The 127,500-nt window shown below is 43.9% G+C and overlaps 11 protein-coding genes across 17 annotated transcripts in view; 4 read left to right on the top strand and 7 right to left on the bottom strand.

Annotated features, from left to right (window-relative positions):
* sv2bb (synaptic vesicle glycoprotein 2Bb) overlaps positions 1–3,651 on the top strand; it is a gene marked incomplete at both ends in the record, with an annotated part of 12,952 nt that extends 9,301 nt beyond the window's left edge. For both annotated transcript variants that reach the window (XM_084477610.1, XM_084477609.1), the window contains 4 exons: positions 730–866; positions 1,400–1,600; positions 2,009–2,168; positions 3,468–3,651. In XM_084477610.1, the coding sequence (XP_084333736.1) occupies positions 730–866; positions 1,400–1,600; positions 2,009–2,168; positions 3,468–3,651 (682 nt within the window). The remainder of the gene's footprint in view (positions 1–729; positions 867–1,399; positions 1,601–2,008; positions 2,169–3,467) is intronic.
* Positions 3,652–7,097: 3,446 nt separating this feature from the next.
* LOC311357047 (aminopeptidase N-like) lies at positions 7,098–18,447 on the bottom strand. The gene is made up of 23 exons (XM_084476919.1): positions 18,167–18,447; positions 17,358–17,452; positions 16,860–16,976; positions 16,379–16,565; positions 15,828–15,970; positions 15,323–15,459; positions 15,069–15,195; positions 14,568–14,722; positions 14,333–14,446; positions 13,279–13,422; positions 12,877–12,942; positions 12,702–12,767; positions 12,280–12,446; positions 11,925–12,004; positions 11,581–11,714; positions 11,367–11,422; positions 10,159–10,306; positions 9,970–10,058; positions 9,663–9,773; positions 9,090–9,257; positions 8,732–8,872; positions 8,225–8,306; positions 7,098–8,054 (listed from the first exon to the last, which is right to left on the bottom strand). The coding sequence occupies exons 1-23, from the start codon at positions 18,307–18,309 to the stop codon at positions 7,896–7,898; spliced, it is 2,829 nt and encodes a 942-aa protein (XP_084333045.1). The 5' UTR covers positions 18,310–18,447; the 3' UTR covers positions 7,098–7,895.
* A 457-nt stretch (positions 18,448–18,904) lies between these two features.
* On the bottom strand, positions 18,905–28,775 carry LOC311357577 (aminopeptidase N-like). The gene is made up of 21 exons (XM_084477558.1): positions 28,456–28,775; positions 27,620–27,926; positions 26,988–27,130; positions 26,565–26,701; positions 26,119–26,245; positions 25,783–25,937; positions 25,397–25,510; positions 24,768–24,911; positions 24,429–24,494; positions 24,171–24,236; positions 23,911–24,086; positions 23,456–23,532; positions 23,074–23,207; positions 22,731–22,786; positions 22,261–22,408; positions 22,033–22,124; positions 21,774–21,884; positions 21,352–21,519; positions 20,981–21,121; positions 20,362–20,443; positions 18,905–20,028 (listed from the first exon to the last, which is right to left on the bottom strand). The coding sequence occupies exons 1-21, from the start codon at positions 28,757–28,759 to the stop codon at positions 19,873–19,875; spliced, it is 2,904 nt and encodes a 967-aa protein (XP_084333684.1). The 5' UTR covers positions 28,760–28,775; the 3' UTR covers positions 18,905–19,872.
* Positions 28,776–34,815: 6,040 nt separating this feature from the next.
* Positions 34,816–37,352, top strand: dnaaf4 (dynein axonemal assembly factor 4; the record flags this gene model as incomplete). Its single annotated transcript, XM_084477036.1, has 9 exons — positions 34,816–34,938; positions 35,032–35,179; positions 35,328–35,461; positions 35,575–35,764; positions 36,005–36,147; positions 36,543–36,655; positions 36,738–36,891; positions 37,015–37,120; positions 37,237–37,352. 9 exons carry the CDS (start codon positions 34,816–34,818, stop codon positions 37,350–37,352), a joined length of 1,227 nt encoding a protein of 408 aa, XP_084333162.1.
* A 620-nt stretch (positions 37,353–37,972) lies between these two features.
* On the bottom strand, positions 37,973–45,413 carry utp4 (UTP4 small subunit processome component). The gene is made up of 17 exons (XM_084477224.1): positions 45,320–45,413; positions 44,952–45,116; positions 44,534–44,722; positions 44,364–44,448; positions 43,903–43,992; positions 43,108–43,319; positions 42,699–42,870; positions 42,389–42,480; positions 42,153–42,249; positions 41,961–42,025; positions 41,749–41,871; positions 40,302–40,455; positions 40,017–40,123; positions 39,798–39,893; positions 39,432–39,617; positions 39,217–39,327; positions 37,973–38,640 (listed from the first exon to the last, which is right to left on the bottom strand). Exons 2-17 carry the CDS (start codon positions 45,108–45,110, stop codon positions 38,524–38,526), a joined length of 2,055 nt encoding a protein of 684 aa, XP_084333350.1. The 5' UTR covers positions 45,111–45,116; positions 45,320–45,413; the 3' UTR covers positions 37,973–38,523.
* Positions 45,414–45,484: 71 nt separating this feature from the next.
* chtf8 (CTF8, chromosome transmission fidelity factor 8 homolog) lies at positions 45,485–47,199 on the top strand. Its single transcript, XM_084477439.1, has 3 exons — positions 45,485–45,714; positions 46,162–46,285; positions 46,586–47,199. The coding sequence occupies exons 1-3, from the start codon at positions 45,695–45,697 to the stop codon at positions 46,847–46,849; spliced, it is 408 nt and encodes a 135-aa protein (XP_084333565.1). The 5' UTR covers positions 45,485–45,694; the 3' UTR covers positions 46,850–47,199.
* Positions 47,200–50,207: 3,008 nt separating this feature from the next.
* On the bottom strand, positions 50,208–53,163 carry has3 (hyaluronan synthase 3; the record flags this gene model as incomplete). The annotated part of the gene is made up of 4 exons (XM_084477292.1): positions 50,208–51,137; positions 51,258–51,359; positions 52,383–52,930; positions 53,070–53,163. 4 exons carry the CDS (start codon positions 53,161–53,163, stop codon positions 50,208–50,210), a joined length of 1,674 nt encoding a protein of 557 aa, XP_084333418.1.
* Positions 53,164–60,517: 7,354 nt separating this feature from the next.
* Positions 60,518–81,934, bottom strand: tango6 (transport and golgi organization 6 homolog). Its single transcript, XM_084477922.1, has 18 exons — positions 81,808–81,934; positions 80,420–81,078; positions 79,016–79,132; positions 78,712–78,871; positions 77,389–77,495; positions 76,953–77,118; positions 75,982–76,037; positions 75,708–75,820; positions 74,905–75,081; positions 74,517–74,649; positions 74,134–74,328; positions 72,176–72,316; positions 70,013–70,621; positions 69,254–69,311; positions 68,880–69,029; positions 65,149–65,300; positions 63,807–63,920; positions 60,518–61,335 (listed from the first exon to the last, which is right to left on the bottom strand). Exons 1-18 carry the CDS (start codon positions 81,857–81,859, stop codon positions 61,159–61,161), a joined length of 3,336 nt encoding a protein of 1,111 aa, XP_084334048.1. The 5' UTR covers positions 81,860–81,934; the 3' UTR covers positions 60,518–61,158.
* A 959-nt stretch (positions 81,935–82,893) lies between these two features.
* il17c (interleukin 17c) lies at positions 82,894–83,540 on the bottom strand (the record flags this gene model as incomplete). The annotated part of the gene is given in 3 exon segments (XM_084477865.1): positions 82,894–83,146; positions 83,275–83,519; positions 83,523–83,540. Coding segments are annotated over 3 exon segments (516 nt in total).
* A 1,307-nt stretch (positions 83,541–84,847) lies between these two features.
* Positions 84,848–120,251, bottom strand: zc3h18 (zinc finger CCCH-type containing 18). 6 transcript variants are annotated; one of them, XM_084477390.1, is made up of 20 exons: positions 120,110–120,251; positions 118,323–119,527; positions 117,409–117,493; positions 114,459–114,607; positions 112,897–112,992; positions 111,832–111,974; positions 111,477–111,509; positions 111,007–111,124; positions 110,441–110,721; positions 102,435–102,617; positions 100,871–100,996; positions 98,793–98,885; positions 97,321–97,680; positions 95,944–96,042; positions 95,444–95,452; positions 90,141–90,616; positions 89,675–89,889; positions 89,233–89,332; positions 88,299–88,395; positions 84,848–86,243 (listed from the first exon to the last, which is right to left on the bottom strand). In XM_084477390.1, exons 2-20 carry the CDS (start codon positions 119,511–119,513, stop codon positions 86,012–86,014), a joined length of 4,086 nt encoding a protein of 1,361 aa, XP_084333516.1. In that variant the 5' UTR covers positions 119,514–119,527; positions 120,110–120,251; the 3' UTR covers positions 84,848–86,011. The 6 variants fall into 6 exon arrangements, with proteins under 6 accessions (XP_084333516.1, XP_084333517.1, XP_084333518.1 ...); XM_084477391.1 differs by having other exon boundaries at positions 84,848–86,240; XM_084477392.1 differs by having other exon boundaries at positions 89,233–89,329.
* Positions 120,252–123,239: 2,988 nt separating this feature from the next.
* trhr2 (thyrotropin releasing hormone receptor 2) lies at positions 123,240–125,945 on the top strand (the record flags this gene model as incomplete). Its single annotated transcript, XM_084477864.1, has 5 exons — positions 123,240–123,622; positions 124,276–124,408; positions 124,704–124,855; positions 125,464–125,602; positions 125,907–125,945. The coding sequence occupies 5 exons, from the start codon at positions 123,240–123,242 to the stop codon at positions 125,943–125,945; spliced, it is 846 nt and encodes a 281-aa protein (XP_084333990.1).
* Positions 125,946–127,500: the final 1,555 nt, after the last annotated feature.

Below are 127,500 nucleotides of genomic sequence, written 5' to 3'. Positions count from 1 at the left end.
TATTTGGGGAATTTTCTGTTCTTGCTAATTTCATAGGAATAGTATACATACAGACAAACACATATTCCCTGTACACTGCGGCCATGTATTGTTTATACAATTAGGAATGGGATGCCCACGTTTGAGGTTATTCTGTATACTATATATACACAGCCTATATATACAGTATGTATACATGTATATTGTCCAAGCTTTGACTCCATTTTGGTATACAAAATATCCAGTTGTATACAGTATTACTACTGTATATGCTGAAACTTCTATGCTACGCACAGAGGAAATGGACAAAAATGGGCCTTTCTACATCCCCCCCAGTATTATTTTTCACATGGGAAGGAGCATTCCGCCACATTCAGATCACAATGCCTTTTCAAACAAGGCTCATTTCCATGGTAATGTCCAAGATGGTAAAGCCTATTTGGGTTTACCAAATACAGTTACCATCGTCAAACCTGGAAGGCCCCATTCTGTCTATTCTATATTCTAGTGCTACAAGCAGCATAAAAGTAAACGTATCCATGTACGTTTCTCTGTCTGCCTGCTGTGTGTGTGTGTGTGTGTGTGTGTGTGTGTGTGTGTGTGTGTGTGTGTGTGTGCACGCGCGCGTGCGTGCGTGCGTGCGTGTGTGCGTGCGTTTGTGCGTGTGTGTGTGTGTGTGTGTGTGTGTGTGTGTGTGTGTGTGTGTGTGTGTGTGTGTGTGTGTGTGTGTGTCTCATCCCATCCCAATAGGTTCATCAACATAGAGATCAAGTCAGTGATGTTTGAGGACTCGCTGTTCGAAGACTGTTACTTTAAGGACATCAGGTCCACTCCAGACACAGTGTTTAGGAACTGCACCATCAGGTCCACTGAGTTCGTCCACACAGGTAGGTAGGTGGTGGTGGTGGTGGTGGTGTCACCGTTTTGGGAGCACTGTAGCTTTTTCTTATTTTTTTGGTAGGGCTCAGGATAGTTTTGGAAACTCAAACGAGTTGAGTTCACGCTACTTGATCTGTCTCACTTCTTTGTTTTTTCTCCATTTGGTTAATTTCTGTGCTGGTAAAATGTGAAACAATGCAAATTAATGCATTTTTGAAATTGTTAGTTCACATTGAATTCTTCTATATTCTTATTTAGATCATAGATTGTTAGGATATATTATATATATTATATTATGTATTATTATATATATTATATATTATGCTAATATCTATGAATATATATTGAATATATATTAGTATTGTCTTTCAAGGCCTGTGTTTGTGTATATTACTTGTTATTCTCCTTTTCATTGTTTTAACAACCACTGAGAGACAAAGTTCTGTACTGAAGCTAGTTCTCTATATATCATACCCTTCCATACATTCTGTGTATCTAGAATCTAGTGTGAGGCACCCATCCTGCTTTCTGTTCTCCCCAGACCTGTGGGAGAACAAATTCATCGACTGTAAATTGGAGAATGTATCCTGGCACGACAACAAACGAGACTGTCATCTGGATACGCGGAAGGAGAATGATGTTCTCATTTACCTGGTCAGCTTCCTGGGCAGCATGGCCGTGTTGCCGGGCAACATCGTGTCCGCCCTCTTCATGGAGAAGGTTGGCCGGGTCAAGATCATAGGTGACTGACTCACACATATATTGATCTGTTGTATTTGTCTTGTTTCTTTTAATACAGATATGTATCATTGGTTTGACTGGTGTTCAAGAAGCATTCAAGGTTCGGGCAGATTTCATGTTTTATAAATAAGCTCAGACTACAGCAGATGTATTGATGTTGAGGGGGGGAAGCTCCCTCACCATGAAACCCGTGTTTATCCCGGGAAACAGGATTTTAGAACTAAAAGCGAGAAGGTGGATGCACTGTGGGGGCGCTCTCTCTCAGCCTTTTCCCTTTTCTTTATATATATCCTGTCATTGTTCCTCCTTTCCCCCTTTCCACCTGTAGACTTTGCTCATGCTTTACGTGCCGTACTTGTCTGCAGTGCCCAAGCGGTGACCAACAAGCTATCCCCCCTCCCCTGTGCAGGTGGCTCTATGCTGGTGTCGGCGGGCTGCACCTTTCTGCTCTTCCTGAGCTTCAGCCAGGCCTCCATCATCGCCATGCAGTGCCTGTTCTGCGGCGTGAGCGCCGCCGCGTGGAACGGCATCGAGGTGGTCACCGTGGAGATGTACCCCACCTCCAAACGGTACATCCACCAGGCTGGCTCAACCCTCATACATCAATATGGGTTTATATTATATATCTATATCTATATCTATACAGATATAGATATAGATATATATAGATTAGGGCTGTCAAATTAACGCGTTAATATTGATTAATTAATCACAGAAAAAATAACACGTTAAAAAAAATATTATTATCATTATTATAATTTTTTTTTTTTCAGATTTAGTTTTTGGCACATACAGTATTCTTTCAAGAAAAAGTGTTAAAGTCAAAACAAAGTATTGTATATTTTTTGCCTGAAATGCATTGCATCTTGAGTGAGATGGAAATGTTATTAATTTGCTCTTAAAATGCACCGTATGTTAATGAAAGACATGTTTTAAATAGGAGAGACATTGAACTTTAAAGTATATTATGTCTATTATTCATTGAATCACTCATCTGCCATAATTTATTTGAATTCAATTATTTTTAAATACTTTCTCAGCAAAATGTTAGTATGCGATTAATTCAGATGAATTAATCACAGAGCCTGTAATTAATTAGATTATTTTTTTTAATCGCTTGACAGTCCTAATATAGATATGTAAAAGTGAGGCTGCGACGTATATAAAGGTGAATGACGTAAGCGGGGCGGAGTTAGGCTAGGTTTCCTGTTTTGTTGCAGTGATTTTGAAGAGAAAGTAATAAGCGAGTGCACACAGCTTTTGAAAAAGAAGTCAATGCACACTACTTATCCACTGCTAGCAACGACCTTTGGTTGACACTAAGCAGTGGTCACAAAGGTACAGCCAGTCAAGATCTAGATTCATTAGATCTTTATCACCAAACCCCAGCCTATCGACCTCTTCACTCTAAGGCCACAGCCACACCAAATGCAGCACTTTTGAAACTTATATGCCTAGAGTTCACACTACTCTGGCGTTTTAAAACCCCTAAAACTGCTGCTTAACCCATTTCAGATTGAAAGCTGATTGCTTTTTACACTGGAAGGGGTTGGAACACAGACTTTGGAGAACGATGATGCAGACTAAGCACCAAGCCGCAGAGTAGACTCTGTTCCCTGTTCACAGCGGCATGGCCATGCCCAGTGAACGGGAATGGTCACGTGATATTAGTATTTCAGTCGTGCAGTGTTGTCGGAAATTATTTCTGAAACGATGCAAAAACTGAGAACATTTTCGTTTGTGTCGGTGTTGCCTAACTCTCTCCTCTATGGCCCTCCTACACATCAAGTTGGGATAAAAAAAAACCTATTCAATTCAATTGAATAATTGTTCTAATCCCTGGCCTACCTGTCTCTCTGGTTTCTCAGGGCCACCGCGTTCGGCCTGTTGAACGCCATGTGCAAGTTGGCGGCCATCTTGGGCAGCTCCATCTTCGCCAGCTTCGTGGGCATCACCAAGGTCATCCCCATCCTGCTGTCCATCGTCGCGCTCATCTGCGGCGGGCTGGTGGCGCTCAAGCTGCCCGACACCCGCGAGAAAATCCTACAGTGAGAAAAACACGGTGGAGTTAGGGGCGTGGCGGGGGGGGAGGCTTGGATTGCATCAGAACAGAAGAGGGAGCCACAGGTTGGTGGTGTGTGTTCCGTGTCTAGAGAGAGGAGGGAGAGGGAGAGAGCCCAAGGGATGCAAGCTTCAAATTTAACACCCCCTCCCCCACAAAAAAGAACAAATAAAACTAAAACATATAAGGATCGAAAACTGCTGATTTGATTTGATGGTATTATCCCATTGTGGTGCGATCAGTTGTGGCAATCAAAAACAGGAAACTTTAGCTGGGTTTGCTATATGATATTTCATAAAGTCTGTTGAGTTGGAAACATTCGTGTGCGATTCAGCAGTTACTAGAGTCTGTAGAAGTGATGAAAAACACTGAAAGTTTAATAAGATATACTAATTCAATGAGAACGGAAATCATGAAAGAGGATATTGATAGCGGCAGGAAAAATGAGGAAGAGAGTAGATTCATGGCACTATTAATACAGAAGAATATAAATTTAAATAAATGATTATTTCATGATGTATTCATTTTGTGTCCTCATTAAGACCAAGAAGCCATATCCCTGAGGTTGAGGTTTGATAACAATGAGCCCACCCTGATCCCATTGCAACTTCAATGGAGGATGAAAGAGACTATATGACAAAGTGATAGAATGTTGATAGTGACATGATGTTATGGAGAGACTATTCTAGCCTGGATGACTTCATGTTTCAATTTCTGACTACATGTCATCATGGAGTTAATGGGTTTTAGACTAATTTTAGTGCGGGCTTGAATACAATGAGCTCAATATTGGGACTATGGTTTACATGATGGAATGGAAATTTAGATCACCTAAATTTAATTTGATATGTTAGAAATGGGTAGGAGAGGAGCTAGTGTATTAAAAGTGGTCACTTATTTTCATTTACAATTCACTTGGGTTGTGTGCACCATTCTCAATTATTATAATATATTTTTTTAATATTCCCACATTGAATGTCCATTATTTAATTTAAAGTATGACTGAAACATGGTTTATCATATATCTATATTGTCTTTGTCTGTTTTTGTCTGAAGTAGGTTATGCTGTGGTTTTGAGTAATATGGTTAGTAATGGGGCTAAGCATTTGAATGAATAACTAATATCTCTAATTTGAGTCATTCCATTCAGCTTTAACTTTGCACAAGTGTTTATGTTGACTATTTGAGCCCATGTCAAGCCCTCCGTGCTAGTTATGGTTCACCTGTCGCATTATCAAAAACTTTATTTGGCTTTGCTTACAAATCCCTCTCTCTTTTTGTACTGTCAGTAAAATTGGCCCTCCATGTCTTCAATGATAAATAGCTCAAAACAGTGACAGAGAGAAGTGACAATCGCAACAGCGTGATTGTTTGTGTTTGCATGTCTATTGTTCCCCCTTTTCTTTTCTTTGAACTATCACACTCAAGTCCATGCCTGCTGTATATCTGTTCAATGAAAGACGTGCGTTGAGTCCTGATATTAACAGAGATATGAAGATTATATATATATATATATATATATATATATATATATATATATATATAAAAGGATTCCTTTTCTTCAAAGAATTCAAGAAATCAATAAACAACATGAGACTACGTTTCCATCCGACCGACTGCATGTTTGTGATGTGATTAACATGTGGCTTCATAACAAAACCAGGGAGTGGATTCCTTACGTCTAATTGTATCTTATGTATATGCTTGTGATAGTTTTTATAACATCCTCATGTGTTGAAACTCAACAAGATGGTTTCTGACCTTATTTTTGCAGACATCTGACCTTGCGGGCGAGTGAATGAATCAGACTGATCAACAGGCTCTAAACACTGTAAATATTTGGATAAATAAAACAAACAACGATAAATTTGGCCAATGCCTTAAGAAGCTCAAAAACAAAGCAGCTTATCATTATTAGTCTGTTGTTGTTATCGTAAGACAGCAACTGTGACATCGCTGGTCTGTATAAGGATGGAACAAACAGTGTTTGTACCTGATAAGCAATGCAATCAACCTGTTGTTTACACAGACATTTAATTAGGTTGGACCAGAAAGTATAGAGTTAGAAGATTGTAGAGAGTGTATTTTGGAGGGTTTTCTATCGATGAAAAACGTCCAGAGAGTGAAGAATATAAAAATAACTTTAAGGAAATTGACCAAACTCTTTTGGCTCATATGTTAATTAAATATAACTAAAGATTATCTTTTGACGCATGGAAGAAGTGTTGTGTTTTTTCATGCTCAGCCGTTGCAATATCCTGGTGTACCCTTGTATCAACATAAACACTTCTGCTGGTGGCTCTATCGAAACTCTGTGTGGAAACAGTGGGTTTTAATTAGGACCTCCATCACTGCAGTTCTCTGCCGGTGTAACCAGACCAGACCATTTGAGCAACTGAAAGAAATGTTTTCCTGCTTTCACATTACTGCCACTCACTGGACTGGCCTCACTTTGCTGGGATTAAATCTGTGGAGGCTAAAATTCTGTATGTATTTATTGATGAATTTCTTTGTTTGTTTTTTTGGGGGTGAAACCTGTCCCTGAGTAATGTTACTCTGTGTTGAACTGTATGACAGAAGGAAAGGAAACATAGCTTTGTGGCTTGTCTGCTTCCACTAACCATTATTCATTAATGATTTAGTTACAGTTGGAACAATGCAAATGTCTCTGTGTCTCTTATCTCCTCTACTGGGCTAAATCTGATCTGGAATGACAAGGGGAGGAAGGTGTTTATGAATCCTGTCAGGATTATGCTTATCAGCAATTTCCTTAAAACGGGGAAAAACCGATATTGGCGCACTCTCCGGCGATTTATAAGCACCAGTGTTGAATGTTAATCACAGCTACACTTGAAAAAGATAAATACATAAAACACTGGAAACACAAATTATGTCTCTGTCCGGGGCTATTAGTTACCGCTACTTTTCCTCCACTGAATTTCTTCTGGATAATTGCGTGTGTTTGTTGACCATGTAGCTTAACAGGGTTTAAGGGACTCTTGTCTTCACTGCACTCTTCCCCTCTCACCTCCTGCTAATGCACAAGCAACACGACAGAGACCAAAATGGACATATTAATGATTCAAGAATCATATGAGAGTGCATGTTGATATTTTGTTATGGCAAAGAAAAGAAAAAGACGTCAGTATCAACCCCATAAGCGTCTCTTCAATGTGTGAATAATCAGTTGGTTTTGTCTGCTTCTCAGTGTTTTTAATCGACCACTACAGTGCTGGTCAAAGCAACAGTAAAATGGCTGATCAATTCAATGTGTATTTTGGTATATATGTATCTATTTGCTTTTTTCTGTTTATTTTCATTGGTTTGGACCTTTGTTCAGGCATCACTGTAAAGTTAAGAGAAACAAAAAGCCATATTTGGTTCTTTTTTTATATTTTGTATTTAAGAATTGTGTTGTTGTTTTGGGTTGTTTCATTTGTGGAGAAGAATGAAATCTGTTTTGTGTCAAAGGTTTACTTTTTGGTATTTGGTTCATGTATGTATCTGTGGCTGTGAAAATAAAACTGATTAAAAAGAACACGGCAGTGTTACGTTTTGATATTGCACTAAATCTTATCTCCTCATACAACAGTGACAGTCAGACCATGAGACTCTCCACACAACTACACAAAAGTCACAATACCTGTACGAATCACATAAGATCATCTTCTTCTTGAACAATACAATATATTATTTACAGGGAAGAAGAAAGTGAGAGAAACTACAACCAAGATAGAGGAATTCTAACCCTGCTGTAGTCCTGTGTTGTCTCAATGGACTGTCTCTATTTCCCACATTTGATCAGCTTTTAAAAACACAGGCTACCTCTTTTGAAACTAAATACATATTAATTTCAAATGTTATTGAATTAAAAACAATTATGAAGTTAACACAAATGTCAATGAAGGCTTTAATACAATCGGTAGAGATGGTATCACAATTTGTACCGGTTTATGTTAATAGGATACAGCATCACTTTGGTCTTGAGTGGCCGTTTTTAAATAGTGTTAAATGTGTTATTTATTGAGGCATTTTCATAACCTCTAACACCAAAATGATTCATAATCAATGGATGATTGATCTCTCTCTCTCTCTCTCTCTCTCTCTCTCTCTCTCTCTCTCTCTCTCTCTCTCTCTCTCTCTCTCTCTCTCTCTCTCTCTCTCTCTCTCTCTCTCTCTCTCTCTCTCTCTCTCTCTCTCTCTCTCTCTCAGACTGTGTGCGGTGGTGGTGGTGTTAATGGGCTAGTGTCTGGTTGCTGAACCACTGGAGGACATCCTGTTCATTCTGCTGTAGCCAGAGTATGTTAGCTTTAGTCCTCTCCAACGCCTGCTCCAAGGCCAGCTCTGCTGACCCGAATCCAGTAGCCGAATGCTTCTGCTTAAACTCTACGAGCTGGAGAGAGAGGGAGAGAGAGAGAGAGAGAGAGAGAGAGAGAGAGAGAGAGAGAGAGAGAGAGAGAGAGAGAGAGAGAGAGAGAGAGAGAGAGAGAGATGACATTAACAAGGATTTAGAGGACACAGCCCAGAGAGGAACTGAGGGGAAGGTGTGTCTGCGTGACCAACCTGCTGCAGTTCATCCACAGTGGAGAACCTCGTGGTGACTCCACTGATCAGAGCAGCAAAGTTGAAGGAGCCCACACCGTATCTGATGCAATGGAAAAAACGATTTTACTCAAACACAAGCAGGGGAAGTAACTAACAGGAGTTAACAACGTGACCATCGGAAGGGATTGGTCATGAGTGAACACCATTACTAGGTAGACTGAGATGAGGTCATGTTTTTTGATCGTTTTTCCGTTCAACCAAAACACATCAGCATGTGCATGCCAGTCCCCCCAGTGAGAAGAATGAGAACATGACAAGAAGAACAAAAAAATTTTGACAAAGAATTTGACAAGGCAATATCTCAAATAAGTAATGGAAATGAGCAGCTCTCTTTCTGAAGCCCTGCCCCCCTCTCTCGCCTTTAAACCCCTGAAACCTCGCCAAGAAGGACGGTTTGGAAGACCCGGTTCCAGGAGTTCTGTCTCGAGAGGAAAACACCCGGGACCAACCAGGATCCATCCTTACTGGGTGTAGAGGTAGTTCCAGTTGTCCCTCACAAAGCCCCAGGCCAGGTCCTGGCCCTCTCTGTTGCCGGCAATGGAGGTGATGACGGAGGTGGCATCCTGCTTACGGATCATAGCCGGCAGCAGGGTGTACGACAGAAACCTGCAGGAACACCACACAGAACCACCCTCTTCTTATACCTGTTGAGGTGTGACATACACAGACTACCGCATGCTCGCCCACACACAAGCACGAGCGCGCGCACACACACACACACACACACACACACACACACACACACACACACACACACACACACACACACACACACACACACACACACACACACACACACACACACACACACACACACACACACCTCTCCAGCAGCGTCTTGTTCTTGGTGCAGGTTAAGGCTGACAAGAGTTTGCTGGCATCGCTGGCGAGGGTGGCATGTTTGAACTGGTCCCAGCCAAACTCCCACTCCGCAGCACCCCCTGCTGCCACGGCGCTGCAGTACACCACCAAGCGCAGGTTGGGATGGATCCTGGGGGAATAAGGACAAGCAATGGAATGACTCAATATACAAATCATTTTATCACAAACCGTGAGTTCTGTCAAAGGAAAACCATAGCAAACCCTTAAACAACTTATTTCAGATGAGAGGGGATGTAGTACAGTCAAATCAAATCTGATTTTCTGACAACACCCCCCTAAATCGTATTGTTGTGAGCGGGAGCTGCTAATGCAAGAGACTAATCCTGACCAATGCTATAGCCCAGCCTATCAAAGGAGAAAATGTGTCCCCAGTGCCAAGTGGGTAGGGGGCAGGGTTTGGCCTTCCTGTAATGACTTGAATGCATTCTTCACACACAATACATGCAAGATTTGGAGAAGGACAGACAGACAGACAGACAGACAGACAGACAGACAGAGGGAGTAGTCTACTGACGTATTGTGAGTAGCATTGTCCATCCACTGTCTGAACAAACTGGTGGTCAGATTTTGGCATTCCTTGAGTCCAGTACTGCAGGCCAGGCTGACAGCATTCACCTGGTTGTACCTGAGATGGGACCAGACATAGGAAGGAGGAGTGGTTGTCAGGTCAGTGTTGCACTTTCACACACATTCACACACTTTCTCACTCAGTCACACACACACACACACACACACACACACACACACACACACACACACACACACACACACACACACACACACACACACACACACACACACACACACACACACACACTCACTGATCTGTGTGTCCCTCTGGGACATTTGTCCATCCTGATGTTGCATTGAAGTGCAGGTAGAGGGGAGTAACCAGACTCCTCATGTAGTCCTGGGAGTGAAAATCAAATGGAGGTTATGTAACACTACTCATGAAGGCACAATTGTGATGCAGGTCACACACTTACAGACACACACAGTTATTGTGCTACCTGCATAGGCCCGTAGACATCAGTGCGGTCCAACATGAGGTAGTAGTATTGCATATTATCCAGTGCTGACTGCCAGGGGATGTAGTCTCTCTCTGCAGACAGATAGACAGTGGTCTGTAGGGCCTGGGTGCTCGGCACTATGTCGGCTCTATAGAGAGAATGAGTCACATTGTTTAAACCATTCAAATAGACTGCTGCAGATGGACCGAGTCGAAGACAGAATCAGAATGCTTTTTGAAGAAAAACAAGCACAGCAAATACAAATAATATTTATTTTAGACTATGTTTGTTGTATTCTTATTGCAGATATGTTTGATGTACATACATGTTTTCAAATGCATAGTTTGAGATTATTGTGCAATTTATAATAAATGTATAACTAGAAAATGCATTTCCTGCAGAAAATGCGCTGAGTGCTTTAGTGCAAAGTGAGGTTGAAAATATGTTTTAGTAAAGCCACATAGTTTAAGACGTAAAGAAATGTTAAATGGCTGAAATCAAGTGAAGGGATTGGAGTAGGCCTAAATGGAGTAAACAATGTAAACATGCATACCATTTAAAAAAATGTAAAATGGTTGGAAAATAATTAAGTGTCCACACGGAGACGATATTTTGGTGAAACCGCAAGTCTTGTGCGTTTAGGCCGACCGTCCAGATGGAACCGGCGGATCCGGTGTGCGAAAACACACTTTTCTGAAACCACCTCCGAGGGTGGATTCAGATAAAAACGGACCTATGCGATTTCGTGTTTGGATTTGTGCGGATGCCTGAAACGCAAACGTCATCGCCCCCCCACCAGCTGGGGACGTTAGAGTTGCGTTGATTTTATTTATTAATTTTATTTGTATTATTTTGTAGCTTTAAATACAGCCCCTTGGAAAATTGAATTCCTAACTGTACATTAAAAAGTATTTCTGCTCAATCTAAAAGGTTTAACAACTGCTTTCTCCTCCTCGACTGTATGTTTATATACAGCGCGCATGGGCTTCATGCGCGCAGGTTTGATGCACTCCACTTTCTTTTTTGTGGAGAACCAGAGCCACACAGTCGCCTTGAATATGTACTAGAGCGTTTCTACAGCTCGATGCGTTTTCGCACGAATCCGTCTTTACAGAGATATTCCTGAAACGCATCAAAGGAAAACGGATCGTTTTCGCCCGTGTGGACGGGTCATTGTAGCCCAACCTGGTGAGGCAGAGCGGTCGTACCTGGCCAGGTTAAAGGCGTCGTCCACCAGCTGGGCCCTGTTGATCAGCGGAATAGCCTGACAAACACAGGTTCATTCAAGGTTTTACAATCATTCTAGGGACACAGAAAGAGTTAAAACAAATGAGTCACCTGCAACAACCCAATAAAATGTCTAATTAGTATTGAACTGCACCAATGAACCAATGCAACTAATTCCCCACCACGGCGACACACCTGGTGGTCAGCTCTGAGTTGACCAATGAGCTTGTCCCAGTTTCCACGGTCATAGTGGACCCGGTAGTAACCGGTCACGTCGATGTTGGCCAGGACCCATTCGTCACCGGTGGTCTTCATGCCCATGTTTATCTCTGACACAGAAAGAGAGACAACACAATCAGGAGAGCTTTGTAGTTGAGAGGATGAGAAGGTTATGAACTATTATAAAGTGGTTCATAGATCATACATCAGTGAAGCAGTGAGGAGCAGTCTGAGATCATGTGGAGTAGTAGCATCAACTTAATCAAAATGTATTGTACCTGGATCAGTGACACACAAAATCTATATATTTTGTTTAATACCTGTGTTGTTCATTAACCAACAGAGGTCTTTCTGCAGCCCATCTGACTTCATCCACCTGATGGGGATAAGCCACTCATAGCTGGGGAGAAAAACATGATTCATTCAGCCATTCACTCAAACAGCAAGTATAAGCCTTAGCAGGGGAATTAATATAAAGGAAAAGTAAGTATAATGAAGTGATGAAGAAGGAAGATAAGATCACACTTTATTTGTCGCGCGAGGGACAAGCAAGTGTTACATAGAAATGAAGGAAGGAAGGAAGGAAAACAAACAAACTTATTGACGAACAAGGGAATGAGCAAACAGGCAACGTAACAATATACTTATTAAAGGTGAGGGGGGGTGGCTGCGTACTTAAATGGAGATGTCAGGTTGGGAGCTGGGCTTAGCAGAAAGTGCTCCTGGGAAACTTTACCCGTGGTGGTGTCCACGGTAACCACGGGGAAGCCCATCTGGAGCACCCAGCGATTCATGATGTCTTGGACCGTACCCGGTAGGACCACTCCGTTGAGCTCCACCGCCTGTCAACCACAGCAGTCACAATGCAGCTCTGACATGTGTGAGAGCATTGTGACAGCCAGCTCGTCAGGAGCAGTTAGGGTAAGGTGTCTTGCTCAGGGACACCTCGACAGTCAGCTAGGAGGAGCCGGGGATCGAACTAGCAAACCTTCCCATTACCAGGCAACACTCTCTACCTCCTCAGCCACATGCCGCCGCGGAGCACACCCATAACACAAGCAGCGGTAGAGCTTCACGTGTGCTTTGAAAGTTCTTACCTTTTGAAGATGCTCCCACAAGTCTGTCCCTACTGTGTTGCCGTAGGCAAAGTGATTCAGGTAGCTCTGATAACAAAACAAGCAATGATACTTTAGGAGTATGATGGACCTTAATGATCTCTGCAGAAACAGAGCAGGCAGACAGACAAGAGCACATGAATAGTTAAACACGTACGTTGAGTCCCTGGACAAACACCTTCTCTGAGAGCATGTCTGACAACATCCTCAGCACCGCGGCACCCTGAGGACAAAGAGGTGGAAGAAGGAGAACCATGGAGGGAGTGGGTGAAGAGGAAGTTTGATGGAGAAACAAAACAGACCAGGGGGGGGATCGACTTTCAGCTGAATATAAACTGAATATAAAAGTCTTAGATTGCATAATCAAAGTGCTATTCAGCCGAAAAACAGTAATGGTAACATAAAAGTATTTAATAAAAGTTCAAAGCAGACTTTTAATGTTTTAGAAACTTGAAACATGATTATGCAATAATTGTATATGTGAGATTGTGTATATTTCTTCATGTTTTACCAAGTCAGGAAATGGCCCTAGCCTAATATGATATGTGGGTGTGTGGACCTTGCTGTAGGAGATGGCGTCGAACTGTTCTCCGATCTGGTGGGGGAGGACAATGCTGTCCTCAGGAGAGGACAGAGGGTGGGAGGAGGCCAGGGCATCGACGGCAAACACCCTGTGGATGTCATCCAGAACTATCAAGTCTTTCTGGGATGGGGAAGTCAGAGAGAGAGAGAAGAGAGAGAGAGAGAGAGAGAGAGAGAGAGAGAGAGAGAGAGAGAGAGAGAGAGAGAGAGTTTAGGATCGATTGCTGCTGATTATCCTTTCACACCAACCTCATTTCATCTATATTTACCACCCATGCAACACCTGTCCTTTCACACATCACTGCCTCCTTGAGTCTCTCAAGGAAGCAGTGATGTGTGTGATTCCCTCTATAGTAGTGATTGCCTCAGGTAGTTCAAACAGGTGGGATAGAGATACTATCCCACCTGTTAGATACTATGTTTTACTGTAGGCTAACTCAATTATGCTAACATTGCGTTGAATAGTGCTAATACAAATGTACATTTGCTAAGGGTTATGCTATGAGAGGTATGCTATAAAGAACATTGATTTTGTGGCGCAATATGTTTCCCGGAGGCATCAATGGTATAATTACAGCCTAGTCTAGGGAAACGTGTTCTCCCCAAACATTTTCTTCTATTTGACACAAAACCAATAAAATACATGAAATACTCAACACGATAGATGTATATATCAGAGGGGAATTTATTTCCAGAGTCTGCTTGTTTGTTGTTTGTTTTGGGTGAGCAACAAGCAGACATTCAGACAGAGAGAGAGAGAGAGAGAGAGAGAGAGAGAGAGAGAGAGAGAGAGTTTTTTTTATATACTGTGCTCTACTCTTTATATATTTAGTATTAAACATTCTACTTTTTGATATCTTTCTTGTTGTTGACTTTTAATATTTTTTACCCAATTCCTAGTTTTTCTTTTGGACAAATTTTTTACCTGCTTTGGCATTAAAAAAATGTTTTCATGTAATTTAATTGAGAGAGAGAGAGAGAGAGAGAGAGAGAGAGAGAGAGAGAGAGAGAGAGAGAGAGTTCAGACTCACCACTCTCCAGGAGGGTTCTGCCTTGTCTGCGCCCAGGTAAGAGACGTAGGACGCAAAGCCCTCGTTGAGCCAGACCTCATTCCACCACTTCAGAGTCACCAGGTTTCCAAACCACTGTTCCAAATCATGGTTATTATGAGTGTTTCTTTTTGATCTATTTGATATCGATCAATGTTTTTTTTTTCATTGACATAAGAAATAACAAACAGGTGGAAGGCTGGAAAGATGGCCTCACCATGTGGGCCAGTTCATGGGCGATGATGGTGGCAGTGGTCTCTCTGTTGCGGTTGGATGAGGTTAAGGGATCATACAGCAGGTTGGACTCTCTGTACGTCACCAGGCCCCAATTCTCCATCGCACCGAAGTAAAAGTCTGGGAGGGCTATCTGATCTGTGATGCAAAGTTTCAGTCCATCTTATAAGAGGAAATACACCTGACACATCCTGAATGTTATGTGCCATCATGCAAATACTCTGGGGCTAGATACTGTGCATTCACTATTGGACTGTGTCGATACACTGGACGGATCACATTGGCAAAACAAATGTTTATTGGATATGAGTTCAATCAATTAAAGAAAGGATTGCAACCTAGGCAACAAAATATTGAACTTTTGGCTGACGGATGACAGTGGCATGAGAAATAATGTGTGTCTTATCGGCTCAACTAGCTAGCATAACAAAGGGTTAGGGTTAACAAAAGCTTTCGTGAGGACATGAGGCACAGGTGGGCTTACCTGACTTGGAAAGTGGGTAGGTAATGTTGTAGTACTCTTGGAAAAAGTCAAGTATTGGACCGGTTAAATTTAGAGCATAGTCTCCATGTCCCTCCTCTATGGCCCCCCTACGTGCCCAGATGCGGATCTGCAAAAATATGAAATGTGAATTTTGATAATGGATGTTCGATGTTCGACGTAACAGCACAGTAACAAAGAAAATGAAACAGATGAGCTGGATGTTAAAGGTAGAGGACAGATTGCCTCCTGTTTACCAGCGTGTCTCCTTGCTGAGCCGTCAGGTTGGAGTAGTCGCACACGACCAGTGCCAGCAGGTAGGAAGACATGATTTCGGTGGGTTCAAACGTGGTGCGGGTCACATCTACTTCATTGATTCTGGTGTCGGTGATTTCTGAACAGGGTGCCGTAAAACCATTGTGTGAGGCCTTAATGTATCATCGTATAACTGTATATCCAGGTGGTTCAATATTTATTTCTTGCGGTATATCCCACCTCATCCACCACTACTATTGATAAAATGCAAACTACAATTAGGCCTAACACTGTTGTATCAGTGTGTCTCAGTCTTGGGACCACATTTCCTCTCTCTACACTAATTTTTCAAATGAATACTTAAATGATTGGACTGTTAAAACCCTGGTGATTTTCAAATGCTTCATGGTTGGATAACAAACGTCAACAACCACCACATTGGAAACCAGGGAGATATTATTGGAAATCATTGGGGTTCTGTGGGAAGCACTTGTTGATCCGACCCACTTGTCTCAAAGCCGTTTGAGAGTGCTGTGGTCCCGCGTGGGTGGATGAGAGTGATGTGGAAGACTGCTTTCATGGCAGGCTCATCAAAGCAAGGGAACGTCTTTCTTGCGTGAGTTGGATGCATTTGAGAGGTGGCGACAATTCTGAGAATGGACAAAACAATGGAGAAATGTTTTCTATATCAAACAATTCATCAAATTGGAATGAACAAAGTATGAGTATGAGGAAAACAGCAGACACAGAGCTATCCCAATAAATCACACATTCAGATACATTATTTTATTGAACCACCAACCAGATATATGACCCAATAATTTGCTATGGTGAAATAACTTCCTTATTTCATGGGTAATAAATATTGGTTTTACACCAAAGGGAACGTGTCATGAGAGTGTTGCTCATCGATCAGAAGAGGGAATAAAACACTCTTGGAAAGATTAGGTCAACATGTTAAAGAGAAACTGAGAATATAGAAATGAGCCAAGAGATAGACAAGACTTACAGCCACAGTGTTTGAATAACCATTATGAAAGATAAAAGAATAAAATTACTTTTTCACCCCGTCCTCAAGGTATTCGCTCCTGTAGAAGCCGGCCAGGTCGTCTGCCAGCTCCCCGGTGAACGCTGTGTACAGCCGGTACCTCTGTCCCCTGACCAGCTTACTGTACAGCTGCAGAACCAGGTACTGAGTGGAACCCTCCAGCCAGGACGACCTGACCCCCGGAGCAAACACGCCATCTGGGGTAGGGGGTCACAGGTCAGGGTGGGAGAGAGAGAGAGAGAGAGAGAGAGAGAGAGAGAGAGAGAGAGAGAGAGAGAGAGAGAGAGAGAGAGATGGCCAAGAGGAGAAAGACCTCTGCTCTCCTCCCTCCTGAAAGATGGTGCATGGAAATGCAATTTTTAGGAACTACTGATTTTTAGGATCTATACTCCTCAACGCCATTGGGGAGTAGATCCATGTCACCCATTGGTGACATGGATCTGTCAACAGTCGGACAACAAAAGCGATGGTGGGTGGTGTGTAGGCTATACCTGGAGCACTGACTACGCCGAGGTGTTTGTTCTCCGGAACGGTGTAGTTGAGCCTGTTGGAGTGGATCAGAATGAGATCCGTCTCTTCCACACACTCAAACTCCACCGTGGAGTTACCTGGTAGGCAAGATGGAGAGAGAGAGAGAGAGAGAGAGAGAGAGAGAGAGAGAGAGAGAGAGAGAGAGAGAGAGAGAGAGAGAGAGAGAGAGAGAGAGAGAGAGAGAGAGAGAGAGAGAGAGAGAGAGAGAGAGAGAGGGCAGAGAGGGCAACTTTAACAACCCCCTCAGGATCAGGCAGTGACTGCATGGGTAATTTAAGGATCTAAGGTGGGCCAAACTAATTTTAACTCTGCCTTATTTTAAAAAAACACCCTATCCTTATTTGTGTCATCTGCATTTTAAAATAAACCCACCCATACGTCCAAAAACTGGATGGGCGCACTGTTAGCAACCCAAACTGTGTTATGATACGTTATTGTTAGCCCCGCCTCCTTCTCACCTGTAAACAGATAGAGGCCATTGGGGTCCGGGGTGAGGCGGGGCCACAGGGTCACATTGTACTGGAGGGGCTTCAGCGTGGTGGGCAGACGGTGGCTGAGGACCAGGCAATATCATTTGTAAAATATACGTACCGAAAAAAAGCGAAACACAAAAATCACACGTAGAACTTGCACTCATGAGCTCAGGTTCGCATCTCGGCTATTTCTTTGGAGCTTAAAATAAAATTGGAGACTAAATACAACTGTATAAAGCCCTCAGCGTTTGAGAACTTCTCTGTGTGTGACATCTGTCAGACATCTGGTCGAGCAACCCCCCCCCTTCAAAAACTGAACCCCTGCAACTGAAGCTGCAGAAGAAATGCACTTTGGACATCAAATACACAAACGCTGACTTGGCAGCAGGCACAGCATGGACTAAAGGGTGATAAGAGTTATAATAGTAATAGTAATAAAAGTAATAAATAGTCATCATATGACTTTTGTCACAATAGCAGTTCATTCAGCCATCCATATCCAACATGGTGTGATTCGCCATCATGAATATCAAATCACACGTGATCCCTTATGACCCATGGCATGTGTTTGCTGCTCATGCTACATTCCCAATTTCAATCAATGCATTTTCTTTTGAAATATTTTGAGCATATCTCATTTCTGGAAATTATATCAAATAATTCTCAGGCTAGTGTCTAAAAATAGAGAATTCAACCTAGCGCCCCATATACATGTTCTTCCGGTGAATGTTACTGATTCAACAAATGGGATGAGAGGAATTCCGTAGGAACTAAAGCTTCGATCAAAATATTACCTGGTCCATGGAGGAGTAGAAACTTCAATGCCAGTGAGGGTAAGGGTCCACAAAGTGACAATGGTTGTCACGGAGACCGTGGCTAAAACCACACTGATGGCACACCATCTGCTGAACGGGCAACACGTACCCACCGAACCCATCCTGGAACAGGAATTCCCAACGGAGACAATATGTCAAACGAATGAAAACCCCAGTTCAAATCATTTAAACAACAGCTACACACAGAGTTAGACTCGCTCTGTCATTACCACAATCCACTGGCATTTAACTACCGGGTTCCTGTCTGTACTGTTGTGACTCCTCAACACAAATGGTTGATTTATTGTCAGAGGAGGAGATAACCATCCGTTAATGGAGGGGCAGTAAGGGTGGAGAATGAACTCAAATCACATTTTATCAGGCAGTTGAAGGATAAACAGGTGACGTAAATCACACTTGTGAGTGTAGGCCTGTAGACAGTTCTCATACATTTGCGCTGCTGTGTGTTATTGACAAAGAGCCGTGCGTAACATCGGCATGGGAACTCTTCACATAAAACCAGACAACCTTAGGTTTTGTAATCTGTTTAGTTTATCACTTTGTTTTGTCAGGACAAAGAGACACACCTGAAGGGGAATATTTCTCAAAGTATTTTCTTGTGTGAACGCCATTTCTGACGTATAGAACACACACATCAAAAACTAAATATATCATATCTTTATTTCCAAAGAGTAAAGTACATGAAATCAACACAACCAACACAACGACTTTGGCATAAGAGAATAATGAGGTTAAAAAAGTGTTTTCTCTGTGTTCCTCTCTGTGTTCCTCAAATCCAGTTGATTGGGTAATGAAACAGCAAGAGGTTGTAATGAAGTACGAAGTGGGTTATTTGTTTGTCTGTTTGTGGCCTACTGGTTAAGGAGTGGGACCGGTCACCGGTGGGTGGCCGGTTCGAATCCGACCGGTAGGCAAAAAAATGTGGACGGGGGGAGTAGTTGTGCAGCACTCTCCTACATCCTCATGAGGTGCCCTTGAGCAAGGCACCTGAATCTCCCACCTGCTCCCCAGGCTCCCTGTGTGTATGTGTTCACCGGCTCCCGGATGGGTCAAAAGCAGAGAAAGAATTTAGAAGGTTTAAAAATTCGTAGTACCTGAATATGACAATGCCCCTTTAGCTGTTAATAACATTTTGCTCTGGTAATCTCTTCAACCAAAACCTCCCACTGACACAGACAAATATTACCCTCAACACCCATCTTGTTTATCAGGTTATTGCATTTTTGTTAGTCTTTCATTTCTGTGTAATATAAATATGGTGGTGCAAGCTGTTTTCTTAGCAGGCGGTTGATCCTGTGTGACTTTATAGACTTTAAAAATAATAACAATAATAATATGTATTTTTAATAATAATAATATAAATGTGTTTCTTTCGCAGTTCACAAATGTCACAATCAGATTCGTAAGATGGTTCCTTTATGTCAAATATATATATTTTGAGTAGGTTATGATACATGAATGAATATTTCAGTAGTCATTGTAAAGTCCACACATTATGAACAAATAATTGCAATTATTTACAGATCACAAATTAAAAGTACAAAAGTTACAAAATAAACTGAAGTTGGGTGTCCATCATAAACATTTTCTATAAACAAAAAAATTAACATTTTAAACAATTAAAATGCAAAAATAACATTGAAATGTGTATGAGGAGGAGTTCCTTATGGTCTGGACTCATCCATGAACCACTTGAGAACCTGTGCTTTGTTCTCAGAGATCCACTTGATGTTTGCTTTGGTTCTCTCAATGGCTTGCTCCACAGCCAGGGTCCCTGAGCCGAAACCCACTGCCGCGTTGTCTTTCTTGAACTGCTCCAGCTTTGACAAAAACAGTATTTGAGGTAAATACGGGGTTGCTGGGTTTGTTTCTGTTATTTTGTCCAGAAGAACATTGATATAGCTTGTATGTATGTTTGGGTGAGAGTGTGTGTGTGCATGTGAGTGTGTGTGTGTGTGTGTGTGTGTGTGTGTGTGTGTGTGTGTGTGTGTGTGTGCGTGTGTGTGTGTGTGTGTGTGTGCGTGCGTGCGTGCATGTGTGCGTGCATGCGTGTGTGTTGCTGAAGCTTGTGCCAGGTGGAACAATTTTAGTTTTACATGTGTTCAATATTTTGGATGTGCTAAAAATGAAATACAAAAAAAACCTAAACTAACCTGCTGCAGCTCAAAATTTGTGGAAAACCTCTCAGTAACTCCGTTAATGAGGTTGGAGAAGGAGAAGGATCCACCTCCGTACCTGTGGATGAGGACAGACAAGTAGGTAAGACAAACTAAAGACACAACGCTTTTGCTTGTTATGTGTGTCAACGATGGCCCCATCACACTCCTAACCCTCCCTGGAGGAGGGGTCGGGCGATTTGTTCCTACGGGGGGTGGGGTCGTATAAGGTGGCCTGATGTGAAGCCCTTTGAGACTGTAACTGGGACTAAGGGCCATACAAATAACATTGACTCGACAAGATAAGACCCCTTCCTGTTGGTGGGAAACTACCGTTTCACAATCACATTCCTATGTTGGGCTCTGAAACACGGTGAGTTCAATGGAATCCTAGGAATCCACATGTGGGTGATTTTGGGGGCGTTCACTAATCAACTCTCAATTATGCAACTATGTTAACATTATTTTTTAAATAGTTCAATATGGGCAGTACATTTTGGATTATACTGGCTATTGAAGGTGCAAATGGTCTTTGTTGTTCTCTATATGCTTTGTTTACAGACATTACAGCAAAACAGGCACATTTGGAGGCCTAAGACCTAAAATCACGACTCACTGGTTGAAAATGTAGGACCATCGGTCCCGGATGAAGTCCCAAGCCAGAGGCTGACCGACCACGTTGGAGGCGATGTAGACTATGGTGGATGTGGCGTCTTGTTTGCGGATAAGAGTTGGATTCAGGGTGTACTCCAGGTACCTGATTGTGGGGAAGGAAATCAAATGTCATCAAATATAATATAATATACTATAGGGCCATTGTGTGCATGCATGTGAGACGCAGACACGTGTGCGCATGTGTTGGGAAGAGCCTGTACATCTGTACTAGCACCTTAAAACATGTGTTTATCTGTAGTGTAAAGACACAGTAAAAGTATTTTGTATGTGTTGCTCTATTTATATGCATAACAGTGGTAGCGTCCGGCTCACCTGTTAAGGAGCCACGGTTCTTTTGAGCAGGCGAGTGCCGCTCGCAGTTTTTCAGCCTCAGTAGCAATGTTGGCCTTCTGGAACTGCTCCCAAGCAAAGTTCCACTCTTTGGCGCCCCCTGCTGCGATAGCACTGCAGTACACGGTGGAGCGCAGGTTGGGTTCGATCCTGGAGAAAAGATTAGCTCACCGTTAGCATCAGCACACAAGTACTGTCCTAAACTATGCTGAGACTATGCAGCTACTATAGCTTATTCAGCGCGGATTTCCCATCAGAGATTAATAAAGAATATTTACGACAATATTACGACAATGGAATAGACTAGATTAGAATAGTATTAATCAAATGAAAAAACAAAGGCAATAGAGTGAAAAGTAATTAATTTATGAGTTTACAAATTACTAAATGACTTAATCACGCACCGGTTATTGGCCGGCGAATCCATCCAGGCTGCGAACCAGCCTTGAACAAGGGTCTGACACTCCGGTAGCCCCGTGCTGCAGGCCTTGCCGATGGCGTTCACCTGGTTGTACCTGGAGGAGGGAGCGGCTTAGCGGCGGTACACCCAAACAAAGGGCGAGAGATAAACAGTAAACAGCTGCTGCTAGCGTTGCTTACGCACATACTGTTATAAAAGCAGCAAGGGAAAATTGTGTGAGAAAGGATGTGTGCTTTACTCACTGATCCATGTGTCCGGGTGGTATAATGGTCCAGTTATTAGTAACGTCCTTAAAGTGTATAAACAGGGGAGTCACCTGTTTCAGTAAATAAGCCTAAAGGGAAGAGAAAAATATAGTCAGCATGACAGCGGTGATGTGTGGTGAAATGATCTCCATATGCAATGTGTGATTAGGCACAACCCATCCTATTTTGTTTCCCTTTCTTAAAGCTATTGTTATGACGACCGACCTGCATAGGCCCCAGGACCTCGCTGCGGTCGAACATGATGTAAAAGAAGTCAAGGTTGTCCAAGGCAGACTCCCAGGGCATGTAGGCCGTCTCCACTTGAAGGTACTTGGTCGTCCTAAGAGCAAGAATTGTGGAGATCTCCTTTGCCCTGTGTGGGGATTACAGAATCATGTGAATGGCGATTGCACCTTGTTGGCTCTCATCTTTTGCTTTGGATCGCTTCTCTCCCAATTCCACACCCAAAGTATCGGGGCTTATGCCAAACAATGTAGGGTGGGGGTGGAATTAGAATTGCTGCACATACACTTGGTGGTTCAATCTGTAACTTAAAGCCCTTATAGCTAGAAACGGACATGATGATGGTGATGATGAGGGCAGGGGGGGGTTGGGGGGGTGAAGGAAGGGGAATATGGGATGGGTGGAGACGTGTATCATCAGCTATCCACATCGTCTAATCGTTCTCTCCTTACCTGGCAAGGTTGAAGGCATCATCTATCAGCTGAGCTCTGTTGATCATAGGGATATCCTGGAAGACAGGGAATGAGCCATCTAAATATGACACTGTTTTATTACTGCTTGTCTTTATTAACTGTTAAAATTTAATTTGTCACACAATCGTTAATGTCGTCACTTTACAATACTAACCCTATTATAAGTACTATCGTACTTATACTGCTTCATTCCGAAGCAAAGAACTTTGCATACAAGGTGCTGCATAATAATAATAATACTAATATATGATATAGTTATTATTATATATTGTATAATATATTGATGATAATGCATCATATAAAGTTTTGTATAGCTGCTCACTAGATGGTTCGCCGTCAGAGCAACAAGGAGACTTTCCCAGTTGCCCAGGTCATAGTTGACTCTGTAGTAGCCCACTGTATCCAGGTTAGCCAACACCCATTGCCCAGCAATTATTTCCATCTCAGGCACGACCTCTAGATGAAGATCAAAACATAACAACAAAACTCAACAAAACAAGATAACTCCGAAATATTGTGTTTATCTAACACTTCAGTCTATTGTTCTCGACTGAACCCACTACAATAACAATTATAGTAAAAATTATTTAAAAAAAACAATAAAAATGTCTAGCCGGTCACATTGCTACCGCGCCGTCAATGGCCTGTGAGACCGTCACAGAGCACCTGCAATAGACTGATTAAAATCACCAAAAGGACTTTACCTGATTTGCTCAACAACCATCTAGAAGGCTGAGGTGTTTTGGTCTTCATCCATGTAATAGGAACAATCCACTCATACCTGAGAGCAAAAAGTAGTCAATTAAAATTAAACATGATCACTTTAACTACCATGTTTAACTATCAATATTGTATTTAGTCATTTTCTGGATACATTTTGGAAGATGCCTTTTTCTGTTTTAGTCTTTTATAAACATGGCAAGGAAGGATGAGAGAGGGAGGGGGGTAGGTAGAGAGGAAGGAATGAAGGAAGGAACAATCAAGGAAGAGAGGGAGGAAAGGGGGGAGAGGGGAATAAAGAAAAGAATGAAGGACAGAAGAGACAGAGAGAGGAGAAGAAAGAGAGGAAGGAAGGAAAAAAGAGGGAGAGAGAGAGGAGGAAAAAGAGGAAGGAAGGACAGATAAAAGGAAGAGAGCAAGTAAGGGAGGAGATACTTACTTGTAAGGCGATACTGTATCGACAATGGAATCGGGGTCCAGAAGGAAATGCTTCTGGGACACCCGGCCCGTGGTGGTGTCTATCATGATTAATGGGAAGCCCATCTGAAGCACCCAGGTGTTCATGATATCATGGACCCTCTTAGGGAGGGTTGTTGATCCATTGTTGTCAACAGCCTAGCGTCAGGACGATGTAGAGAACAATGTTAAACCTGCTTATATAGTGTGTAATGAGCTGTTTCTTTGAGGAGCAATACCCACCATTTGCAGGTGATCCCACAGGTCTGTATAGACTGTATTCCCATAGGCAAACTTATTCAGGTAGGACTGCAGGAAACAAAGAGAAACTTTGGATTTTTGTCAGTGTCGATCTTGGCTACTGTTTAATGGTTTTTCCATGAATATGAGCAGAGCTTGATGAAGGACACATTTTGATGCTAATAGCACATGCACAGGGACAAAGACGAAACGCAAGTCAACAAATGTGGACTTGTTTGAGTAGATCACCATAGCACTTACACTGAGGCCCGCCTTGAAGAGTTCTTCCGTCAGGAAATTAGACAGCATCCTCAGAACGGCAGCTCCCTGAAGAGAAGAAAACTAGATCATCAAGAGGTGCCAATTGATCCAGTACCCCGTCTCACATTGTACCCCAGAAATGTTTCAGTACATTATATAAAGACAGCCATCACGCAAATATCTAAATATTATATATTTATATATATATATATATATATGTACACACACAGAAACACACCATGCATGTATAGCACCAAGGATCTAAAGCATTTATGGTAAACTATATATATATATATATATATATATATATATATACCATATGAATATGGCATACTGTACCTTGCTGTATGAGATGGCATCGAACAGTTCACTGATCTGCTCCGGCCGCTGGATGTCTTCCTCTTTGGAGGACAGAGGGTGGGAGGAGGCCAGGGCGTCCACGGCAAACACCCTGTGGATGTCGTTGAGCACCATGAGGTCTTTCTGATGGGAGGGCAAAGGCAAATCATCACACACACACACACACACACACACGGGCGAGCACACACACACACACACGCGCGGGCGAGCACACACACGCACACGCACACACGCACACGCACGCACACACGGACGCACGCACGCACACAGACACACACATGCACACAGACACACAAAACACAGAGTTACAGTTACAGTGTTCTCTATGAACACGTTACACCAATTCTTAAACATTAGCTCAGAGAATTGATTTTAAAATCATGCTGCTCACCTATCCCTACATGGTTTAGGGCCAATATGCTACAAATACGTAGCATATTGTGATTGGTCAGTGCATGTAGGAGGGATCCACACATTTTGTGAAATATAACATGAAGCCTGATTCTAGAAGGGAAGTTCTGTGCCAACCAATTCAGGTTTTGTTCAATTTAAGTTTGTAAAAGTGTTGTGTTGACCCAGGACACCACTGTCTCACAAGGGTTCCTCACCACGTTCCATAATGGTTCGGCGTAGTCCGCTCCCAGGTATTCCACGTAGGAAGCAAAGCCCTCGTTCAGCCACAGGTCGTTCCACCAGCGCAGAGTCACCAGGTTACCGAACCACTGGAGAACCACACAAAGTGCCATGTAATGATACTATTTGATATGAACTACAACATCATCATAATAATAATAATAATAATAATGCACATCGTCATCATCAACAATCAATGTCAATTCAAAACAGCATGAAAATAAAAAACTAAGAAATTCTAACGTCTAAAAGAGAGCGACCCATAAATGCCTTCTTTCCCCCAAAATGATTATCATTGATGATGGATCAAACAATTGTTATGAAAAAAATAATCAGTGTGTGAAAGAGAAAGCCAACATGCCATGTGAGCCAGCTCGTGGGAGATGATGGATGCAATCCGTTCTTTGTTGGAATTGGAGGAGAATTTCTCGTCATAGAGAAGAGCCGTCTCCCTGTATGTGATCAGGCCCCAGTTCTCCATTGCGCCAGCATTAAAATCTGGAAGCGCTATCTGATCTAAATGGACACAAAAACACAACAGACTTTGGTTTGCAGTCATACCCGTCGCAATACACTGATTGTCTCGGATGCTACACACACACACACACACACACACACACACACACACATACACACTAAGACATCATACATCATCTTGAATTGTTGCAACAAAGATGGATACAGCGGTGGTCATTACCTGATTTAGGAAGAGGATATTCTGCGCTATAATAACCCTCAAAGAACTTGAGGATTGGCCCAGTGACGTTCAGAGCGTATGCTCCCTGATTTGCATCGATCGCTTCCTTTCGTGCAAATATCCGGATCTACAATATAAGCCCCCAGAGGGACACACATAGTAAAGATGTGGACCTACAGTATAAGCCTCCAGAGGGACACACATAGTAAAGATGTGGACCTACAGTATAAGCCCCCAGAGGGACACACATAGTAAAGATGTGGACCTACAGTATAAGCCTCCAGAGGGACACACATAGTAAAGATGTGGACCTATAGTATAAGCCCCCAGAGGGACACACATAGTAAAGATGTGGACCTACAGTATAAGCCTACATAGGGACACACCTAGTAAAGTAGAGAAAGCACATGCAACCAGAGCACCAGAGAGGGATTCATGTGAATTACCAAAACGCTATCCAGGACTGTCTGAATGAAGCCAAATTCACTGACAATAAATGCCAGCAAGTATGTTGACATTTTCTTGGTTGGCTCAAAGCTGGTGACCCGAACAGACACGCCATCGACAGTGTCACTAGTTGTTCCTAAAGAAGAGAAAGAAGGAATAAGTAATTATTATTTCTGTAAACAAATATTTTAATATAGAAGTTGTAAGTTAGTATAGAAAACCATTTTCTTTGTATTTGGGTAAAAACCTTCCCCTGGGTTATGTTAATATGTATTTTATTTATCTATTCTAAACTGTTACATGATCGTAAGCCACTAGTGAGTGGATAATAATAGTTATTAAAGTGGATTATATTTACTGATATATATTGTTTCACTAATTCCACACCCTATATTTGGATGTTGATGAACGGCTCCGCTCACCCGTCTCCTTGCCATTGGATAGAGCTGTGGTGCCGAGGGGGTGGATCAGCTTGATGTTAAAGATTGCTTTCATCGCAGGCTCGTCAAAACACGGAAACGCCTTCCTGGCATCGGTCGGCTGCATTTGTGTGGTGGCAACAACCCTGGCAAAAACAGACAAATGATTAGATCAAATCAATCAATTCATTGATTTAAAATATAATATATGATACATATGTGGAATAATGTACGCTCCCAAAGGATGAAGATTAATACGTTTGAGAATGACCTTATTTTGTTCATGACACTTGGCAGATCCTTGAAAGGCTTTTTTATTGACGTGTTTATGGCAAAGATTACAGCTAAGATTAGGGTTATTGCCAGTCAGCCTATGCAGTCCATGAACAACATTTTGAATCTAATAATGTAGGGAAATTGCTTGATGCTACTTTAAGATATCATGCTGAAACGACATATATATGTATACACACGGTTCCACAATGAAAAAATAAAGGAATTGAAGCAATAAACGTAAAACCTTTTCAGCATTTCATATCTGTTCCTTAATTCCCTAAAAGGACAAATGACACAAAGAGGCGACCCGATGTATTAAAATATCTCTCCACATCCTAAACACACAAAAATAAACCTACTTTACTACGTTATTCTCCGTGTATTCACTCCTGTAGAAGCCTCCCAGGTCATCGGCGAGTTCCCCAGTGAAGGAGGTGGAGAGCCTGTACTTCTGATCCTTGACCAGTGGACCGCTGAGCTGCAGCACCAGGTACTGGGTTTTTACCACCAGCCAGGAGGACTTGATAGCTGGGGCCGTGGCTCCTAGACCCACCGTAGTGAGGGTGGCCATTTGTCCGTTTGCACCCTTGGTGTAGTTGAGCTTGTTGGAATGGATCAGGATCAATTGAGTCGCCTCCACACATTTGAACTCCACATCGGAGGTGCCTGCACAGACGGGCCAGTTGAGGAGGAGAACACATTTCAGGGGATACAAATGGATTCACATCTTTAGGGCTTTTTAGTTGCATGTTATGGTGGACCTTTTCCAAAGTAATTTGTTCTCACTCCTTTTCTGAAACCATGCACACTTACACAACCATACCATACACAAGATGAATGTCTCACACACTCTTGTTACTCAAAATTACAAATCCTGATTCACTGTACAACATGAGGAACATCCTTACTGTACATATTCAAGATGGAATTTTTCTTTTAGATACAAAGTGAAATTAAGCTAGTTCTGTGAATATTTCCAGTATCACTCAACCCCTTTGCATTTTTTTATCCAGCGTTTCCCACGGTCGAAAAACACATTAAACTAAAAGTGATAATAGAACAGAATGAAATCCATTCCCGTATCAGGACTCCATAGCCTCTCATACACAGTGATTCATCACCTTTTCTTCACAAAGCATACCGAGTGACTTTCCACAACCTCTTTTTGTCTTTTCGTCTTTTCATCTTAGCTTACCTGTAAAAATGTAGAGCTTGGTGGTAGGGTCCGGTGTCAGCCTGGGGTGAAGGCTGACAGTGTAGGTTTCCGGCACCAGGCTTTTGGGCAGACGGTACTTGTCCCAGGGTTCGTTCGAAGGCGCAGGGGTAGTGACTGCGGGGAGTGTGGTGGTTCCATCCGTGGGGGACACCGCGCCGTCCGTCTTGGCCTTCTCCTGGGAGTAGACCACCGACAGGGCGATGATGGTGGCGATGGCCCCCGCACCAAGGACGATCCCCACCACCCCGACCGGTTTACTGATGAAGAAGCCCTTGGCACCCATGTTGTCAAGGATCTGAAACCTCACACACGCTCAGGGACTGGAATCGCCAATAGTAGGTGAGCCTCTATTTGTAGTCACAGGTGGATCCACTGCCTCCGTCCTTGAGCAATGGCTGATCTATTAACAATGACACTATGGATGGAATTGATGACTATAGCCAGCTTTGTGGTTGAGTGTACCTTGAACCCACTTGCCGTTGCACACTTATTTGAATTCGATTTTTATCTATTTTTAATTTCTGCCTGTCTGTCCTGTACATTACTTCTGTGACACGCATTTCACCGTCTGGAATTAAGAGAGTATCTTATCTTATAAAATGTATGCTGATGTGCCTGGAATTTCGGAAGATTTGTGAGTCCACCATATGAATATAACCTTCTCTTTTGGCAGATAAGATCTTCCAGATAGCGCGGCGTGGCATATGAATAGATCCATCACCGTCCCCTGATTTCTCCAGTTTGGGAGTTACCCCTCTGCTTGCTACTTAAAAGTAAGAGATGAACGCAAGTATACTTGCGGAGACCCATCAGACTATGCTGTATGTATTCGGATCACAGAATAAGGTATTTATCACAATGGCAGATTATCACAATGTGATTCCAGGTTAAGTAGGTAAAGAGGATTACAATATACAATATGATACGATGTGTTAAACACATTCGTTAATTCACTGCAATGTACTCGGAATCACTTGAATGCACCTTATGTGTGTGTATGTGTGTGTGTGTGTGTGTGTGTGTGTGTGTGTGTGTGTGTGTGTGTGTGTGTGTGTGTGTGTGTCAAACTCCTGGCAAAGCAAAGCAAGTGACCTTAGACCTACAACCCATCCCTGGAACATCGTTTTGGTTCATTCTTAACTCTTATGCCACAAACTAGTTTTAGCCAAACTGTTTTATGAAGACAATTTTATGGATGGTAAGTGATAAAGCATAAATGCTGAATGCGAGTAAATGTTAAGAATTGCATAAGCAGAGATTGGTTTACAGCCACTTTAACAATGTGGAATCACCACACAGTTCAAAGATGATGAGCAATCATCATCGCTGAAGTCAATTGTACATCTTTGATTAAGTCAATTTGGCACTTTTGATGTCAATTTCATGTATGTAGACATTTCACTGAGGTTTATTACACAAAAAAGTATTTCGAGTTTAACTAACAATTCCATATGCATGTGGATCAGTTATACTATGAATGCTTCTGAACAACTATGTTCTGAACAACTATGCTTCTGAACAACTATGACAACAAATACAATATCTTCAACAATCACAGTCCCATTTGTATCAAGAGACACAGTGTCATCGTTGTGGTGATTGGTCCTACCTTCAAACTATCCTGACATCTCATGATGTTGTTTCCACCTTGCTGTGTGTTGCTGCTCCTTTTACTGTCAGTTTCTTTTTTTTTTTTATGTCAGCTTATGTTTGCAGGACTGGACATTTGGTGTTGGTCACATTGAGTTAACAAGCAGGGGTTAAGGGAAGTACAATGCCCTATCCAGGCTTTGCTTGAAGGTATCGACCCAGAAATTAGAAACTACATTTATTTTTTTGGTTTATTTGAATGTCCAGTGAGTGCATTGGATTACAGTCAAAGGCCAACATCTTAAGGGTCATTAGAGTTATTGGTATTTCCAGGGAAACTAAAGCATGTCGATGTCATATGTGATAATATCCTACGCATGTGATTGGTCGACAGGCCGTATTTAACTCCCTCCAGAAGGATAGGCCAGTGGGGGAAGGATAGTAGTCTAGTGAATGGTGTTGAACTGATATTCATATTTCAGTACACAAAAACCACATTGTTTGATCAAACTTTTAAAACGTATAATATTATTGAATAATTATTAATATTTTAATAATATTCCATCTACATGTGAGAGCTTTATCAACGGTCTCATTATGATCCATGATATGATAAATGAAGTACAATATCATCACTGTAACTCACGTTAGAATGTAGGCAACATCAGATACTTTTTATTACAGTCATCACCTTGGGTGTTAATCATCGGTGATTAACAGTGAAACCTTATCTTATGAAGTCTTTATCTGAAATATAAAGTGTAATAAAAAATCCATGCTAAAGAATGGTGTTTGCACAGAAGAAAGCTTTAACAAAGACAATACAATGTATGGGCATGAAGCAACATTTTAAGCTACAGGGGTGTGTTTGTTAGTTTCAAGAAGACTGTGCTATTTGAAATAACAAATTCCATAACCACAACTAACAAAATGTATTGATAAATCCATTATTTGTGTGTAGCTTACTCATGCATTTAGCCATGCCAACAATAAACGCACCCATGACATTTTGATACACTTGAGATGTTGTCAAACATGTAAGGTTAAAGCTAGAGTAGGCAATTTATTTAGGATGCATTTCTTGTCATATTTGTTGAAATCTCTCTCTGCACCGACATAAATATAAAATAAAATGCTCTTTAAAAAAAAAGGGAAATCTAATATCACTGGCTGTGCATTGGCCTGCCTTAGTTAGCTTTAAGGACTAGTCTGACATTTATGTGAAGTCCCTGTCAGACAGAGAGAGAGAAAGAGTGGGAGAAAAAAAAGCACCTGATGTTGTTTTGCACAGTCTTGTTACATTGGGACATAGGGCATAATTCTCACCAACCGAGCTTTGACCTTTGTTGAAGATGACTTCTCCCCTTCTCTTCCTCTCAGATAACTTATCTGATGTGAACGATGTGCAGAAGCATAGTATGTGTGTGCAGATTGTGAACTATCTTCATCTCATTTCCAGTCCACCTCACGCCCTGCTGTGTTCTTTTCCATCAATAAAGATAAATCAATAAAATATTTCACGTGGTGGATGCGCTAAAAAGGTTTCAATCGTCCTAGTCAAACTACCTCTCAATGGAAATCTCAGCCCGATACACAGATTCATATTAGTCTGAAGATGTATTTTCATCAACGTCTTTTTAGACATATTTCAAATTGTGAATCACTGTACATTTTGACAATTGTCTTTGTACTACTTCATTTTTAACTAGTCTTATTTGAGACACTTGATTAGTGACTAGTGTTATGAGGGAACATTCATTTGTTAATAATGTAGTGTCATATTTCATCTGGGATCCAGCAGTCCTATAATGATATAGCAGAACTTCTGGGGGGAGCACAGAGCACGGACCGAAAACCAAGAACTGCAAGGTCATAAACTCATTCACATGAGTATGAGTACATGAAGATGGAGCTTTCAGAAGGGGATTTCAATAAGTGTCTGTCAGTGGTCAGCTGACACGGTGTTGATTTGACTTTAGATAAGAATCTAATGTTGGATTTGTGAGAGTATGTCATAAAAGACACAGTGCGTTTACATACACAGCTTAATCCGATTTAAGCCATAGTTCGACTATCCGCAATTGGACAACTGCAATTGTCTGAGTATACATGGCGGTGAGTAAACCGATTCATTGGCCGAAGCATGTCATGCCCCGGTATGATAGGTGGCGCTGTAACCATTTCAACTAGTGGTAATAGAGCCACCGGCTGACCTCTTTACGTCACCAGCAACAACAAACGCAGCATTCGAGAAAGATGTTTTCAGTAGACAGCTGTCAGTTCACTTCGGGTCCATATAATTTCTCCGACTCCATTGTTCCGACGTCGTATGCGTCCAGCCGGAGGAGCTGGCCCTGCTGGCGGAGGAGTCCGCATACGACCGAGAGGTCGGAACAATGGAGCGTCTGAGAAATGATATGGACCCGAAGTGAACTGACAGCTGTCTACTGAAAATATCTTTCTCCCGCCGGAGCAGCCCCTCCGCCGCCTGTCCGTATACGGCATTCCCCCAATTCCTTCTCCCCCATGGCCGAGATAACCCACACACACTTTAATTGTTGTGGAAGTACCCGAGAGTCGGAGAACCCGACGCGGTCTTTAAGATTCATAATATCAGAGAATATCCCCGTCAGTTCGGCCGCGGCACAATGAATGAATAAAGATCGTAAAGACGTCGGAAGAAAAAAACTTTATTTTGACAGATGTGCCTGAAGTTACTACTTTACAACCTCGTTGATGACCCACATTTAGGAAAACATGTACTTTTAATTCAGCCTTGGGTGAAATCGAAGCGTAGCGTCTGTGTGCTTCTACCTTTAATGAATGCATGCCATGCGCGCTCCCGCGGCCAGGTATACGCTTCTTGAGGGTAACTACATTCACCGGCTTCCTCTATCTTCTGCGCCACCTTTCTAAATAAATCGCCATTTCTCGTTTTCTGACGGCGACAACAACTGTCTCCTTCTACTTCCGGCTCACGGCTCCCGGTAAAGATCTCGAGCATGCGCAGAACGTGAAACGATGCTGTTTACATGCAGGTAGGCCTAGAGACCAGACTATGAACAATCTAGGTGTTCCGATTTAGCTTGTCCGTTCACGTGCCGATTTTTGTGCACAGTATATCAGATAAAGGTGTTTACATGCATTTTACAAGTCCTGTTGAGGTCTTATTCGTTTAGTTACCTGATTATGACTCTGCATGTAAACGTGCTGACTTGGTTTGTGACTAGTGTCAAATTCGACACTTTGATTGGTCACTAGCATTGTTTGAGACACTTAATTGGTTACTACTTTTTTTTTTTGGGGGGGGGGGGGGGGGAGTGTGAATATTTCCGATCCCCCCATTTACAGTGTGAGTGTGGTGGAGATATTTAGTGCAAAAGGTACATGGCTTCCTTATTCTTTATCTGATTTCTTCTTGCAATATCATGGTATGCTGCACTCGCACTGACGCACAAGGTGAACGACTTATCAATAATTTACCACAGTGCTGATTCTTAATTCTCAGTCTTATCCTTCCAAATCTGCGAGAAGATTCCTTTTCCACATCGTTATAGTTCTGAATTAAAAAGGAAAGCGTTTTCGATCATTCATTAAACAGAATGGATTAACTATTGATGGACATAGGGTTTTTGACTAACCCTACACAATCAATAGTCAACTAGCTGTTTATCTTCAGTTCCCACTCAGCTGTGATTTCCACTATTGTCTCGAATGTGCATGTGAGAGTAGGAGACTAAGAGATTAAGAGTTAATAATTATTAGTTGCTTTATTACTCTTACTTTATTATATATTTCCAGTATGCCCCTAGTGCATGTGACACGTGTCATCTGAAAAGATCAGATCAGATTGACCTTCAGTTCTTCTAGTGGCTCTTTAAAACATTGTCTGTCATGTGATCCCTCTAAACATCCACTGACCATTTCTGTGAGATATTGTGTGTGTCCGGTGTGTGTCCGGTGTGTGTCCGGTGTGTGTCCGGTGTGTGTGTGTGTGTGTGTGTGTGTGTGTGTGTGTGTGTGTGTGTGCGTGTCTCTAAAGTAGTCATGATGCTGTAAGAGCTTCTAATTTAGTAGTTAATTTTGGTTTGCATTGAAACATACATTACATGTTGCATGCACAAGAATATGTCAGAAACCTAAACTTTTGATCTAGAATCCTTCCTCAGATTTCCCTTATGGCTGCTGCTACATAATAACAATAGTTTCGATAACCAACAAACATTTCCAGCATACCTTGACAAAGTCCAACCGTTTAGCGCCCCCTGTTGCACCGTCACGAATTAACTCTTATGTCTAGTTCTTCGAATAATTTATAACGCCAAGGCTCATTATTATAATGTACAATATATATATATATATATACGAAATATTGTAACAACTATATAAATATAACTACATATAACGATATATATACTGTATATATATATATATAAAACAAAAAAATGTTCTCCAAATCCCTGACCCAGACGGGCACGCTTGCGCGCGCACAAACAGACAGACAGACAACGTCAAACGTACGGTCACCATGGCAACGAGACGCAGTTCGCTAAGAATCTAGAACTCTTCCGTCCTCCTCCAGCCTCATCGTAGCGCCGCATAGCCTTCACTCTGACTCAAACGCAGCTTGCAATCGAAACTTGAGTTCCCCCCCCCGAGTCTGTTGTTAATTGAAATACATCCGCTCATCCCCACGATAGGGTGTTAACTTCTGTCAATTCGCTATAGGCACTACTAGCACCGCTAAACATGCCTTTAATGGTCAAAGATTATACTTGGACGCAAACGGAATCGATGGTTTACCTACGCGTGCCTTTGAAAGGGGCTACGGCTGAGCACGTCGACATACTCTCTACAGATGAGTATCTCAAGGTAGAGCCTGACCGTACACGATAAGCGAGTGTTTGTGTTAATCAAGCATTGTGTTGTGCTACCCGTCATCTCAACGCGACCCCATGTACACAGGTCCACTTCCCACCGTTCCTGTTGGAGGCTTTTCTATTTGAAGCTATAGACGAAGCGAAAAGCACGGCCAAGATTGGAAACGGAGTAGCAGTCATCTCTCTGCCGAAAAAGATCCACCGACTATGGGACCACCTCGTTTTAAGTATTAGTAAGCAAGAAATGCCCTTCTGTACCTTTCACCTCACCATACTAGTTGTGAACTGACTTGGGTTTTATACCTGGCTGTTCTGGCACCCATATATGCATGACAAGACGATCTGACACATCTATCTTTTTCTCCATTGAATACGTTTCAGATGATAAACAAATAAAGAAAGAAATTCGAGAAAGAGCATTGCAGACTCATATGGAAAAGTCTGCGGATGGCCGCAAAGAAAAAGCTGTGAAAAAGCAACAAGAGAAAAAATATGCCCTGGAGAAGATGATGAAGGTAGTGTGAAAATATAAATTAAAAAATATATCATTATTTTAGAGAAGGTCAACTTTGACCTGACTCTTTGTTATCTATTTACATTTCAACTATTGACATGATGACCTTACCAGCTTGAACAGGAAGAAAGAGCCTTGATTCAGAAGATGAAGGATGACGAGAGAGAGAAAGCAACAGCAGAACTTGAAGGATGGAAAAAAAGACAGATTCAAACATCTGTGGAAAAACCACCAATCAAACTGACCAACAGGGATAAAGTTCAAAGCCTACACCTGGCTTCACATGGCTGCAGTGTCAACCCTGGTGAGCAGATTCCTGTACACTCGTTTTTAATAACAAATAAAGTATTACACCCATTGAAGAGGTTGGTATGTGCCGGCTATTCCCAGAAACTGCTATGTTGCAAATTCCCCTAAAACTGGATACATTTCTTTCCTGTTATTGTAAGTTAAGCCATGGTTACTTTGAGTATTCCGTTATTTAGCCTATTATTGTTGTCGTTTTGTATTTGTTGAACCGTACTCATCATCTTCTTACCTGCAGGTCCAACCTCCTCCAGAGCAGGCAGCAGAAAAGACAAAGTGGACCTACCTGCGCCGAGGTCTTCCGGAACGATCCAGATCAAATTCACACCGAGAGTGTTCCCCACGGCCCTTCGGGAGTCCCGGGTGCCAGAAGAGGAGGAGGTATGGCTTTCCTTTGGTTCTCCCTCTATGTCCCACGTTGGAGCGAAAGTGGTCAATTACTAGTTTGATCATAACCAGTTAGTAACCGTACAGTTTGACAACTGTGTAACCAAATGAATGCTACATTAAAACAAGAAAAACAAAGTACCACCTACCTTTGGAGATTTAAAAGCGGATCACAAATCAGCACTGGAAAAATCTCTGTTTGGCCGCTGTTTACACTTGTCCCCAGGATATTTTCTTTCTCCCTCCCTCTCTCTTTGCAGAACAAACTTGGTATACATGGCCCAAACAACATTTACTGCTGTGAAAAAACAAAGACTAGCATCCATTCTCTCCACCTATATAAGGGACCTGCTTATGTTACACTAGACAAAGCTCTTCTGTCCTAACAGTGGCTAAGAAAGCAGGCTGAGGCCAGACGCGCAGGAAACACAGAGCTGGCTGCCGAACTGAAGGATCTTAGCGATGAGGAGAGGAATCCAGACTGGTTGAAGGAAAAGGGCGAGTAAGTACAGTAAATATTTACCAGACATCTTGACTGGCATGGTTTTGTCATAAATTAATGTTATAACCGTTCTTTTATTTAGCAAATATTTTGCAACTGGAAACTATCAAGGTGCAGTGAATGCATACAACCTGGCAATCAGGCTGAACAGCAAGATCCCAGCCTTCTACTCGAACAGGGCCGCCTGTCATCTCAAATTAAGAAACCTCCATAAAGCTCTTGAGGATACGTCCAAGGTGAGTATCAGACTCAGCCAAATGGTCATATAAAAAAAAACATCTAGCTACATGAAAAAGATGTGACAGGAGCACAGGATTTGAAGAGGAGGGTGGTCCAAATAGCCATGATGTGTTCCTCAGGCCCTGGATCTTCTGACCCCGCCCGTAACTGACAACGCATCGGCCCGAGCAAGAGCCCACGTGAGGCGGGGCACTGCTTTCTGCGAGCTGGAGCTCTATACCGAAGGTAGGAAAGACTCTCCTTAAGTGCTCTATCAATAAGCTCTTTAGTGATCCACCATACTAGGAGACACTGCCAGCCAAGGTCAAACTTTGACTTTGTCAATTGTATTTTTTTGACAGGTCTTCAAGATTACTTGGCAGCTTTAAAGATCGATCCTCAAAACAAAGTCTTACAAGCAGACACGCACAGAATCAGGAAAATCATTCAAGGGTGCATTACAGGCCCTGAAAACTAATTTCTTGTTATCCGACACTGAACATTTTATGTGCTCTTTGAAATTGAACATGAATAATATTTTTTGTTATGTATTCAGTGAGGCTTTGGATTAGTATTCATGGAATAGGAGGTAGATCCCTTGAAGTGTAATCCTTGTCCCTCACACTTACATTGAATTCAATTAATGGCAGTACATATGGTGTCCACATGCTTGTCAGATTAAATCCTTCTTTGGTACCTTCCATGCAAACATATTGTTAAACCTGCCACCATTTGTAACAACAACTAAGTATACGAAACGTATCATTGGATTAATTAACTGAAACAGAAATGGTTACATTAGTTTGATTTTTGGCCTGGCTTTTTCCTGAGTTTGTTTTACTCTATGTTCAAAACATTATATTTCTCATGACACCTTTAATCTTCAATCTTGTTAAGAACCCTGTATTTCAGAGGCAAATGTCCCTTCAAATGCTGCAGTTAATTATTTACTCTAGTATAGATACAGCCAATGTGTGGAACGACACATTAAATGTATGTTTAGTTCCCTTTGTCTATCCTGCTACCTTATAAATGTGTCAACCTTTAGATTTCAGAGGGGGGGGGGGGGAAATAATCTGTATGATACACTTCTGGAAATAGTTATATTTATTACATTATAAATCTTTACAAAGCATGGGAGTGGGAGTTTTGGACACCGGTAGCATAAAATCGCTAGAATTGAGTTGACTTCAATAACCTTTTTTAAAACATCAACTGTTGTGTGTAACTCAATCTGCCCAGTCCCAAAGTCAGGCCTTGTTTCGGATGCACTCATGGGTGCATCTTATGGCTCTACACATTAGATGTCCATGATATAGAACCTGAATGAAAAATTAAAAAGGGAGGAGAGTAAAGAGACAATTTGGACTCGGCCAGGGCTAGTATGTGAAACAACACATATTTCATTTCTGATTAAAAACACCATTGAAGTCCTTGTTATTGGGCTTTTCTGTCAGGACTCAAGTGTTCACGTCTGCCATCATGAATGCATTCAATATACACATACTAAATAGGACAATATCCGCCTGCCTCGCTTGACCTTGCAAACAGCTTTCGGGACCCCCCAGAAATGACTGATATCGGCTGCAAGCAGTATTGAGAGGGCTCCGATGCCACCAGGAAAACCAGCACTGTTATCTGACGACGCTCTATGTGGCAAACTTCTTCTGTCGAACCGGTGCAGGTAACCGAGTGGCGATGTCCAATAGGGGGCGCTCCACCACGACAAGGGAATGGTCCTCCAGCAAGCCCACACAAAGCAGGTTCTTAAATAAAGACAGGAATTAGAAATGAGATGTGTCAACGCTTATGCTGCAGGAATTAGACGATTGGACATGGCTGTGGCCTACTACATCACCAACTTGTTTTCCCCCTTAGCGTGTGATGTGTGAAAGATCATGTTTGGCCTATTTATACATTATACAAACAGACGCAGTACATACAGTGCGGTCAGTCACACTACGCTAGCAGAGCTAATAAGTATCTGCTGATTAAACCTATTCATATAGTTGAAAAAACAAGGGTTTCCAATCTGCACCCACCATCTTGTATTTTTAGTAGATGCATCTAATGCATCATCTTTAAATAACGTCAGGATATGCTGGAACTGCTATTGATAGAAGGCTACAAGGGACAAACCGTGTCCTTGAAATTTCTCAGAATGAGGGCTGCGTTTCTTGGCCGCATTAGAAGCATTCTTTACCAGCCCCCGAGGAAATAGCAGCTGAGAAATCAGCCCACGGAGGCCGAGGCCTAGGCTTCGGGACGCAGCTACAAAGTGAATTAGACCTGGGGTAACGATCAAACATGGCACACTGAGCAGACAGCATAGTTATTCTTACCTTGAACAACTCACAAATCTTGAAAGCATGGCTGTCTTTGACCCTTGCATCCTCATTCATAGAACGTAGTTGATTTTGATTGCACAGCTCAGAGTCTTTCTCCGGAAGTGGCTGTGTGTGTCGGGAAGAAAATAGGTTAGGTCAGATTTTAGGTTGTTGACAGTTAATTGAAAAGCCACGGCAAGACGGTCGTGTGGGGCAGCACAGACACATACCAGACTCTTGTCGATGATGCAGAACATGTTCATGTCATGCAGGATGATGTAGTCTGGGTTTCTGGCACTGAAGGAGACGTGGGTGACGGGTGCAACCCTGTTAAGCCACGAGCGGTGAAGGCCTTTTTTCTGCAGGCTGCGACTCCACTCTGTGTACTCCTTCTGCACCAAAGAGTACTCAAAGATCTACAGCCAGAGAGAAAAGGAGAGGCCGTAAAATAAACAGATTTCTCCACAACCTCCTCAAGCTCTTAGCGATCTGGCTGTATCATCATCGTTGAGCAGGTGAGGTCGGCACCACTAAATATACACATGGCGTAGTGCAACCAAATATAAAAATCAATTTGATGAGGGCAGAACACGTACCTTCTGGTCAGCGTGCACCATGACAACGTTACTGCCTGTTGGGTGGATGGCCATGGCACTGGGACAGGAGCTGTACACTGGGACCGTACAGTGGTACTACACACAGACACAGACACGTTAGTGGTTTGATTAGGTCTCAATGGTAAGGATAAAAAAGTCAAAGCACATGGAAACCAGAATTTCCCATTCCACCCATGCAGTAAGCCCCCCTTTCCACACCTTGAGTTTTTTGAGGTTGTAGACGTGGACCTCACAGTCAGAGTTGGCGGTGGCTAGCCACTGGCCATCGTCGCTTGTGGACATCAGGTGAACCGCCTGCTTAGAGACTGCAGGTGTGAGGGAGAAGGGAAGTAGTTGGGTACAGAGAACACAACAAGTTATACACCATCTTTCTCAGTGGGATTAATCCACAGGATAAAACCTTGAAACCGGAAGCATTTTTTCTTTTCCCTTTCAATTAAGTGGGGACTCATGATAGATGTGACGTTAGTACAGTTGTCTCACCTGATTTGGGTTTGAGGGTGTGCACGTATTTGGCCTCCGACTGGCTAAGAGCAAAGACGAGGATTGATGACTGGCTGAAAGATGCGAAGAGTCTGGAGGAGTCGGCGGAGAAGCACAGCTGGTTGGCCCAGCGAAGGACCTTAGGCAGCTTAACCTGGAAGGGAGGAAGTATACTAAAGGTTTAATGGGTGTGGGAGAGAACTCCACACGACTGTCGGAAGTGGACATTCCAGGCACACTGCCTGGACCTCAAGTGTAGCATTTATAACCATAAAGCGCATCCGCTTTCATTCTTCTCCCATTTTCAGCAATTAGCATTTCCACATCGCAGGTAGGGCTGAACGATTTGGGGAAATAATCGAATTTCGACCAATATTGCGATTGCGATTTATAATGCAATTTATTTTTACAGTTCCTTATAGGGCTGGGAATCTCTTGGCACCTCACGATTTGATTCAGATTCAGAGGTCAACGATTCGATTCTAACACGATTATCGATGCAACAAATTTTTTTAATGTACATTTCCATGCAGGATTTTCAAAAATATATATATACATCTGAGTTTGCTACTCAGTTTGCTAATCACTTCCTACTTGTGTGATGATCATAAAAGACAATCAACAGATGAATTACCTTATCTAATATTTTAGATATACAAATTAAATTAATTAAATTAAATTAATAAAAATAAAAATATATATATTTGTTTTATTCAATTTGTTTCCGATTATTAATTTTTCTGCATCGAGACGGAATCTTTCTAGAGAGAATCGCGATGCATCGAAGAATCTATTATTTTTCCACCACCCCTATTCCTTATGTTGTTTTATTCACTAAAAAAGCAATAAATCATTCTATAGTATAACACAACATTGGAAGCAGTCAATGTATAAGAGCATTAACTGCTCGTCCTTTAGGCCAGGCCTATGTGTTGAATGATGAATTGATGCATTAATTGATATATAACATTGTTATTTGACTATTGAATTGTAAAAGAAAAATAAATAAGAATCTTACTGATCTCCAGTCAGTAACAGTAACCAATCAAAAAAATAACACAAAAAACCAACACAAATCGCATTCTATAACATTGCAAAGTCGGTTTGAATTATTCGTTCAGCCCTAATCACAGGTGGAACAAAAGTGCATTATGGAGCAGACAGTGTTTTTTTTCCCGGTTTGGGGTCTATTTATGCTGCCTCAGCCTGGCGCTTTTGACACTTTCATTTTCAGCGGATCAAATTAAATGGACTACATGAGGGAGTATGGGGTGCAAGAAAGTTCAGCTTTCATATGCACGCTGCGCTTTGAGCCTCTGAGATTTCTCCCAAGAGGCACAGATAAATGTAATTAAGATCAAGTCAAAATAATGAGTGACAGCCTGGGAACCTTTACCATGCACAAAACACCAGAGCCAGAACCTTAGCAACCCGGTCCCATCTCTACCTTAGTGACAGAGATGCTGTCGTTGTCATACTGGAGTTGGAAGAGACGGACGCTGGAGGCGGAGGCGTAGGCCAGCCAGCCTCCACATGGAGACAGAGCACTGCAGCATATGTGATCATCGCCCTGCAGAGAACACACGTACACACAGTGAGCTCACCACTTTTAAGGTCAAGATTGCCATTACAGAAGCTGGTTGCATTCTCAGCACGCACCTTTCTCTTCAGGTGAATCAGTGCCTCTGGTTTCCTCTTTACAGAGAGCTCCTCCCCTGGTCTCCCTATAAAAAGGTACATGAAAAGCATATAGAAGTAACAATTAGTACAAAATAGGCAATGTTTACAAACTTAAATCATTGTAATCTATTGTTATTGATATGTTTTCCAGTGTAAGGTGGCCCCACTCACCATTTTCATTGCTTTCCCCGAGTCTCCAGACCTCTAAGCGTTCAGGAAACTGGAAGAGCAGAATTCCTGCAGTCTTCCCACACGACACCAGGCTTCTCTACACATACAACAGACCGAAACAGTCAAGGTTTAATAAAGAGCAGCCAAGAGAACAATACAAGCCATTGCCTAAAGTACAGTTGATGATAATTAGTTTTAACTTTGATATCAGGTTTGCAGATGGAGTTGGTACTCACATGTGGGAAGGTGATTTTGCACGGGGCAGATTCCTTGCTGCCCTTAACAACTTTCTCCATAAAGGGTCTGACTACCAGATGTGTATCATTTCCTGTGAGAATAACAATTGAATAACAATCTCAAAATTTAATTATTTAAACATTTAATTAATTAGAAATGATTACAAAATACATTATTAACAGTATCAAAAAATGTTGCATCTTAAGTTGGTTTAGTTTTATTTACAGGTGCAATGGAGTGATCGATTGCAATTGTGAAATCCATTTGACCTGATAATTATGATCCTAAGCCTGCAGAATCCACACTGACCTCCTGAAACGGCGGCGGTCTCCGTGTGAACCAGAGCCCGGACGTCGTGCGAGTGGCTCTTCAAGGTCCTGGTGCGCACCCACTCCTTGTCGGGCTGATCCAGGTTGGCCGAGATGAACTGGAACTGGACCACGCTGCCTTCCGACGTCCCGGCCAGCAGGCTGCTCTCGTCCTGTACGCAACACATACAGAAACTCAGCATGACGCCACACATCAGCAGAGTTCGCTAATGAGGTTATAAACAGGTCAGGAAAATAACTGCTCAGCGAGCTGTTTCTAGAGTGGACTCCAAATGCATAAAACAAAAGCATGAAAACAATATAGACTAATGAAGAACTTTTTAGAACATTTCATTGAGATTCACGTCCCTTACTACCAACAGAAAACGATGGGCCCCGTTCAAGCTCACCCGGGAGACTGCCAGCGCCATGACGTCCCACTTGGTGACCAGGTGAGTGCGGATCAGCGTGCCCATCTGGCTGTCCCACACCTGGACCTTCCCGGCAGAGTCTCCGCTGACGATTGTGTTGTCCGACAGGAAGACCACACTCCAGACCGCCACTTCTTTCTTCTTATTCGCCCCCGCAGCCCTATCCACCATCATCCTTTGAGTGGCGTGGCCTACAAGGGTTTTTGCAACGTTAAAGGGTCTGCTCATGCACATGGGGCAGTACACTCAGACACCAGCAGAAACTCAGGCACAAGTAGGCCCGTTTTAGATTCAAAAAGCAATCTAAAATGTTTAAAAAATAATTCTTCTACCTAGCCAAATAACTTTTAATTTTCCCAGAAACTATGCAAAAGTACCTGCGGTTATACCCAAGAGTACTTGTTATGCAAAAAAGTACAGTATGTACGATTTGCCATTTCAAGTGAGCTCTAGTATTAATGTTGAAACAAAAACACTCTGCTCCTCATCCCTTCAAACCCACCCTCAAAAAGCGAGGCTCACATTTGTCAGAGCTAACCTAGATCCCTGTAGTCCCTGTAATCCCTAGTAGTTAGTTAGTATCTACATGACCAAATGGGTTTTAAAGCACATTTCCAAATAAATGTTACATATTGTACCTTAAATAGAATTCACATAATCAAAGATGATCGTGACCAGAAACAGATCTATGCGGGAGATCTGACTGCATGTTCTTCCAAAGTCATTGTGGTATACACACTTTACCCCAATGTAATAACACTGCACATGTCTCACCTGAGTCAACGTTAAACACACGGATCATATCCATGGTGCCAGCAGCAATTTGTGTACCAGATGGATGCCATGAAAGAGATAGGACACGACCTAGGAGAGTGAAATGACAATTCCACATGTTACGACAAACACCAATACAATAACAAACAATATCTGTGCTTATGGCTTGAGTTCTCATCAGCTTGATTCGTTATTATATGTTAATTCCTATAAAAATATCAGCCACATTAAAACTGGTATTAATGGTTTGGATAGAGGCTTACAATACTGATTTCTGTTTGGACAATATTCGCTTGCAAAACAAAATAGCTTGTTGAAAAAGGACAGATTTCTTCGAATGAGTCTTGGTCATAAGACTGACATAGTACAATATTTCACACTGTTAGATTGCTGATATTGATTTTCAATGGGTTTTTTTCCAGGACAAATAAAAGCCCTGTGCTTTTTATCAATCAACTTACTTTTCAGTCTGTCAAAGTTCCTTTGAAACTGAATACTGTCTTCCACAAGTTCAAAGATTTTCACTGTGCCATCCTCACAACCGACCTAAAAGAGGATGCAATGACAACATGAGACTTTCAGCATTGCATTTGGCTAAAACAAGAGAACATCAGACCATTACGTGACTAACCGCAAGTTGTGTCCCCTGACTGTTGCTGCTGATGGTCCAGACAGGTCCTCCGTACGCTTCCACGGTGTACTTTGACCTCAGGTTCTCCAGGTCATACTCCACAATTTCTCCATTGAGACCTGTACTGAACAGACGCTGCCCAGCCCAGCAGAGTGCCTCGACTGTCCTGCCATCCTTTCCCGGGATCACCTGCAGATCACATTTGCATGTGAGCACTAAAGAGCTACACTTCCTTGCTATTCCTTAAAAGGTTATGCACTTTAATGTTGTATACAATATTTTGAAAAAGATCACTACAAATGATGTCCCAAATGACAGCAGGTCATTTGGGACATAATTTGCAGTGATCTTGTGATAGTAGCATTTAGGGAGAGTAATATATAAATAATATGAATTGTCAGTGCATGCAAGTTCGCACCTTTTCTTGAAAGCAGTTGTCTGCGAAATTGTAGATCTCTACTGTCCCGTCAGCACGAGCCACCGCGAGTCTCTCTGTGTGCACGTTGAATGCCATGGCACTGATGGCACTGGGCATGTAGTCGAAGAACCGCACCCGGTGCACTTTGAATTCCCCCATTGCCACCTAGGTCGGAAAACATAAAATGCTGAGATTATTATGTCATAGAAACAGGGCATACATTTAATTAACAGTCTCCCCATAAACAAGGAGTAGATTAGTAGCTAGCTATTAGCAAAGGATAAACTTTTCATAATAAACTCCTAGAGATTTAGAACAAGCTCTAGACATGCGTAACGATCTAATGTTGATATTTTAACGGTACTCACTGTGTGTTGTTTCTTTATTTAACTCTATAAGTATCCTTTTATTATTTCTACTAGGGGCACACGTTGAAAACAGTAGTGACCCACGTTGAGAGCCTTTGAACCGGATACAATCGGCACTGTCGTCATCCAACGGAAATACGTCATGTAACTAGGAACTACGGACTGCTGGCGGGAAAGAAGAAATAAGCATATGTCAGAAACAACTCAACACTTGTAGTGTTACATTTTGATTTTGTTTCGAAAGCCGGTCGGGTTGAATGCTAATAGATTCCCTGTTATGTAATGCAATGCGAGGATATTGCATTGCACCCAGTCATCTAAAACAACGCTGAACACTGGCCAACATCTAATCAAGGGTCGACAACCAATAGGGCAATGGTCCAAATAGTAGTAAGGTAGGTGGTGATAGACGTATTATAAGAGTATTATGTGTTATGAATTATTGGCGTGTTTTTTACACTTCCACAATTTTTTGGACACACATTTTATTCAGTAATGTAACTTTTCCTTTTCCGCTATATCAACAAATATTTATTTATTAAGTCACATTGTTTAAATATGAGATCATTGACGAATGTAGTTCAATTATTCTTTCCATTTTAATATCGCCCTACCAATTAGTTAGGTACGTTTAGGCACCATTAATAAGGCATATTGTATTAAATGCGGGATTTAAACATATTGGCTTGTATATCGTGGTATTATTGATAATATATTTTCTAGCTTTACATTAGTATTCATGAATGCATGCAGGATTCCTCATAGCCGGAATCGAGTTAACGTGTTTGTTGGTTGTACCAGGGCTTATGTACTCATCCTCTTTGTACTACCTTGAATTGTAGAAGCAGTGTGGGCAATAGTGCCACTCCAGAGTGGCTGCTGGTTGAACTGCAGGGTGAAGTGGTATCCAGGCAGAACTCTGGTCTGGCAGGGAATGCCATGGGGGATCTGCTCTACACTAAAGAGGTATGTAGTAGTGATGTAACAGTAATGAAGTGTCCAGCATGGCCGGGAGGAATGCCGGCATGGTGTTAATATTATGTTAAACATATTCAGACTGCAAAGTCGGGTAAACCAATTGATGTCGGAAAAGAAGTTGGTGGTTGTGTCAGGCAGAAAGATTTCCCCTTAAAAAGAAATGTACTTTATGGGCATAGCCTAATTGTTGCATCATTCAAAACGTGGTTCTTGTGGTGGAATGGGCATGTCTCCACACACCCGTACATTTACTGTATTTGTGAATGTTGCTCTGCTTTCCTCCACAAGGGTATTCCTGTGCTGATAGTTGGGCATCACATCCTGTATGGTAAAGTGGTCAAACTGGAGAAGCCTTTCGCTGTCCTCACCAAGTTCCCTGGTCACGCACAGGACGCCGCCAGCCATGACGATAACAACCAGGTACCCATGGAAACCGACAGCCAAAGAGATCCTTCCTCCACCTCCTACTCGGTGACAGCCCTTATCAAGAAGAAGCTTATTTTCAAGACGCGACCCAAGCCAATCATTACAAATGTGCCTAAGAAGGTGTAAACCAAGAAACCGTTAAGTTTCATGTCTGGTCACATACCTGGTGTGGTGGGTATACAATTATAAATGAATATATCTTTGCAGAACATCTACGGTAATAACATAGTTGAGGTGCTTTTTAGTATTTGCACTGCTGAACTTTTATATAGCAATGACTCCGACACCAGGTGGGGCCAAAGTCCCTTTTTTGAAACTAAAAGTAAGGGCACTTTTCTTCTATCTATCTAAAGAGGAGAACATGTGAATAGATGTAAAATACCTTTCATCATAAGGAGAATGTTTTATTAATGTGTGATTTCATTTGTTTTGGTTCATACTTTGCACTTATAAAAAAATAAAAAAATACTAAAGCATCATAAGATGCTTCGTTTTCTGGATCCTTTCGGCAATATAAAACATTACATAATATTTAATTCAAAAAAATCCTTGACATATTGATGTGTTGTTGGTAAAGCCTACCTCATTATCGTTTTAGTAGTGTAATGGGAGTGTGTCGTATCCTTCCTGAAACAAGTTAGGATCAGGTCTTAAAGGTATAAATATGCTACATTATATGTATGTGTTCACATGCACATAATTTTTAGTTTTTGGGGGATTTGTGCTGAACCCTATCCCGCTACATTTCTTAACACCCACCTCATCCCAAAATAGATGCCAGTGGTTAAAGTACCTATTGACTTTCTAAATGTAAAACGTTTATACAAACATAGTACTCATTTAACCATGTTGGTGGACTAATGAAAAGACAAAGTTCAACAAGGCAAAGTAATGTCTCCATATTTCCTTAAAACATGGACCATTTTATTGTGTGGAAGAAGTATATTATAAACAGACATTTCAGTACGTAGAGTGGCGGACCATAAAGACGCAGACTCTGTCCTGGCTCACGGAGGAGTACATATTGACAAGTACTTCATACAGAAACAAAGGTAAAGGGAATTAAATCAAGGTAGCCTTTCATGCAGTTCCTCTTAAAACTCTTGAGCGTGCTGAATAAATAACATCTTGTCTCTTAAACCACATAAACGGCAACAGGAAAGCCTGTACCTTTTTATGTTGGTGACCTAAAGCATCCAGCAGTATCACCTTTACCAACACACAAATGGAAAGAATCTGAAAAATAAATGATGGGAATGACCGGAACAAGCTAATGGAAATATTGCCTGATGACATTTGCAGAACTTCATAACACTTGGCTCAGCTCCCTCGTACTTTCGGTTAAAAAACAAACATAAAACAGGCCAGAAACTCTTGAGTGTATTTGATGAAGGCAGCTCACTGTGTTGTGAGCACATTGAGGGGAACATGGCTCCACCCCCTTGCTTAAGGGTGACTGAATCAATTCATTCAACTGTTGAAAAAAACCTCTTCCACATTTTTCAGACACCTCCCTACATCATGTACACACATACAAACAACTGCACCTAAAACCCTAAGAGGCACATTGGATAGTCCTGTTTTTATTCAAGTCCCAAAGTCTCTGAATAAAAGGCTTTAAGTTCAAGTAGTAGTTAAACATTTGTAGCGGCAGTTCATTTTGTTAATCAAACCTATACCGGCTAGGGTGTTTTGAGTTCCAGCCAAAATGTCCATGTCAAAAGTCAACATGAGCTTCAGCACGTTTTTAATGGTGTTGGATGGAAATACATTTTATGTCATCCTTCAAATGCACTTGAACCGTCTTGTTTTACTGGAAAACAAAAGATTAACCAAAAATACCTTTGAACCACAGCCCTATAATATTGCAAACAAAGGATAGAGAAAAATAAAAACTAAAATGAGGGATGCTCAAACTAAAGCAATAAAATACATGCAGAGGAAGTCATTGAACGCAGCCTCCCGACTTGGTATGAATGGGAGATGTGTGTGGGAAAACAGAATTTAGAATTCATTAGGAAAATTCTGATCACCGCAGATACGGAATTCTACTAGCTGGCTGTCTCATGCACAGAGAACCATTAGAAAGGACAACCCTGGTCAGTTACTTTTATACGTTTTGTAAGTCAGGTTTCCGATATAACTTAAATAGCACACGTGAGTGTTCAAATTTTTTAAAATAGTTTGATACTGTTGAAGGTGTGAAAACAAAAAAATACATTCCCTCCTGATACATCAATTATTTTGATTTGAAATGTTTCTAAAGCCACAGAGCAAGGAAGAGGTCACCCATAAAACCAATAAGTTATTATTTATTAAATTAAGTTTAGCCTTGAACCTCAGAAAGCTTCTCTTTGGTCATTGGAAAAAAATTCATTGACGATATTTGGTCCAACTACCTACTAAAAAGGTAAGTTGGTAGTTAGTTTGGGAACATACCTTAAACTGTTACATGAAAGTGAATTGGCACTTATTAAAATATAGATGTTTCTTATATAAAAACTTGGATGGTAAATGGAAAACTGACTGGTATATGGTCATACCGTGACCAATGGACGACTCTTAGTCTGGAACTGTTCAACAGTACCAACACACACACACACAAATACAGGTGTAGAAATGGCAGATTGTCTGTACCAATGATAAACGTGTATTACAAACAATTCAAATTGCAGCTGATGATTGTAATATTAGCGGCTTGACAGAGTAGGTTGAGGTCCTATGACACTTGGGACACATTTGTATGCTCAGTCTTTTTTACGGCCTCAGGCCTGATAATATTGTCAGTTACTAATATTTACAGTTACACATGAATGATTTTCAAGCTATTTTTTTTCCTTTTTGTAAGGGCCATTCATTGTGGTCAGTTACAATGCATGGTCGCCACTTGTTTTCAAATTAACTTTTAATAAATGAGAGAAAAATACGGCATAATATAGCACCTTCTCTTCTCTTCATTGAAAATGTTCAAACTAATTCACAACACACATAACCTAAGAGAGAAGGGTTGCCCTCGGCCATGACCCCTTAGACTAGTCTCTGAAACTAGTCCTGTTCTGTACTGTAATGTGAGTACTTCAGAATTGTAATAACTGTGCTTTACCAAAAAAAATGCCCAAACCATTATGATTTGTAAACCTGCATTCAGATTTCTATTGATCTTCTAAACATATGAATATATGCACATATGAATCATCCAAAACTGCATAACATTCAGTTGATTTTACAGTGTAAAGCACCATACAACAGTGACATGGGAATGGGAGGGTTACATTTATTTTCAGTCTCAATATTGACTCCCTTAAGTGGATCATCGCTGCTGTATCTCAGACTCACAACTTTTGAGCACCATTGATAAATATGAGCCTTTCCTAGGTCAGGGTCATTCAGCCTGGAGTAGAGTACAGCTGTTTCGGTTCAGTGACTGTCGCCAGCAGTTCACAAAAATCACAACGCGGCACGTGAAACCACCGAGCAGCCCCTTCTACGCCTCCGCGTACGGCAGGTGGTACTGCTCCTCCCGCTTGTTGCAGCGCTTGGCCACAATGGCCAGGTAGAGCACCAGCAGTATGACCCAGTAGCACGCGTACAGGATCAGCCCCGCGATCAGCAGCACCTTCTCGTAGTCGCTGAAGGGCTCCTGTGTCTCGCAGTAGATGGTGTAGCCCACGCCGCCCAGCAGCACCGTGGCCCACACCGTCACGGGCACGGCGCCGATGAAGTTCACCACGATCTTCCTGCGGCCCGACGTCCCCCAGCCGGCCTTGTTGATGGTGAGCAGGGCGAATATCTTGGAGGGGAGCAGGCTGGACATGTAAAGCAGTGAGTAGAGCGACATGAAGATCATGACCAGGCTGCCCCGCAGGAAGCAGGCGTAGGTGGCCTTCACCATGCCGACCAGCTGCACCGTCAGCAGGAACAGCAGGATGTTCCACAGCCGCCCGCGGTAGAACAGGTGGATCACGGTGGCCACCAGGAAAAAGGGGAAGAAGCCGGTGACCACGGACTCGTAGGTCATCCAGAGGCTGTGCTTGTGGAACCAAAGGGCGTTGTAGAGCCACTCGCGGAAGTAGGACTTGCTCCATCGCGTCTGCTGGTTGAGCCAGCGCAGGTATTGCGTGGGCGTCTCGGTCTGGCACTGCGAGCGCGCCGTGTACTTTGTCTTGTAGCCGAAGCTCAGCACGCGGTTGGTGAGGTGGCGGTCGTCGCCAAAGCTGCACTTGGAGCCCAGGAAAGTCTGGTGGTACCAGGGCTCCAAGAAGCGCTGGAGCAGGGAGTTCCGGTACATTCCCAGCGGGCCACTGATACACTGGACGCAGCCAAAGTAGGACTGGCAGGCCCGCTCGATGTTAAAGGCCATCCAGTAGCGCACACTGCTCAGGAAGGAGATCCACGAGTCATACTTGTTGAGAATCTGGAGGAGAAATAGACATGGATGAGAGGTTACTTGCAAGGGATAGATGAAAAATATAACACAGTGATTGTTCAACAGAATAATACTACTTGACATTTGCACAATAATATGATGATTAACCTGCACGTCTCCACCCACGCCTCCCACCATCGGGTCCTCTTCCATGATCTTCAGCATTTCTATGGTGCAGGCAGGGTCCAGAACAGTGTCCGAGTCACACACCTGAGAAGCCACAAAGACAACGGTCATGTTGTGTCTCTCTTTCAAACACACACACACACACACACACATTATAAGGACACAACACACACCACTGTTGAAGAAAACCTAACAGAATCCTTGGTCTAAGAGCACACAGGTGATTGGGCGTGGTGCAAGCATATTGCAGGAGTGCTTTAAGTATGTACTGATGTCCAGGACAGAAATGAAAGGCTGCTGACAGAAGCGACCAGCTGGTTCATCCTAATGGCAGAGCACAGGGTCGTGATGCACAGATGCAAACATCTGACCAGCCGCAAGGACATGTCAGACATGCTACAGCCAGATAGCACCAGATGTAACCAGTATATCGTCCATCCAAACATGTGCAACCCTATTTAAATAGCATACAACAGGACCGTACGGTTAACTTCAATATGACTCACAATCTGTCCATCATTTTGTGATTGATGTGTGTGTCATTTCTTCCAGGGACTCATGAATGAGTAGCCAAATCATTTAATTATCAATGCAGCTGTCAGAGGAGAAATCTCATGAAATTGGTAATAGCCAGCAAGGTTAGACTTCTAGCTACTGTTCCATCTGAATCAATGTGGTGATCTGGGTCTTGGCCCACTGGACATTGTAATTGATTCAGCAAAACTGCATCTCCAATGCATATCCAAGGCATATTAGATGAAAAATTAGGTTCTGCCAGTGTTACGACATTTAAATTAATACTCCTTACTCCTAATACTAATGTAAATGTGTGCTTTTCTAATGTAAAATACTAAGCTTCAGTGTTCTTTGATTCAGATTCATTGGGGGGCCCTGTCAAAAAGGTTTATTTAAGAGAGAAGCAGGAGGCTAGCAGGTTTAACCAAATAGATTTTCTTTATGGAACAAAAACTCAAATGACATCCCCTCTAATGACTCCCATTAAAGAGACTACGATTGTCATCCAGATGTTTGGGATTCTAGCTAGACATGATGTTCGCAAGTTGCGAGTAAACCTTCCACATCCCAAACCCTTAAGACTCCTCTCACCTGCACATAGTCGACACTGTCCCCCAGCGCCTTGAAAGCCGTGTACATCACCTCCCTCTTCCCGCCCCACTCCTGCATGACGCAAGAGTAGCGACAGCCGCGCGCCAGCCGCGCCACGCGCACCGCCTCCTCCATGTGCACGGCACTGCGGGCCCCGCCCCTCACGCCGCTGCCGCTGCCGTCGCTGTGGTAGTTGCCCTTCCACACCATGCTGCCGGCCTGGTCCACCCCGCCCATCACCTCTTGGAAGATGTCCATCATGTAGCGGTCCTCGGGCCGGTTGCCGTCCACCACCAGCACCACCTTCAGGCCGGGGAAGGAGATGCGGCGGACGCTGCGCAGGCACTTGCGCAGGTAGTCGGGGTCCTCCTGGTAGGCGGCGATGCAGAGCGCCACGGTGCGGCGCAGGTGCTGCGGCCGTGCGGGGCTCCGCATGCGCCGGTGCTCCAGGTAGGCGAAGAGGCTCTGGAGGAAGAGGTGCAGGGAGAGAAACGCGCCGTACAGGCCGAAGGACAGGTGGTGCTGCTCGGTGTGGATGAACTGGTAGCCTGCAGAGGGGAGATTGGGTTGAACGGGCATTCAAAGGGTTATGTTCGGAGCCATAGGAAATCAATGCATCTGAATGTTGATAATCGTTCTGTATGTAGGAGTGATGTGAGAGATGGCAAGTAGGAAGGACAAACCAACCGGTGACATAGGCCAGCAGGATGGCAAAGAGCACCACCGCAGCGAAGAGGGTGGTGACCACGATGTTCAGCGTATTCCTGCATCGGGAGGGCATCTGAGGGGGTGGAGGGCAGCGTGTCAAAGAGAGTTCACGGGGACACAGAAAAAAGGGCTAGAATCATTGAAGAATAATTCACGTTGGAATTATGCAATGGTAACTGCTCTAAGATATTTCACACATCACAACATCATGAACCACTTGTGAGTGTGCTTCACAAGCAATGAAAGGCAACGAGTGCCAAGGAACGCCTTTAAGATGCAGGAGGCACTGCCTCTGCAGCTTATTGTCTATCTTAAAGGACCACGAAAAAGAGTCCCACCCCTTCCCCAGCAACCCCCCCAGGTCAGGGAAGTTTCATTTCCTGGCTTTACTGTAAAACACCTTCATCAAGAGCTGTCAGCTAGAAAACATGCTTTCGTTAGCAAATGACATCATGGAAGCACACAGCCTCATTGAAGGGAAGCTATGAAAGTAGAGAGAGGTAGACTCTGGGTCAAGTCATAATCGACTCTGTCAGACTTTGAGAAACGACTTTCTTTTAAAACATTCTGGCATAAGGCCCATATTGTTGTGGATCAAACTGCCCCTGGGTAAATCCCTCGTAGGAAAACTCCCAACCCACTCCACTCCATTTTTTTATGGATCAACAATTTTCCTTTTTTCTTGCCACTGTTACATACACATACCCCAAAAATCCCACCAACCCCCCCTCCCCCCCCCCACCCCCTTCTCCAGGTTAATGGCTCTAATTAAAGGCCTTGTCGGCTAGAGGAGGGTGGGGAGGGGGAGGGACAATCCTGTCCTTTCATTCAGTAAATTACCTCCCTGTGCCCCTGGTTCAGCCCCGCCCCGTTCGGTCTGTACAGGGGAGACAGCCCTCATTCACAGGCTCACATCACAACAGCCAGCTCTGTGGAACCTGCGGGGCGCAGACAGACTTTGCTGCCCGGCCAAAGCGGACACACAGATTACCAACACCTGGCACTGGGCTACTCAACCATAAATGGGAGATGGCAGATTCAGGTGGAGGGATTGTGTAGGAATTGTTCAGCCACTGAAAGAGCAGGGGGTTTGGGGAAATGCAGCACCCAGTTCAAATTCCTTTCCAAACTCTGCTCTTGCGGGGGACCATTAATACCCTGGGTGTTATTTAAAACCAGCACCTTCATTAAACTTTCTTAGTCATCATTGAATATCAAGCCTGTCAGGGAACTGTAGGAGGAAATGTGCTGAGTTACAAAACCCCTCAACCTAATCTTGGCGCGTATACAAGACCCACATCCCATTTGGATAGCAGGTTTATTCTAAATGTGTTCACAGGAAAGTCCTGAATTATCTGAAGTATCTGCATGTGAAGTATTGACTGAGGGAATTAGATGAGATTAATAGTTAAGCGTGTTAGAGAGTCTAGTAGGCATATGATCCCTTGGGAACGACAGTGATAGGCAGTGGTCCAAGCCCTCCCCCAGGGCACAGGGAAGATAAAGCAGGCTGGTAATGGCCTGATTACAGGGCCAGAGAGGCTAGCTGGCAGTACAGAGGTAGGATCAATTATGGACGCTCACTGCAGGATGACACAGCGGGACAAGGTTGGTCTAGTTGAGTGTTAGGTTGGTTGGTCCCAATTGTTAATAATCATTTCAATGACCAGAATTAGTGTTTAAACTTTATCAATTTAATTGTGACATTTTGATATGCTTTGAAGGAATAAATGCATACACAGGTTCAAGCCCCTTCCAAACTCAGACCAAAATCATTACATGAAGATTGAAAACCTAGAATGGTTTCCAATTAAGGTCCTTAGGAATCAGCCATACGATGAATGCTAGAACAACTCTAGTTGTTAGAGTTGGCTAGAGTGTAAAGACATTTCAAATCTAACCAGGTTAAGAGACACTTTGCCCTTGAACATAAATCACAACATGAACCATAAATCTGAAGACTGCAAAAGAAGCATGAGTCACCTTGGCCAGAAATCGATGGTCTGCAGTGAAGGTTACAGGATTAATAGTGAAGTGTCCAGAGCATCTGTGGATGATGTGATTTGTGGAGACTAATTCAATGGCTTCCTCCTCTCAATGTCTAGAATTAATTGAGCAGCCCCAGAGGTATGTTGTCTAAACCTGCATCATTTCAAGTGCACCTGCTGAGAGAATTGCACTGTCCTAATGATTTGGTTCTGTCCATCTTCACCCAACACGCAGGATATTATCCATCAGCCAAGCTTCCCAGTGGAACCAGTTTAGCATTTCCAAACCTCCCTCCAAGCAGCTCGGCATCAATGGCAAGAATTTCCAGGAAATCAAAAACCTTTAATCGGGGTAATCCAAAGAAAAACAAAGACTCCCTGATGCAAATCCCACCATCCAAAGAGGGTTGTAGGTTTTTCCCATGTCTGGCCTGCCGACTGCCTCCCCCCGCCCCTTCTTTCTCACAAGACAGTCCCGAGTGGAATCTTCCTCCAGGCCAACTAAGCAACTGGGCTGCAGGCTCAGGTGAGCCAGTGGGGAGGAGGTGCCTGCTGCCTGCTGGGGCTTATTGACCTCCCTAGCTTCTGGACAAGGGACTGGTTTGCTGCAAGGAGAGGGGGATGATTGGCCGAGCAGGAAGGGATAATTGATATGAGAAGGAAGAAGGAGGGAGCGTAGGAAGGAAGAGATAAAGAAAATAAAAGAAAGAGCAAGGTTGTACCTAAGGAGGGAGAGAGAGAAACAGGGAGGGTTGGAGTGGAGGTTTGGAAGGGGAAAAGGATGGGGGTGGTAAGTTGAGATTGTGCACCATGGGATGTTGTTGCACAGTGGGTAAATGTTTAGGAACTGATTTTAGGACCCGTCTATGAACATGTCAGCCAAGAATGATGTTGGACGATGTTATTCCAGACAACCAATTAGTTTACCTTTACAAAAGTAGAAAGTGAGTGTTTTTGAGCTCAATTATTTTTAATATTGCCCAGCAATGGTTTTCACATATGGAAGTGTTACAGCTCAGATAATTCACAAAGCATAGGGGGAAAGCAGGGTCACTTATTAAAGTCAAGGTAAAACATTCCCATAGTTTACAGTCCCAGTCACCCTTTTAGTGGGAAAAGAAAGCAAACACCAACCAATAACATTCACACATTCTGTACCTTACATTCTGTGCCTTACATTCAGCTGCCGATGATTCACATCAGTGAGCCTATACATTATTAACTGCCTTCAGCTCACGTCAGAAGTAAAGGCAGAGAGGCAAATAAGTTCTGCTACCCAGTGGAAGACTAACGTCCAACATCATATAATGGTTCCAGACTAGACCTACTGGTCTAATTTGGTTCTGTTCCCTGTCCAAGACGACATATCCCAGGTAGTCAAATTGTAGGTACATTTAGCTTTGACTGGATGCCAGACCCTGAAATGGTGTTTTCATCCCACATCAAAAGATGAACAGAAACAGTTGAGATTCTCCAATAGAGTCTAATTTCTCCATATTTGGTTTGGGGAACCTTTTGGATACAGAACCCAACATGTAGACTATGGAGCTTTTCATCTCCTTAGAGCCAACATTCTCAGGATAACAGATAAAAAAAACACCTCTAAACACGTCATTCTGACCCCGGCTCCGGGTGCGAGTCGCCATGGCGCTGATGACACCATGGAATGTCAACAGGCCAACGTTTTCATGGGGGACGCCTGAGGAACACAATTCTGAGGTGTTCCTGTCCGGCGTTCTGTCAAGGGTCAGTGTGTTCTGTGTGTGTGTGTGTGTTGGCACACGCACGCAAGAAAGGCAAAGACAGCCTACGGGTTTGTGACTCATAAGAAAACACGGTTGTTGAATATAACCGTCAAGATACAGACACATTAGTAGTCCTAATAAGGAATACACACACCGTGTTGTTACTTATAAAATCAAACGTTTAAAAAGATGACTGAATGGCTGAATTATGAAAAAGCCTCCTCTTCCGAGCCATTCCAGGTGATTCAAACCACCACGTGTCACATGGATTTAGCTGAGCACACTCCATTCCTATTCAGAAACTTTATGTTCCGAAACCTAGGTCTTTCAAAAAGTTTCAATGTCTGCTTTATTTTCCTTTCACAAATATAGCTCCACACACACACACACACACACACACACACACACAGAAACAGATGCAGACGCAGATGCAGACCCAGACACACACACACACACACACACACACAGGGTGACGGGGATCATTTGTCATCCTTACCTTCTCCTTCCAGCAGACCCCTCCGTCTCCGTGGTCCCCCTGAGGAGTTCCCCCGGGCGTCAGATCATCGGCCGGTGCATCCGTCCCTCGCTCCCCCCCCCGCCCGCCCGCCTCTGTCCTGTCTCTCACTTTGCCCCCCTCCCGCTCCGTCCGTTGGCTCGGTCCAGCTGTCGGGGGCCGCTTCAGTCAGTCACCCAGGGGCGCCCAGCCCGTCCCGCTCTCGCTCTGCTCTCTCTCTCTCTCTCTCTCTGCCGCGCGGCACAGCACACTCCTTGTTCTCTCCTCTCCCTCCACTCCTCCACCCTCCACGTCCACCGCTCAGGCCCAAACTACTCACACTACATCTTTATTCCCTCGCTCGCCTGCTCGCGCGCTTAATTCAGGAGGACCCCCGCGTCCAAAAATACACTGGGCCCCGTCCCCTACCTCCCTCTACGCCTCCTCCTCCCGCCCGCCCGCCCGCCCACCCCCCCCCCCCCCCGCCCCCCGCCCCCTCGCGTGGCGCTCCTGCGTCGGCCTCTGTGGACCCTCCTCTTCCTCCTCCAGCACCAGTCCGCTCTCTTCTCCCCTAAACTTCTCCCCGCCTCCCTGAACTGTCCCAGGGCATAAAGCGATGCCCCCACACTCCCCCCCCCCCCCCCCCTCTCTACCAACTCTCCTCCTCCTCCTCTTCTTCACTTGAGGATCCGTTCAACAGAGGACCAGTCCCTGCCTCGGTCAGCCTGCATCCGATTTGCTAGCAGACCCGGAAAAAGCAGGTTGCTGTGGAGCGTCTGGGGGGATTCGTTGAGGTCCCATCCACGTCCCTCGTGCATTGGAAGCTGGCGGGGCTGCAGACCATGTCACCTTGAGGTGGGTCAAAACGTGGCCTGGATGGGCCGCCTTGATCTTCACTGTCCCGGTGGTCCTCTCTCAGTCCCGGTGCACGTCCAGAAAACCACCAGTCTTCACTCTCTGACGTCTCTCCACCTCTTTCACCTCCTTTCTCTCCCTCTCCCCCTCCCTCTCTTCTCTCTCTCTCGTCTCGTTTTGCTGCTGCAGCCGCAGCTCCTCGCCGCATCCCTTTGCACTGCAGCCCAAACCCCCTTTCTCTCTCCCCTCTCTCTCCGCTCTCTCTCTCTCTCTCTCTCTCTTTCCTCCACTCTCTTTACACTGTCCCGGCAAGCAGCGGGATGGCTGACTGGCTGGCTGGGGCAGGGTGTGTGCGTCACCTGGCAGGGGTGACACACCATCTTCTCTACACCCCCCCTCCCCTTCTGATTCTTACCCTTCCTTGTCTTCTTTCCACCCCCCCCCCCCCCCCCCCTTCCCATACACACACACACACACACACTCTCTCACACAGGCTGGGCGTCCCACAGATTGCTCTTTCTGTCCCACTGCGGTGTCGGCAGCAGCCCCACACAAGCCCCTCGACTGCATTGAATCGACCCCCCTCCTTAATTTCTGCTGCCCATGTGTGAAAGCATCCCTTATGGGTTTATTTATCTATCCCCCCCACCCAGCCCCTCCTCACTCTCTGTCTTGCAGCCCCGGCTCACTTTCTCTCTCTCTCTCCCTCTCTCTCTCTCTCTCTCTCTCTCGCACCCTTGCTGAAGACTGCATGCACATGCTCTATATGCTCACATATGGCGTAAATAAAACTGCAGTGTGCCTAGGGATGATCAATACTCAGTGGATGTAGTATCTCTCGCTCTCTCGCTCTCTTTCTCTTCAATTAATAACATAGTTTGAGAGAGAGAGACATTACTATTAACATTATCAACATGACCAAAGGCTCTATTTCATTGGACTGTCCAACAACAGTACTCAACGTTTCATTTACTGAAACACTGACAGGTGCAATACAGCGATAATAAACAGATTTTCAGAGTTGCTGTGCTATGCCGTTATGCAGCTAGAATTAACAGGCAGACTGGTTGCCCCCCTCGGGAACAAAGCTGATTCGGCTGCATTGTGCATAGTGTGTTTCATTGCCTTCCAACTACATTTCTTTCAAGTTTTTATGAAGTCCAAAGAGGTCTTTTGAAAATAACAGTCAATCTCCCAAGGTCACCAGAGATGAAGATTTCAGCCATGTTTCCTGATCCATAAAGTCGTGACTTCGGACACAATGAGGAATGCATTGCAGGCAGGTGGCTATTTATACAGTGTGAGATGCTCCTTCATCAGAGCGCATGTGCACCTGAACACTTGAAATGCTGAGTTAGCAACGTATGGCTCCTCCCCAAGGAGACTCGTGCTTGTAATTATTAAATAAGCAACAGACTAGATGAATCTCTCTAGTATACAAGTGTAGGTAGTCGGGATGCCTCCATGTTCTGAAATGATCTCTGACAAATAGTTGTGCTGTCCATCTGGCTGGTTTCTGTCTCTGTAGCCTGGGAGATATAGGTCATTTATAGGACAGTTATAGTCAGTGGCGAACTTAGCCCTTTGGGGGCTCCAGGCGTATTACATTATAACAGGGTCCGCGGGTGGAATTGTTGACGGGCGGATGAGATTGTTGACGTGGGGGGGGGGGGTTGCGGGCAGACGAGATTGTTGACGGGGGGGGATTACGGGTTGGCAGAGTTGTTGACCGGGGTTACGGGATTACGGGACAGTTGGCATAAAGACCGTCAAAACATGAGTAATTAGACATCCCGACACTACTATTAATAAATAATATAAAGAGGGCATTTTGGGGGCCCCATAAGGCCTTCTATGGGCTCCAGGCAAATGCCCGGCCGCCCCTGGTTATAGTGTGTGTTGCCTCACATTTTAATCACGAGTAAAGCCAAAACAGCTAATTTGTCTTTTATATATGCCTTCACTTGTTAACTGTTGACTGCAAGTCCAGCCCAGTCATGAAGCCCCTGAGTTAATATGGTTTGGAAACAGCTTGCATGCTAGCCATTTCTGTTAACTGAAAATTATTTTACAATCATCCAAAAGTTAAACCATACCAAAGCTTTCCAGCATGAGGTCATAACTCCTCACTTCTGTCCTCATACCTAATAGAGGAAGCTGTTGGCATTCTGTTGCCCTAAATAAAAGTGACCATTTCCCAGAGAGAAGTAATGTAATCCAGCGAAGGACAAAGCTCAAATTGCCCTTAATGAAACATTGTTCACCATGAACAATTCTGAATTTACAACTCAATGTGCACAACAAGTTGAAAAGATATGTATTGAAATCAAAGACTAAAAATTCTCACAAAAGGGGCCGTTTTATTCTATAAAATGACAGGAAGCAACAGAGGTATCTTGAACATATACACTGCTGTTGTATACATATTTTTTTGCAATGAAGTAATATCTGCTTAACTGTTTAGTTGAGTTCAATTCAATTCATTCATACACACATAAGCACCGTGGCAAAAACATTTGTGAAGGCACTTGTGGATGGCATTCCAAACGTTCACAATAGTAATACTAGACATTGCATCCAGACCCTTTCTAGCTCTGCCCCGGTGATGCCATGACCCCGAGAGGGCAGTCTCATCAATGCACAGCAAACACCGCTGAGACCCCGTTTCTGTTTGTCTACTCGTGTTCACACAGGGGGGAGATGGAGAGGGCCGAGCGCTCTGTATGTTGAGAGGCTCCTACCTCATTGACCGTTTACATCCTAGCCTATTGGAGCATAGCTGACAGGACAAAAGGGGAAATGTTGTAGGCGGTTGTCAGTGGAGAAACACAGGATATGTGGTGGGTTGTGCGTGTGTGGGATATATATATATATACACACACATTCACATAAAACGTTGTGATTGTTGGTGGCCAACAGGTGCAGGCCGGTAGTCAGTCTGGGTGGTTCTCTGAAATAAATTCCCCTCAATTCCCCTTCCTTTGGCTTCATGGAAGGACCACAATCTTTTTTTCCAGCTTCTGTTTAGGAAAAATGTAGCGCTTCATGACATCATCCAGCTCCTCCAAGGCCAGCTGGGCGTGGAGCACGGTGACCTGATCCGGGTCCGAGCGCACCGCCCACTTGAGCGAGCGGTACAGATCCAGGAGAACGTCGCCGAGAACCTGCAGGTGAAGAAAGGTACAGATGCACGCACAATCAGTAGGAGGATCAGAGCGTACAGTATATGTACGAGAGGCACAGCGGTTCTGAGAGAATGGCCAGGCGGCCGGGGAGTCAAAAGAGGTATACTTCAAAATAAGTTGGTTTTATTTCGGCTTGCTGAGACCGAAGAAGTCTTCTCACACAGATTTGTTCTATTCGGTTTGGTCACTCATTCGATTAGTTTAAATCAGATCATAACAAATTCCACCTCCCCATCTGCAGAGAATTTGATATAATCTTGGAGGCGCCAGAAGTTCAGAAGAAGAAGCTTGGCGATGATTGCGTTTCTTTCTTTTTGCCGTTTTCGTTCTTACAACCTCTGTAAATGTATTTACCACATGAACTAGGCGGGTGGCTTGAAGCTCATCATGGAATGGTGATGCATCTCCAGAGATTCATCCTCATAACAAACAAAGTTAAGGAACATGAAACTCGAACGCATGTTAACAAAGAGGTCGATGTCTCAAAAGACCTTGGAATGATTTATTAGCTGTGTCCAACACACAACTCAATGCAAGTTTTGTCTGCCAGTCTTGGCTCTGGGGATTCCAGCCCGTCCTGGCCTAGATTCAGTGTAGTACAGAGAAATCCTGCTGCCTTGAAGTCTCCACCAACATCCTCCCATTTGTCCACCGTGACTCTTCCCCACCTTCAGCCGACCACTCATGCACCCGCCCAGATTCACTCCCTCCCTTCACCCCTGGGTGAAGGTCTGACAGCGCAGCCTCTGTTCCCATGTCCCAGTGTGTCATTAAGTTATACTGCAGCTGGACAGTTTCTGCAGCCTTTGCTTCAGCAGATGTTGGGCCTAATGACAGGACCAGGACTGCTACCTACCTAGTGGTCACCAAACGGCTTGTTGAAATTCACCGGGCACACAGGGTGGGTCATTACAACCATAACCACATGTCCAAAATGACATGTGCTTATGCGTACTGCATACATGTTTACTTACATTTTGTTACTTACAAAAAAAAATACTTACTAATTATATTACTAGCTCATAATTAAAATGATCACTTATCCATGTATTGTATAAAACTGTCAGTTTCCTGAAATTATAATGGGCCATTTTGTGTCAGTGTTTTCTGTTTATACTGCAGGCCTTATAATTTGCTTTATTAATGGATCTAATTAACTTTGACGTTTCTCACAGTCAAAAAAGATGCAGCTTGTCATTAATCCCATCCTAAGCATTAGCATGGTCGACAGACCAAGCAATGAACTGTGTGATCGCTGGCTCAGCCATCTTATATTTTGTACAGCTGTATAATACAGATGGAGGTACTGATTCACTTTGCTTTGGGTGGACTTTCCAGTGCCACGAGGTATCTCACTACATGCATGCAGAGAGGGGGCGGATCTGATGTGTTTTACGGGCCATCTTGAGGGCACCTGCTTGGCGTGTCTTTAGTGAGAAACCGCCTAGTGTCTGCTTCCTAAAGAGGTCTGTTACCACAGGGAAACTGGGACTAGATTACTGGTTTAGAGGGGTCTCTCTTACAACAGAAGGTCAGGGCTTTTTTTCTTTTACCCAACAGGTGCATAACGTTCTGGACTAGGGTTGGACATCGTGAGGGAGTTCACCCGATGTGTCTTTGGCTCTTTTAGTCTGTGTAGACTAATCACTGCGGTAACCATGGAGGGAATGTGTTCCAACTAGGGTCCATCGCAACTTTTGTTCGGTAGCAGCTGAACACACAAGGGTACCCCCCACACGCACACACACACACACGGTCATACTTCACCAAACGCCTCTTTTTGATGTGATCCATTGTGTCATGTTAGCACACGTCTCACTAGAGTAAAATATTAAATGAGTGATTGTAGGACCAGTGTGAGGGTGTGAGTCGGCCGATGCTTTGTGTGTGTAGGAGCACTGGATCAATTTGAGGGAAAATCAATTTCTGCGATAGGGCCTCGGCCACGGCTTTTACTCAGCGTTTTTACTCTTACATGTACAATTTAACCATGTACCTTCACATGCAATATACTGCATAGCAGGGCTTTCCTCAGTGGCCCCAAGAGGAACATGGCAGGCTATCAATCACATGGTAACAATTAATCACTCAGTTTCCCTCTTTGTTCAACGGGGAAACACCCATCAGGTTGTTTTGGTAGTAAAACCTTTTGTTACATAATTCCCAAAGCATTTCCCTGGGGCAAAAGACATTAAAAAAGAGTGCTATGAGAGAGTGAGTGTGTGTGTGTGTGTGTGTGTGTGTGTGTGTGTATGTGCGTGTGCGCTAGTGAGTGAGTGAGAGGAAGTGAGTGGGTGGGATGGAGTGAGTGTGCACTTGAAAGTGTGAGGGTGACTGAATGAGAGAGTAAGTAAGACTGAATGAGTCAGAGAGGGTGAGCGATCGAGTGTGACTGAATGAGTGAGAGAGGGTGGGCGAGTGAGTGTGACTGAATGAGAGAGAGAGGGTACCTGGGTGGTCTTATCACTGAGGCCACGGAGGAGGAGGGTGATGACATGGACCGCCGCCCTCCTCACCTCAGCCTCCTTCTCCGTCCTGATGAGCGCTGACAAACAGGAGCTCAGCTGGGCACACACACACACACATTATTTATTTCAATACGAATATAAAATATAACGATTAAAATGCGTGTCAGACCAATTAGTAATTGAATACATAATATTTAGAATAAAATGCTATTGGGAATAGCATTGCCGCGGGAATTTATATGGAATAAAACAAAAAGAGGCCTTCGATGCCTTGCTGTGTAGCCAGTATTGTTACAAAGGAGTCTAGGAAAAATGAATCCGCAGACATAAACTCGACATAAAATCTGTCTACAGTGTGTCTACAGGGAGCCATGTAGACGATGTGTCACTCTGTTCACAACATGCTTGCAGTAAGCACATTCAGGAAGCGCGCACACACATACACACTAGCAGTAAGCACATTCAGGACACACACACACACACACAGTGAGTAGTAAGCATACCAAGGGCATGCACAAACACACTGTTAGCAGTAAGCATATTCAGGACACACACACAAACCATGCTTGTAATGTGTACCTAGGACACACACACACACACACACACACACACACCAGAAGCACATTGAGGACACACACATACAGATAACGTAAACATAGGTGGAAAGGTGGAAAAGTAGACTGGGCTGACTAGGCAGAGAGTAGTGTGGGCAGGTTCATTTATATCAGCCCGGTCCGGCTAACCAACAGGGCTGCTTATTCATGACACCCGGCTACACACACACACCTCAGAATCTAGATTTAAACATCTGACCACGGTGCTGTCCCTCAAATATACATATACACCATATAGAAGCTTTCCTGCTCTCACTCACTCTCCCCCTGACCAGATCAAAGAAAAAGAATGAAAAGTATTCCTGGTATTCTTTAATCCAAAAACATTTTCAGTTTACTTTACAAGTTTACTATTTTAGATTCAAATATTCCTTGGGTGGAATTAAAATATATATATTAGATGAATAAAATCATTTATTTATTCATAATGTATTCATCTGGACATCTTTAGCTCTGCTATGACTGAATGAAATTCAGACATTGAAATGTGATGGACGAAATCACAGCGGGAACGAAAACTAACTAAATGTGAAAATAAGCGTGAGTGCATGTGTGTGTGTGTTTGGAGTGTATAGCATGTATATAGCTTTTGTGAGTATAGTACCTTGAGTCATTTTACTTCCTCAGACAATCTTAAGAAAGAATGCCCACAGCTGCTACCGTTTGACCTATGACACACACACACACACACACACACACAGTGTTCCCACCTCCAGAGCCAGGGGTCCCAGAGCGTAGTCCAGCCTGTGGCTCAGCTCCCCCAGGTTGGACAGGGAGCTGGCCCGCACCGTGGGGTCCTGGTCCCGCGTGCCCTGCAGGAAGGCCACCATGAGGGGCCGTCCCAGGTGGGGCGCCAGATCACCTGGAAGGGGCGCGACAGGGAGAAGGATTATTTGACAATAGTGCCTCGTGACCATACAATGCAGGGTGTAGTGACTAGGGCTGTCGGTTCTGGTCGGTTGGCCGATCGCTATGCACTTGTCAGGCCGAGTTCTCATTGGTCGGACAATCGCTGATGATCCTTTCATAGGGAAAAAGGCTTCTTAATCCGTTTAGGAGGACATATGCAGGCCGATATGTTTTATTTTTGATTGATGGGCTATATTGTCTTAGAAATAACATTACATTTGAATAAAAACAATATTAAAGGCTCCGTAGTCTCGGTTACAAATGGTTGCATGGTTTTATAGACGAGAGGACTTGTAAGACAGGGGGTCCAAACACCCTAGTTTACACAACTTTGAACTCGCCCAATTTACAGATGACTGCTAGCCTACTGACAGGACATTTACTCGCTTACAAACTCATTTACACCAAGTCAAAAAATGTGTTGGTGTGGCAGCATTTGTTTTTAAAAGGATGACAAAAAATGTGTTTGTATAAGTCTTTTTTTTTTTTCATGTTGTCTGCCACTTTCCGTCAACTTTCATGCTATACGCCCGATAGGCTTTGAGTAAGAATGCATTAGACTTGACACCTTGGCATGCATCGCAGCGTCCGCCATTGGGAGCCAGAATACCAACACAGAACAAAAACCTGGATTGACTCTTCCAACGCGTTTCCTTTCTACTATGCGACACTGCTTGGCGTGGTGCTCTGGGGCTCTTCTGGGGCGTGACCTGCTTTACATTCAAGCTCTGCCCTGACGGAGCCGGACTCAGCCCAGGAGTGGATCTGTCATCCACTGACTTCCTCCAAACAGCACTCAGGTCCTTTTTGGGCTACTGGATAGAGTAGATAGTAGTAGTGCACTGTGGCCGATTAAGTTAATCTAGAGATCATTTATTTGTATTTCCCCCCACCGACTAATCGATGAGTCATAGAGTTGGTCGCATTTCTTGCTTTGGTGGACTACAGCCCTATTTGTGACACCCTAGTCTCTGCCAGCTGCTGTTGTGGTGTGCCTGTGCGTGTGTGTTTGTGTACGGGTATGTGTGTGTTGGTTTCCGTTTGTGTGTTGCAGGATGGAGGGTCAGTGATTGCTGATCAGCCAGACCTGAGCCCAGGTGTGGCTCCTAGTACTTAAGTGCCAGTGGAACGGCACTCTCTCATCTGGCCCGACCAGACATGTCACTTATTGTTAACGTGTGAAATTAGCAGGGAAGCCGAGTCGGGTCGTAACAGTGTCATTATGGGATTTGTGGTTCATCAAGTCCATCAACTCAACCGTTTTTTTTTTGCATTTTTTCCAAATTTCCCCATAGTATAAACACTAGAAGAACTAGCATAACAGGTTACTGATGAATCACATTCATTGATTCGAGAATTTAAAAAAAACCCGTCAAAAAGAACAGACAAATTCCCCAACTCCTTTGTGGTTTTCAGACACCCAACGCATAACGAAAGTAAGATGGATGATGACAACACCATTGATCAGTGGTGTTGACAACTCCGGACTACAGCTTTCTGGCCGTTAACAAGTGGCAGAATAAACACAAGGAAAGGAAAAATGGACAAGAGAGAGAGAGACACACACAGTGAGGCTCTCTGTGGCTGAAGTGACTCCCCCAGCCAAGTGCAGGGAGAGTCACACACACACACACACGGGGGCAAATAGAAACCATGGAGAAGAGCGAGGGCTGGCCGACCGGCCAAGTTGTGGCTCTGTCTGGCCATGGGCTCTGTCTGGGCAGATCATTTCCCAGCCTGGCCGTGGCGAGTGCCCTACAGCTGGCTCCTTCGCCCAGGCTCCCAAACCCACACACACACACACACACACACAAACACACGGTCCCATTCAGGCCGTCCCACATCAAGTTCTGAAAGAGAGCCAGCAGTCTCGTAGACTCAGAGACACAATAGCACTGATGTACCCAATGGAAAACGTAATGATTTTAATGAAGTTAGAGTGTGTGTGTGTGTGTGTGTGTGTGTGTGTGTGTGTGTGTGTGTGTGTGTGTGTGTGTGTGTGTGTGTGTGTGTGTGTGTGCGTGCATGTAGCCTCAAGGAGGCATCTTTGCAGACACGCACAATAATGCATGACTGTGACAAAGTAGATGCATGCCTCCAGCTGCATCATGCTTAGTAAGTCAAACGCTATAATAAATCTGCGTGGTATCACCCATCCTCTCTGCATTTGCATATTGGACTTCGCCCCACCATGTGTGTGTGTGTGTGTGTGGATTCTCTGCAGGACCAGCATCTTTTTTCTTCTTCAACATTTGCTTCAATACTCTAGTCAATTAGGAGAACCTTGTTATTTATTAAGACACATGCTGGCAGAGCTCTGGCTTGGCCCGCGCAACTGCTGACTACTGAGGAGTGAGACAGCCGGCATTTGGGGCATACGGGGTGAGCGTACAAACATGGAGACACACTGCTCTCTGTCTCCCCATCTCCATCTCCCTCTCTCTTGTCTCTGGCTGGCCGGCTGTGCCTGCTTGGCCGAGTGTCTGTCCAGATCTTGATGTTATGGATTTCAGTCACTGGATTGTGAGCGGTCAAAGTGGTGCAAAGGCCAGTCTCACATACAACATCAGAGTCATGTCCCCCATCCCCCCCCACCGAAAGCAAAAGTAAAAACCCAAAGCAGAAGGCAGTTGAACAAGTTTTTTTTACCCCCACCAACACACTGGGTTCCTTCTGAGCACAGAGCTTGCCCTGTGCCGTTAGCAGTCAATATGGCCCGGTGGTAGTAACTAGATAACTATCGCAAGCAAAAAATGCTTGTTGATGTGGTATCATGGGGGTTTGAAGAACTACGCAGCATGTTCACATTATAATCACTTTGAAAGCAGCAGGAAATTTGAAGTTAAAATGTTATCTCTTTTTCAAAATACATCAAATGATTGTCGATGTAACCGTGGAAATCCTTTTAGAATGACTTTCCCCCCCCCCAGATTTTTACAATTACACATGCGTATCCCTCTTGAGCAAGTACAACCAGTCTTCATTTTAGTCAGAAGTTAGAACCCCAAATTAAATCAATCAATCAATCAATCAATCAATCTATCTATCTATCCTGAGAGATTAATGAAAGCTTTCTAGTCTTATAGGGCTTGTACAATGTGAAGTCACATCGCAATGACCCCCTCCATCTCGGAGGTATAGGAGCAGAACAATGTTAATGGACGTTAAAGTGTTTTGGTTATTGTTTAGTAATTAATATTGAAACGATTTGTCATCATGGAGTGACATTGTTGTGTTTGAAACTGCAACAGAGTTTCTGCTGCGAAAACAACGTTTCGAATAGCCTAGGATAAGGTATATTTCTTCATTTTTGTTTAGTCGTTTATTCAGGACTTTCCATTACTACAACTCTCTTGAGTACTCTCCAAACAGCAAAAAAAAATCGAATGCACAGTATAAAAAAATGGTGGTGATTTTGTAAGCTAAATATTACATTTTCTAACAGCGTAGAGAGAGGTAAGAGCATGTGTATGTGGGCCTGTTCTTTGCCGTGTGTATGTGCGTGTGAGAGCGGTGTGTCACACACACTCACCCATGGCCCGGCTGGCCCTCATCAGCACCTCTCCGACCTTGAGCCGTGTCTCCAGCGCGTGCTCCCGGTCGGGGAGGGAGGGCTCCTTGAACTCCCCCATCAGCCTCTCCAGGATCCTCACGGGGAAGGTGTCCGCCAGCGCCGCCAGGCCTACGCCCCGGCACAAGTCATGTTTACGGAGGAAGACAAAAATCAATGACCCCCCGACTGAATCGTTCAGCACGCACGGCGAAACGCTTTCTTCATCGCACATTTCATTGAGGGCGACGGATCGATTCCTTTTGCAGTAAAACAAAAAAAAAAGGCAGAAAAGGAAATGCAACTAACAGAAAACAAGGGCCGAGTGCTTAGGAGAGGAGGGTGTGGAGCCTCACCTTGAATGGCTGACAGGTACACAAATGTGTCGTCGTGTTCCAGGTTTTCCAAGAAGAGCTGCATGAGGACACACACCAGCATTATATGTTGGATATAAACATAGATACACAAACATAGTGAATAAACATACAAACACAGACATATCAAACAAATAAAATACAGCCAAGGGTTTCCCCGGCAGTAGCTCCATTTAGTTGAATGTGTAAAACAGACACAATAGGACGGTTATCAAAGGGAATAACCCAAACAATGCCCTCAGGTGAAGAGACCAGAGGAGCTCTGGAGCGGGGGGACTAGAGGGGGGCGGGGGGGATGAAGGGGTTCATTAGAGGGTGATCTGGGAAAAGCAACCAGCACCGGCTCTCAGACTCACCCCTATCAAGGGTCTGATATCAAGGGTCTGGGGGGGGGATCGATAAGAAGCCCCCCCATGGGCATCATGAAGGAGCTGTAAGGTTGAGGGGAGCAGTAGGGGGGTGGGGGGGGGGGGCTCTTATACTGAATAGTTAATGGGTTGTCATTCTTGTCTTGCTGCATCTGCCTCCTTAACAAGTCCCCGGAGAGCCCAGGCTATCCTTGTATCCCCATCCCCACCCCCACACCCCTCCTGCCCTCCTACTTACCTCCCTCCCCAGTGTGTAGGATGGACCCTTTCATATATCAATCACAGCATACCGTCTTCCTTGCGTGTGCGAAGCACCAATGAAAATAAACTCTTGCTATGCAACAATGCACTTTGTTGTGTGATCTCTACCCACCAGGAGGACCTTTTCCTGGGCCCGGAGCGCCTCGGCGTGCCTCTCCTGCACCATGCGCGTCAGCCTCCTCAGGGCCACCGCTCTCGTCGGCACGTCCGGGTCACACGCCTCCAGCAGCCAATCGGAGAAGGCTCGGGGGGGCTCCGGCAGCGGCGCGGGGCGGCCAGGCCTCGTCGCGGCGGTTGGCGCCGCGGATCGGGCGTCACCGTTTTCGGGGGGGCTGCCGTGGGCCCGAGACGCCCCGATGTCTCCGGGAGGCGGCGGCGGCGGCAGTGGATCAGTGCGCACGGTGGTCGTTTCGGCCGCTTGGTCTGCGGCAGGTCTCGTAGCGGTGGGGGGCGAGCGAGAGGGGGCCCGGGACGGTGCTGTGGTGCGTTCTCCGGGGGGACGCGAGACGCTCCTGCCTTGCGTCGCATTGTAGACGCCCGGGTTCCCTTCGGGGCCGGGGCCGGCGGACAGGCTCTTAGGCCTGTAGGCGCCGTGGGTGGCGATGATGGCCCGCAGGTCACCCGCCAGCCCCTGGATCAGCGGCTCCGGGTGCTGCAGGGAAACCACCTCCAGGGGCGCGAGCAGGCGGGTCATGCAGGTGTAGTCCTCCGCCCCCAGCTTCTGTTGGGGAGGGAGCGGCACAGAGGGGAGGAGGAGGAAAGGAATAGAGATAGAAATGTATTGGGATGAGAGCAGGATGTTGTTGTTGTTTTTGGGCTAGCGAAAGGAACTTGGCCCAAACTCGGCAGGGCTTGTTCTGCTGTCCTCACTCCACCATTGACTAAAGTAATTAGTAGGGAATGATAACATAATAAGATTATTATTGTCAAAAACAATTAATTATTCATGACTTAAATCGGTATAACAGTGAAAAAACAACAAAAAATACTAGGGATGCACCGATTGTGAAATTCTGGGCCCATACCGATGTTTAAAATAACAATTTGGCCGATTGCTTGTTATTTATTCCACCTTTACATGCACATTCTTGCCTTTGACCTCAATGAATTGAAAATGACAACTTTTCATCGGATTGCTCCGGACTCACCATTTGTACTGCTTCATCGAATCTGTTTGGCGTTTGTGTGTGCGTGTGTGGCACGCGTATCCTGGCTTGTGTGTAAAAACACTGGCTCCGATTGGCTACCATGAAACATGACTCTGCCTTAGCCAATCATAATTGCTTAACTCGTTGTTAAACCAGCCGGGCTCCTCACTAGCAGTTTGTGTGTGCAGCCAGGGGTGCGTTCGGATTACTCAGTTTATTCAATCAATTCATAGTAACACACCGCATTTAACGGTCAGTAACGGTAACGGCGTTGTAACAACAGAAACAGTAATTAGTTAGATTACCCGTTACTGAAAAAATAACGGCGTTATTACAAACACTGATCAAATCTCATTAGCCATTTGAAAAGCAGACATGGAGAAGTGTACAACGATTACCTAAAAGCCGATAAAAAACGGAGAAATGAACGGGACACCAAGAAAGCACAAACCACCACCAGCAAGACTCAGTCGATAACCACAGCATTTGAGAAAGGGAAAAAAATCCCCACGGACAGCGCCAAAGCTAAAGGGATCACTAACAAGGTCATGGAGTTCATCGCATTAGATGACCAACCTTTCTCCGCTGTGGGGGATGTGGGGTTTCAAAGCGAAAAGGGTTTTGAGTGAAATGTCACTGGAACATGTCTTACAAACTGCATATCGCTGATCTTTCTCCAAGACAGTGAAATACTCCCACACGACCGACATTTTCTTTCACTTTAATTTGTAAACAAACCACACGTGTGCACGGCACCCGCACGCTTACGTCATCACGCCAGAGGCGTGTCCAGCCAGCGGCTGTTATGGGTGGTATTATTAGTAGCCTTCCACCTGTTGCATCTTCTCCGAAACTGCAAGTCAGACCGCAAATAACCAACACAACATTTAGCCAGGGCAAAATTGATATGACACAACAGATAAACATCGGCCACTGCCATCGGTGAATGTCATCTTATTTTCCAGTAGGCCGATGGCAGTCAACAACGCGAATATCGGCCGATACCGATGTTCGTCCGATAAATCGGTGCATCCCTAAAAAATACATTACCAGTAGCAGGAAAATAATGATTGCGATAAAGTACTAGTAATAGCAGTATTAATAAGAGTAGGAGCAGCAGTTTTTACCTGTGGTTCAGAGAGCAGGGTGGCCACCAGGCCCATGGCCATGCTGAGAGTCTCGCTCTCCACTGGGTGCTCAGTGGTAGGACCGGCCTGGCCCAGGCCCGCACAGGCTCTCTGGAGCAGGGAGACCACAAACTCCACTACCTAGGAAGGAAGAAACCAATGAAAAAAGAAACAAATGTTCAGACCCAGAAACTTGCTCTACAAAGTAAAAGATAAGTGAAGCCAAAAATAAAATGTAGCCGGTTTCCAATCAGTGAGGTAGTTTTCTCTCGCTCAGAATGGTCCCGTCTGGCAAATAGTCAGCCACATAACCAATGCAATTAAACTCTTTATCAAGCATATTGAGTTAACCAGTCATTCATCCAGCCAGCTAATGACGCAGCCAGCAAGCCTTTCAGTGTACAGCCTCGCCAGTTAGTATGGGCCTGATTGTTTGGTGGGGAGCACCAGAGAATGGGCAGAAAGGCTATTTCTGGGTGGTGGAGTGAAATGGCGCGTTTTCAGGGTGACAAAGGCCCCCTTGGGACGAGAAGGGCTTTTAAAAGCACCCTGAAGGGGGGCTTTTTCCCTGAAGGCTGTGCCATCAGAAGACATCATGTCCCTAAAGAGCTTAACAAGCACATTTCAATGCAAAGTTTCAAGGCTGCCAGTTTGCCCTATGAACTTTTGTAGAGATATTTCTGCAGCCAAACAATATAAACAATCTAATTGGCCTTCAAAAGCTCCTTCAACAACCAGGTCATGGGCAGGCAGCGTCTATTCTAGGTGAGCAGTAACTGTGTCAGCATGACTGTGTTTTTGTTTTATTGTGCTTGTGGGAGTATAAATACATGATACTCATTTTAAGTGTGGAATAAAGCGTTGGAACATTCTTACCTAGGGCTATGAGACCCAACAGGTTTATATATCTAAAAGTGACATGCATCCGATTCTTAGTTATAGTACAGGGTTATTTTGTCTAAGAAAGTAATTGTTTTGTACCTTAATTGTTTATGTCATAGAGTTTGAGGTCACCAGTAAGTAACTCTGCCAGAACACAGCCAGCCATCTGGATCAGTGGGCTTTGTAATTTGCCAAATAATACACATGGCTACATCTTAAAAAGGCAAGGCAACATTCAAAAGGGTGCAACGACAAAGTACATAAAGCTTTCCTACATCCCCTACATTGAGCCCTATGTACTTGGAATATGTTTTCACATGTTGAGTTTAGGCAGATACGTCTCAGAGATACGACCTCAACCCTTTAATTATCTCTGACAAATGTACTTGTAATAAACCATCTGCCACATCACATCATGTGACCTGATTAAGTTGAATGGTTTGCAATATGAACCGTGCTTGTAGTGGAATCACGAAGCTCAAGTCATATGATGTCCCTCATACCAAATGCCAGACACAAGCTTGCTGAATTCTTAATTATGTCTACGTCCACTTTGTCTAAGAATGCTTTCCTGCTCCTCACATGCATCATATTTGCATTTTATATGCAAGGAAAGTTAATCATGGCGGGCTGTCCCATTATTGGAAAAGAATTGCCACCACCCCCCAAAGTACATAATTTTCCAATAATGTGACAGAGTCCAGAGTGCTTTACTCCGCTTATACCACAGTCACCAACAATGATATTGATGTCAGATAGTTATCTATAATGTCAATGTTTTTCCTTCAACTTAAATCAGCCGAAATGCAATTATTCTTTGAGCATTCTGTATTAGTATTGCTATTAGTAAGGAAACTTCTGGTCGATAGTTCCATTTGTCCGTTGCCGGTAATGTTGGATTAGTAGCAAAGTGATTTGGAACTGTGTCCCATTATTGAGAAATAATACACAACCATCAAACGTAACTGACCAATCCGAATCAAGCATTCCACTGTAGATCAGCTGTTGAACGTACATTAGCAGAGAGAATGCTGGCAGGTCATGGAACCCACCCAAATGTGCTCCGCCCCCCTCACCTGTGTGGTCTTCCTGAGCAGCGCGGCGTGGGGCAGACCCTCACACAGCGCCGCCAGGGCCTGCAGGAGGGCCAACCTCCGACCGCCCGCAGCGGCCCGGCCCGACTGGTGCTGCTCCACTTCCAGCAGACTCATGGTGCGTAGGTCCACTTCCTGCTCCTCCCCGTCTTCCTCAGCGGCCCACATAGTCAGCTCCTGTGTCGGAAGGAGCGGCGGTTTAACTGTGTCACGCTTTAGTGTGTGTGTGTGTGTGTGTGACACAATGGTCGTGCTTGTAAGTTTCTCTTGTCTCTGGGCAATGTGTTTCTATATGAGTGTGTGTGTGTGCGTGCGCGTCTTGTGCATGTGTGTGCGTCTTGTGCCTGTGTGCGTGCGTGCTGTACCTGCAGCAGCTCCAGGAAGAAGTCTCCCGGCAGGTCGCTGTCCTTGAGCTCAGCCAGCAGCAGCACCAGACACTCCACCCTCCGCTGCTCCCCGGACACGCGCTCGTACAGCTCCTCGTCCTCATCGCTGGGCCTGGGGAGGGGCGGGGTTAAGACACACAGAGGTAGGGACCTGATTATTGGTGTTGGAGCCCAATGCGGGCTCGCCACTTTCAGTCTCACCAGAGAACTCAAAATGCACATGATAAACATGGTCTGTTCACTGATCTTGAATTCATAAGCATGAAACAAATAAGTAACACATAAAACAAATGAACAAGACACCGACAGACCAACAGACAAACAGACAGACAGACAGACATACAGTGTGCTACCATGCAACCCCCACCTGTCGGTCTCTCTGGGAGCTAGCCGAACCCCTCCGTCGCTGCCCGGGGTGAAGTGCAGCTCAGACGGCCCCCGACACTCCTGCCCACCCAGGCTACAGAGCCCCCGCAGCACAGGGAGGACCTGGGCCCGTTCTGCATGACCCAGGTACCACAGCAAGATCTCCTGACACGGGGCGCTGTGGTGCATAGTAAAAAACACATAGATTAAACATACATGATACACACACGTATTATCTCAAACTCAACTAAAACATTAAGATAGGGGCGCATTATAGAGTGATGGCTAGTGTTTAAACTTCCCAACAAAGAGTTATGGGTTTGAGCCCCAATATCTAACTGTACTATCTTAACTATCCTTGAGAATTGTAATTATTTACTTTTAATTACTTTTAAATAATTTTAAAATTATCTCAATTCACTGTACGTCGCTTTGGAAGAAAGCACTTGCTAGATGACTAAATACTAAGTAAACAGAGAACCACAAAGAATGCAGTACCTCATCCCTGATGATTCTACCTTGCTGTATGGCATAGCTCAAATAATACACAGTGGCATCTGCAAAGCCGCGAGCAGTATGACTCATGTCAACTTAAATGCGCCATTAAAACTTTTAAATCAAATAAAAGCATTGGTTATGATCTTTCTCTTGAACCCACCCCCCAACACACACACACACACACACACACACACACACACACACACACACACACACACACACACACACACACACACACACACACACACACACACACACACACACACACACACACACACACACTAAAAGGCCAGTGTTACTGTGTACCGCAGGTGGGAGACGTTCTGCTTGGTGAAACAGAACAGGCTGAACACGACAGGCAGCACCTGCTTCAGTGCTGTCAGCACGGGGCCCGACGTGCTGTTCCCTATCACCCAGATCTGGAGCACAGTCAGGTATGGGCACATCACAATAGTGTTCAACAATAGAAAAACAAGTGTGAAATGTTGAGTGACGGGTTAATATTTCTCCTGCGATAAACAAAACATACATTTCCTTGCCAAGTGATTCCGACAAACAAGCTGAGACTTCCAGTTCTCACCTTGTAAACATCGTCCACACATCGGCTCAGCTCCCACTCGTCCACAGAGGCCTCGCCTGATTGGGAACAAAAGGAACTCAAACACTACAGACATCGTTCCACACATATTTATCTACCTACAACTGAGCTTTTCTATCAGATTTTACTCCATGACAATGTAACGTTACATTGGTTGGAAATAGCCTGGGAACAATAGCATTGGCAAATCCTGTTCACCTCTCGCTTCCTAAACCATATACTATAATATAATCGATTTAAAAAAGGGATACACCGAGAAATCTGTACATTTGCCTTTGCCTGTGTTAAAGAGAGTCATCATTGTGTGTCCAGAAGGGGAGTTTGCTGGGTTAGTATTCGCTTTCCGTCGGCTGCTTCAATTGGCTTGCAGAGTTACAGAAGCCGAGCCACTTTTGATTACTTTCCAACGATTTCCAATGTGTCCCGAATAGTTGCTTTTTTGAAACGAGTTCCATTTACAACACAAAATCGTACTTAGTCTACAAACACAACCGATTCTCAGCAGTGTGATTAGTAGGCCAGCTGTGTTGCACCGCTGACTACATGATCAGCGGCCTCTGGTTGGGTAGCCTTAGCGAAGGGCAACCTGTCAGCGGCGCATCACAGCCGACCTCAGAAGCACAGCAGCAATGCTTCACTTTTTGAAATTCAACACCTCGTATGAATCGGGGTGAGACGGGCAGACGCCAATTTACAGTTATGTAGATATATCCCTCTCAGTTTGACAAGAAGTTGTTTAAAGCAAAATTAATTAAGCATTTGGGTCAATATTATTTTTATAAAATTTAAAAATATATATTTTTATAAAAATTTAAAAAACAGAATACTTTACTTTCCATTTGCTTCACTCATTATCTCTACTTAACAAGGAGAGAACATTTGTAATTTGACGTTCCCCTTCACGAACCAGCATCAAGCAGTAAGCGATACCATGAGAGCAGTGTAATTCTGACCGGTTGCCATGGAGCAGCAGCGCTGCAGCGGTCCAAGGAGAGGCTCCAGGAGGTACTGCTGTCCAAACTGTGGTTTCTCCTCCACTATGGTGAGCGCCACCCTGGTGGCAACGCGCTGGAATTGCCTGGCGGTCAGTTTGTCTTTGAAGTGCAGCAGTTCTATAATCTGGCCATAGAGAGTGCAAATCAAGATAAATATGTATTGTATATGTAAATATGTATTTCACATACGTATATGGGAATTAAATGAGCAATTAAATAAAGCCTTTATATGTTTTGACGTGTATATAGGTATATTTTGATTTTGAATAAAATGTAATTTACAATGTGTAGATGACTCAGTCATAGGTCAAAACAACATTTATTATAAGAGAAAACAAGCATGAACTGTGCCTTTATATATGCCACATGTGAGCATGCCTCCGTCTGTGTTTACCTGAGGGCAGACCTGTCTGTAGTAGAGGTCTGCTGAGACACACTGCTGAGGACAGGCCACCAGTATCCTAGCAACACCATCACACTTCTTCCAATCTGAGTCACCCCCTGGTGGGCACAACGGAGAACCACAGCAGTAAGTACTCTCAGATGAATGGGGACAAATTGTCAGAAAGATCACTCGCTACAGAACATCACCCGTAGTCCGCAACCTGGGTGTCATCCTGGACCCCACCCTATCATTCCAGACCCACATTAATAACGTCACAAGATCTGCATTATACCACCTGAAGAACATCGCACGACTCCGACCCTCACTCTCAGACTCAGTTACCGAAACCCTGATCCACTGCTTCATCTCTACCCGCCTGGACTACTGCAACGCCATACTCACTGGTCTCCCCTCTAAAACCCTGGACAGACTGCAATATGTGCAGAACTCAGCTGCCAGGGTCTTAACTGGCATTAAACCCTGGCAGCACATCACCCCCACCCTGATGCGGCTCCACTGGTTACCAGTCAAGTTCCGCATTAAATTCAAAATTGTACTACTCACATACAAGTCCCTTCACTCTCTGGCCCCCTGTTACCTCTCTGACCTCCTCCACCCTTACACCCCCCTGTGGTCCCTCAGGTCCTCTGACAAGGACCAGCTGGCAATTTCCGTGCCAATTGCGTGTCCGCCCCCACTCTGTGGAATCAGCTCCCCCCCACATCCGCTGTCCCCCTTCATGGAGACTTTTAAAAAGCACACGAAAACACACCTTTTCTCTGAGGCCTATGACCTCTAACTCACGACCCCACCCAGCGCCTTGTGCATTTGCACTCTCACTCACTCGCCTACACACACACCCTCACCTCCCACTCTTGTGAATCGACCTTGAGTATCCTGAAAGGCGCTATATAAAATCAATTTATTATTATTATTATCAACATTCTCATATGGAGATGGTGAATGGCATAATGCACCATGTGGGCCTCAATAATTAATGTATGCTTTAATCTTATGTTGCAGTTGAAAATATATGGCAGAAAGCAATGTACCATGTTTAGTTAAACGAAAATACATCTTATACATAATCAAACGATTATTTTTTTATTGGGCTTAATCATCACATGGCCATTAATACCACTATTGAGGGCTGGATGGTATCACCCCATTAATAATGAAAATAGTATTTTTTTCCCATATCGTCATAACAAGATACCATTGAAATGTGTTATAATACAGAACAGCAAGATTCATCCCAAGAATGCATCACAGTGCTTCTAAAAACCCTGTTTCATGTTGTCGGCTCCCAAGCTGGCTCCCTTGGTTCCCTACCTGTGCCTCCCTCCAGGATGGCCCTGGCTACGGCCTGGACCCCGTGAGGCTGCATCAGCCTGGCAGACAGCAGCTGGCCACACAGGCGCCGGAGCCAGGCAGGAGTCGCTACTGCTGCCGGCCTGCTTGGGGCGCCATTGGCCAATGCTGTTGAGGACACCTGAGTAGTATGGTAGACGAGAGACAGAGAGAATAGAAACCAATGCTCATTTTAATTTCAGAAGTTTATTTATAATCTAAAGTTATATCCTCATACAATTAACTCTGGATTCTTTATTATCATTATCTACATTGTAATCTCAACCTGTTTGGGTCCACCTTGGAGTATCAGCAGCTCCTTGATTACGATGGGCTGATAGACTGTACCCAGAATGCTTTTCAGGGCCACCCTGCAAGCTGTGCGTTCTTCCAGATTCAAGTCCTGAATTTGTTAAGAATTCAAAACACAACACGCATATTAAACTATACCTTCTCCCTAATACACAAAAGTTAAAAATGTATGTATATAACAGTGTATTATGGTTATACGTATAGTAATAACACACAGTATACCGTTTATATTTCAATTACAACACTACAATATATAGCATACATTAAGAAATTAAGGTATAGGTTTGAAGAACCATGCTAGTTGAATGTACCTACTAGATTAACTACGACTACTGCACTGGATAGGTGAAAGAATGCATGCTTTAGACTCTAGAGAATGCCTGTGCATTCCCAATGGTAATATCAACAGATATGGCTTCTCAGTCTTTTGTGTTAGAAGGGGTGTTGCCCCTTTCTGGTAAAATTACAGATATTCTGTGCTGCCAGAATATCAGGTGATTTTTGTATAAAGTTTCATGTAAAAGTAGTCTTTCAGAACTGGAAACTCCTGAAGGGATGCTGAATTTCAAGAGCCCTTTGTCCAACTGTTATTATGCATCCTAATCTGTTTCTCTCCTTTTCTGGCATCCCCAGATCAGAGTGGCAGTCACCTTTTCTTCTGTGGCCTTCTGTGGCCTAAGCTGTCAGGAGGATTCCACAGAACCCTTTGAGGTGTAGGGTTTATGGGTTTGTATTGTCCTCTACAATATGGAGGTCAGGCTTGTCTGTGGCAGGGACAATGTGGCCAACAAACTGAAGTTATTTTGCTTTTGTAAAGGATATTATTAATATTATTATGATTATTATTATTATTATGATTATAGGTTCAATTATGTTGTCTGCTTTTTCTCCCTCTATCGGTCTCTGTCTCTCTCGCTCCTTCTCTCTCCAGTTCAGCCATGCTAGCTGAAGCTGACATCAATCAAGTGTTCTGCCGGACCTAGCCAGGTGCAGGAAGCTGTATGGCTGGTGGCTTCTTTGTTTATTAGTGAGGGAGATCCAGATGTCATGTTTCTACAGTTTAAGTGGTCCGTCATCCCCACGCATCCCCTAGCGTTTGTCATTTTTGTGCTTTGTTTTCCAGCTCTCCCAACCTTACTATAGTTTTATATCAAATCATTTTTTGTTCAAAAGAATGTTAGTTTTTTTGGTACAAGTTGTAATATGTCACCATCTCATCTGGACAATAGTAGAATCATAAGTGGCCATCATTGCCCAAAAAGCTTATAGACTACTGCTAGTGCATATCAATTTTGACATGACGGGCACATTCTAAAATAAGTTTGAAATACCAGAGAGGACACATAAAGAATTACATGCTGACACATAACTGGGTTACCTTGGCTCCCTGGGAGCGCTGCGGCTGGTGACCCAGCTGGCACAGAGCAGCCATGAGGTCTCCCAGGTGACGGGTGAACACCAGCGTGGCCAGAGACGGCAGCTCGCTCAGTCGCAGCAGCACCCTGGTGGCAGTCAGCAGCCGGCGCTCTGCTGGGGGCGTGGAGGGTGCAGCTCCGTCGCGTCGCACCAACCCCGCCAGCAGCGGGCCGAACGCGGAACGGCTCTCCAAGGCCAAGCCTACCCCGGGCACCAAGTGAGCACAGAGCCCGAGGGAGACCGTGAACTGGAGAGCGGCGGCCAGCGTCTTCTGCTGGCTCACACTCAGCACGTCCGGCGGCAGGGGCGGGGCAGCCTCGGGGGTGTGCTGATTGGCCGCCGGCGAGGGTGGAGTTTGCTCGAAGAGCGCCAACTGGGTCGAGAGGTGGCGGGCGAGGGTGAGCAGCAGGAGGAAACACTCCTGAGCAAAGGCCCAGGGGACATCCTCCTCTGCTTTGCTACAGAACCAGGCCGCCCCCGTCCTCTCCTCCTCCCTCAACGCCCATGCCTCCTTAAGGCTCTTGTCGCTCTGCAGCTGCTCCAATAGCAGAGCTCTGTTTGTCCGCAATGCCCCCAAGATAGCGTCACGCTGGGATGACTGAGTTTCTCGCACATGGGTCTCTGGTGGAAAAAAACGCAAAACCAGTACAGCATGTGATGTAGGATTATGCGTCAATAACGACAGAACGTACATCTTAGCCTGGAAATAAGTTGACATCCGTTATATATTTTTTATCCGGCTTTCGATAGCTCTACACAGGGCAGAGATAACGATCCAACTAATATAAACAAACTGAATATTGAATAAATAATCAAATCACCTCAAATCAGGGAGTTTCTCTTTGCAAGTTGAATATTCACAAAACCTTGTTTCCGCAGTGTAGGTAGAGATGCTGATCTAGCAGAATATCCCAAAATAAAGCTCCTTAAAATACAATGAAAATAGACTGTACCGGTGATTAAGGGCTACACAAATACAATTGAATTGAATTGATAACGGGTTCAAATACATGTCGACTGCATTAACTGCAGCAACGTATGACGTGAGTACGAGTAATTTTAACATATCGTAGCACTCTGTTCAGCTCCCCCTCGTCAACAATTACACCCGCGGACCCTGCTATAACGTATGCACTACAAGATTCTACAGAATCTCACTCCGGCCAAAACCCAAAAGTTGGCAGCCCTGCTAACCACAAAAGCATCGATGAACATATGTAATTTGTTTAATTGTATAGTATATGTATATGTATGTATAGTCCGGTGTCTCATTGAGCATTGACTCTTGGGTATTCTTACGGTTCTTACGGCTTAAGGTTAGAACTGGCAGATGTCAAATTCACCACTTACCACTGAGTGGTTTTGTCAACACATTTAACGCTGAGATGATTGCTGAAGTCATGTCGCCATTGTCAGAAGACTACATGAGTCTTCAACAAGCCATTGCAGACTGTTTACCACCTAGCCACGCTGCTACGATATCGCAAACACGGCGCGTATATACTGCGTCACAAAACTCCATTCAATGTGAAACCGAAACGCGGAAGTAAGTTCACAATAGTAAACAAACAGGGGATGAGTGCTTGGATTCAGTTTGTCAGTCTCTAAATACCACTAGATTGATAGATATATATTTGAGTTATTGTTAGTAAGTTTGATTTTTTTAGATCCCTGAGAAGGTGATCCCTGATTCCTACTCCTGTTCAGATGGTGGCGGCCTCGGTAATGTACAGAATAATTGTTTGCAAACCGCAACCACACTCCAAAAGAAGAAAGTTGACAACCTAACCGGGTTTCCCCCCCTTCTTCCCCAAATGAACAAAATACGTATGTGAGTGAAAGTCAAGTGAAGCGAAAGAGTGAACATCTATCCATATAGCTACCTAAATATATAGGAATATATTATATAAGCAACCTTCAATACATGTCTCTTACTAACGTTAAGAGACGCCTTGAAATATGTATTAAGTTATAGCTAATACATTTTTTAACCTAACAGCAGTGTATTGGTTATGTATTCAAACAGCAGAGCATTTTAAATCCACCAAGTAGCTAGAACGGCAAGCACAAAAAGCAAGTTAAGACATTGTTTCTTATTTGCACTTTATTTACATCATTAGCGACGTTACCAAATCATACAAACGACTAACAAATCAAATAAATAACTTAAATACTTAACTTAAACTTAAATACAATTTCAATTAAATATTGCAATAAATAATTTACATAGCTTCACGTTATAAGCTTTATAACAGCCTACTACTATATGATAGTATACCAGTATGTATTTGATGACGTTGTCAACTTCAAATGGGACGATAATGACGTTAGCGATGATAAACAACGGGGTCTATAACGACTCCGGCGCGATCTTCATCACACGTCAGATTGCACTTTAAAACAAATACAACAAGGTGAATCCAACCGATTGTACATTTAAGTCGTATTTGCGCAAGTGCATCCAACGGCCACGTCTGCGTAGTACGGAACCAGCCGGTATTTACCGGCTTTTTTGCCATCCTCGCACAGCTCCTTCCTCAGGAACAGCTTGGTCTGTATGACCGCTACAGAGTTGTAGGTGGAATCCTCTATTGGTGTGTTATCCTCGCATTTGATCAAGATACAGCCCTGGCACAGGCACTGAGCTACAGCAATCGTCTCCGGGAATCGGCCCTTTTGTGTGTCATACCTGCGGGAGAAAGGGGTAAAACCTCGTCAATGACATCTCCGCTCGGCCACCCATGCAACCCTTCGTGGTGCGTAAAGAGAGAGTGAGCGAGTGACGCAAGCGAGGGAATGTCGACGGATATGACTTACACGATTCGCCAGGGGGAGATGGAGCGGTCCTTCAGAGATGTGCCTAAACCCGCGTAAAGTCCGACCGGGCATTTTAATGGGGTCGCCTCTGGTACTATGTCTGTAGGCTGGAGATTGAGCCTTTTCATAGCTTTTTCTTCCAGCAGTCCTTCATCAAAGCATGGTAACGACAAGGACGTCCGTACAGTCACAAATAAAACGCCCAATGACAGAATCTGTGAAGGGAAGGAACATGTCAATACAGATTATGCACTGTGTGAAAACATTAAATTGATTGAACGTTGAAATTGAAAAAAGTACACTATAACACTATCCATTAAATGAAATATCTTTAATTTGATATTTAACTAAAGGTATATCCTTACTTTGATTTGGGAAAAATAACTTAAATAAATAAAAATTAATTAATTATCACTCACCTGCATTACGCAAAGGCCAAACATGTCCATGTAGTATATAGGGTTATTGTTGTGTGTTAAACCTAGGGGCTTTGCTTGATTTTGATGGCCATGATGCTGAGACTGGCATTTATAGAGGCTGGGCAGGGAAAAACCGGCATGAGGAAACATAAATAGTAATATTCAACAGACTACTTCCTCTTCCCAAATGAAGATGTAGGTGTCAACGCTATCCCACTCCGTCACTGATTTGGCTTCATAACATTGCATCACAGCTCGGGGTTTCTTGCTCCATAATGACGAGATATTTATTTATAACCCTGTGCTCTGTAGGCTACATGAGTCAATGATAAAACATAATAGCCTCACTGAGTCTTTGTTCACACAGTAGACATCAAGTTACAGGCCACCAAAAAACGTGATCAGCAGCATGTGCACGAGCACCATGTTGCATAAATGCATCACTTAATTGTAGTTATCGATTGTTTATCACGCGGATACAATTTCTGCAAGTGCGTCGACAGAGGTGCAGCAATGGTTATTGCATCAGCGCAGCCTGAGGTTAAAGTGTGGTCGTTAAGCTTGTTTCTTTCTACATACAAACCATATTCCCTTCCATTGTTGTGTAGGCATATCAGGTTTTTTCCATTGATCTTGAGAACTTAATCATTGTTTGGGCAATGAAGGCCCAGAGTGGTTAAGCCAACACAATTGACCGTTATAGGCCTACTTTATTTTGTTAAGGCATTTTTTGTTTGTTTTAAAAAGGCCCATTTATTAATCAGATCACAAAACTTTTATTATCTGTGTGTGTGTCATTTTGAATTGTTAAAAAGGGCTCAGTGGCATATTTAAGGTGTGTGCCAAGCTTATATTCCATTCATAGCTTTTATAGAATGGAAATAAAAGTGTAAATATAACCTAGTCAATAGTCATTATATGTGGGTTGAATTCAAATACAGCACCAAAGTGTCAATAGGCAAACATAAAATGGTAATAGCCTTGCTCCACAACGGATTTCCTCTTTAGGAATTTGTTCTTACATTACAACTTTAGCATAGACCAGTCAGTAAAACACAGGTGTGACCGTGAAGCTTATTTCACAGAAAGTTAAAACAAAGCAAACAATGCATTCTCTTTATCAAAATAGTTTATTTAGAATCCTTTTTGTCGCACATGAAAGATGCGGGTATCCATCTCCTCATATCGCCGTTACATCTCTCATATTGTGCCAACTAAAAATGGGACAAATAAATTCTGTATCACTTGAAAAGAGCCTAGAAGAATAACAAAAAATTAAACAAAGATAAGAAAAAGCTGAAAGAAGCAAGCCTTCACGTCACCATTTTTTTTTCCATAATAATGACCTACTTGAGAATCAGGTAACGTGATAGATTTGTATAAAGGTTTGGATCTGAATGCCTCCGCACACCGCCAGTGGAGTTGAAGAGGCAAGTCAGTGGCACAAGGTGTCAGCCATTGACAAAATTTGATTGGTTAAATGGGGCTCCAAATAGAAAACCTACTTGGGTGTATGTACAAAATAAACAAAGAACAATTAAGAAACCTTTTGTGTAACCATGTCAAGTCAAACAGTTCAACTCTAATGGAACTCTAAACCGAATTCACCTCATACTCAGATTTAAAAAGGGGTGGCAATAGGGGGTGGCAGTATGGTAAAGAGAAATCAAATAATATGATAAGACTACCCAGTAAAAATTGTGCCGAGTGTAGAAACGGGGAGAGACAAGCGATAACGAGATTCAGTATCTATAAATTCACCTTATTTGTCAAAACACACAAACATCAGAAAGGTCCTTAATTCCTGTTATTTTTTTAGTTTTTTTTACTCAACTGACCAGCAAGTAGACAGCACATATCCACCATTTTGTTTCGGTTCTGTAAAATCAACATATAGGACAATCCATGAAGTCCCGACCTGCAACCCTTTCACAACAGCAAGTTAACGAACATGGACATTCAACAACGTTAAATGGCAGAGCAAGTTGGCTGTATGCAAATTGACGGAACAAAATCCCCATATGTGTACAATCAAGTTTTTATGCTGACCATGTTAGTGTTTGCTGGCCATTTAAACAGCGGCATACATATGTTGTGGGACGAGAATATTTGTTTTTTTATTTTACACAGATATCCAGTGAGATGCTCCACATCAAAGGGCATTGAGGGCCGAGTGTGGTCGGGAGGAAATGTGTGGGATTCCCTGGGGGGGGAAATCTCCCAATCACAATGTCACAATGTCGGCTTGGCCACTAGTCCGTAACGGCAGGTAGGCGAACCGGCAGGCATCTTTGTCGCGGAGCTGGGCTCAGGGTGGGCTACTTGGCCGGGATCTTTGCCCTCTTGCGGGCGATGGCGTCCTCAACGGCCTTCAGCTGCTTCAACAGCTCCTCCCGACGTGATAGCGTATTGCTGGGCTTCCCCGAGCCAGAGCCAGAACCAGCTCCAGAGCCAGAGGAAGGTCCCGGACCTGGGGCAGCCTGTTTGCCCGACGGTGTTGACGGGCCCTTTCCAGACGACTTAGGGGGTGGGGACAGCGGACGCTTCCTGCTGCAAGAAAGGTGCAAGAGAAACCAGTCAGCAGCTGCAGCTCAACCCATTGTGGACTGACGGGAATTAACTAAAGTAATCAAAGCCTACGTTCATCCTAAAATCAGGCAGCGATTGTTGTATTTTTTGCCCGTTGTATTTTTTTTATATATATAATTATATATTATACAACTTCTCTATCCCAAAATCAAAAAATAGCTCCACAAATATAAGAGCAAGATCTATCATCTGGGCAAATACAAATACAAATTGAGAGAAAAAGTGAAAGCAGGAAAAAATGCATGAGAAATCGCATACTGTTTCCCTTCAATTTATTAGCTATCGAAATAAATTTTAAACTGAAATGATATGAAAGACAGTCTCTCTCCACTGCGCATAACACATTATTTTTGTTTCTCTTTTTCTGATTCAGCGATCATGGTCATTTGAACCATCGCAATAAATACCTTCATTGGCTGATCCTTTGACCCTACAGAATCTGAAGTTGATAACAGGTTGGCGCGGCAAACACAACACCAGAGTGCACCGAAAAGTAACAGCTGCCTCCAGATTCTAGCTTTATTTGTGTCGCTTGACAACACTCAGAAACTATAAAAGCAATGTGTGCGCCTATAATAAATCTGAGATCAATCACTGTGCCACTCATTGAACAAGTTTTACATCATAGTAGGGCTGAGCCCAATTATTGGGTTATTTGTTCGTTAGGTAGGTTTTTCGAATCTCAATTCACTTTTTGAATGATTTGTTTAGTTTTTCTAATGAAAGAATTAAGATACAAAAATATTAATATTTGATTCATGTCTATGCATATTTTGGAACTGTAGATAGAAGAATAGGTTACATTTTGTCTGAATAGCCTAGTGATCAAATAGTTATGCAAGAGACATCCAAGAATGCTTCACGTCAACGCTTCAGTTGGGGTAATGGCCCTTCAGTTGAGCTAATGGCAGCAGTCATCAGAACACTGACTTTCATTTGTTCATTTGTTTTGTCGTTGGATTTTCCAACATTATTAGAATATTCCGGTAGAACTTTGAATGCTGCTGTCCAGGGTGAGAATATGTGAACCCCCCCGGTCATCGGGGGGGGAGGGGGTGAATGGTTTAAGAAGGGTTTTAATAATGAACGTATTTAGCAGCTATTTCAATGTTCAAAAGAGTCCAAATGGCGCCAAAAAGCTCTACCTACATATAATAACCTATTGGTAATTTAGTAAGTTCAGAACAGGTCACGCTTTTTTTTTTTTTCATTTTATGGTGATCCGTCCCCCACATAAGCGCCTGTGTGATTTATCACTGGGAAATTTATTCAAAACTTTAAACCATGGTCAAACCACCAATTTGCTTTGTGATAATTGGAAGCAGGCCTATTATCATACTTTGGAAAATGTGTGTGTACAGAAACCTTTAGACAGCATTGAAGCTCTGCAGTTACCAAGTCGGACTCGGAAAGAAAGCCACTGACATTTGACTTATTGTGGTTCTGCTATTTTGCGTTATGAAAATAAGACATAACACATTTGTTTTACCAATTGAACACCTTTACAAATAAAAAGGAAACAAGATTAGTTGATAAAAACTAGATTCTGCAGCAGTTGTCTCCGCCTGCTCTAGGCAGTGAAAGATACGCACTATGAATGGCCTTTTCTTCTTTCTCCATTGAATATTCGGATATTCGTTTGGAAACCTCAAGATTATTCAAAGCTTGAAATTATGTATTGGGGCAAGCCCTACATCATAGGTTGCGAATATTCAACGTGACACACGTTTTTTGGTGGTGGGGGAGAGGCTACCGACATCATGTGTATGATGAGCTCAAGTTGTGTTAACCCCTGCTTCTACATATAAATACTTGTTCCTCATCCAGCCCCAGCCACACTTCCTGATTTAAATCCCTGAACAAGTGAACAAAGCAAGTTTGTTGACAAATTCAAATAACACGGGGGAGTGAAAACAAACTTCTGCAGCTAGAAACTCCTGGCAGGGTTCCCCTTGTGTCGGCGTGATGTAGTCAGGTTTCGAGTGTTTGGCTCTCATACTTCCGGACTGTACCAACCTGTCTCCTTGAGGTGGCATGGGCCGGGGACCTGGGCCTCTGGGTCGATCCATTCTCGGCGGGAACATTGGTCGTCCTGGCATCCTCCGGTCACGGCCTGAGGAAGAACAGCAATAACAATGATCATCATCTGTATTAGATATTAACACGCCCTGCACTGATATGCCCAATCCATTGGTTTTGGGTTTAAAGCTCAAAATTTGCAGGAGAGTTCCGGAAAACAACACAGGAAAAATAATGAAATAGGACGCATGATAACAATATTGTGGCTTGCTTTGCAACCACACAAATAATTATTACACGACAATAATAGATGATAATGACTAGGGATGGGCATGATTAATCGATGATCGCTAAGAATTTTGTCTCTGATCGATAATATTTGTATTGATCAAAAGGAGGTTGTCTTGCATAGTGTGAGAACTGAACAGAAATGCCCATCCCTAATAATGACGTCATTGTCAAAGACGTCTGTGCAACGCAAGACATACATGTACGTAGGCAGGCACGTAGGTATTGTTTTACTTGCATCTCCGCTGACGCAGTTAATTGCAGAAAGATATGGAATCATGATGTGGTGGTGTGCAGGGACGTACGTGAGTCTAACGTTTGTGCGTGTGTTAATCTTATCTTTGGTTATAAAGACAGCTCAAAGGTAGGAACGTGATTGGGTAAGGTTATTAATTTTTATTGGTTTAGGTTTAAGCTCTAATTAATCTCTTTCTCAGCTTTCATCCACTGTATTATTATTTTGTATAGTGATTTTGTGTCAAGTGAGTTTTATCTTGTAATGACTCCCTGCCTAAATGTACCTTTCTGTACTGAAAGGTATTTTCCTTGCTGTACAGCCCTTTGGTACAATCTGTGTGGTGGAAAGGTGAAAGGTGCTTTGTGACTCTAAAGCTTGTGCGTGAAAATGGATCTGGGCCCTCACCTCTGCCAGGAGACATGGCCATCCTCTTGCTCAGAGGGGAGCCCGGGCGCTCTTTGTCAGACGGCATGTACCTCTTCCTGTTGCCGCGGTCACCCTGCTGCTACAAACAACAAATTAAGGGAGAAATTAAAACAGATGGGGGAAATTGGGGAAAGGGGAAAATTTGATTTGAACACACAAGTGGTCCTTCCATTTCATATACATATCAGTGGCACACTGAATAATAATTTAGCTAGTTGTGTAACCCATATGCTGCTGTGGAGGATACTCCTGTCTCCTACTGGGAATACCTATAACAATAGCTATTGGAATGTTTAACTTTTTTTAGTGTCTAAATTAATTGATGGGATATTTTCATTATATGTTGTATCGTATAAAAGTATGAAAGAATGCATCTGCTGGGCTAGTCAGGCAACATAATTATTTATTTAATAGAAGATACCTTATTGAGGAGGGTGAGCTTGATGTCTTTATGGGAACCTGATCCTCCGTAGTTCCCTGGGGGTCCCATGTTACCGGGCATGTGGTGCATATGGTGGCCTCCCCTGTTCCCGGGTCCCATTCTGGGCATGAAGTTGCCTCCTCGTGGGGGCATCCCGGAGGGGTCCATCTTCCTGCGGTCCTCACGGAAGGGCTCGTCCTTCTTTAGCGGTCTCCCTGTGAAGGGAGAAGACAACGCGTTATATATTGATGCAGTCAGGGTCAAAGACATGTGTCAATCATCCTTTTCAGGCGTGCCCAGTCCCATTCAGGGGAGCACAGCTCAGGTGGCGAATCCCCCGTAATTCACACCCTGATGTGGCAATCTCAAAATGAATGACAAAATAAAAAGATAAAAAAGATAGCTTTCACCCTCTCTTAAAACACACACATAACCACACACAAACATTTAAAGAGCACACACTGACCCCTGCCCCTGTCCCGCGGGTGCGGTGGCCTCTCGCGGGGCGGGCCGGGCCTCTCTCTGCGGGGGTGTCCCCCTGGGTGTCCACCCGGATGTCCCCCAGGGTGTCCCCCCGGATGTCCACCCGGGTGTCCCCCCGGGTGTCCCCCCGGGTGCCCGCCCTGGTGCCCCCCTGGGTGCCCCCCCGGATGCCCGCCCGGGTGCCCGCCCGGGTGCCCCGGGTGTCCTCCCGGGTGCCCGCCGGGGTGTCCCACCGGGTGACCCAGGGGGCCCCCAGGGTGAGCGGAGTGTCCGCCCCCGGGAGGCGCCGGGTGTCCTCCTCCCCCGCCAGGGTGGCCGGGCGTGGGGGAGCGGGAGCTGGCCGAGGACACGGGGCTGGCCAGGTCGGCGTACATGTCCTCAGAGTCGGCGCTGCGCACCGAGCTGCTGGTGCCCGACGTTGCCGAGGAGACGGACGACACGCTGCTCACGCTCAGAGACCTGGGAGGGGCCGGGGGGGGGATACACACAGAGGCCTTGAAAACACCATTCGCTGGAGCATCTCAAATGCTGTATGGTCATTGCCGTTTTTTTCTTTCATTTTGCTACGTAACAAATCAGAGCCTTCTTTTGCACCGAGGGCAGACATTGGGCCAGGGCAGGCGGAGGGATCCTGTATGTGTTTTTTTTTTTTGTAGGATAGGTCTGGGATTCTTGCCTCTGATTGGTTAGAAGGGTTCTCCTTTAGATCGTGTTTCGATTAGTCCTAGCTGTTTGCGGGAGTTTAGGGTTAGGGTTAACCCTTATCCAAACCCTAACCATTGGCGGTCTTTCGCCGCCAGCTCGAGCCCACCTACCCGTCCTACCAGGATCTTCCCGTCCCGGTGTGGTCGGCTTTACTGGGCTTCGGCTTTGGCTTCCTCCGCTGGCCACCGCCTCTCTCTACCTGAACCGCATGGCTAGCAGGCCGGCGGCCCCTCTCCTCCTCATTGGATTATTGGCTATTTGCTGCGGTTATGCTGTGGACTATTCCCTGGATACTCCTGGGGTACACGTCATCTTTCCATCCACAGACACCCGGCCTCAGGGTACAAGCTAGCGCTAGCTCTGTACTAGCGCTCCACACCTGGATCATGCCACCGCTCTACTCCACCGCCGACCTCCACTCACCCAACAACCACCTCCGTCCGGACTGCATTGACATCCTCCGAGAAACTGGACTACTTCGCCGTCCTCCACACAGAGGCTCTGGTCGTATGTTCAATTACAACTTTTCAACCCCAAACTCTATTCCATCCATCTGGTCCTGTTCACGCACCGCAACTTCCTCACTACGTCATCACAACAAACGACTCGTGCACCTATCTAATCTCCGCCCCCTTCCTCGGTCCTCCCAACCCATCACGAAGCAACGTCACCTGAAACTGGCTTTGCTCAACACCCGCTCACTCAACAACAAAAGCCTCATTTTAAATGAATTCATAACTGACAATAAGCTGGATTTCCTCTGTATCACTGAAACCTGGCACAAACCTCTGGACTATTTCTCACTCAACCAGACCACACCCATAGGATATACATACATGGACAAACCCCGACCTGAGGGGCGGGGAGGTGGTGTCGCTGCAGTGTACAGAAAGGACATTAAAACTTCCACCATCTCCATCCCTGCTGCTCAGTCCTTCGAACACATCACTTTCAAACTCTCCGGTCCCGCTCCTCTGGTCACCGCCATAATCTACCGCCCCCCCAAACCTAATCCTTCTTTTCTCTCCGACTTTTCTGACTTTTTAACCCAGTTAACTGCCATCTCACCTTCTGTTCTGCTCCTGGGAGATTTCAACATCCGCATCGACACCAACTGCAAATCTGCCACTGAATTCCTGGAACTGCTTCACTGCTTCAACTTCACCCAACATGGCAGCTTTCCCACCCACAGCCGTGGTCACATCCTGGATTTGGTCTGCTCTACTGGTCTCACCATACCCCACCTCTCCAGCCTCAACCTCAACATCTCTGACCACCTGGCAATCACCATGAACATTGATCTCCCCATTCCTACCACCAAGGACAAACGGACAATTTCTTTCAGAAATCTTAAATCCATCTCCACTCCGGCCCTTTCTGCCTCTCTTGCCAGCAAAATATCCTCCTCCCCCCCACCGCTGAATGACAACCCCTCCGCCCTCACCAACTACTATTATGAAATACTCTCCTCCTGTCTCGATCAGCTGGCTCCCATCAAAACTAAAACTGTTTCATTCACTCACTCTGCTCCCTGGTACACTCCTGATCTGCACAAAATGAAATCCCGTAAGCGTCAGCTTGAAAGACTCCACAACAAAACTGGTTTAACTGTTCATCTTCAAGCCTACAAAGATTACCTTCAGCAGTATAAGGAAGCTCTTAACACTACCCGGTCCACCTACTACTCACACCTCATACACTCTGGTTCCACCAACCCCAAGGCTCTTTTCTCCACAGTAAATAAACTCCTCAAACCCAGTGACAATATCACCAACTCATTCACAACCGACAAATGCAACTCCTTTCTTTCATTCTTTCAGACCAAAATTGACACCATCTACAACAACCTGTCCTCTTCTTCTGCCACCACTGTCTGCACTCCCACTCCACCATCTGTTCCTCCCCCCTACACCTCTCAGCCCCTGTCTCAGTTCTTCCCTGTGTCGTCAGGGGAGCTGTCAAAAATCCTAACAGGGATGAAAACATCAACATGTGTCCTGGACCCCATCCCATCCCACCTCATCAAGGACTGTCTACCAGCTATCTCCACACTCATCACAGAAATCATTAACACCTCTCTCAGCTCTGGCTCAATCCCCCCTTCACTCAAACTGGCTGCTGTCACCCCCATCCTCAAAAAACCTGGACTAGACCCTGACATTATGTCAAACTTTCGGCCCATTTCCAATCTCCCCTTTCTGTCTAAAATACTGGAACGCACTGTCGCCAAACAACTCAAAACCCACCTCTGAAATGACCTGTTCGAACCATTCCAATCCGGCTTCCGTTCACAACATAGTACTGAAACAGCCCTCATCAAAGTCACCAACGACATCCTCTTCTCCGCAGACTCTGGTCACCTCAGCATCCTTATCCTCCTGGACCTCACTGCAGCTTTTGACACTATCAACCACACCATTCTTCTCTCCCGCCTCAAATCGTCCCTCAGCATCACCGGCACCGCCCTTTCCTGGCTCCAATCACATCTCACCGACAGACAACAGTTCATTCACATCAACAACTGCTCCTCCTCCACCGCTCCACTGTCCCAAGGTGTCCCCCAGGGCTCGGTGCTTGGTCCTCTCCTCTTCATACTTTACCTGCTTCCCCTTGGCAACGTCATCCGCCACCATGGTCTCAACTTTCACTGCTACGCCGATGATGTCCAGCTCTACATCTCCACCAAATCCATCACCTCTGCCACTCACTCCACTCTATCCAACTGCCTCACTGACATTAAATCCTGGATGCACACCAACTTCCTCAAACTGAACTGCGACAAAACTGACATGATCATCATCGGTCCCAAATCCATCACAAATACCACTCCTAGCTTCTCCCTCACTGTCGACACCTCCACCCTGTCTCCATCCCTTCACAGTCGCAACCTCGGAGTCATCTTCGACAATAACCTCTCCTTCGAACACCACATAAAACAAATCACCAGAACTGCCTTTTTCCACCTCAAAAACATTGCCCGACTCCGCCCATCACTCTCTTTCTCCGCTGCAGAAACCCTCATCCATGCCTTCATCACCTCCAGACTCGACTACTGCAACAGCATCCTTTACGGCACACCATCCAAAACCTTAAATAAACTCCAGTACATTCAAAACTCTGCTGCTCGTCTGCTCACCCACACCCGCACCCGTGAACACATTACCCCCGTCCTCCAGAACCTCCACTGGCTCCCGGTCCCACAACGCATTCAATTCAAAATCCTCCTCCTCACACACAAAGCCCTCCATAACCAGGCCCCTTCCTACCTCACTGACCTGCTCCACCGCCACAACCCATCCCGTAGCCTCCGTTCATCTTACGCAAACCTCCTGTCTCCACCACCTAGGACCAAGCACCGAACCTGGGGCGACAGAGCCTTCTCTGTTGCTGCCCCCTCCCTCTGGAACTCTCTCCCCACACAAATCCGCGACTGCACCGACCTCTCAAATTTCAAATCTCTCACAAAAACTCACCTTTTTAAAATTGCTTTTAATGTTTAGCTTAGTCTAATATGTTTTTAGTGTTTTTTTTTTTTTTTTTTACCATTTGATGTTGTTTTTACTGCTTTTATCATGTATTGTACAGTGTCTTTGAGTATTTAGAAAAGCGCTTTAAATAAAATGTATTATTATTATTATTATTAACCAATCGGAGGAGAGCCATTCTAACCAATCCGAGGCGAGAATCCCAGACTTATCCTACGGGAAAAAAAAATTGCATCCTGTATGAGGGGGCGGGCGCACACTCGTAGTGACGTGAATTTGTGCATTCAACTCCCTGTGATAGCCAGGGTAGGTGTTGGTCCTACCCTGAGATGTTGGTCCTACCCTGCATGGACAAGAACAGTGAATGTGTGTCGGTAACTTGTAATTTGCACTCATCTCCACTACATCACGTCACCCCTGGTGAGCAGTGCACCTCTCGTAGATCGGCTTTGACAGCACAATTGTTGAAAACAATTGTGCATTCGACTTGCTGTGATAGCGAGGGCAGGCAGAGCATTGTAGGAGACTTGCTGCTGCACTGCACATGAACTTAATAAGTAACAGTCATTATGGTAGTTTAAACTGGGTAAATGTTTAACTGTTACTACGTGTGACAGAGTATGTCACACGTTTTCCAGTATCCACATGTATTCCAGTATTGCGCCTTATTCTAGTCATTTTCCATTATTTGCTCATACACATTACTTTATGGCTAAATTCTGGCATGTGCCCAACAACAGTGTAAATCTGATTTATTCATTATACTTACCGTGTTATATTATTAGACAGCAATAGAGTAATAGGGCTGGGCAAAATATATGGTTCTTATAATATAGATATAATTTATTATTAATTGGTTTATTGTGAAATAAGCCTGTTCTTCCTAGTTACATGTTTTAATCTTATTTCATTATTGTATTATTTTATTTCATTTTTCTGTGTTCCTGTGGATCATGTTGTGCCACCAGCGGGGCTTGGATGTTGTGTGTGCGTGTGATGTTGAGGTGGAGTTTCAGGTTAGAGCGGAGGCGGTGGCTGCTGTTGATGTTGTTTTCTTCTAACTAAAAGCAGCCATCCTCATCCGCGAATGCCTTACCTTGATTTCCTGGGAGTGTTGCCAACAGAGAATCAGCGGCACACAGAGGCGGAGGAGAGACAAGACAACAGGGGGAAGTTGTCAGGCCGGGTCATATCAACAGAGCAGATGTATCATTACATCTGTATACAAAGTACATTTGGCTATCCTCGAGAATATTTTACATGTTTGACAGTGAAACCCCTGAGAAGCTGTGCAATGCAAAAAATGAACCAGGAGTATCATTTCCTGTCTCGTCCGCCTGATGGACAACGATGGTTCCTGTCTGTGCGTGATGGTATGCGGTTGTGTGTGTGCACTTCCGTGAGAGATTGTATGCAGTGTGTGTGTGTGCGTGCATGTGAGAGATGGTATGACGTGCTTGTGCGTGTGGGAGATGGTATCCCATGTGTGTGGGAGTTTAACTGAAAGAAATGCCTGTGTGGGTTTGGGGTTAACTTTCTGCTGCGTGGGCATGTTGGGCCAAACTTGATGTTGTGCTGCTGTGCATGTGGCTCTACCTGGATTTCCGTGAGCCGGAGCGTGAGAGCGAATTGGACGAGGATCTGGAGCTGGAACCGGTGTAACTGCTTGCGCTTATGCTGCCACTAGCAGTGCGCCTGGGGGCGAAAGATGCAGAGAGAAAGTGACTGATGAGGAGAGAGTGTGGGACTGAGGCAGAGAGGAAAAAGCTGATTCGCAACAAGCACAGGTGCAGGGATTCCCCCGTGTTCAGAGACAGAACCCCCTTTTTTGGGCTTTATTTAATTACAATTATTGTTGAAGAGTAGCCCATATATTTTAGCTTTCTTGTCATGTTTTTTGTGTTGCTATTTTTTTCCCTTATTTGTGACTCATTAGTAATTTCATAGTTGTCTTTCTTAAATGCCTACTGTGTAGATGTCCCAAGCATCTCAATGTTCAGAATAACACCAAGTTATACTGAGCACCTGATGAATAAAACCCTTTGACTTTGAGTATACTCCTGACAAGTTTACTTCTATTTTGCCGTTGTTTTTCTCAAACGGTGCAATCATGCAACATTGTTAAAATGGTAGGCCTACATGTCTGTCCATTAGCAGAGATGCTCACATCTCATGTTTCAAGTCTCTTATGGTTGCAGTAATAGAGTTTAACCAATCCCGCTTTTTTATTACCGCTACCATTTTCGAGCACCACATATTTGAATGGGCTGATACTAAGTACCGTGATAGGTGACGCACATGAAAGACATACAATGATAAAATTCCACAATAGCTTGGATAGGCTGTGCAGCACTGAAGCAGCACCAGATTAATTATTATTCAAAACCTTCCGGCACCTTGGCTCTGGGAAGTGTAATGTATTCACCCTTATCTTAGATTGCCTCAGTGACGTCCATGCAAGGTGATGACCAAATCGTCATAGTAAAACAATTGAACTGAAAATTGCATAGTAGAACTAGCGCTATGTACAAGCATGTGAAGAGAAAACACACAGGCTCTATACTGGATGAGGGATCACCAGAAAAGGAAAAAAAGACACCTAATTATAAACCCTTTATTATTAGTAGGTAGCTTCTTATATGTCAACCTCATGTAAACATTGTAATAGCTGCTAAACATATTCATTATTCAAACCACGTTATTTTATCCTCGTAGTATCAACCTACAGTTTTGCATTCAAACAGGTCTTACATTTTGTGTTACATTATTGTGTTAGGTATTTTTGATTTAGTTTGTTCGTCTGTTACTATTTCCACATTATGCTCAGTTTGTTTTTTTTGTTATCAAGGAGGTAAGGAAACTCCTAGCCCAGCTTGAGTGCCCATGCAAAGAGTCCAGCCTTCTGAACATCATGCTGCCCCCCACCCACCTTTCCCTCTGGTAAAATTGAAGAAAGAAAGGGGGTTTTCCTACCTGCGCGGCGGGTGCTGTTGCCGTTCTTTGCGTCTTCCCTCCCTGGGTCCCGGCAGCTTCCCAGGCTCTCTCGGGGCTGGGGGCCTTCCATCCACTACTCCTCCCCCTACTCCACCACCCGGCGCTGGGGCAGCCCCGGGGGCTCCCCCTGGTGCAGCCCCTGGGCCACCAGGACCACCACTTCCTCCTCCGCCTCCTCCTCCTACCTCCCGGCTGTGGCCAGGCGGTCTGCCCCCCTCGGGTGTGGGCCGGTGAGGCTTGCCCTGCTGGCTGCCGGCGGGAATGGGGGGGCTGGGGGCTTTCTTCATGGGAGGCTTGTCCCTCCGCTGAGGGCCCCCGGCACCGGGCTTCAGCGGCACCCTTCGGTGGGACGGAAGGTGGAGGAGAATGGGAATAAAAACGTTTTTACATTTTTCACAAACAAGAATGAAACTGTTTGCTGCTGCCATCCCTGAGAGTCACTTGGTTGCACCGTTTGTAAACCACAGCTAATCCAGGGGACGTTAGAAGTTTTAAACTTTAAAAACGGGCTCTGGTGTGCAATTATTAAAGAGGTATAGATAGGCTTTGATGTACACTGTTCTGCTTTCAGTACCAGTGGCAATAAGGAAATCAGTTTATATTCATTATGCCTAGATAAACGTTTGCGATAGTTGTACAACTCACGTTTAGATGCATTTTTAGATGCATTTATTCCCAAGTCACTCCCGACATTAAAACAATATTTAAAAGAGAAAACTGTCGCTCTGCGAGCCCATCTTTAAAGTAGAGGGCGGGGCGGGGCTGGCCCCCTCTGGCTTCCCTCACAAATGTACGAAATACATTTTCCATTCATTCAGGCCAGATTAATGGTGCAATAGTATCGGCGTTCTCCCCAAACAATGTTGACTGATAGTACTGCTGCGCCACCCTGTAACATTTCAAAAAAGGGCTGTCCTGTTTTCCCTATTTGTTAGGCTGCGCTGGTGCAAGTGCGCTCATTGGAAACACAACCCAGTTCAGTTCAATTCAGGACACACGGCTTTGAAAGGGGTACTTCAAATTATCACAAAACTAGTCGGTGGTTTGTACATTGTGCAAAGCTTCAATTCAGTCGAATCGTGCCATTATATGCTACTAGTACTTAGTGGCCAGTAAAGGTAAAACGGCAGAGAAACTAATGCTGCTTCAGAAGAACGTTTCAAATAACGCCTTTTTTGTGCTCGGCTGCGTGCATGCATACCCAATACTTGTTAATGAGTCATTAATAAATGAGTAATGAGCGTCCATTTGTCATTTATTTCTTAGAAAAATAACCGGTACCGGTGAAGTACCGGTATATCTATAAATATATCAAAAAGAGCAGATGATCCGTCACGAAACTGAGCCAAATCAGTGTTGGGCGATCGACAGTGCACGTATGCATGAGGAGGCTTAGCTGGGACTTCCTCGGAAATGGCTCTGAATGTGTGGGTGTTCAGGCTTCTCCCTACCCCTTTGGCAGCACCAGGGGCAGGTCTGTCTTGTTCTTAAGGTTTCTGGGTGCAGCCTGACTTGGAGAGGGCGAGGTGGAGAATGATCTTGATCTAAAGAAAAGGTTATCATATAAAGAGAGCACAAGAAAATAGGTTTGAAGCCGGGGAGAGGAAATGTTGGATTAACTTATGGTTTGGAGTAGGCAAACAGTTTTACAGGTCAATAAATGACAAGCCACGACTCCATAATCCAACGCAGTTAAATACCCGACTGGCTCTGCTTTAAAATTCTTCAGTGATCTCATGCAAGGAATTTAAAACATTTTGGCATGCACAGACAAGTCATGGAGTCCATCATCCACATCTACAAAACAGACTTCCACCGGCTATCTGTCAAATTAATGAAGCCATTAAAGCCAGCATGTCCATGTCCTGTGACCTGGACATGCTACCATTCAAACTTTTAAGGCAGTGTTTTCAGGCCCTTGGCCGTGGTCTTCTGTCTAACAAATTAATCTCCCATTAAAATCCCTTACTAAAAGCAGAGGTCAGGAAGCTGCTAAACTGCAAAACAGAAATACAATCCTGCAATGCAAAAAATGCTAAACGAAAACAAAACATTGTGCAAATCGGACCCCGTCCATCTGCTTGTCCCACTGACGAGTTGCCTCAACCATCTAGGCCTTAAGTCAACCAAAAACACATCACAGCGTCAATATGAAGCGGGTCGCACACCATTCAGGCAGCAGCACGTAGTATGTGGACAACACACGTCAGAAGATTTGGTTTTAGGTAGTGTTCTGTGTTTAGTACAATGGGTCCCAGTCGATGGCGCTGCGATTCGTGCTAAGGTGCCAATTCCGATGTTCACATCCAAAGACTATCGAGCATTAAACAAGGAAGTTGACGGAGAATCGCAGACATGAAAAATGAGTGCATATACACACACACACACACGATTTTTAGATGATATGACCAATGAGAATTTGGTCGAACAAGCACAAACCAATTGATTCAACTAACCAGAACTTGACAGCCCCACAATCATCTTCTAAGCTACATCAGATCACACATAACACAAAATATGTTGGTATAATATTTGATAACAAACTCAAGTTTGATAAGCAAATAAATTCAGTAGTGTTATCCAGCTTCTTTCAGCTCAGGAAGTGTCGGATTTCATAATTGCCCCATCTCCTCCACTTTCGATCACACTGCAGCCAGGCTATTAACCAGTACTAAAAAGAGGCATTGCAGCACATCACATCAGCTCCCTGTCTGATATAGTATCAGGTTCAAATTACTAGTCCTTACCTCTAAAGCCCTGCATGGTACTGCTCCTGCCTATATCTCAGACCTCCCCTCTCCTAACCACACAGGCCCTGTAGGTCCTCAGAACAAGGCCTACTAGCCTCACCTCCCCTCACCACACCACATCATCAGCCCCCTGAGGTCCTCAGAACAAGGCCTACTAGCCTCACCTCCCCTCACCACACCACATCATCAGCCCCCTGAGGTCCTCAGAACAAGGCCTACTAGCATCATCTCCACTCACCCCACTACTAGAGCCCGGAGGTTCTCAGAACAAGTCCTACTAGCCTCATCTCCCCTTACCACATTATTACAGCCCTGAGGTCTTAAGAATTGTTTTTAGTATTTGTGTACACGGTTAATTTCTGTTTTTTAAATCCCTTTGTATCACGTGTATTCACTTTATTTCCTGTGTTTATTGCGTCTATCTTGACTGTTATAGTCAGTGTTTACACTTGTTATGTAAATGATTACAGCAATTGGGTACATACCTGGTTTGTATTTTAAGGGGCTGTGTAAGTCAACCAAAACGTAAACTAGTGCTGCCTGCGGTGTAGCCGCAGTATGTATTTAAATGACTAGGATTAATCACCTAAAAAAATAAACGATGCACTTGTTTACAGCCCTTGAATTGCTTTTAGTACTGTAGGTGTAATGGAAAATCCTTGAAATGTTTTCCCATGTTTCCTAATTGTTGCCTTGTGTCCTCATGGTGTGTAATCCATTCCCCCTGTAGGTGACCCATTGGCCGTGGCATGCACTGAAACGTGATCCAAGACGGTTACCTGGATCGGCTGCCGCTGATGGAGCTGTGCTGGGAGGAGTGGCTGGAGTAAGAGCTGAAGGAGGAGGAGCGCGAGCGCGAGTGCGACGACCCGGTGCCTGTGAAAGATGAGGAGCGAGACGACGACCTACACCGCAACACACACAAAGAATACCACCAAATCAAACGATGAGCATTACTGAACCATCGATATGCTAATGTGTTTAATAATGAGAGGTTTAGTTACACTCATGTCTGGCATCTGTGTGTGCCTGTGTGTCTGTGTGTGTGCGTGATGGTCCAGGTAAGTTGGTTCGTTTCAAGGTCCGGTACAATACAATTTGTTTTTACCAAATTGTATTCCCCCAGGGTAGGGACCCTGGAGATCCAGAGTTCTCGCGAGAGCACAATTTGAATTTGCACAGCAAGTCACTCTGGGAACGAGCAATATACTCACTCCCCGATTCCCCTGGTTCTGAACATTAACCAATCACATCAGTGTATCGGATATAGGCGGGCCAAAAGCTTTGCTGTTTTACCGACCGGATACGGCTAGTATTTTAATCCAGGGTCTTCAACTGCAGAATATGGCTGTAAATGCTATAAACACATACAAGCCTTTGATGATCTCCTTGTATCGATTAGGGTTGGTTGTTAAATAGTTAGGTTAATAAGTTGTTATTTAGGTTCAGACCCTTGGCACCCCTCGCGCTGACCAGTTACATTTTGATGGTGTGCAATGGTGTGTTAATGGTTGATCGTGTTTGACAAAGTATAAGAAATGCAAGTCGAGGATGGTCATTGATTTACCCATCATCCTTTAGCCAATGGCCTTGGCTTGATCTTAGTGCTCACTGCGCTCCACTCACCCTTCTCTACCTTTGTCATTCTCTGCCATCACTCAGTGTGGCATCACTGATGTCATCGCTTAGTAGTAGAAAAATAATAGCTCCTTTGATATCGCGATTCTCTCTAGAATGATTCTGTCTCGATGCATAAAAATAATAATAATCTGAAACAAATTTAATATATATATATATATTTTTTATTATTAAATTTGTTTGCCTGCAGCAGAGCGCTACAGAAAACTCCTTTCTGCCTGCAGGTTCTCTGCGCAGAGAACCGACTATCTAATATAAAATATTAGATAAGGTAATTCATCTGTTGATTGTCTTTAATGATCATCGCACAAGTAGGAAGTGATTAGCAAACTCTGAGTAGCAAAGTCAGATGTATTTATATATATTTTTTGAAAATCCTGCATGGAAATTTACATTAAAAAAAAATAGTTGAATCGAGATGCATCGAGACGCATCGATAATCGTTTTATAATCGAATCGTTGACCTCTGCATTGAAATCGAATCGTGAGGTGCCAAGAGATTCCCACCCCTATCATCGCTTCGTCAATGTAACCGGCTGTGTAATAAAGATAATCAAGTTCTTCGAAAATAAAGTGTCATTTTTTTTTTTTATAATGACATAGCTGCTTCTGCAAAGTGGCACCTGCACAACCATGGGTGCCGTGCTGCGACGGGAACAGATTCTCGACGGGAGCAGCCGGCCTCTCACTCGCTCACTCTCTCACCTGGACGAGTGGGACATGGACACAGAGGAGCCCGAGGGGCGGTGGCGCCGACGGCCCCGCGGCGGCGAACCCATGGGCTGCCGTCTCCGCGGCGACTTGGACCGGCGCCAGGGGTCCTTCCACTCGTCTGGCCGCCTCATCATGGGCATGGCGTCCTTCTTGGGCAGCGGCTCTATCGGCCTGCTGTAGAGAGACAGGCAGGGAAAACAAGGATGATGAGGATGCTTTTTTTTTTTCCTAAAGTGAATTCAGGTACAGCGCCGTCAAAGGTGGGAACATTTGGAAGATGGATTTCATTTTGCGGAGGGAGAGAGAAACCAGCCACAGTAAGCAATATTTTGAAAGTATTCAACGGGAACAGACCCTGGAGGCCTCCCTCCAAAGCCATTACCAACCATCTCACTAGCTTTAGCGAGGCTTGCCTTGTGGAATAGTTTGACAGGCAGAGTGCTCGTAGGTAGCTGATTAAGAAAGTGGACAGACAGGTAAGCCATCCAATAATTGTATTTGAGTCAAATTAAATGATTGGAGGGCTCATTACAGGCCTGTAACGAGATCTTATTTTTTTATCGATGTGCTTTCGCGTTATTAACCAAAATTTAACAAATAGAAACCCTAGCTTTAAGTTATGACCCTAGCTTCAAGTTATGAGATATTGAATATCCAACAGTTATTCATGCTGCGTATTAGTGATCCAGCGTGAAGAACTAAAGACGTCATCCCCGTCCTGTGTGTGTTGTGTGGACACCCACCTAGGAGACGGTGCTTCCAAGCAAAGCCAGGGAGCAGCAGTACTCTTCTCTATAGAGCAATCCTAACGTAAATATTCAGACATAATAGGCGCAATACATAGTACCCTGCACCAAGTAATAGTCTCAGAAAACACCATCAAACCGGATACATCTTGCACTTCAAAATTTGTTTGTCCACGAAATACAAAACAAAAAAAGTCCACCCCAAGTGAAGACAATTTCTGAAAATGGTTGTACAGGCCTTATTTTACATTCTGACATACATTCTTGTACTCATATTGTCTGTCTCTCTGTACAGAGAACATGCTAATGAGCCAACAAGTCCTGAAGAAGGGGGCAGGAACATGCCACCTAGATTTGCCACCTGTTTTGTGTCAATATCTAATTCTATCTATGTGACAGTGTTAATTAGGTATTGACACAAAACATGTTGAGGACGACACCTCCCTTAACATGTTTTGTGTCAATATCCAGTATTATACAAGTTCACACTTCACAAGAGCTAGCTCAATGATCAGTTCACACAGTTGAGTTCATGTTCATAGCTCGATTTTCTATTTTTAACTAACTCACAGGCCCAGAAAATTAACTATTGGAGTCGGATGCTTCAATTCGATATGTCTTTTTAAATTTGTTGCCGATGTGGCTGATGTCCTGGCTGACTTGTTTCCTCAGAACCAGAGGGCACAATTTTCATAAACACACATGTTTTTAACACTATACAATCTTTCAAATATAAATATGCACTATTGGCTTCAGTGGTAGCTACGTTGTTGTTATTGTTTTTAGAAGCCATGCTGGCATGCCGGTTGCAGGATGAACAGTGCATGACCCTTCGTGAGAGTGATTGACGCTCACGCTCAGTAGCTGCAAACGGGAACGTTCAGTTCAGCAATTATGAGCGCGTTCAATGAACGCTAGCGCGTTCATGCACCACTGCCAATATCTAATTCCATGAAAGTACAGTGTAAGTAGTTAATGCTCTTTAGCGTACCTTTCCATAGATATGCGTTTCTTCTTGTGTCTCATTAGTTGTCTCTATGTCAATCAGTATGTAAATCATCGTCATGTAAACAGTATTTGTTTAGCTTAATGCACCACTTTACCTGCTGGGTGCCCAGAATCACTTTAAAAAGGGCAGTCGCTGGGGTTTATGTTGCTTGGGCTGTGAATGTCCTAGTTATGATTATTAGCTTCAACCACGAGGTGTCAAGAGGTGAAACAGGATGAATGAATGCAGCTACTGTCAAACCTGAAAATAGTTTGCATTCCTAGAAAAAAGCTAGGGTTTTCCATTGATGGCAGTCGTCAAGTTTTGCATGCCTCGCTGAAATGCTGGTAGGTCCTCCAACAAATTCCTCCCACATGTGGCAAATTATTTCTAATTTTCATATCACTATCTGGCTTTTGTTTATTTTTTCCAAAGGACTGGTATTTCCAGACATTCTTTTCTATATTTTTGTTGGTGTTTCACGCAACATTTTGGCCAAACGCTATACACAGACATCAAAGCTTAAATAAAGGGCTTAATCGTCACACAATAAGACGTTGGGTTCCGTACTACTCAAACCACAAACAGACATCAGACATAAACCAGAACGCTTCGGATACCAAACTTTATGCAGATCTGAGATCTGTTTACAGATTAGAGTGACCCTGGTAAACACCTGAGGAGAGGAGAGGAAAAGAGCCAGACCACCGAGACAGATACTGTTTGACAATGATTTACATACTGATTGACATAGAGTTCCATTCATGATGAGCACATGCTCCCTCCACAGTCGAAGCATGGCTGCAGGGGTTTGAGTTGTATTATGACAGGATGCTATAAACTCTGTCCTCTGCGTCACCTGCGTGGGTCCTTACATAAAAGACCCACTCCATGGGGTTTTCCAAAGGGACGGAAAGAGGACGGAACCAGAGTCATCAAGTGTATCCCTATATACACATGTGTTTCTCCAAATATTTGGGTGCAGAGATTAATGTGTCTGGATCTGCTACCGGGATGCTTTGGCTGGATGATAGGCCTGGGCGATATGGCTGAAAGACATATCACAATATAACTTGATCATATTGATCGATAACTATTGATAATTCTAATGACCTAAAAAGACTAGTAATTACCATGCTGGATTTAAACACTTCTGTTTAACACTTAATGACCTTCCACTGTTCTTCATTGATAAATACTCGAATGTCGATACAACACTGAAAAACACACTGAAAAAATAAGTATGGAACCGTGTTAGTGTAACAAACCCAGCTGCTAGATTCGGTGGTCCAGTCTCTTATCGATATATATTGAACATGTTTTATATTGATATTGATCAAAAGTCTATCACAATACGATAATTTATTGTTTTATTGCCCAGGTCTAACGGATGATGCAACATGTATGCTTCTGTACTAGCGCTTTCCCTCGCATTTACAGCAACCAACAGTAAGCGGTATAAGGTCACCCCCACTCTAAGCCCATGAGCTCATCTGTGGAATTGGGGAAGTCTGCAGCCTTGCACGCCGTTAGGTTACTTTCTGACAGAACTTGTATAAAAATGCTATCAATGTTATCTGCAAGCCAACAAACCATGCACACACAAGGTGACGTGATAACAGCCAGAGCTAAAAATAGAACCACAACACTGAGGCTATTTTTAGCCCTTGAAAGAGCTATCCTTAAAAAGCAGTCCATGGGCGTGTGGATGAGGCAACAAGGAAACGAGGACATTTAAACCCAGCTCTGCCTCAGGATACACGTGAGCCTGACAATGTAGAAAATAAAAGAATAGTGTTTCCCATAGAACTCAGACAGACTGAGCGGGATGGAGTCCCCCCGTCCAGAAAAAAACACCATCCGTTTTGTCAAAGCTATTCAGCAATGAAATGGGAGTGCATTGAACATCAAACTAAAACCTCATGCCATGAGCTTCAACAGTTGCCACAGACGCCATGGATGTAAAGGTTCAACTGTAAGAAGGGTTGCAATACAAGTTTTTTTGTTTGGTTTGGTTGATAATGATGGCTGCTTTTGCAGTTAAGATTATATTTTGTTAACTGTTTAGGATCTTTAATGGATTGAAATGAAATCGCTGGGTTGAGATAACTAATTAGGATATGGCAAAGCATGCCTACCTTATTGGGTCGCAATTCAACAAAAAGCGGCATTCTTCAAGAGGGGCTCAGGGTAATTGTATAGAATATACAGTGAACAGTCCAAAGAAAAGAAAAGGCCTCTTAACTAATCAGATGTTATTTGAGTGTCATTTTAACAGTATCTTTTAATTGTATTTATTTTTATCAAATAGCCTAACACATTAACAGGAAACCTTGCAATAAAACGTGAAGGATGGGCTTTGAGGTGTCCCGCCTTTTCTCCTCCCCACCTTACTCACATCCGGGTGATGATGCTCTTAGGTTTAGGTTTTCGGTGGGAGTGGAGCCGTGATGCAACGATCCAAAATGAGCACAAAAGAGATCACAGGAAGAGAAACTCGAGCACGTCACATCCCAGGAAAACAATGGAGTGCTAGTTGGTCTTTCCATTTGATGTCACCAGGGAACAGGTTCAGGAGGCCCGCTCTGCGGCCCGCTCTGCGGCCCGCCTGGTGTTGCATCACAACAAGGGGGTGACACATTTCCTTAGACCAGGCAAGGCCCCGGGGGTAGGGCCGCCGTGACATCCAATACAGGGTTTCCACCAACACCATTCAACCCCTCAATGAAGGAAGGTACGGGAAGTAGCTGCAGACATTGTTTTGACATTGTGTGATGCATGGTAGGAATGCATGCGTGCGCTTTTTAAAGAAAGCGATATGTGTGACACAATTGAGAAAACAATGACTTGGAAATGCCAGTCAGTGAATCTATATGATGATCGGGTTACTCTGGCCAACCGCACGGGACAGTGCCACAGTACATTAGGTCAATACAACTGTATTCTATATGCCATATAATAATTTAATAATAATACATCTGCATAACATAGAATGTCATTACATGCTCTGGTTCCTCATCTGCAATAGAGTGCTATTCTTGCCCTGGGAACATCAACTTGAATACTTAAAAGTTTGAGAGAAAAAAAACTATATACGACAATGCTAATCATTTGAAAGTAAAACGGTCTAATCCAGTTTCTCTGACAGTTTTCTCTGTGTGGGTGTTTCCCTGGCTTTTCCTACAACCCAAGTAGAGATGTAAATATTAATCGATTTGTATCAATTAATCGATTATACATCTGACGATTCGATTCATCCTCAAGATTATTAATTATTTATTATTACAGTGAATAGGCTAATTGCCATACACTAAAGTGTGTAATACTGTTTCTGTATTCTCAATAAAAGGTAAATGCTTGTTTTTTTTGTTGATTTATTTGATAGATATTATATTAATAGATAAAATGTAAAAAATATCGAGAATCTAATCGTATCGTGGGGAATTCTGAAGTATTGAAAATAATTGAATCGTTGGCTTAAGAAATCTATATTGTATCGAATCGTCATGAAGGCTCAGATTTACACCCCTAAACCCAAGCATGAGTATGTTGACCATCAAACGTCAATGTCAACAGTGGAATGTTCCACATTTCTTCAGGCATGTTGGAGTGCCCCTGGTAGGCGTGTCCTCTCACGGCACACTCTTTGGAAATGTGATTACTCCTTCCTCCTAATCTTTCCTACTTTGTGATATTAGACTGATGATGAAATTCATGACTGAGAAATAGTAACCACTGCTCATGTTTCAAATATTTCATGTCAGAGTAGTCAAGGCAAGGCAAGGCAACTTTATTTATATAGTATTTAAAAAAAAGATAAAAAATGCTTTGTAGAAAGTGTTGTATGTATCAATGTATTTAAGATTTAGCAGAAAGCTAAAGCAAACAATAAAAGTCTTCAGTCTTGTATTAAAAGTGGCCAGAGTTGGGGGTCTTAAATCCTCAGGGAGTTAATTCCAGCTATTTGTAAATCCTGCTTTCCAATGTTTCGTGTTTTACGCTGGGGATAATTAACAAATTGGTCTCAAAAGATCTTAGTGGTCTAGAAGGCTTATGTAGTGGAAGCATATCCGTTATATACTTTGGCCCTAAACCATGTAGGGATCTATAAGTACGCAGCATGATCTTAAAATCACCAAACAATTAGTTAAATACGTAACTATTTTTATATTATTTTCATTGGTCATTTTAAGTTAATATTGGACCTTGCCACTAATTACAACTACTAAAACTATGATGCAAGAAAGCAGAGCCGTAACATGAAAGTGCATTCAGAGGTCACTGTGAAAACAAAGGCACCAAAACCTCACCCCTGCCCTAGAATAAGCTAGACTGAGTAATGTTGTGATGCATCGTCCAAACCGACAAACATCCCACAGAAAAGAGCAACGATTTACAAACGATGACACAACTTCCACTGATGTTATTGATTTTTTCAACAGACTGGTAGACAACATATAAATACGTGATCATTCAAGTAATTTGGCATGAGGGGAAAACGGAATGCCTACTTGCCACCTATAGAACTGGTGTGTGGTTGGCAGCAATACAACTTGGTCGCATGTTTACACACCTGCTGAGATTAGCGCCAACAAAGAAATACCAAACAAGCCTGCTTGCCATCCTATCGTCTGCATCATTTTAGGATACATTTAGTTGGTTGAGATATGCATTTCCTAATCCAATGAATTAGAAACCTTTTTTGCAGTTTAAGAGAAGAAAATGGGACAACTTAATAGACCGAGCATAAAATGAATTATATTCCATTATTAGTAATAAGTAGGTGTCACGACCCCACTGATATATTCAAACCGGCTCTCTGTCTAGGCAGGAGTTGAGACACATAAGTGGAAAAAAACCACAGCTGGCAGGCAACTAGCTTCCGGCCACATGAGCAGTGACTCATCTGGGTTCTTGGCGAGCGCTGGTCCTTCTCACTGGTTGAGGGATAGCCCAAGCGTTGGGGTCAACGCTAGCCTGTCCCGTTTGCTTATGGTTTGACAAACATACACGACAAAGGGGCGGTCACGTTCCCTCTTTAGGAATCCCTAATCCTGGTGCTGTCCTTGTTAAGGGGAATAGCCTTCACATAGTGTTTCAGAGGGTTTTTAGTGAAACCAAAGCGTGTGCACCATGCTGTCTGTTCAGCAGCCATCTTGCTACCATCCGCCATCTTGGATTCCTCAGGTGACCCGTATCAAGGCCCATCAAGGGAGCCACTCCCACAGTTACCATGACAACCAGTTACCCACCAGCTTAACATTACCCAACAGTAGGCTTGTGACAGTAGGGCTATAACGATACACCAACTCACGATTCGGTTTGTATCACGATTTTTGACCCACGGTTCGATACATCCAAGATTGTTTTAAATTTAAAAAGCATTTTATTTAAACATTTACTCATATAACAATTAACTTAATGTAACATTTAGTTGGAAGATGCTTGCAGGTAGGCAAAAAATCCTACCTGCCTAAAAAAAAATCCTTAAAAAAGTCAAATAAATAATAGTCGTTTGAAAAGTTTGGTAGCACTAACCAGCGATCCCGCTAGAAAAAAAAACGGTGCCGGTCAAAGTGACCTGCATAGGTCTATACAGGCCGTATAGAATGCAACATGTTTAATAGCCTAACTTTCAAATAGATGGGGAAAAAACATGAACGTCTGATTCGCAATAACGAGGCAGTGTTACGAGTAATGTATGTGTGTGCGCGAGAATGGCAGTGTGTGAGTGTGAGTGGTGTTGGCGGTTACAACCGCGGCGGTTGGAAGCAGTTGCCGCCCATGTGAACACGCACAGACATTGCCCTACCGCTCAGCTTTCCCCGTGTTGAAACTCTCGGCGGCAGCCGCTTTTATAAAGGCCTGGGCCTTTCATACCGCCGTGCGGAACCCTCTGGCAGAGAAGACGGTTATCGCGGCGGCGTGAAAGAAAAAAGGGCATGTCTCGGTTCTGCGTTCTCACACCGCGAGACTTTCAAGGTTTCGCTACGCATATTGTTACAGCCCTAGTAATAAGGCATGCCTTACCAAACCCCAATGACAGCAGGTAAGATCCATTGCCTCAATACTTGAGTTTACTGGATGGTACTCCCAGCGGCGTACAGCACAGCCACACATATCACCAGGACCGTTGCACAAACCACCCCAGAATCAGCTCATTTGGTTTAGTGAAGCGCGTTGACTCCATTGGACACAACCAGTCACACACACGCAAATCCTGACACCTGCTGCGGAAGCGGCGCCTTCGCTGCTGGACTTACTTGGCGGGCGGCAGGGGGACGGGCGAGTTGGGCTCGGGGCGGACCTTCATCTTGAGGTCATCCTCCTTCTTCTCTCGGGGCTCCCGCGGGGGCCGCACCCGGGGGGGCCGGTCCTTCTCCTCCCGCTTCAGGCGGTCCCGGTCCCACTCCTCCTTGCGGCGCAGGCGCTCCTTCTCGCGCTCCCTCTCGCGCTCCCGCTGCCGCCGCTCCCGCTCGCGGTGGTCCCGCTCGTGGTCCCGGTCCCGGTTGCGGTCCCGGGGATCTCGCTCCCGCTCGCGCTCCTGTGGGTTGTGGGTTACACACCTGACGTTAGGACCCAACAGGGCAGCCTGCGAATGACGTGGATGTGGAGGATGACGAGAGCCATCCACAATTCCAAAAAGGTACGATTCAATTGACCCAACAGGAAAGAGGTCGTAAGACTCATAAGATCTGATGTTATGATTGCACTGGACTGCTTCGAAACAGACTACCATACAATATCACAACAGTCATAAGCACAGCTTTTGGTTCTATTAAAAACAACAACAGTTGGTGGTGGTGGTGGGGGGGGGGGGTGTACTCACAGCATAGTGGTATGGCAGAGGAGGGGCTTCTGTGTACTGCACTCTGAAGTTCTCGTACTGTCCCCCTCTCCACAGGGCCTCCATCTCATAGTCATAGTATGGGTCGGCATACGGCTCCCTGGAACAGTTAAACGATAATGACCTCAATATATGGGAGAACCCAGCTTGAGTCGGAATCTCTGAACAAAAACAAACAAACCTAATGCAAACAGATGCAAGGATGGCAATAGGAACGTGATGAGACACTAACAGGTAGCTATCGTGAGAACCCATTGTTACAGGTTCTGGCCCAGATACAGGTGGTCCAGATATAGGTGGTCTCGGGGTGAAGAGCTTAATGAACTAATTGTTTACTCAGCTCGAAGTCAAGTATATGCCCAGAGATTAAAAAAAAAAAAGCTTACTCTATTAAGGACAAGGTAAACTTTGAAGACACAGAAACCAAAATATTGCACAAGTCTGCCACTCACCCGGGGTAGATGGGTTCTCTGAAGTCCATTTCACTGAAAAAAATTTAATATAATCAATGAGTTAACAGTCTGTATATTACAGACGTGGTTGTAAACGTGAAGAATTTAGGGTTGGGAAAGAAAGTATTATACGTTAATTCAGATTACTTTATTAATCCTGTAGGAATTTAATAAAAAATATAAGAAAAAAGTGAAAAGTGAAAGTGCAATCGTGTATCAAACTATTAATACACACTTAGGCTTAGGAATGTATTTACTCATGTTAATTATTAAGAGGTTTCCAAATGAATGAAAAAATGCTAACGGAGGTGGATAAGCTTTTGTAAAGCTTGTGTGCATGTGCGTGTGTATTTACTCTCTGATAATGCGGTAGTTCCGCTCTCTAAAGAAGTCGTTCTCCTTGTCGAACTCCCTTTCGTCCTCTCCAATCGTGACGTTGAAGCGTTTCTCCTCAAAGTCAGGCTCCTGCTCCTTGCGTATAGTGGCTTTCTTTAGAACCTGGGTCCCCATGTTTGAATAAAAAGAAGGTGACTCAATGCCCGTATACTCAACATGGAAAGCCTGACAGCACAACACCAATTGGCAAAAACATATTAGTCTGGACCCTCTCAGTTCCGATTAGACTGTCAAAGGCTTGTTATCAATGGCCGTAGACCAAAATGCCTCGGGGGGAATTGGAAAAACATGGAACTAATCAGGGTAATAACATGTGTGACACATCAGCAGAGTCCATCTTGGTTGTTTATGCCTCAACGGTTCTCAGATTGGACGCTGCTCTGTACAGTGCTATCAAACCTGCCCCGTGTTAGATAAACGGCTGCTATTGTCCTGACCTGGGCCAGGTCTGCTGGAAATGTCTTAACGGGAGGGGGGGGGGGGGGGCAGACGCATTATGCCAGAGCAAATAAAACGTGGTTTCCAGGGCCACAACATGCACGCTTGTTTAGCGGCCTCCCAACCATGCCCAACAGAAAGTGTAATAATACCAACAATTTGAATTGAATAAAAATTATAGGTCAAGAGCCGAATGCAGGGACTCGTTTTAGTCTTCAGCCGCTAATATGAGAAGACACTTTAATGACTGAGTCTAGACAATTGTTATATATATATATATATATATATATATATGCTGTACATACATATATACTGTATATTCTAGTTTCTTTAAACTATTTTGTTCTTTGTTACTCTTATCTTAATACTTTTTTAATTTTATTTTTAATATTGCACTGTTAAGGAGAGTTTGGAACACAAAAAGGTTCATTGCCTGCTATGACTACTGTTATGTTGTGCATTTGACAATAAAATGAACTTGACCTTGAGACGCTGCCTGCTTCTGATGAATGTATACTGAACAGAAAAGGTCAAATGTCTGGGGACATGGGTGGCGATGGGCTGATTAGAGACTGGTGGGCGCTACCTCTTTGGCATGCCTCAGGCCCCGCTCCCAGGCACTCTCCACAGGAGGCTCCACGGGCGGCGGCGGCGGCGGGAGCTCCTCCACCGGAGGCGCGCCCTGCGGAGAAAGGGAGGTCACACAACGGTAAGGAACACATGGAGGCACAGGCTCCTCCATTCGTCCACTCAGCCACAACAACAAGACAGGGGGAGGGAGCAAGAGAGGGAGGTGGAGGGATAGGGAAAGAGAGAGGGATTGCGTGTGAGTGCAACCCATGCAGTTTGATGTTCTTTTTTTTCTTCCTCATCTGAAAAAATCTTAGCTCACGATATATTTGAGATAGGTCTTGTTTACACACTGGTCAATGTTTCAGACATATTTAACCGAGTATGTATGTATGTTTGGAAAAAAATCTGTTGAATATCAATATTATATCAGACATTTAATATATTTGTTATGGGCCTATGATTTATAATGTAGGGGAGAGTGGGGTAAGATGAGCCAGTGGGTAAGTTGACCCACCCCCTGTATTTAGGCAACTGTACACATTTGTTGTCATTTGACCATCAATTCAGGACGCAGACATTATTTATATCTGGCTGTAATAAGATAAGATAATACTTTATTGTCTGTTACGCAAGGGATCTGTTTGCGTTCTGTTACGCACAGAAAATTTTCTTTGACATGGCTCCAGTCACAAATAAACATTCACACAGACATAACAAGACAAGACATGGGTGTTGAGGTATCAGCGTTCAGCAGGGCTATTGCAGTGGGGATGAAGGATTTCTTGTAGGTGTTTTTACGCAATGGAGAGAAGCACATGGTAAAGTTCCAAGTATGTTTTTTTCACAATAAACTGTTTTTTGCTTGTCAAAGTAAGTTTTTACCATATCAGGTAGGTATAATGGCTGCTTTGTCAAAGCAAATTTATCCATGCGTAAAAATATATGTAATTTCATATATGTTTGGTTTTTCATATTTTAAACATTGTAAAAAAGCTATCGTGCCAAGAAAGAGAGAGAAGGGAGGCGGAGAGAGCAGCCACTGAAAATCCATCAGAGAAGTGGCAAAATACAGAAATAAGGAAAATTCATTCACCGTGAAAAAGTAATTAGGTCAATTAACTCCTACACTGGGGCAAGTTGAGCCACAACACCACTTTTTTTTTGAGATGTCATATTTTCACAGACCTATGACATAGGTGCATTGTTATCATTTTGATTGACAGGGGACATCCTGAAATAAAGGTAGATGTTTTCATTTTACTTCCGTCTTATTTCCTTGCCTAGAGGACATGAGTAAAAATTGGCTCCCCACTCGCCCCTATATAATAAATACATGCAGAACACAGTTATATTTCACATTGGTGCTATCATGACTGATTTCATCCATCATGGCAAAGTTTCAATTTGGCTCAAGCCGTGAGATTGGTAGTGAGTGAAAGGGAAGGAGACTGAGAAAAGAAACAGAGAGAGCGCAAATGAGTGGGAGTGAGTTATCTATCAAAGTGATGCCGAGATAGAGAGTTTTGGTGTGTGGGTGTGTGTGGGCCAGACTCAAAAACAAAAGGTGAAACCTACCCATGGGTTATTGGGCAGGAGGGGATGGGGCGCCCCTGGAGGCGCTCCGTTGGGGGAGAACAGGTCGGGCTTGGTGATGAGGGAGTAGTTGCCTTTGTCGTTGACTCCCGGGTGGATGAACCGACAGTTCATGCCCCAAGTACAATTACCTGTGGTTGAATGCAAAGATAAACTAAAATAAAGACATTGGACAAAATGCAATACCCATAAAAAAAATAGGTAGCAATACAAGCACTTGTTCCATAATTACATAATAAAAGGTAATATTCCTTTGCATAACAACTAAGTTACAATAATTGAATCAATGCATTGTAGGCTACATAGCCCCTAAACGAGAAATCCACATAAATGCTCTATCCAAGGGCTCCCCCTACAGTTGTAAATCGGCAATCACGAGCAAGGACCAAAAGCACACATACCGCTGTTCTCCCTGGAGAGTGAGTGCAGTAGACATGATTGACAGCCTAAACCTTAGCTGTGAGCACTCTACACTGGATAGACTTACAATAGGGGTACATGCTTTTAACCTTGTACACATACATACACTAACAATAGGCTTTAAGCTCTAGCTGTAGTTTTCTGTGTCGCCTCGGCTTTGTTCATACTGCACACTGTTCACAACTGTTTGACTATTCACAATAGGTTTTAAAAGTGGCCAATATCAGATTCCAGTGTGAACCAATCACAGTCCGAACTGACCCGAATTTGAAAATTAGCAATTACAAAGAATGGCACATGCAGCACGCACAGAATAACTGTCTACAGGAGAGCTTCAATGTAGCCAAAACATTTCCTACGACAAACATCTTGCATAGCGTAATAATAGCTAAAATGTAAGCTTTAAGTAACTTGCACGCAGGCTTTAAGTAAAACACACGCATGGACTTAACACGCCCGCTGCCCTACGTTATTTCATTGATCAGTGCCATGTATGGATGAGTCATGCATTCACTTGAGAAAATATATTCTGCTCTGTTTTTCTGAATTAACAAGTTAATTATCTTAGAATTCTGAAAAGAAAAAAATCTGAATTGACAAGATTTGAATTCAAAATCCCAAGAGAAGCTGTGTTTTAGGAAAGGGGGGAGGGGCATGTCATCCCCATGGTTATGACCCATGCCAACTCATGATCCTTTTTTAGTACCGTCGGTGTATGAGCGTTATAATGAGCGATGTTGTATATGAAATGCACCACACAACTTAGCTTTATACTATAGGTTTCCGGGAAGCCTAATCCTCACTCGGACGCGGACATAAAATACATCGCTGCTCAGACAGAGCTTCACCATCCACACACACCGGGGGTGATGATGCTGCAAAGTCATCAGATCAGAACATCAGATCAGAACATTGATTCAGAACGTGCTTTCTGTCTCAACAACCCCAAAGTCCTGAGGTGCTCCAAGTCGACAAACTAATAACAATGCCGTCAATATTACTTGAGGACACGAGTATCTCCAAACATCACAAACATAAAACAAATAAAACCGTCTCCATCTCAACAGTAGGGCTAGACCCGAGTGAAAAGACTACAACCAAACGTAAACAGCCCCCCTTTCCATTTCTGGCCAACGAGCAATGAGTCTTCCAACAGAAATCAATGGGATTTACAAGATGCGATAAATGTGCAATAAAACACAACAGAAACTGTATTTTGCGACGATACTTGATTTAGAACATCAACAAACACCACTAACCGCTCAGTGAGTTGCACATTTCTGAAAACGAACGTTTATGGTTGTTTTAAGGACAGGTTCGTGCATGCACGTAGCCAGCCATTCTGAAGCAGGCAAGGGGCGATTCGAAATGAGCCCAATACCCGAGACAGGACCAATAGTCAAATTTCGGTTTTCAGGAAAACAGCTGAATATATTTTCTCAAGTGAATGAAAAGTGGCACAAACAGAACTGAAAAGATCTGATTCTACATGATTTGTGCTGTTGTGTTGCGCCGGAAGCTACATTAATTTGTTGGTGTTAAGTTTGTCCAGCAACGTTGCATGCCGAAGCAGTTGCGTTGTGTTTGAGGTGATGCATGCGTTGGATTTATTCAACGCATGCATCAAATGCACTGAGTAGACCTGGCTGGAAGAATACAATGTTGTGCTAGCTAGCTAGTAATATGAGATTGTGTGCGCATTTAAATTGTCTTTTTATTTTAAGTATATTTCCCACATGATTGTGTATTTTATATTTTTAAAAATGTCCAATCATAGTGATCTAAAATGTATGGATGTATAGGATGTATGGAAGTCATTCAGGGGAGTGGTTAATGTTATCTGCAATGTCTGGGAGGGTAAACCTTCGCAGGCATATACAGCCACCAATGTTTAGCTTACAAAAAAAAACAGGGCTTGCTGTGAACATGAATGTATTCTGCCACTAACGAAAACCTGGTCAACTAAGCCTCTTCTGAAAGACTAATGGTAAGCCGACTTTCAGGGGGCCTTTCTGGCAATAAAGCTGATTTTGTTTTAAATCGATCTGATCTCCTGAATGGCACGTAAAGAAAACAATGTGCTTGTTTGGTCAAAAACATACGAGCAAACATACAATATAATAGCTGGCAAGTGTTACAGGCCCATGCAGGGTTATGTTTTCTTTTACAGGTTTGGCTGTTTGGGGATTGACGGCAGCTGCCATCAATCACTCCTTCCTTCAAAAGCTGGGCCAGTCTGTGTCCCTTGTTCGCCCGGATAACATGTTGCCCTCTTAGGTCACACAGGTTAAGTGGTCCTGTGTGACATTAGTTTTGTTATGTAGCGGTTTTGTTAAAAGCACACTTTTTGTATAGTTTAACTTTGTTTTGTTAAATAAATATACTTTTCCTGTTCCAAACTGCATGAGGCTTCTACATTTGTTGTGGTCCAAGAGCCGACCATAACACAAGGCAACAAGGAGCAACAGTTTGGGGACATTATATAGATAATATCATTGTGTGTCATGACTACCTTTGACAAAGAACCTGCAGATAGGACGTGGTCTGATCTTCCTGTCCATGGGGTCTTTGACCTCGCCTTCTTCAAGGTCATCATCCTGCCAACACACACACACACACTTGAATGCTGTGGCTAAATGTTGAAAGTCTGAAACAACATCTACAAGCAGAGTCATCACAAAAGCAATAATCTGTTGATTTGTTCAAGAAGGTATTCTATAATCTGTTAATCTGTTATAGGCCTGGGTGATATGTCAGAAAGACATATCAAGATATAACTTGATCATATTGAACGATATCAATAACTATTGATAATTTTAATGACCTAAAAAGACTAGGAATTACCATGCTGGATTTAAACACTTGTGTTCAACACTTAATATGACCTTCCACTGTTCTTCATTGATAAATACTCCAATTGATACAGTTGATACAACAATGAAAAACACTCAAATATTGTAAATAAGTATGGAACCTTGTTTGTGTAACAAACCCAGCTGCTAGATTCGGTGGTCCAGTCTCTTCGTTATATATTGAACATGCTTTATATTGATATTGATCAAAAGTCTATCACGATACGATAATTTATTGTTTTATTGCCCAGGCCTAATCTGTTAGTATAGTAAAATAAAGCAAAGGGACATGGTCACGGAGGACAGACAGTTGTTCTTGGTGCTATGCAGTTAGGAAGGAGACACCCCTAACAGTACACCTGGGGTACTAGTACTCATACACTAGATCATGGGAAGGAGTAACCGCTAAATTTAAATCCGTAGCAAAAATAAATGGAGCAAAAGCAAAGTGAGCACCACCCAATATGAATCAAAGTGACTGCAATGAATGCCCCAGCCTAGCATCACCGCGTTTGTTTGCTTAAGGCGCACTTTGCATTAAGCAAAACAAATGACGTGGCAGGGGTTCACTTACATCTATCTCTCCTTCGTCCATCTCCCCGTCATCCTCGTCTTTCTTCTTGAAGGAGTCTCTGCGGCCCCTCTCCGGGCCCTTGTGGTCCCCCGCCTTCCTAGACGGGCCGTCCCTGGGCGACGGGGGAAGGATGGGCTTCTTCTCCCTTTTCCTCATGCTTCGGAGTTTGTCTTCCGCGTGCTCCCCGTCTCCCTGCTCCGCCTTGCCCTCCTCCTCCTCGTCCTCGTCCTCAGCAGCCGGGGGGGCGCTGGGCTCCTCTGGGACCTCCTCGTCGTAGTCCAGCTCGTGCTCATCCAGCTCCCGGGAGGCCGACGCCGTGTCCTCCTTCATCTCCCGTGCCACTACCGCCCTCCTCCTCCTCCGAGCATCTTCCTCCTCCTCCTCCTCCTCTTCGGTCCTCCTCTTTGCCTCCTCTGCTGCCCTGTTCTTATATTCATCTTCCTCCTCCTCCTCCTCCTCCTCCACCCTGTTGCAATATTGTTGTTCTTCTCCTTCTTCTTCTCCTTCTTCTTCCTCCCCCTCCTCCACCTCCTCTGTAACTACTGCCCCAGGTTTGTGCCCTGCTGCAGAATCCTTCGGATCATGGCCAGGAGACTGTTGGCTTACCTTCTTCTTCTCCTCTTCCTCCTCCTCCTCATCCTCTTCCTCCTCCTCCTCCTCCCCATCTTCTAGGGGCTCTCTCCCTCGGGCCAAATAGCTCCTGCCGTGGTCCGGCTCGGCATCTGGAGACTGTGGCGTATCAATGACTTCTTCCTCTTCTGCTTCATTGTCCTCCTCTCCCTCCTCCTCCTCCTCCTCCTCATCCTCATCATCATCAGCAGACTGGCTCTTCCGCGGAGGGTCATCGTCTCCGTCCATCAGTAGGATGGTCTCGTCGTCCGTCCCCATCATCCCGGTGCCTGTCCCTCCCTCGCCGATGGGCTCATCATCGTCATCTGGGTCTGAGACAAATTCTGGGACCACCTCGTCTTCCTCATCTAACTCGGAATCTCTGCCTACTCTCGCTAACTGCTGGATGTCTTCCTCTTCCTCCTCCTCCAGCTCTCCATTCTCCTCGTCGTCGACTAACTCGCTGTCTGAGATAACCCTGCCCTCCTCGTCGGGAGAATCCAGCAGCTCGCTGTCTGAACAGCCTTTCTCCTGCTCCTCAGGTGACTGAGGGGACTGGGTCGGGCTTTCAGGGGTATCCATCAAAGATTGTTCCACTTGAGTAAACAAACATCAAATAACATGAAGAAAAAAATACAGAGAAGCAACGTTTAGCAATATCAACGGCTGGACTACAAAGGATGAAGCTGTGATTATGACACTTACAGAATACTTTGAATCATTAAATACTTAGAATGCATGGACATTGCTGATGATAATGCTGATATAAAAGTTAGCCATTGCTGAATATCGATTAAAAGTAAACATAACGGAAATATGACTATTTTTAAGATGCGCATATAACGCGAACTCCATGGATATGATTTCCGATACTAGTTAGACTTTGAAGTTCAGTTGCTGCTGACATTACTGCTACTTGGATCGGGCTAGCTAGCAACAAGGCCCAAAACTTGTCAACGTCAAACCATACTTCCCACTGATGATGGGTACATGATTAGACAAAGCGACTGAACCTACTTCACCCATGTAGTAAAATAAATATGACAGTGCGCGCTTGGATTTCACTAATCAGACATGGAGCATGCATGCTGCTTTCTATTAACAATGCAACCTCCCCTAACGGCAAGCAGCTCTGCTATTCTGCTAGTAGTAGCTTAGATCAAAACAATCCTGTTCACCTTGTCAACCTGGACCTCGTTGAAGACAGGTTTGCTGCGTAACGAACTGCCCCGATTATATGAAATCGCTTTTACGCAGAACAATAATATTTTCTGGTTATTTTATCCGCTGTGTTTGAGAAAATAATAAGCCCTACACCACACAGCGACAGCGGCCATTACTTTGACGTCACCAACACGCGACAGTCGGGAAAAAGCCGCGGTGCAGAAAAAAGACTAGCGGGCGATGTTGCATGTATTTACTTTAGTGTTATATTCTGCCTGTAGCCTAAAGCAAACAACGCGGGGGAAGTATAACACCCCTTTGCCAATTGTATGACATTTTCATTTCAGCTCAACGCCATATATTGTTTGTATAGATCCCCAACAACAAAGCCCACTTTAAAATGCTTTATTTCAAATGACATGTATTAAAGATATAAATCATTTGAACGCATGGGGGCGCCAAGACCCTCCGCCGCTCCATGGACAGCAGAGCCGAGCCGTTGATGGCACTATCGCACTGTGGGTGTAAAGCGCAGTAGTAATAACAGTGCTGTCTGGTGAACATGCCTTCTTTCTTTTTCTTTTTCTTTTTAATGCATTGAAATTTACTTTTCTATAAACTGAATTGACATGGTTGAATGGCTGGGATTTGGAAGTACAGTATATAAATTTAATAAATGCATTTATCAGGATTCTACCAGGATTCGAGATAGAAGGTAGGCGACATTGTTTTCTTTATAGTATAAGTGGATGTCATTACTGTCAAATCTTAATTAAACGGTCATTGATTGCCTATTTAATAACATTTAATTCGTGTATGTAAATAACAGAAATCCGACAATTTTCGCAAAATATATAATATACATAAACATTGTAACTAGCCTATACAAAGTAATTAACCTCACAAAGTTGTTAATCCCACCAGATTTGCAATTTTCTCCCTTCTGGTTGTTACACGGCTGCCTTATTGTCACATTACTTAATGATCGCATTACTCGAATGAGCATGCAATTTGACGGGGACTGGGGTACTTACAATCAACACGTCGTGGTATATCATAAGCGAACCTAACTGATTGGACGCTTTCTTAGATCATAAAATAATGATGTGAGACCGAATCCGAGATTGATTACCATATAAATACATATTAAAGAAATATTAAACGTGTAGGTATAGGCTATATGTGTATATAATGTCATTATTATAACATGGTGAGGATGATTATTATTATTGTCATTATTGTTACTTTTAGGAACTGTTATTGTTACTATTGTTGTCATCATGCATAGTCATCGTGCAACTGAATTCCAAAAAAGCATATTGCAATAATACTTATATATTCCAGCAGCACTGCTGATGGGAATCAAAATGGTCAATGGGCAGGCCTACTGGGTCTGCTACGGTGGTTGCTTTTGCAGCTGGCCTATTTAAGTAACAGTGGGTGTGGTGAGAGCTCAACCATGGGGTGTCGGCGCTAAATGACTTTTTCATTTACTGTCCATTTCAATTGGATCAGAGACAGACCCAGAGAGAGTGGCTCAAATATATCCAAATTCTGCCGAGCACATGGCTGGAAAAGGCATCAGTGCCTGGCCACTTCAACAGCACGGACACATGCCTGTTAATTGTTCCTTTAGAAAGAGACCTTTTGGGGAAACAGTTAGGGGTAAAACATATTTTCAGTCTTGTCTATTGTTGCAGCAATGCTAAAACATCACAGGCAAAGCTAAAATACAGATACATTTCAGACTAAAAGTGCTAATTTCAGATCATTATTTACACACTGTAAATTTCACAATTTAAAAAATATTCTGCGGTTGTCATGATGTTCTTTTGGAGTTCTGCATTGTATCATAACATATACTGGAATTAGTTATGCCAATTGCAGCATAGGATGCAAAATACCTTAGTAATATATTACCATTACTATGGCTTATATACCTATAGCCATAGTAATGCCAGAACATTCCATTACCTGAAATATTTACAGGGACTACCACCTAGTTTCTGTTATCACTGGGTCTTCCTCAGGAGAGCATGATACAGCTGACTGAACACATGCTTTCAATACCCAAACAGGAGTCACAAAACACCACCTCCAGGCAAGAACCACATGCACACACACACACACACACACACACACACACACACACACACACACACTCACTCACTCACTCACTCACTCACTCACTCACTCACTCACTCACTCACTCACTCACTCACTCACTCACTCACTCACTCACTCACTCACTCACTCACTCACTCACTCACACAAACACATACACAGGAGGAAAGAGGGAGAGGTGAGTAGGCAAGTGCATGACTGAATGAATGAATGAATGAATGTGTGTTTTGTGTGGCAGTGGCTTCCATTCACCATACTCTAGACTAGCAGGCACCAGGCTGTAGAAGTCCCTGTCTTTCTGTAGATTTCTATAGTGTATCTTCTCTCTTCAGGTGGATCGCATTTAAACTGATAAAGTGTAGGATGGTCAAGGAATGGCCTGCCAGTATATTCACCCTCAATGCTGCTCTGTCATCAATGTGGAGTCATAATAAAAGCTGTAAGTCTCCCTGCGACAAGAGGCCGAGAGGCTGGTGAATTGATGGCAGAACTGAGGTGTACTTATTGACACAGAGATAGATCAGGAAACAGAGGAATGCATTTAACAGACTCTAGCCTGAAACTTATCATGCTTTAAAATCATGATTATAATAGCACACATTTTCATACATAGCAATTTTCATTTTCTGGGACAATCCCAAGGTGCTAAACAGTGCAATTTAAAACAATAAAAGAATGATTAAGCTTAAAGATTTTGACCCATTTGACCAAACATTAACATTATATTTATTTTAGCCTGTCTCTGTTCAATTCGAAGATGTGGCATTTGTATGCATTTCGAAAAAGCAAGTGCTCTTTGATCTCTGATTGAAATTAGATGTTATTCCCCTCCTCACATAAAATATGTCACCCTTGATTGGACTCACTTTGCCATTTGATTCCATTGACATTTAAGACAAGGCAAACAACTCCACAATTAACTTAACCTCCGCAAAATTAGCCCTAATCAATCGGAGTGTCCGATTTTTTGCACCTGAAGACACAAATAAAACATCCAAGACCAAGTCCCTCACATCACACATGGCGGCCAACACCAGCGCACGGATCGACGCCCCCACCAATGTCTCGCTGGGCCTGACCGCGCCCGTCGCCGAGTCGTTGGAGTTCAAGACGGTGTCGGTGTTCCTGGTGCTGCTGGTGTGCACCATGGGCATCGTGGGCAACGTCATGGTGGTCCTGGTGGTGCTCACCACGCGCCACATGAGGACGCCCACCAACTGCTACCTGGTGAGCCTGGCCATCGCGGACCTCACGGTGCTGGTGGCGGCGGGGCTGCCCAACGTGGCTGAGAGCCTGTCGGGCACGTGGGTGTTTGGTCACTCCGGGTGTCTGGGCATCACCTACCTCCAGTACCTGGGAATCAACGTTTCCTCCTGCTCCATCACGGCGTTCATGGTGGAGAGGTGAGTGAGTGAGTGAGTGGGGCCGGCCTCTTGGGTCAGGCCTACAGGAGGGGTGGGGGGGGTAAGTTTGTTTTTCACTTGCACTTTGCAACTGTGCGTGTATGTGTGTGTCAACACGATTGCAAACTTCAAGTGAAAGTGTCCTCAATAACGCCCACTTCTACTTCTACTTGCACTTCTCTTTGTCCTGTATAGTTTTATAAGCGACTCCCAATTTGAGTAAAGATGCGTTGTATGTCGTCATCCCATTCAGTACAATCTGTGTGCAAATGCCTTGGCTGCACAGCAGAGGCCGGAAAAACAGCTGGGGTGCACAACAATCAAAATATACAGACTATCAAACCACAATTGGTGTCCTGTGGATCCAGAGAAATGTTTACAGATGAGCACATGCTGTCTTGTACACCTTAGCAATGACGACAAGGTTTTTACTATGCTGGTACAAGGCAGGCAGGGGGAATTGTTTATTATGTATTGCCATCAATATCTTTAGGCCTACTAGATGGGGCTGTTGTGTAGCACTCAAATGTCCATTTATTATTGTGTGCTTTGTTTTAAAGTTGAAATTAGTCAATCATCATTAAAAAGCCAATAGCTGAGGCAACGTTGCACTTTTTAAAGTTCAGTTATTGCCGACCACTCCCAATGTGCAGGTACATCGCTATCTGTCATCCAATGCGGGCCAAGACGGTGTGCACAGTCTCTCGGGCCAAGCGGATCATTGCCGGGGTTTGGATCTTCACCTGCATCTACTGCATGCTGTGGTTCTTCCTGGTCGACATTAAGGTTCGGGAAAACCTTTTCATCTCAATCGTATTTTAGTTTCGGAGCAGCTGTCACAAAATAAACAAGAGCTGAGTATTTTTCCTATTTAAGATCAAATGCATTAGTCTCTTTGTCAAGAAAAGACAAATTGGGAGGGTAATTCAGGATGATGTAGTGCCTAGGAGTGTTAGACTCATGCATAAGGTACTGGGTTCGATCCCTAGTGTCCACAGCCTAACATCATGCTTGATTAAGATGTATGACCTCCTACGTCCCATATTCCCCCTCCTCCCCCAACACTTTTCATGAATTGCAGGTGGTTGAGAGTGGACACGTTCAGTGTGGCTACAAGGTGAAGCGGGAGCTATACCTGCCCATCTACCTCATTGACTTTGCCATTTTCTACGTGGTGCCACTTCTCTTGGCCATCGTACTGTATGGTCTGATAGCACGGATACTATATCTCAGGTATGAGGACATGCACCCACTCTATGGCCAACCCGATGACATTTGTTACAGCGTTCCTTTCTTGTTATGCCTTAAAGTAAGGAAACTTCAGCCAAATTTGTAACATTGCTAATGCATTCATTGTCTGCAATTAATAGAAAAATTGATTACAATCACTCGGAAACAGAATTAGGACAGCTTAATTATATGTGTAATCTTTTTGATTCAATTATATTATGAATTAGCATTCAATCAAATTTCCCTGGACATATTGCTTCAAAACCTTTAAATATACTCAATATTCAGCAGTTCCATGTGTTTTTCCCATGAATGCACTTCTGCAATATGCAATCTACACCCTTTGGCCAATAGATATTGCCAGGATCTTCATTTGCATTTAACATATATAACTTGTATATATAAGTTGTCTGTTGTGGTAGAAGTGGTTATAAGACAACGGTATACCATCTAGTGGATTGTCGCACTCACAGAGCTCTATGGGAAACATAAACGAAAGGAAGTCAACCCATGTTCTGATTGGCCCAAACATCTGTCAGTGAAACAAAATCTGTTGTCTTCCGTCGCAATCAAAGTTTGTCCTATCGAACCATGACATGTTGTCCCTCCAGCCCCCTGCCGAACCAATCAGACACGGGCACTGCCAGCACCGGGGCCCCGATGCTGCGGCGCAGCTGCAGGGAGAGAGCCGAAGTGGGGAAAACCGTCCGTGAGAAACGGCCCAAAAGCGCATTGTCATCCAGGAAACAGGTACGTGTTGGTTAGCGCCCTGTATTCTCTCTCTCTCTCTCTCTCTCTCTCTCTCTCTCTCTCTCTCTGATACTCACATCTAAACATCAGGTTCATGCTCTCTTTTTGCCTCTATGTGACTATTACTGCACACCAACTTTCGTCCAACTTGCAATCAATCCCATTCTCTGGGTTTTGATCTGCTAGGAGATTGGGGGCAATGATTCCCTCTTTACCGCACGCCTGTGGCGCTCTTGCACATCTATTGTTTCAGATAAGTAACCCTCTCCTTGGCTTCTCATTGTGTTCTCCGTATCTCCTGGAGATAACGGGGGTCAACTTGAGGGCCCCCATGGGGCTTTAATGGCTCATTCCGGTGAATGATGGAAAAACAATGTTTACCATGGAACCCCTTTACAGATGGAATGGTTCAAAGTGTGGCGTCCCTGGTTTACATAGGAAGCAACTCCCCTCCCTCTCCTCAATCCTAGATAATTATTTCTTTCCTCTCTATCCTATGAGGGCATCAGTTTTTTTTGTTATCAAATTCGATTTTCACCTCAAACTTTTTTGAATTTCTTTGATTTTTTTGGGGTTGAAGTTCCTAGTGAATAGTTTTTCCGGCTCATGACTTGATCAAACTGTGCTTCTTCAGGGCTAAGCTACAGCTGCTTGACTAACACGCCCCGGGAACAGCCGTAGGGCCAAACGAATCCAAAACGAGGAACTCAATATTATCCTTTGCCACGGGCCCCCTTACGGCAAATCCCTCCTCATCCTCATTGCTGGGGGCACAAAACCAAGGCCCTGCTCATCATCCACCATGCCTCCGCTGTCCACGCTCTTCATTTAATTGAGCATTTGAAAAGATAAGTATGTTCAGTTCCGACACTTGATAAACTCCTCAGCAGATGCTATTAGAAATAAAATCAATCCCTCTTGTAAAACGCATGAGGTCCGGCCAAGGATTGGGTAGAAATCCCCCTGGCGAGTTCAACCTTTCTGTTTTGCAAAGATGATTTTTTTAGTTTAGTAATGCTTTATGAATCTGTACACCCAGAATAAGTCTTAATTGTGGCCATTAGGGGCCCAGTGGGAAATGGCTATTGCTCATAAATGCTTTATTGCATCTCAGAGTCCCAGTTTGGTGTGTGATTCTGTGCCCATAATTAATTTATTAATGGCAAGAAATTAATATTTTAAGTGTAATGTCATGGAAAAAAAGACTTTAAAATCCCATGAGAACTAAATATTGATCGCATCAATCACATAGATGGAAGATGCAAACATATGTACCGCCACATGGGAAATCAGTTAAGGCAGTGGAATGTTACATAAGGTATTAAGTAGTGTATCACAATCCTAGAATTATCTTAGAACAAATTTAAAAAGCTGTACCGGACCTGAAAGGGATATATAGCTATATAGCTCCAAATAAAATAGATTTCCCAATGGAAGTATTATGAAAACAACATGAAGGAAAAGTGTTGTTGTTGACTGTGCTTGACTGTATCTGTGTGTAGGTATGTTAGGCAGACGTTGAGAATAGTTTGTTATCTAACAAGTTCAAGCCGTGATTTGGGGGATTAGTGCTCAAGTGTGCCAAACGCCACAGATGATTTAATTTTGTCTGTTCCTCAATGGTAGACTACACTCTCTTTCATTAACCTCTGCCTGATTGGATTCAATCTGATATAGTAAGATGGATAGAACCTCTGTGTAGAAAAAAATGGCAGCTCTATGATTGGAGATTAATCTAGTGTGTGCTGGGAGATGAATAGAGTTTTAAACTGCACCAAAATGGATATCTCTGTGTCTGTGATTTCAAGGGCAGGTTAAGGATAGAGGCTTATGTCTAGAACCTCTGTTTGGTGTGTGTGTGTGTGTGTGTGTGTGTGTGTGTGTGTGTGTGTGTGTGT

The sequence above is a fragment of the Micromesistius poutassou genome (genome assembly GCF_964030765.1).
Source record: "Micromesistius poutassou genome assembly, chromosome: 13".
Taxonomy (NCBI): domain Eukaryota; kingdom Metazoa; phylum Chordata; class Actinopteri; order Gadiformes; family Gadidae; genus Micromesistius; species Micromesistius poutassou.
This window is presented reverse-complemented; position numbering and strand designations above follow the sequence as displayed.

What these genes read in the sequence shown, in the direction of transcription:
- LOC311357047 (XM_084476919.1), bottom strand. Translation starts at nt 18,309, where the DNA reads ATGGGTTCGGTGGGTACGTGTTGCCCGTTCAGCAGATGGTGTGCCATC. An exon ending in CGGCGTAGTCAGTGCTCCAG is followed by an intron (nt 16,566 to 16,859) that starts GTATAGCCTACA and finishes CCCCTACCCCAG; the next exon opens with ATGGCGTGTTTGCTCCGGGG. An exon ending in CTCAAACGGCTTTGAGACAA is followed by an intron (nt 15,460 to 15,827) that starts GTGGGTCGGATC and finishes CACCCTGTTCAG; the next exon opens with AAATCACCGACACCAGAATC.
- LOC311357577 (XM_084477558.1), bottom strand. Translation starts at nt 28,759, where the DNA reads ATGGGTGCCAAGGGCTTCTTCATCAGTAAACCGGTCGGGGTGGTGGGG. An exon ending in CAGTCCTGGATAGCGTTTTG is followed by an intron (nt 26,246 to 26,564) that starts GTAATTCACATG and finishes CTTATATTGTAG; the next exon opens with ATCCGGATATTTGCACGAAA. An exon ending in CCACCCGGACACATGGATCA is followed by an intron (nt 21,885 to 22,032) that starts GTGAGTAAAGCA and finishes TCCCTCCTCCAG; the next exon opens with GTACAACCAGGTGAACGCCA.
- utp4 (XM_084477224.1), bottom strand. Translation starts at nt 45,110, where the DNA reads ATGGGGGAATTCAAAGTGCACCGGGTGCGGTTCTTCGACTACATGCCC. An exon ending in CGGGGAAAGCAATGAAAATG is followed by an intron (nt 42,026 to 42,152) that starts GTGAGTGGGGCC and finishes ACCTTTTTATAG; the next exon opens with GGAGACCAGGGGAGGAGCTC. An exon ending in AGATTTGTGAGTTGTTCAAG is followed by an intron (nt 38,641 to 39,216) that starts GTAAGAATAACT and finishes TCTTTATTTAAG; the next exon opens with AACCTGCTTTGTGTGGGCTT.
- chtf8 (XM_084477439.1), top strand. Translation starts at nt 45,695, where the DNA reads ATGGTCCAAATAGTAGTAAG. An exon ending in ATGGTCCAAATAGTAGTAAG is followed by an intron (nt 45,715 to 46,161) that starts GTAGGTGGTGAT and finishes CTTGAATTGTAG; the next exon opens with AAGCAGTGTGGGCAATAGTG. An exon ending in ATCTGCTCTACACTAAAGAG is followed by an intron (nt 46,286 to 46,585) that starts GTATGTAGTAGT and finishes TTCCTCCACAAG; the next exon opens with GGTATTCCTGTGCTGATAGT.
- tango6 (XM_084477922.1), bottom strand. Translation starts at nt 81,859, where the DNA reads ATGACTTCAGCAATCATCTCAGCGTTAAATGTGTTGACAAAACCACTC. An exon ending in GTGTGGACGATGTTTACAAG is followed by an intron (nt 75,821 to 75,981) that starts GTGAGAACTGGA and finishes ACTGTGCTCCAG; the next exon opens with ATCTGGGTGATAGGGAACAG. An exon ending in GCTCCCAGAGAGACCGACAG is followed by an intron (nt 74,650 to 74,904) that starts GTGGGGGTTGCA and finishes GCCCCTCCCCAG; the next exon opens with GCCCAGCGATGAGGACGAGG.
- zc3h18 (XM_084477390.1), bottom strand. Translation starts at nt 119,513, where the DNA reads ATGGATACCCCTGAAAGCCCGACCCAGTCCCCTCAGTCACCTGAGGAG. An exon ending in AACTACCGCATTATCAGAGA is followed by an intron (nt 111,510 to 111,831) that starts GTAAATACACAC and finishes AATTTTTTTCAG; the next exon opens with TGAAATGGACTTCAGAGAAC. An exon ending in GGCCATGTCTCCTGGCAGAG is followed by an intron (nt 88,396 to 89,232) that starts GTGAGGGCCCAG and finishes GTTCTTCCTCAG; the next exon opens with GCCGTGACCGGAGGATGCCA.